Source organism: Columba livia, chromosome 12 (genome assembly GCF_036013475.1).
Source record: "Columba livia isolate bColLiv1 breed racing homer chromosome 12, bColLiv1.pat.W.v2, whole genome shotgun sequence".
NCBI lineage: Eukaryota > Metazoa > Chordata > Aves > Columbiformes > Columbidae > Columba > Columba livia.
The window spans coordinates 10,500,106-10,620,686 of record NC_088613.1 but is presented as its reverse complement, the minus strand read 5'-3'; the positions used below and the strand labels follow the sequence as shown (position 1 = coordinate 10,620,686).

General features: G+C 41.6%; 3 protein-coding genes across 10 annotated transcripts; 2 read left to right on the top strand and 1 right to left on the bottom strand.

The window, feature by feature from the left end:
- Positions 1-6,767: 6,767 nt before the first annotated feature.
- MTM1 (myotubularin 1) lies at positions 6,768-47,226 on the top strand. 4 transcript variants are annotated; one of them, XM_005512241.3, is made up of 16 exons: positions 6,768-6,909; positions 8,924-9,077; positions 18,921-18,992; positions 19,957-20,029; positions 21,705-21,799; positions 22,776-22,886; positions 23,796-23,897; positions 30,336-30,419; positions 31,666-31,815; positions 33,556-33,744; positions 37,912-38,097; positions 39,128-39,334; positions 40,093-40,185; positions 41,004-41,117; positions 41,472-41,648; positions 44,074-47,226. In XM_005512241.3, the coding sequence occupies exons 3-16, from the start codon at positions 18,930-18,932 to the stop codon at positions 44,236-44,238; spliced, it is 1,809 nt and encodes a 602-aa protein (XP_005512298.1). In that variant the 5' UTR covers positions 6,768-6,909; positions 8,924-9,077; positions 18,921-18,929; the 3' UTR covers positions 44,239-47,226. The 4 variants fall into 4 exon arrangements, with proteins under 4 accessions (XP_005512298.1, XP_005512297.1, XP_064933916.1 ...); XM_005512240.3 differs by having other exon boundaries at positions 44,071-47,226; XM_065077844.1 differs by having other exon boundaries at positions 21,685-21,799.
- Positions 47,227-47,406: 180 nt separating this feature from the next.
- On the top strand, positions 47,407-83,816 carry MTMR1 (myotubularin related protein 1). 5 transcript variants are annotated; one of them, XM_065077839.1, is made up of 17 exons: positions 47,407-47,649; positions 50,419-50,524; positions 53,031-53,054; positions 54,968-55,018; positions 56,394-56,469; positions 57,337-57,431; positions 57,652-57,759; positions 58,154-58,255; positions 58,965-59,048; positions 59,656-59,805; positions 60,546-60,734; positions 61,191-61,376; positions 64,334-64,540; positions 65,340-65,432; positions 70,250-70,363; positions 71,530-71,706; positions 82,550-83,816. In XM_065077839.1, the coding sequence occupies exons 1-17, from the start codon at positions 47,522-47,524 to the stop codon at positions 82,712-82,714; spliced, it is 2,055 nt and encodes a 684-aa protein (XP_064933911.1). In that variant the 5' UTR covers positions 47,407-47,521; the 3' UTR covers positions 82,715-83,816. The 5 variants fall into 5 exon arrangements, with proteins under 5 accessions (XP_064933911.1, XP_064933910.1, XP_064933912.1 ...); XM_065077838.1 differs by having other exon boundaries at positions 54,965-55,018; XM_065077840.1 differs by lacking the exon at positions 53,031-53,054.
- A 3,731-nt stretch (positions 83,817-87,547) lies between these two features.
- CD99L2 (CD99 molecule like 2) lies at positions 87,548-120,177 on the bottom strand. Its single transcript, XM_065077845.1, has 11 exons — positions 119,844-120,177; positions 103,257-103,325; positions 101,258-101,296; positions 99,720-99,815; positions 98,789-98,869; positions 97,745-97,837; positions 95,646-95,711; positions 94,570-94,605; positions 94,361-94,480; positions 91,754-91,819; positions 87,548-91,313 (listed from the first exon to the last, which is right to left on the bottom strand). The coding sequence occupies exons 1-11, from the start codon at positions 119,899-119,901 to the stop codon at positions 91,249-91,251; spliced, it is 789 nt and encodes a 262-aa protein (XP_064933917.1). The 5' UTR covers positions 119,902-120,177; the 3' UTR covers positions 87,548-91,248.
- Between the last annotated feature and the right edge of the window lie 404 nt (positions 120,178-120,581).

Genomic DNA, 120,581 nt, shown 5'->3' with positions numbered 1-120,581 from the left:
GTGAAGATTACTGTAAGTACTCTGATCTTCTGAACCCTGAACGGAGGTCGCTGTTGTATAATAAATTGCATTAAAATATAAATGAAAAGAAATCATGTACAATTTTTCCAGCAAGAATTATTCACAAGAAGCTTCATGGAAGAAATTACTACATTAGCTCCAATAAAAGCCATTATTTCTTTCAGGTGGCTGCTTGAAGCTTTGCTAATTATCTGAAGAAACCTGTATCAGCATCTGATATGATATTCAGGGCTTCCAAGGACCTCACTTGTCTCAGTGATTTTGCAGAGCTGATAGGGGTTTTATTTCACTCATTAGATCAACTGAAGAAATTCTGCTTCATAATGAAATTATTTTCTCCTAGTCACCAGAGTGCAAAGATGAGCCAGGCTAGTTAATCCACAGCAGCATGGCTCTTTCAGTTGCACAGGAACGGTCCTGGGTCCCCCTGGAGTTAAGAGAAAAACCTTCACTGGCTGCTGCAGCAAAGACTCCTGCTAACACCATGAATGCCAGTTGTTTTTAACCGCTTAAACCAATAAATGGCTATTTTCTGAACAGTGTTAAAGAAAACTGCATCTGAAACCAAATTTTTCTTCTCCCCACCATAACATATTTAGGCAAATTGTCTACAGTGGTATGTTTTCTTTTTTATTATAAAGAATAACAAGATTAGATCCATTTTCCTGACAAAAAATAGTCAGGGGAAATTTGAATTAAACCAAAATCAATAAAGTATGAGCTTTGCCGAACCCAAAAGAAACCATATTCTTAACTTGTCTAGCTATGCACTGGCAGCCTCTGCTGACACAGGCTTGAATCCAACCTGAACTACATCACCAGCACCTGGGAATTCAGAGTTTCTTCTGAATTAATGGATCAGTTGGGCTTTAGAGAGAAAATTCAGAAAAGCTCTGGTGGATAGCAGTGCCTAGAACAGTTTGTCAACTCCCTGGTTTCCTATCCTGTGTAAGTAGTCACTTCTGTTGACAATATGACACCAAATAGTATCACGGAAATCAAGCAAAAATTTGTTTGTAAAGAGGAAAGGGCTTTCCCAGCGCTGATCTTGCTGCAGGTTTTCTGGCTGGTTCTGGGACCTCGGGATTCTTCAGTGTTCAGCAGCCGCAGTCTGCTGCCTGGAGCCTGTCTGAATTTTAAAACTACCTCCTCTTTGTCGGGGGATGACAGCTGAGAGGGGCTGTGCTGTTTGCTGTGCTTTCAAAACACACAAATATTCCACTGTGAGTAGTAAATGCTGGTGAAAATGTTTCCCTTCCTGCCCCATCAGCTGCCCTGACTCTTGCACTGTAAAACAAAGAGTATTTCTGAATAGGGCATGTGTTAAATCTGTTCTGTCAGCCCATCTCTGTTGCACTTATTGGCATGATTAAAATAACTCCTGCATGCTGAATTTTAAGTGATTCAGACACTACTGTAGTTTAAGTTGTACATGTGTGGACCTTGACAAAAGGAGGAGGGTGTTGGGGGGTCCATCTCATACAGGTTTTTTTATGTGGATAAAACTGTTTGATGCCAACATGCTACGCTTTTACGATTTTAACTTTAACCACTTCCCTGCCACTGAGGTAGCCTCAGCTGCCCTGTGACACTAGTGTTCTTTCAGGATTTGAATGAAAGTTGAGCCCTTCAGAGAACTTCAGAGCACAGAGCAAAAGCAAAACACTTAACAGGTATTTGTTTTTAAGGTCCTTCTATTTTACGAGCTGTATTTACACATTTAACAAGTAACTTTCTATTGCAATTTACATGTAAGTGTACTAGAAACTTATTCCTTGGTGTGCTATTTAAGAGGATTTTCTTCTATTTCTCTTAATATTGTTCTGATGGTACTAAAATTTATTCCACTAACAGTTCTGGTAATTCAGTGGATATTACCAGCTTCCATTTGTTTGGTTCTTTTCATTCAAATTAACTCCAGTTCTATTGAAACCTTTTCCATACTATGCAAATTAGGTACAATACATGTGAGAATGAGTCTGCCTTCCAGTGAAATGCAGCTATTTCTCAAATAAAACACGCCAACTTCTTCTAATATTTGCATGGAGAATATAATGGAATTTTTTCCTACCTAACTATAGAATCAGCAAGTACCTGATATTAATTTTCTCTGTCTTTTAAGACAAAAAATCAGCATCTAATAGGAGGCGTCTGTCTAGTACTCATAGCAGATGCATGTGTATATATATATACACACATATATATACATATATATGTATATGTATGTTTCATTTGCCATGTACCAGGTTTTGGTGACAGCAGTACTGTGCATGCAAAACCTAGGTATTTGAAAGGTAGCATCTGCCTGATTTCACAATAACAAGTATGTACATTCAGTCAGTGTTTCTGAAAATTGTTCCCAAAATACAGTTGCTATTTCCAGCCCTTGGGAGCCGCAGGATCCAAAAATACAACAAGCCTCTTGTATAACTCACCTTATTGCTATTGCGAGTCAAGCAGCAAGGGGCACATTCTTTTTTAGGGTGCTCTAGGTGTTTTATTTGCTAACATGTTACTTGATAAAGAAATGATTAGGCTAATTGAGGGAAAAGCTAGATAGAAATAGGTTAAAGAGGTCTTAAAGTACAGCTTAACGAATTAAATCTGGCAGTCTTTATTTAGCAGAGACAAAAATAAACATCAAGTTAGCAAACAAAGGACAATAACAGGAAACGAAGGGTGTAGTGGCACAGTGCTAGAAAAGCAAAAGAGTCACTGATGGACCATATCTTTTCTAATATCTAACTCATTAAAGTAAAAAAAAAAAAGTCCACAAGCAAAAATACAGACATACCTTTGTATGTATGATACGTTTAACACTACATTGTCTTTTCCATTTTATTTGTCACAACAGCAACTATAACCAAGTGAAAATTGTTGCGCGGTATATGGACATAAATCACCTTTAACTTGACCTATGGCCTTGATTTAAAGATGCAGACTCCCCACCTCCACTTAGTTTTGCCTCCCATACTCTCCAGAATAGTAGGAAAACAAGTTATTATTGTTATCAGGTATGGTTATGTTCCCAAATTGCACTTTGTTGTCTTCAATCTCATAATACTTAGGTTCCCCCTGGCATCTTGGTTCCCCGTGTGTATTTATTATTTGCATTACTGTAGTGCTACAAGACCCCATCATGGATCAGGACCAACATGAAGGATGGTCCTGCCTTGAGGGCTTTACAAAGTATGAAATGAGAGAACTGAGGAATACAGGCAGGAGAGGCAGCCTAAAGAAATGTAATACTGTATTTTAGATATTGCAGGAAAGAAAAGTTTTGAGGAGAGTTTTGAAGAAAAATAATCTATAACTTCTGGACTGTTGATAGTATCCTTGGAAATAAAAGGCAGCCAAAAGCATGCACAAAAGAAACTGTTTAAATGTATTACAAGTGGGCTGAGAAAACTGATGTTGTGAGCTGACTGGAGCTGCAATTAGATCTCAGTGGTGAATGGAAATGGCAAGTGAGGTGGAGACAGGCTATGGAGGCCTTTCAAAGTAAAGACCTATAGGTAAGGATCGACATGATAGAGCAGGCTGAGCCAGCACAGGGATGAAAAAAGAGATATAACATGGTGAAAATGACAGACTAAGAAAAACGGTCTTCGTAGAAGCTTTCTCAATAAATATGAGCAAGACAAGGTTGTATTTTCCAAGGCCAGAGGGAAGGATGTTGCAGTAATTGAGATTTGAGAAGATGGGAGTTTTGGTGATATGGACAGACTTAGATATGGTCTGAACATAAAGGACTAAGGAAAGGTCTGACTCAGAGATGATTACACAGAGGCAGATAACAGTGTAATAGATAAAGTAGAGAGTACTTGTGGGAGAAGAGACGCTATTTTAACTACACTGAGCTTAAAATGACATTAGGGTTGTCAATTAACCAGTTTCTATCCAGATGGTCCAGGGATTGGAAGCTGGAGTGTTTGTGTGCTGTCTGGGCTGATTACGACCCAGGCACCATATGCTGCAATACAAAAGAACAAGGACCAGGCTCAGAAATACTGAGACAGCCTAAACATCCCAGAGCCCCACTCATACATACAACTTTAATAACATATGCTCTTGTAGATCCAAATAGCCACCAGGTGAATCATCGGCCAGGTAAATCAAAGCACGCTTCTTCCACTTCACATCATCTTCAGGCATCTGAGCATGCAGGTGTGGGACTGGCAGGGCAGGAGGATGTAAAGTCCCACTGAACAGTTGAAAGAAGGTAATAGAGACACAAGCCGAGAGCTTAGTTAGGAACGCGTGCCAGTCTGCAGTGAAGGGGCATAGGTGTGAAAAATCTGTGCAGAAATTATTGTTTGAACTCTGGCTGTAGCACACTTGGTCCAAGGATAAAATGTAGAGTGACTAGAGGAGTGACCCTAGGTTAATATCTGCTGGAAGGCGGAAGGCATGTAAGAAGTCCCTCAAAAATGTGCCAGTAGGTGGGTTAGAAATGTAGGAGGAAAAAAAGGGAGAGGACAGAGTCACCAAAGGGTGGAGAGTATTTCATTTGACACATGAGGGTGGAATAGTAGTTGTGATCATTAAAGGTCATATGAGCATATGAGGCTGTTTGAGAATTTGTCTTTTTAAAGAAATGCATAAGCCAGGTTGGAAAAGGTCTAGGACAAAACTGATGGAAAGAAATTTGTGAGAGCATTTTTAGTGATCTGAGGCATGAAGTGTCAGAAATTAGCAACGCAAAAAAAAAATTCTTTCTGGTTTTCATTATGTCAGAGAAAAAGCTTTAAAATGTCATCTGAATCAAACCTTGAATGAATGATCAAATAAGAAGAATCATCTGTGTGTAAACAGACACATATGTGTAGAACAATAAATGTATACCTATAGGTATAAATAGGTATATAAACCAATATATTGATTTATGATTTACAGTTGGATGTACCACACTGAATCAGAAAACCAAGTCTCCAAAATCTCATCAGTGATTTTTCTAGCTAGTTTTTACTGAAAGGATGATGTCAGAAGCAAAGGCATATTGTTCTGGAAGACAACAGACAAGTTTGCCTGCATGAGGGAGGTGACCTAACGTTTTGTCTCCTCTTGCTCACTGCTTGCCTCTGCTGCCTGTTAATGTAAAACACGCAGTTTCATCATGGTTATTGTAGAAAAATATTTTTTACTCCAGAAACAATTTTCCCATCACAAGAGGCACCAGCCCAATTCCCTTGCATCTTTTGGTTTTGATTTTCTAAAGTTTTTGGAATTCTAAGTGTAAATCGTTGATAGTGAAGGAAACACTTAAAAGTAATGAATAACATTAATTTTAAAATTATTATCTTGTGGCCCCTTCTGAAGGTAGATCTTGTCTGGTACAAACGCATGGTCCATCTCAAAGCACCTTTAGCTCAGTCAGCTCTTGAGAGGTTGTAACTATTTGTTCATACACAATGAACAACTGGCAAAATCAAACTGGAGAAAGACTTTTTGAGGAAGATATGGAACAGCAGAGGTGATGGTTGTCGGTCTGATACTCGCAAACTGACAGGTGAAGATATTCCTTCCAAAGGAGATGGTGCCGGCACCGCACCGGTGTGAGGTGGGCACTGCTGGAGCTGAGAGATCTGAGTTAAACAAAATATGAAGTTCCTAATTGCTTGGGATCATGAAAGAGCCCAAGGTTACTTCTATTTTTTATTATTTTCTTTATTGTTTTTTCTTTGATCAGCTCTTCTGTGGCATCCAGTCCTGAGAGCAGGGACAGGCACCACCGGCAGGGAACGAGTCAGGGCTGGCCGCACCACCAGAGAAGCTGTTCACAGTTGTTCCAGAACTCAAAATACATTTTATAGCATCAAAAATGTTTTATAATACACAAATCCCCTTTTCCTGAATGCACACAGAATCAGGCAGCAAAGGGTTTTTTCTGAATCACCACCTTGCCCTCTAGATGTACACAGCTGCTCTTGGTGCGGCAGAAACGGGGCATTTTATAAAGCTGTTGCAGTTGTTGTTATTTTGTTTGGTTTTGTTTGTTGGGTTGTGTGTGTGTGTGTGTTGGTGTTTCTGTTGGTTTTGTTCTGGTTGTTGTTGTTTATTTATTTTTTTAACTTCCATTAATAATCCTCCTGGCATCTGCATCCCCAATTATTTTACTTGTAGTCAGTAAGCACCCGGGAGGTTTGGGCTGCTGGGATATCACAGAATCACAGGATGTCAGGGGTTGGAAGGGACTTGGAAAGCTCATCCAGTGCAATCCCCCCATGGAGCAGGAACACCCAGATGAGGTTACACAGGAAGGTGTCCAGGTGGGTTTTGAAAGTCTCCAGAGAAGGAGACTCCACAACCTCCCTGGGCAGCCTGTTCCAGGCTCTGCCACCCTCACTGAGAAGAAGTTTCTTCTCAAATTTAAGTGGAACGTTTTGTGTTCCAGTTTGAACCCATTACCCCTTGTCCTATCATTGTTTGCCACCGAGAAGAGCCTGGCTCCATCCTCATGGCACTCACCCTTTATATATTTATAAACATTAATGAGGTCACCCCTCAGTCTCCTCTTCTCCAAACTAAAGAGACCCAGCTCCCTCAGCCTTTCGTCATAAGAGAGATGCTCCACTCCCTTAATCATATCTCTAATCATTAATGGCCATTGATTGATCATTGCTGTGCTTTAGAGTGGACGCATGTCCCGTGTTTTCCTCTTCTTCCCCTCCTTTTTCCCGGCTGTTTCATTTAGGAACGCTCGGGCTGCCGAGGGAAGGTGCCGGACTACAGCTCCCGGCGTGCCCCGCGGACTACAGCTCCCGGCGTGCCCCGGGGAGCGCTCCCGCGGGGCGGAGAGGGCGCCGGCGGGTCACGTGATCGGGCGCGGTGGGCCCGCGCGGGGCGGGGAGTGCTCGGCGCCGCATTGGGGCCCGCGGCGGAGTCGCGGTGAGTGTCGGTGGGACCGGGCTGGGCAGTGGGGCTACCCCGGCGGGTTCCACTCCTGTCCCCGCACCTCCGACCTCTCCCCACCCCAGGGATCTTTTCCTCCCGTCCACCCCGCCACGCCGTGCCCAGGCGGGGGCTGCTGCCGGCCCGGGCCTTCCCTCCGGCCCAGCCCCTCAGGGCACGGCCGCTCTCGCGTCCCCCGTCGCTGCCTCTTCGCCTCCCGGGTCGTCCAGCGGTTCTGCTGTGAGGGCCCATCCTGCTGTTGTGGGAGCCCCTTCGCGGAGTCACCCGTGGCTGCCAGCGGCTGCGGGTCTCACTGCCCGAACCGTTTGTTGCCGTTCGGCCCCGGCTTCCCCGGGCTCCGGCCCCGGTGTGCTGGATCAGTCTGGAAGCGGCACGGCTTAGCAAAGACACCTCTGAGCTGTGACTTTTACCTTTCCTGAGAAAATAAATTCTCTCCAGTGATATGAAAATATTCGGAATGCTCTTTATTCGCTTTCAGATTTTTAAGTCCTTTCTGACTGGCTTAAATTTTGTTCTGAAGCATGTGGCTTGTTTCAGTGTTCATGACTGAAAAGCTGAAACCTTCCGTTTCGGAGTAAATGTTTTTAGTTGATTTAGAACAAGAAGTGACTCTTGAAGGTGATAGATTGTTTCTGCTTGCTGGTCTTTGTGCTATGGCAGTCAAAAAGTATAACTGCTACTTCGTGTGAGCCATAGTTTCTTTGTTTTCTGCTATATATGTAATTAAAAGCATAAGAAGGGTGTTAGCTTTTTTGCTTTTCACAGAAAGCACCGTTTTTCTTGGTACTATAGAAAGCATCATAGGCAAATTCAGTTTTAAAACTGTGAAGGTACAGGTGTTTTGCAGTTGGCCTGTAGATTGACTTGTCATGGTAGGTACTAGCCAAAACTATATACGTTTGAAAAGTGTCCTGGCTCTAGTGCATAATACCTGTTTTGGTGCAGTATTGTGCTCATTGCACCCTAGTAGTCATATATTTGTTTACCATTAACCAGATGTGGAGGGCAGGTATCGCATGGTAAAGAGTTAGCACTGTGTGAAACCAGAACCTCTTTCCTGTTATAGTTTCTTTTTTAATGTTAATTTGTAGTTTGAGTGGTTAAAAAAGTTAGGCTGTACAGTTATTAACAAAGCTGGTAAGTGGAATGAACCTTAACACACAGAACTTTGGGGGCTGTATGTAGCTTCATTTGTGGCAAATGTGACAGGAGATGCAATATAGAGGAGTTTTCAATAAAATGCAGAATTTCCCCTTTTTGCACTGTTTATTCTTCTATGCTTGGTCAGAAGGAAACTTCCAAATGAAGCAGTTGCCAAACAGATGAGCATGTAGCATCGCTGAGCTTGAACAAACTCTAATGTGTTCATGATTTGTAGAGTCACAGCATTAACTAACAACAGTTAATTTAGAATGCAGGACTAATTTCATCAGAAGTAGCTGTAAATCTTTAATATTGTGTGTGTTCTTTTAAAGGAGACAACATACTAATTTTTCTAAGAACTTGAATTGGCTTAAAATAAGTTTTGCTTCATGGTCTATTCCTTCTGACTTTGCCAAGTTACGTAGCAGCTTTCATATGAAAGTCATTCCTAAATTTATGTGGGAAAAGAAACTAATTGCAGTATTTTTTGGGAAGGGATGAGAGAGGAAGTGCTTAACTTGTGCAGAAAGATGCTCAAGTGGGGACCATAAGCATGGTTAAAAGTCTGTGTAAGGTCATTAGAAACATTTCAAAACTGTATCTTAAAGTTTTAGAAGAGAAAGTTCTTCTTAGTTCCAACTACTTGGTGCCGAACCTTCTGACACAAGATAAAACATTAAAAGAACTAGTACTCTTTGTTTCCTTCCTCTAGAATGTTTTAGTAGCAACTATTCTTTGGTTTTACTTCCTTTCTGAAGTTGTTTTTTTTTTTTTTTTTTTAAGTAATGTCAATGGAAATGTTCTGGCAGTGCTAACAATGTCTTCCTACCTGTTCCATTCTTGTCAGGAGCCAGCTACAGCACAAAAGTAAAATCTTGTTTGAACGTTGAAGGAATGAACACAGTTGTCCTCTCATCTTGCACTGAAGTGGGTATCCCTATATTTTCTACAACTGAAATGACTTATTAAACCTGGAGGCTTCTAAGCAAGAGAACACAAAAGTAAGTGTTTTCAAATAGACTGGGTTACGCTTTGGTGTAAGGTGGGGTGTGTGTTTTTCAACAAAAATCCAAGTAGTTGGTGTACAACCTCTTTACTGGGTTGTTGCATATATTGAGTGAAAAGGCTGTGTGCCAGAGATTCTGTATGGTGTGACTGGACCCGTTAATGCATAACATACATAGGCAGATGTGGAATGCAGAAGTAACTTTCTGTGCCCAGCAAAGTACTTTCTGTTAATTGAAGCAGAGCACACCCAAAATTATGATGCTGCCTCGTGACTGACTTAGGCAGGATAGTCCCGATCTCCCTGTTCTTACAGATTGAAACAAAGAATGATTTGTGAATGACTTTTTCATAGTCCCTAGTCTACTTCTTTTTAAACAGAGACGAACTCAGAATGGTACTTTCTCCATGGTATTATGTGTATTCAAGGAAGCACCCACGTAGTGGAAGAAGGAACTAAACACAGCAGATGAAAGAGGATGAGTCTGATGCATCAGTTGTATGTGTTCTCAAAGGGAGGTTGGAGGAAAGCCTGAGTAGAGGATGTTATTTTAACTGTTACACTGTCTTTTTTTTTTTTTTTTAAATATATGGTATATCATTATATAACAGATGGAATTTCCATTTCTCTTGTGGAATCATCAGTTAAATCTTTAGCAATAGAACTGCAGTGGCCTAAGGGGATATCTTTCAAGAAGAATGAACAGAGAGCAACTAAAGGCTTTCTTAATAGAAAAGTCTGAAGCTGTGTTTGCTATCCCATAGGCTTTCCTGTCAACCGCATCAGCTTTTGACAATGTGGGAGGTATACATTCCCTGCAGGGGATGCAGAGTAGAGAAAATAGACTGGGTGGGTTTAGAAAGCCACAGATCAGCCTTCAGGCATAGGTTTCCTACAGATGTAATGCTGACTCTAAAGGTAATGTGACAAATGGTTCCTAAAAAAACCCACTCACTTCTGTCATACCACCTAATCTGGCTAAATTTATCAACTATTTGCTGTACAGGGCTACATGCATAGAGGGAAATCTAGTACTTTCTTTGATGCACTTGCATGACTGAACTTGCACTTTGGAACTCAGTTACCAGAGCAAATATTAAGAAAAAGTCAGGAAAAAATAAAACATCACAAGAGAAAGATATTATGCACAGAATAAACACAAGGAGAGACAAAAAGTGAATACAAGTAGACAGAAATAATTATCAGCATAAGCTACAAGGAACAGACCTCTGACAATTGCTAGAAAACAGGCCTTAGCAAATAATGGCTTTTGTTAACGCTGAAGTAGGTGCTACTTTTCCTTGTTACTGTGACGTAAAGCACAAGAAATGTCTAACTAACAGATCAGAGTTCATCAGCAGATAAGTTTCTTAATAGGACATGTACCATCACAGACGCTGTATAATCTCTTTTTGTGAGAGAGCTTGCAATTCTCTTACAAGAAAGCTTGGCAGGATAAAAGCTAGGGATATCACCCTAAGCTACATTTTCAATGTAATTTCAGAGGAGAAAGCAATTGGGTTGATAATTAGAAAAAGCAGTGTTACAAACTTTAGGTCTTGTTGGAAGTTGTGATTTACTTTGAAAATAGGATGGGAGTCAAATTCTATGAGAAGACAGTAAAAAAAAAAAAAATTAAACCACCTTCAAGCGGAGACAGGAGAAATATCAATCAAGTCAGAACTGAAGTTTTTTTACTCCCTCTAGCTATTATTTATCCAATACATGGCTTCCATGCAAAGCTACAAGATTTTTTGTTTTTTTAATAAAAATATACACAGAAGCACATAGCATCTGATGGCACTGAGAAGATATTTGCCAAACTTTCTGCCAGGCTGTTGCTACTTCTTACCATTTGTAGGACTTAAGTGTCAGGATATTATTTTTTGTTAGTGTAAAGTCTTCCTTCAGATATCTTCAAAACTACCTGGTATAGGGAACCTATGAAATAGGAGTGGGCAGGCAACTGGTGCACTTCTAATTTGTTTGCTGAATTAGCAGTCACTTCACTGTTGTGAACTTTTGTTCATTTGCACTTGTTCATATTGAGTCCTTTGGGGACAGTGACTTGCTCTTCCAAATACAGGGCACATCAGGGAATAAGAGAATATTTTTTCTGGAAAAGGAAGCATTTCTAATTCTTCACAATTGAATTCAGCAGTTTGTGTTGAGTTGTACAGGCTGCTATTCACAGTCTAGCAGAGAATTTGCAACATGAGGGATTCTAGAGTGCAATTTTCTTAAAGACAGGGAGCCTAGGCGAGAATTGATGTTTATCTAACAGGTGGCTCCAGATTGCAAATTTTTTTCTAAATAATATATTTTTTTGTAGGATACAGAACTTTTTATAATGCATTACTGAGGAATTTGATTGATTTAGAAACTACAGTGCAGAAGGGCAAGTCCTAGTATGCATTCTGCATGCACAGTGTCCCATTGAGGCTTGCACTGCTGGCATGCTTTTAGCGTTCCCTTTATAGCTCGAATTGAGAAGGCTTTCAAAGAGACTTGAAAGCTCATATGATTTCCCTGGAAAATGTAGGTTTAGTAAGTACATGCGAATGGGGAATATAATTTAGACATTAAAGGAGAAGACCCACTAGTGGCATTATCCAGTCTCAGACCAGTAGAATCATGAGGATCCACTTGAGGAAACGTAAGGGCTGCAGGCTCCATTACGAAGAGGTTATACTTGGAAGGATTTTACACCCTGTGACTGTGATGGTAGAGAAGAAATAGGAGATTCCATGATCTAGCAGTCCATGTTGACTCCAAAGATCCACTCTGGAATAAGTACAGGTAGAAGCTTATGACTTGATACACAAAGGTGGTTTGTTGGTGTTCATCATAGTTATGATTTGCCTTTGAACGCTTGTGGTAAGAAATCATAAATGCTCTCTTAAGTGGTTTAGCTGGGCCTCTTCCAGTTTAAATGATACTTAAATCTCACAGGTAGGTCAGTTTTCCTTTCTTTCTGTTTGCCATCAGCTGCATAACAAGGGACATGTAATTTCTACTGGCCACAAGTAAATACATGTGACTGTGATGTCTGAGTTGGCATTGCACTAGCTGTGTTTTTGATGTCAGTACTGTATGACTCTTAAATGTTAAAATCTGGTTTTTAGTTAAGTAGTCTAAATATATCAGGTCAGCGAGCATGGGCAACATGATTAAAAAACAAACAACAAACCCTGCATTGGTATCTTTCACTGTTGCACAAAGTTTTTATGAGTTTTTAAAATTTCCTTTGGAAATAAATATATGCAAGTACTTCGATGGTCTGGATTTTCTCTGTGGTTTGTTTTTTTTTTAACTTTCTGTTGGAAACTGGAATGTTCTGCCTTATTCTACTTATTTTTTGCAGCTTTGTTAAAATTCGTAGAGTTCTGCTACCTCATTTTTGTTTCCATTATTAAGTATAGTTCCTTTGTGATAAAATATAACTGACTAAATGAACGAAAGAGATGAATTATTTCTATCTTGATTGGTTGGTTGTGGCACTTTGGCCTCACCATGTTTCTTTGTGGTTGATTGGTGCTATTTGGTTAGGGACAGCTGGTGACTGGAAAACTACCTTCATTGCTGTAGCTCTTTCTCGGGACTTGTTTTGGATCTCTGTATATGTTTTATTAACGTTAATGAGATGAATGACTACTCTTGACTTCATTAGATTAAATCCTCATTTACTAGTGTTAAAGATGCTGATGGTTATTTTGGTGACTCTGTGATAACTTAGGTGCTGGTGTTGGCTTGACTGCTGTTTTTCAGATTTTTTCCTAAGGATTTATGTTCCTTTCCTCTTAATACTTAGAATGAAATATTTTCTTTCTTCTCCCTTCCTGGTTGTTGTAGCTTAATTTTTTAACTGTCATAGTGAGAAATTCCCATAGTTCTGCTCTATTCTGTATGTTATTTCTGAAAACCCGTATATTATGTGTTTTCTGTGCAGTCGTGCTGCTGACAGCTGTGGTTTTGTTTTTAGGACTTTGTATTTTATGCTTTTAATTTTATTATGGAAAACAGAAGGCAGTGTATTCATACTGGCTCTGTAGGTATTTACTATACCAAATAAAACTCTAACCTTGTAACCTTGTAATTATAAATCTGCTTTTTCATTTTTTGCGTCTTCTGTGTAAATGAGGATGCAAGTAGTTTTTTCTGTATGCCTGCAGTAACTCACATTTACCTCTCAAACACAATGAAAAATTGTTTACTAACATAATGCTATTTTTCTCCTCTTTGAAATAATTCCTTATGTGGTATCAGGTCTAACTATGAAAATAACTTCATTTTTATCTAGACTGGCAGATGCCTTGTAGATTTAAATGACTTACCCAATGCCCTGACTGCTTTCAAGTGTCATATAATTGTCCGATTGTAACTGTAACTCTTCTTAGAAGTGCTCTATTTGTTTTCTGTATTACTATGACAGCAAATGAAGTGACTTAGTAAGTTTTGTAACAATATTTTTAGGAGAGGCCTTGGAGATGCACAGAGTTCTTCATTCTTGTACAAATCATTATCTGGAGCAGGACTATGAGAACTTTGGCGTTACCCTGTGCCATGGTTATTGATGTGTGACAAAAATCAGAATGCTGCTAGAAAATGTTCAGTTGAACTTGTAGTTGCTCATTTTTACTGTATGGATAAATCTGATTCCGGTAAAAGCAAATAATTCTCATGCTTAACCAGTTGCCCTGGTATTTTATGTATGTACACACATGCAGACCCCCAGAACTGTTTCAGCTGTAATAATATGTGTCACTAATGTCTTTTCATCATGTTTGCCTCTTACTCAGTATATTCTGCAAATGTCTTCTGTGTATGGTAATTTAGCAGTTTAATTTGTTCGATCTTTCCAGATTAACATATTGAACACTAGAGACTATACATAGTTAAAAACTTAATTTTATATTATGTTGTTGTCAAAATTGTTCTTGCTCCAAATGATTGATATAGGGATGAATTTGAAAGTGGTGTGTGTTTGTTTGTTTGTTCTCCAAAAGTTTTAATCCAGTGACAGAGGGTCAAAAATATTTAAAATCTGTAAAGAGGTGATCACAACTTACTTGATGCAGTCGACTTGATCTCAGGTGTTTGTGGTAGTAATCCTCTGGCATATGCAGATTACCTTGTGTTTTGGCACAAACTAGTGTAAAGATTTTAGCTTGATACAAGCATGACTCAGTTACGCACTAGTTACAAATTATTTGATGTGATTCTGGTATGAAGATGAAGCCCTAAAAGGACCAGCGAAATGTTGAATGAGCTTTAACTTGTTCTTGGATCATAAAAGATGAAAATTAGATTCACCAGGCAGTTGTCAATCTAAACGTGGCTTACGAGTCTTGGTGGCCTTTCCAAGCTGCACTGCATGCAGACTCTAGCCTGTTGGGCAGCGAAGAACCTTGAGGAAAGAGTAACTGGTCATTTCCGGTTTCTTAATCTTCAAAAGCTTATTTACATGTTTTAAAGTTTATTTACACTTTCTGTGTGGGTATATGCTTGTGTTTGTCAAGGTGTATTCATAAAAAGCAGATAGAATGCTTGAATTGACTTCTAAACCATGGCTTTCTGTGCCTACCCTTTCAAATGTTTTTGTGCCTCCATTGCCATGAATCCTAGGAAGCACAAGTATAAATATAATCTTCAATGAAAATACAGATCCCAAGTAGTTTAATTGTTATTGCAAGATCTTTGGAGCCTACGTTTCTTGGTAGTGTTACTATATTAAGTTCTGGTAACTTTAACAAAGCTTTGTTTATTAGTTCAAGTTAAATCCAGTAAAATTGCTTTGTCTTCTTCCTATTCTGGATTCGGGGAAGAATGTTCAACTGTTTATAACTGCAGAATATCATAAACAAAGTTGTCTGATTTGTTTTAAATTTGCAGAGTAACTGTACTTTTATTCAGCTGCTGACAAGGGTGAGGTTTGTATGGTTTTCAATTTTTGTACGAGTCTAGAAGTATATTTGTGATACTGGGGAATAAATTGTGTGTGCAGTGGAAAATTACTTGCAAGGTTTTTTTCCCTGTGTGGAAGGACTACTGCTGCTCCATGATAATGAGAAAGTTGTTGCTATTTTAAGACTATGATGAAGTATGTTTTTGAATTGTTCATGGCAATATTATTTTGGGAGGCTGCCAGAAGCTGCTTCTACAATTTGACAGAAAAAGAAATAATTTTATAAAATTAGAAATTTCATGTTCATTTAAAATGTTTTTAAAAACTTGTTTGCTCTTTTGATGTAGAGGAATCCACTTCTTTAAGGGTGTGTCTGTGTTTGGTGGGTACTTTTAAATGAGAACTTAATCTCGTCTGCTGCCTGAAATCACAGATGCATAGAGTAAATCGGGTTGGAAGGGACTTCAGGAGGTCTCTAATTCAACCCCTTGCTCAAAGCAGGTTCAGACCCAGTTGCTCAAAGCTTTATTTACTTGGCTCTTAAAAACCTCTGAGATGGAGACTGCAACCTCGCTGGGCCATGTTTTCACTGCCTGAGCGCCCTTACGGTGCAGGAGGAGTCAGGTATTGGGTTTTTTTCCTTAAATCTTGATGGAATCAAGTTTGTTTCAGTTTCTGTTGCATCTTGTCCTCTCACCACTTTGAGGACCCTGGTTTCAGTAACCACCTCGAAGGTGCTGGTGGCCCCACTGAAGCTGTATCTTCTCCAGGCTGAACGATTCGAGCTCCTTCAGCCTCTTGTTACAGGGCAGGTGCTCCAGGTGCTGGTCCTCTGGTGTGACTCTCTGCTGAACTCACAGCAGTTTATCAATGCCTGCCTTGTACTGACGTTCAAAAGTGGAAGCTGTTCTGAATGCTGTCTAATGGGTGTTCTATGATGTGAAGTTTATTTACCTGACTGTAGCTTACCTACAGATATCAGGGAAAGGGGGGGGTGGTTATAAATGTGCTTATTAATATTTGCGTGTTTAAAGTATGATTGGATTTCAAAGCAAAGTTTAGATAGCATTAAAAGAATTCTTCCACTTATATACTGATGAAATAAATTGCACTCATTTTAGTTAAAATGTTTCATGGATTTAAAAAAATCTGATGGATAACACCTTACCTTCCATACATATTTATTCAACTTAATTATCTCTGAATAAGAATAATATGCACCATTAATGTGCTGGAAATAAAACAGAGTAGTTGGTTGTAATTCTATAATGAAATATTCTATAGAAATAAAATCAGTGAGTGAGCTGATTCTCGCTGTAAAATATGTTTAAAGAAATCAGTCTCATGGAGAGTTGGGGAAATTTTACACAAAGTAAACTTACATCCACAGAAACACGTACGCACAGACATCTCCTTTGGCTGGAGTGCCCTGCTGGGGTGGCAGCATGGAGGGGAGGTTTATAATAACTGACCTTATGTGGTACTGTAGTTCAGCCAAAACTTAGCAAATGTGCAGTAAGGATGGAAAGAATACAGAAAGCAGAGGAGGAAATGGAAGGCTTTAAAAACCCTTCATACTGCTGCTTGTGTGAGCAGCAGAAGGATGTTTGCTACAGTTGGACGTGGCACCGACAGGCGTGAGGAACTTCTGAAGTAGCTTTCGCTCTGCTGGGCGTAGGCAGTGGGAGCAATGACCGGATAAGCGCCTGGGACCCTGTGCAGGCTCTGCTGGCTTCTGCTGACGCTTGTCCTGGGGCTGGTGGTGGAGTAGCTGTGGTTGCAAGATCCACGGCTGGCTTGGGTGTGCCTGTACCTGCTGCAGGCAAAAGTTCCACTTTGCAGTGCAGAACCATTCAGGGTTGCCACATCTTTTACGAGTCGCTTGTCTGGGGCTTGTTTATGCTCACTTGTCTCTCTCATGATTGGTGCAGCCTTAATGTAAATTTATGTGAGCTCTAGTTGAAACCACTTTCTATGCTGGCGTAGGAAAACTGGGGCTGCTGTGCCTTTGTCTCTTTGTTTCACATGGTATTTCTCACTTAAAATACGAACAAAAGTCATTTCATATGGAAAACATTTTAAAACAAGCTTCTGAGTCAGTATACCGTTTACCTTTATAAATATCCGGCTATTAGAAAAATTAAGCTTCTGTAAATTAAAGGAAGACATCTGAACAAATATTAGATGTTCACAAGTTAACATAGCAATATAGAAAAATTTAAATCTACCTGAAGTTTTATAGTACATAAGACATTACAAGGAAGGAGAAACTGAAAATATCTTAATCTTCTACATTTTATAGACAAATATGAGTCTCCAGTGTTGCAACAGGTTTTTTTGCGGAGGACAGTTTGAAAGAACAGTGATTTAGCGTTGATTGCTAATAGCTTTTCAATTAAATTGTTGAAGTTGCACTAAAATTAGTTCAGGACCCCTCTGTTTCAGTGTTTGGAGAAAGCTGAGACTGCTGGAGACCGAGAAAGGAAGGGATACCTCCCTGGGACAGGGTCACACAGCCATTCAGAGGCATTTCTCTTCATTTTTCAACTGAATGTGGGTTCCTATTTATATATATATATATATATATTTATATATATATATATATATTTTTTTTTATTATTATTTTTTTTTTTTCCCCTGGAAGGGTGTGATTCTTATACTGATAAACTGTATCACTGAATATTACGATTTTAAACAGTGTCAGGTTTCCTGTGTTTTCTTTATGAGATACAGAAGACCTGGGCACTGTGAGGCAGTAACAAACCTGTACAACTGAAGGCCGTGGTTTTCCACCTTCTTCCTGTACAGACAAAGTCCTGTATTGTTATAGTAACTTCAGAGCTTTTTGGATCTCGCAGTTTATTCTGTCGCTGTCACGTGTGAGGTGTCACTTTGAGTCCACTGTCACGCAGGGGCCGAGTTCTCAAGGTGCGGAGATCTGTGCAGGCATTTTCAGTGTTGAAAAGGGAAAGTGCATATGTAAGGCTACAATGTTTCATTTATGGGATAGAAACAACCACTGTGTGGTCTGTAATCACTTCCCCCTGCCCCAAACAAACAAACAAAACCTCTCCAAGGCTGCAGTAGGATGTCAAAGCAGCTTGATGAGGGGCGGGTGAGTAGGGAAAGGGAAGTAGAATTTGGTACAAAGTTACTGTTTGGAGTAACTTCAAGTGTGAGCGTTTTCCCAGTGTTTGTTCTGGAGATCTCTTGTGTGATGTCAGGAAATACTAAGAAGGTGAATCGTGTATCATGTGATTCTGTCTTCAATCAATACCATTTAAAAGCAAATACAACCATTTTCCTTTAAACATGTCAAGGCTATTGAGACCAGAAGGCTGGACACTCCCCCTTCTGGTGTGCTGACTGAAGTTTCATTTTAAGAAATGGGGGGTTGTTTTTAAATGCAGAAGTACTGTGGAACTCCTGCTTTTTCCTTCTCTCCTTTTTAAATTTTATTTAAACTTCTTGAAACACTGGAGTGTATTGACATGCTTGTGATTTCAAGAGCCTGCAATCATTTTATAGTTTGTTCCTGTTTTCCTAAATGAAGTCTTAATGCAAATGTTCCAAGTAGGTTGCGTGTCATAGTATGTGTATCCTGTCACTTAAAACAAGCGCTCTAATGTCTGTTTGCTGAACTAATAATAGTATTCAAACAACTGGATTCCAAAACGCAGCTTGAGTCAGAGTATTCCTTATAATAAGAACCAGTCCCAGAGGTAGTAATGAATTTCTTGGTTGATTTGGATGCTTTTAAATAATACCTTCAATTACAAGGCATTATGTAATTTTTAAAATTAATGGTACCTTGCAAGACATTCTTGGAGGGTCTTGGTGTCTATCTGTGGACCTCCAAAGTCTAAATCTCTCCCGTAAATAGGATGTAGTCCAGGAGGAAGTGTAAGTCTCCAATTTGTGCTTTCTCATCAGATACCCGGTATGGCTTCATCATCAGCACCTAAATATAATTCCAACTACTTGGACAGTTCCCCAGGTAAAAGGGTGAGTGTAACTTTTTTCACGTTTTTTACATCAGAGGTCCCAGAGATCATTATCTTCCATATTTGGGTAGAAAAAGGAGTATTTTAATAATTTTTTTCTTGCATGTATCTACTGAGTTCATTTCAATATCTTTCAGAGTGAACAGGTGAAATATTTTCTGTACCACAAGTTATAAGAGCCTCATTAAAATAAATTCTAATACACTTATTCTTGTCCTTGCTTTCTACTTCAAAATAATCTGTGGCATTCTTGAAAATTTTCGGCCTTTTAATGCTGCAGAAAGATTCTGTGCTGTGGTTGATAAGTTATACCTACTTACGTGTGGTTTGCCCAGTTTTAAAATGTTCGTGTGTTGTGGGCAATGCATTAAAGCTATCTAAAAAGCTCTGCTTTTTTGATGCTGTGTGCCTGAGGAAAATGTAACCTGTGTGCAAGAAAAGAGAAACTGAGGTTTTATTCAGTGTTTTAAACATTCCTTCAAAACCAGTGATTATTTTCTATTAATCATTCTTAAAAACTACTGAAAGTGGGAAAATCACAAATTAGTATATTATGTGTAATAGTTGTGAGCACATTGTTTAAGTGATTTCATCTGATTTGTTCTCCCAAGCCCAGTGTAGCTGGAAAATGAAATGCACAAATTTTTCAGAGACCTTACAGTATAGAAATTTATTTCCAGTTTAATGTAAATATAGTTAACTGTTTTTTTTAGAAGGAGAAAGACTTAAACATACTTATGTTTCAAGTCTGTTCAACCTTTAAATGTTTAAGAGTTGGAGTTTAGGATAGGGGACTGTGCTCCTGGTTGGGTTCAGTCTGACAGTTTCTACTGGGGAAAAACCTGTTCTTCTTTCCCATGAAGTAATTACCTTTAAGATTTTAGTTTGTTTTTTTTTTTTTTAATCTGGAACTTGAAGTAATTGTAAATAAAATGTGATGTGCTGTTGTACTTATCTTTCTTTAGACTCTAAAAGATGGAACTAACTGGGAACAAAATGAAGAAATACCTCGTCTGCCAGGAGAAACTAGAGTTACAGGTATGGAGCTGTATAGCTGCCTACTGTAGTGTATGTTTAGGAATCTGGCATATACATGTATCTTGCTGGATTGTTTCACAATTTGGACTGGGGGCAGGGTAGGTCATGCTAAAATGTCAATTTTTTATGTAATGGTGATAGGGACTTTTTATCACTTATCACTAATAACTTTTTAAGTCTTCAAAATCTTGGTTTCCACACATGGTAGATCCTCCGATACAAAGAATTGCAAGTGAAGATGTGTCATAATTGTATTTACTGACTAAGTAGCATGGAATGGCATTGGAATGGCCTGCCCAGGGAGGTGGTGGACTCGCCGTCCCTGGAGGTTTTTAAGCTGAGATTGGACATGGCACTTAGTGCCATGATCTAGTAAATGGACTAGAGTTGGACCAAGGGTTGGACTCGATGATCTCTGAGGTCTTTTCCAACCCAGTCGATTCTGTGATTCTATGTGTCTAGTGACCAGAGCCCCTCCAAGCTTTCTAAAGCCAAGGGAATTCTACATGTAATCTACTCGGTATTGATACCTTGTGCAGTAGTGTGGAACCTTAGCCCCAACCATGACTACCCTAAGTACAGTCTTACGCTTCCTTGACACAACATGGCATGCACCTGGCTACTATGCACTTGTTAGCCTTTACATACAGGAATGCTGTAGTATAAGGAAGACAAATGTGTTGTGTACAGTGCTTTCTTACTTGATGGAAGATCTTTCCACTCATGGAAGTTTGTGTTGAGGTATCAGAATGAACTTCATTTGTGAAGCTTCTCCTGCCCCTCTGCCTGAGGGTGCGTTAGGTGGGTTTGTTTTGAGGTTGGCTGAGGCGAAACCAAAATGGTGATTCAGAGGAAGCACACATGTTTTTAATGAGGAAAGTTGTGGGGAAGGCATGATGGGGAGGGTGTGGGACTGAGATGAATGTTTGATATGATTGTTATGAAAATTGCCTGTGCTTTGGGGCAGCAGGCTGGAAGGCAGGTGCTTGTCGTGGAAGGCAGATAAATAGAATGACAGAAAGAAATGAGTGGAAAGAGAGAAACAGGTGGTTTATAGTGCCTCACTTAAGTCTTCAATGGCATTGCTTCAGTTAAACCTCTCTCTTTTGATTAGTGCGTGTTAGTACTACTTTTGCAACTGTCCTTGCTGAAACAGTGCTGATGGGCCTGCTGTATTTGATTGCCTCAAATTGAAATGCAATGTTTGTCTTTGGGATGGTGAGTTCCCTGAACACTTTACAACTTGAACTATGTACTTCAGTGCAGTATTGGTTGCAGAGCACCAAAAGATGTAATGGTATCAACAGAAGAATGTATTTGTTCTGGGACAGTGAATAGACTGATTCAGTAAGCACAGAGAGGACTTAAATCTACTCGCTGTTATATGTCCTGCCCTTTTCCACATAGTGCCAAGAAAGAGAAGAACACAAATTGCTTAGGAAGGCTACTGAAATCTGCTGATTTAAGTTGAGCAAGTTTAATATGTGAAACTTTCACGTTTTCTTAACAGTTCAAGTGGACAAAATTCAAATGTATTACTTTTTAAATTAATTCATCTCTTAAGCTGGCTCTTATGAGTGCAGCTCTCTTTATTTTACTGCTACTTAACTGATGCTGTCCTTAGCTCTGATTTTTTTCTTTTTGCAATCTTTAAGAAATGCTGCATTTCTTACAGACAAGGATGTTATTTATATGTGTCCATTTAATGGCCCTGTTAAAGGAAGAGTGTACATCACAAACTACAGGCTGTACCTAAGAAGTGTGGAAAATGTGAGTAATATGCCACAATTACTTCCGTGGGATGAGTTGGCTTTAAACCCCTTTTCCTTCACCCCCGCGGTCTTTGATTTATTTTGTGGATAGTTCATTTGTTTTAGTTTTGGCACATGTACACTCATGGAATTGCATGGGAGGCTTTTTACTTTAAATGATCTGTAATATTTGCAAGAGCCATATCTTAATTGTGTAATGACTAAATAGTAATTGCCTTTGTGCTATGAGAAATCTGTATAAAAATGTAAGTTCTTTAAGTTAAAAGTCTTGTAGAAGTGTGATTTTTGTCAGTTAAATGTACAGTTTAATTACACTGATCTGATGCTTTTATCTTATGTCTCTTGAAATTTTTTTGATAGTTGCTCTCTTTACACTTACTCTGTGATACATCAAGGGCAGCAGCTAATGATGTGCAATTGTTCTTAAGATCAGTAAAGCAAGATTTTTGTTTGCCCTTGCTGTTGGAAAATAAAAATACTTAGATCACTAGAATTTCACATGGGTGGGGAGATTAGTAGTATGGTTGATAAACAGCAATATGAAATGTGCCTGTTATCTGTTTTATAATTATTTTTTAAATAAGATTTTAGGACTGCTGAACTGAGGTTTTTCTGGTTGCAACTAACTCTACTAGTAATCTCTTTTTCATTTTATTCTGCTTTATTCTTCATGTCACTAAAGCAGTCTTAGCAAGCAGAGACAATCAGAAGTGTGTAGCTGAAGGTGTTGTCACCTTTTTTCCCTGCATACTGTATTAGGCATGAGGTATTTTTGTTGCATGTTAAATTGGATGTTGTTTAAGGCTGTAGAGACTTCATAATGTGTTGGGAGGGGAGATTCAATCAAACTCAGAAACACACTTTAGCTTCCTGTATGTATTTCATGTCTGCTGTATAATCTAGAATGCATAAGAACATTTTGCTTGAGTCTTCTTTTTGGATCAATCCTTTTCTTACTGAAACTTTCCTTGCAGGATCCAGTTGTGATATTGAATGTTCCATTGGGTGTAATTTCAAGGATTGAAAAAATGGGAGGAGCTTCAAGCAGAGGAGAGAACTCTTATGGATTAGATATAACCTGTAAAGTAAGACTTTCCAGTAATTCAATAGGAAATGAAATCTAGAGGTTCCTTTTTTCAGTGTTTACCTATTTATAGGAATGAAAAAGCATGTGTTCCTCAGAGAGGCATTTAAAAAGAGGTTTTCGGAACTTGACAAGGAAGCACTTTTTGTATAAAGGGCTATTTATCTGTCCTCTCTGTGAGGAGAAGGATTGGTCTTCCTTTCTGAATCACTAATTGGCAGGAGGTCTTGCCCAGTAGTCCTGTTTTAGGGCATTATTCCTGCTTTGCTTCATTATATCATTCGTTCTAAAAGTAATCTATTTAGGATTATAAACTCTTTGTAGAACACCTCAAACGGGGTTTCATAAGCTGTAGAGGCAGTGAAAAGCTTATGCAACAGCTATCCCCGTTTCCTTAGTCTCTCAAAAAAATTATGTTGCCATGAAAAAAATATGGTCATAGGTGGAGTTCCCAGTGGATAATTCAGGATCCTTTATTTGACTCATTAATGAAGTATTCTTAGTAGTTAATGCACAGTTTGCTTATTGTTGAGGTTGGTGAGAGCTGGGGACAATGTAGTCTAGACAGATGACTGGCAAATTTTCATTTTGAAAACATAGATTAACTCCCTTCCTGCAAAGATTCAATAGTAGCCCATGAGACTTTTTAGTGAATCAGATGCAGTCATTTTTGATGGCTTAATGCCAAAGCAGTGTTCGTGCCACACAGAATGTGAAACTGCTTTAGTTGTAGAATTCTTATTCTCTGTTCTATTTTATGGGATAAAAAATAAAACTGAACATTCAGAACGGTTTGAGGTATGTTGCAAGCATATTCTAAATCATGTTTAGTGGATAATATAGCATTTGTACATCAGATAAAAGTATCTTACAACTTTGGTTCTCTTAAAAGATAATGCTTTTGTTTTAGGATATGAGAAATTTACGGTTTGCATTAAAACAAGAAGGGCACAGTAGAAGAGATATATTTGAAGTCCTCACGAAATATGCTTTTCCCCAGTCACATAACTTGGTAAGTTACACAATTTATACTATTGAGTCATCTTAGTGCAGAATTCTTGCCTATTAGCTTCAACTGTTGGACCTACTAATGGACTTCCACGGCTTTTTGAAAAGAATAACCACAGAATCTGGTGTCAGCATTAACTAAAGAGAATTAATGTTTTTATTTTGTGCTTTTTCAACACCTATATCTACGTATCTGTAAAATTGTGAAAGCTATATGCTGTACTCAGGTAAACTACTGAGCACCTCTGATCCATACAGATTTCATTGTTTAGAGACTGCAAGTTATCTTCCCTAATTAGGAAGTACAGCAGTATGTTCCTTACTTGATTTCTTGAAAATGTTAAACTATTGGGCAGTCTCCAAGGCAATGATAATATGAATCACCAAGAGTTTTACTTTGGGAAAAGAAGACAACACTTGTTTTATTGATGAAACTGATAAAAAATATAACATCTAGTACAGTAATTAATTTACACACATTTATTTCAAGTTAAAAAAAAACATCGTATGGAAGGAGTTGAGTGACAATGATGTTAACTAACATTATCTTCTGTTTCTTTGCCAAAATCTGTGTACTGTGATCATTTTGACATATCTTCAGTAAGTGCTTTATTTTGTCTTTTGTAAAATTCAATTTATGTTTTGGCAGGGTGTTTTCATTTAGACTAATTGTATCACAAGTTGCTGGAGGGTTCTGCTGTGAATTTTTAAGAACTTTATTCAGCCAATTGTTGAGTATAAGAGGCTGCAGCAAGAATCTTATTTCCTTCTCTGATATGCGTCAATCAATGGGCTACACTCTGTAAACACTGAATTCTTTAAAACTTTTTTGCAGAAATTTTGCATTTTGTATGCAAACAGTGGTGGAATGAAAGCATAAGAATAGCTTAGAATATTTTGTGGTGTTGATGAATAGGTCTTAAGAAATGAAACTGAGATTTCTACATTTGGGTGAGTGTGAGGAGTTTTACAAAGAAAACTTGTAGAAGAAAATGTATCTCTAACTCTACTGCTGGCATTTTATGCACCTTATGATAGAGAATGATTGAAAGCATAACAGTAAATATGGGCTTCAGGTGGGATTTTGAAAGGATGGTGGAAAAGAGAGAAAAAACTCTATATAGAAATATTGAATTATAAAGAACTTTAGGTCAAAAGGGTCTTCTGGATATCATCTGGTCCAGGCTTCTGTTGCAAATTGGCCTTTAGGTTATCCAGGGCATGGTCAAGCCTAGTTTTGAATATTTCCTGCAAGGTAGATTCTGTTGTGTCTCTGGACAATCTCCTCCAGTATTTAATCATCTTCATGATGATTTTTTTTTTTCCCTTACATTGAGGACCTGTGTAGATTTGCATGTAGTGAATGTTGACAAATTAAGCTGTAACTGACTTAGGAGAGTCCCTTGTGAGATTTTTGTTTGTTTGTTTGTTTTTGTGGTGTCCAATCCTACTACAGGGCTTGGAATGACACGGTGATGGGATGTGGACTTGTGTTACATTTTGCCATCCAAAAAGACCTGGTGTTCCTGTCTAGTGATGGCAGTGAGTGATATGTGGAGTCATGCACTTCCTGCTCTGTTTGTTGTTGAACCCAGTAAAGCTCATCATTACATGACCTGACCTATTTTGAATGTAACTTGCCAGTAAAAGTTACACTTAATACCAAAAGGCTCGGCCAAGGCAGAGATAATTTTGCCTTTAGATTCAGTAAAGCACAAAACTTGGCAAGATAGTGACAATATGGATAATGGGCATCCTTTCTGTCTCTTAGCTGTGTCTGGTGCAGAGTGTAACCATTAGACATTGTGGTTACTTTTGAGTGAAATGTAGTGAGCTTGTTATATCAGGAAGTTACACCTGTCCTTATTTTCTCATGCCACAATGTGGATGAGCCCTTAACTTTAAAATGACCTCAGCAAGCGTGTGGTATTTTTGGTGTGCTTTCACCGTATTTCAGCGAGCAGTTTAAATGGATCCTGCCAAAGGTGGGTGTTTCTGCCTGGTTCTTCATTCCTGCCTTGGTTTTCCCTGCATGAGTTTGAGGCTGATGATGAACCAGATAGGGAACTGAAAGGGACTTTAGCTAAGCACGGAGGAAAACCAAAAGCTTTACCCTGACTCATTTCCTCAGTCTTGTTAGCCCAGTGTGAGGATGGACTTGGGGTGTCTATGGGCAGATGTGCATGAGGAGGAATGATGGGACTGCTGCTTTCCGTGGCTGGTTTAGAACAAGGTTTCACTGTCTGAATACCACAGTGTGCCCAGGCTGTGCGCGCCTGCCTGCTGCTTGGAACACACGCTAATGCTCTGGTCATGCAGCCAGCGCGATCAGGGAGATCTTTCATAACTAATGTGCTGTGGCTTCACGTGACAACTGAGCGAAGATGTCAGCCCTCTGCTACTCAAATGCTGAATGCTTGCTTTTCTCTGGTCTCTTCCTCTCTGCCTTCCAGCTATGTGGCTGATTATTCCTCTTATTCCAAACATACAGTGATATAATCACCACGTAAGACAAAGTACCTCACTTATCTAGCACAAAATATTCTGTTTTCTGAGTTAGTCTTGTGGCACTTCTAACAGTTTGAGAAGACCTGGTTTGAAATCAGTGTGCACCAGAACTAGTGAAAGAGAGGGCATGTGAGTGAAACAGCGAGCACGCAGGAGATAAAAGGGAGCGATATCCTATTTTTAGCAGTGTTAGACTGGTAATTTTGCTCAGACCACCTTGTGGAACTGCATCCCTGATCTTCAGCTGGTTCAGCAGCGCTGATGCTTGTGCAGCTCTGCAGTGGAAAGAAGGCTTCCTCAGGACAATAAAGGTCTAAACTTCTACTGTCCTGATTTTTATCTGTGTTTTTATATTTCATGTCAGATTTTTATCTGTAGTGGAACCATGTCCTTAGAGCTGATCCTAAACAAGAACTTTTAGAGATGCCATGTTGCCATTTCCTTCACACTATACCGTTCTTGGACGCTGCTTCACTTTCTGCTCTTATCTTGAAACTACACATCATTTCACATCATTTTAATAAGATTATTTGCCCATGTAATACCTGCATGATACACATTTATTTCTAACCATGATAGCTCTGTTGGAACGCCAGTTTTGATGAGAGGCACTGGTGGTCATACTGTCTGACTTTGATCTCTTCCACTCCTGATGTAGCTGCTTATTCTGGTGGGAATTTAAAATACGAGACTCGGATTATGCTATTGTATCTACAAAGATTATTTTAGATGGCAGTGAGGTCTGGTGTAGGTGCTGGTCTCATGGCACACTTGATTTCGCAAAAATATCTTGACTTGAGGCATTTTTATTGAATGACTTAACATCAGTCTCAGTGCAATAATGGCATAAGGTTACCATATTTGCAACTTATCAGAAGTAAATTGTGTTAATACTACAATGACTGATATTAGGTTTTAGATGAATGGGTAAGACATAACTGGCTCTGTAGTAATGGCATATTAAAGGCGAGGATAATGACATCTTTATTTTTGAACACACTGAGAAACTGCCAGTCTTTTCGCTGCGTAAAAGCTTAGTGATTTACGATGTATGAAAAGCATAAACCAGGAAGTTAGAAATAGAGAAACAACTGCCTTTCTTTGCATATGTTTAACACTTTCTTGTTTTAGTTTTGCTGCTTTCTTCTTTTGTAATGCATGAAGATTGGCTGAATACTTAGTGATTAGTATACATGTTATATACTTGTGTACAAGTAGAACATGTACTCTTGTACTGTGATTCCATAAATAGAGTAAATATATAACTGTTTGTAAACAGACTGCTTGCCAAACGGTATTGTCAGATTGCAGCTGCTCTCTCCTCTGTCTTGCAGAACTACATTGTGTTGTGAGCAACCAGTGTATCACCTTTTTGTGAGCAAAATGGTAATGATAAATTGAATGTTGAAGGCAAGCACTTAATCTGTAGGAGGACTGAAAAAGAGACTCTGTGTGTTGAAATTGTCGGTTAGCACCTGCAAGGAAGTAAACAGAATTCAGCTGGGTTATTTAGGATGAAAGTGGAAATATGTGGGTCCTTAGAGCAGATGTGAAACTTGCCTAAATTATAACAAACCCTTCTGGAGTCTACATACATATTTATTGCATTGATTTGTTCACTGTAATAGGGTTTGTCAGTTAGGAGCATCAGAACAATCCAAGTTCCAGTTTGACAAAAAATATTATTTAATAGAAATTACTTCACATTGCTCATTATCACATCTTATTTCTAATAAACAAAAGTAATGTACGAATGTGTGCTAAATATGGCTTGTACTGACACAAGCAAGAAAATACAATTGTATCCAAACATATCTCTTATGTTTGCTTAGGTATGTGATTCTTAGTATTAATATGGTTCTAAAAGGGAGTTGCTTGTTACACTGAAGTTAAACTGTAGTTTGAAATTAAAAAGAGCTGTATGAAATGAGTTTAAATGGATGCAGAGTGTTTTAAATGCACATTCTTCTACTCTGACTCTTCTGTTGTGTTATGCTTGAAATTGTGGGGGGAAACAAATTTTACTTTCATCTGAGCTGCTTAAGTGGAGGTGAATGTACAAAAATCTTAAATTGAGAAATTACTTTAAACTGTATATTGTTGAATGGAACTGTGCTACAATTGTTGGAGTGGCAAAGGAAGCATTTTTACTCTTTGAAACTGCTGTATATATTGCTTTGTATATTTTGTTGTGAGAGATGGGCCTAAGGTATGGTGGGGGTATTGCTGTATTTCAGACTCTAGCACTTAACCCGGGCTAAAGTTCAGGCCACCTTCACAAAATAGTTCAGGACTTGGTATTTCTGATCTCAAGTGAAAGGCCTTTGAGGGTGATGGGGAGGGGGATTCAGATCTTTAATCTCTTTTGTACAATGAGCAAGACTTTCAGTGGTAACCAGATTAGCTGCACAGTCTGTACACAATGTCCTCATAAAAGTGTGTGTATATAAACTTTTGTTATAATTTACTCAACTTTGCAGAAGGAAAATAGTTTTTAGTACTTACTTTAAAACACTGATTTAATTTTAAATTTCAGTTTCTAAAATTAGTGGGATAAAGTAGCTTGTGGAAGCAGTAACGTCCTTTTAAAATACTTGTTGATTTGAAATACGTGAGGAAAAAACTCCTCCTTTTGGAGGGTTTCAGTTTTGTGTTTTGATTAGAGGTGTTTGCTGTTTAAACCATTGTAACATTAGGCTCAACAGAATTGCCTTGAGTGGTTCGGATCTGCCCTCCTAAGGTCTCGAGCAGCCTCCACATCACACCACCTCTGTACACGTAACCACGGTACCTTAGAACCACTTCTGTTTTTTTTCTTGGTTGCGAGGTTTTCTGCATTTCTGCTTAGTTCAGGTCTACACCTGTGAAAATGATGTAGATTTGGGTTGTTCAGTTTAGCATTCAAGCTCTTCTTTGAATAGCTGTGAGACTTTCAGCTTTGTTACAAGTGAGCGACGATGGGCTCTGGAATGCTTTCTGCTCTGGCCACTGCTCTTGCTCAGCTCACTTGGGACGACACATTCTCCTGCCTTTATTTTTTAAACAATTTAATTTCATGCTCTAGTTGGCATCTGAAGAATTTATAAGCCACCAAAATAAATTTTCTCAATGAAGGAGATCCTTAAAATAAACTTTACTTTTGCTTTCATCCTAAACTGTAAAAACAAACCAAGGAAAAAAGGATTCAGTTAGGTAATACAGCCCTCTTGGAGTTGGTTGAAAGGAGATGGGAAAACAAGCTAAAAGGTACGAGGAAGTTGTCAGGATCCTGGGTGCGGATGTTGTATTAATCTGTCTTGAGAGTGAGCAACAAAGCAAGAGAAAAGTAGATAGTGTAACTGACTAACATTTTGTTTCATTTTCAGTGGTAACTTTTTAATTTTGATGGAGTTGTACAGTAAACTGGGTTTCTGTTAGTAAGGATCAGTCGAGGAGGGGTTGCAGAAAGAAGGCTGCTTCCTAATGGCAATTAATAGCAATTAAAATCTTTCCACACTTTCAATTTTTAGCATGTAATATTTTATGTAGTAATCACCTATGAAAGACATTTTGCTATGAAGACAGTAGTTTATTTGGTGAGGATGTGAAATATGGGAAATAAACTGATATAAACTATTTTAAAACATTTCAATCTCCTGACAGTTTAAAAAAAAAAAAAAATCCAACAGTTTAAGCTTTGTAATTTTTATTATTTTGGCACTTTTTAAACTATTTTCACGTTTTCATTATTTCATTAGCAGGTCTGTATTGTTTGATACTTCTTGCTATTTGCTTTGCAGTCTTGTAAAAATGAAGTTTAAATGGAAAGAATGGGCTGGCATGGAAAAGTCAGTCCTATTTTGTGGTGGGCATTAGAGTGTAACTGGTGATGAGCCCTCATACTTACCACTTTCAGTCAGAGTTCAGTATAATAAGCTGCTTTTACATCCTACAGCTTTTTTTTGCGTTTGCAAATGAAGAAAAGTTTTCTGAAAATGGATGGATGGTGTACAATCCCATGTCGGAATACAGGAGACAAGTGAGTTATTGAAGTTACGGTTGCCTGGTGCTTTCATATCTGACAACTTACACGGAAGAACTATTGTTTGTGCATTTCTCTTACCAGCTCTTTTGTGGAGGGAGCTGAGAATGGGAGAAGATGCAAACAGAACTTGGGAAAAAAAGTACAGAAAAAATCCACTGGAATCTTAAAAAAAACAAATTAGAATGCCACAGGAAGGTAGACTTTGCTCTTTGAAGGAAGTTATTGATGCCTCTCACAATGTGCGGCTCTTAAGTGAGCAAGGGGTGGGGACAGCGTGCCAAATAGGTAACTACAGCACCCTAAATATAGATTTGATTTAGTCTGCTTTTTCCTGAAGTGAAGGGGAAAACAAAACAAAACACTCTAGAAACAATGCTGCTTTGTAGAAGATACTTATATGTCTGTCAATATTCTGCCTTGTTCTTAAGTGATTTTGGAAGAATGTCGATGAAAGAGGATGTTATATTTAATTTTAAAATGTGTTTTAGACAATTAATTTTTGCTTTAAATATGACTTTTTTTTTAAAAAAAAAGAAAAGGCAAACAATAGGGACTTCCTCGGATTTTATTTTTCCCCTCTGTGGTTTTTTGGTTAAAGGTTTAGAGGCCTAAGACCCAAAAAAGGCGAAATAGAAACACCTACACAAACCTTGCTGTGCATGTGCAGAGGGCTTATCAGTCTTTCTTAGTTTCCTGCTGCTATTTATGAAATGCCTTACTAAGCAGACGACAACTAAAAGCTGTTGTTTCTCAATAAGAAAGCTACTTTGAATCTTATTTTTAACCTGAAGGTAGTACTGGCTACAGAGAAGAAAGGTTGGGATGAGCTTCCCCTCTCACCCCCCATCTTCTCAGCACGATAGTCTCTTTTCAGCAGGCAAAATGGAAAGGCAGAGCTTTGAGGGAGGAGAGAAGGCAATTTTCTTTCCTCAATCCCACAGTTAAAGCAATGCATATACTACTTTCAATCATTCCTTTGAAACTCATTGTAAAAATAGAATTGTGTGTGTAAGAATATATGAGATAGCTATGCACTTGTTTGAGGCTGCGAATACATCAGCAACGAGCTGTTTTATATGGCCTTGCAATCTTTTTTTCTTCTATTGTTTTGAAACAGTACTGTAGTTAGATTAAATTGGTAGGTTGTTGCCACCATGTGGCCATAATATCATGTAAAATTCAATAGCAGAATTATTTGTACAGCCGAAAACAGATTGAAAAAATTTGTGTTACATTTTAGGGACTGCCTAATGAACGGTGGCGAGTAACTTTTATTAATGAACATTATGGACTGTGTGACACATATCCATCGCTCTTAGTAGTGCCGTATAATGCAACAGACGATGATCTCAAGAAAGTTGCTGCCTTTAGGTCCCGAAATAGAATCCCGGTGAGTATTATGCGATGAAAGTTACCATATTGTGTAGCTAGTTTTAAGTATGCATACAAACAACTTTTTGCTGAACACAGAGGCTGCTTTTTCTGGAAATGGTTATAGCAAAACAGTTTTGATTGGCTGGGGGCTATTGCTGCTTGGAACTAGTGTCTTGGCCAAGCCACGTTTCCGTTTCCCCCCCACAACCATCACCCGTTCCAACTTTGTTGGTTTTAACTTGACTTTTCTGGTAACAACTGCCAGCATTGCAGATTCCCTTTTCTTAACGATGTATGAGCCTTAGCCTGCCATCTGTACTAGTTTGACTATTGTTGGATGCACATAAAAAGTGATCACAACTGTTATCCTCCTGTATGCAAACTGCATGGCATTTAAGCATAGTTCCAATGGTCAGTCCTAAAATAAGACCTTATGCATAATCTCTGTAATGAATACTTGGGGTTTTTAGTCCTTTCATTTGGACTGAAGCATTTAAGATAAATCACTTTGACTTTGGGGTATATTTCTGTAACTAAAATTCTTTGAGGTAAGAGAATTGTTACGTATCAGCTCTTTACAGCACTATAGAAAATATTAATTTATATCACAATACAATCTGTTTTAACTAATATTTCGATTTGGCAAACTTGGAAGATGTGCTAGATTCTCAGCCAGTATCAGAAAGCTGCCTTGAATCTCAGTTAATTTCAAACAGATGTGAAAATCAATATGATAAATATTTATTAGATAAAGTTTTTACTGACAGGCTAGGCCTATAATTATAGATGTAGTCTATATACACACATGTATATGTATAATATGTAATGTGTATGATATATATGTTAAATATATCATGTGCATATAAATCTTATAACCCAGCAGTATCTTCTCTGTCATATCAAAATTCATGGCAGGGCTTTTGTATGCCTGTGCAGTCATTTCCTTGTTAATAGTAATTTTGTTCTTGTCAGGAAATAACTAATCATACTTACCCCCACACACACTGACAGGTCTTGTTTCTAGATGCACAACTAAGGGTTGTGTTTCAGGAGTGAATACTTCCTGAGGATTATTTTTTTAAACTTTGGTGTTGTTTTGCTCTGTAACCCACAACTTTCAGACTGGGTGAGAATACTGTTTCTTAATATTCTTCAATGATGAAGGTGGAGTTTTTGCCTCCTTCTCGGGATGCTTATCTTTAATCTCTTGCACTGCACTCTGTTCCCTGGGCAGCTCTGTATCTCTTGTTTGTGACAAGTCCCCTCTGGCTCAGAAGAGGAACAAAGGCAGTGTGCACTCTGCTCCAGTGCCGCTTCTTTGTAAAGAGGGCTGAGGAACAAAATGTACTTTAAAGAGAATGGGAAGCATTCAGGGTACTGCAGAACGGTACAATTTCCCTTCCTTATCCGAAAAAAGGAAAAAGTTGTTCTTGTAGAATTGGAGCATCTTAGTCACTGTTTCTACAATGAATTCATTCTTCTGAATTGTTTCTTAGTTTCAGCAGGAATTGCAATGTTTGTGTCCAGTTTGCTTTTCAGAATTATTTGTGCAACCTAAGACTTGTAGGAAGATACTAAAATATATTGTATTATATAGGTAAGTATAATTTCAGTGAGAGTTAAGTATGTAAGATAATTAACTCTTTTTAAAGATTATTACTACTAAATTTTATGAGACTAAAGTGGAAGCAGTTGAGATGTAAGTTACGATTTTTAATAATGTGTTTCTTCTAATGTGTTTTTGACATGTGACTAGGTTCTGTCATGGATTCATCCAGAGACTCAAGCTGTTATTATGCGCTGCAGTCAACCCCTTGTTGGAATGAGTGGCAAGCGGAATAAAGATGATGAAAGATATCTTGATATCATCAGGGAGGCTAACGGGCAAATCTCAAAACTGACCATCTATGATGCTAGGCCCAATGTCAACGCAGTCGCAAACAAGGTAAACAGATGCTTAATAGTCTTATTTATGAAGGGAGAATGGGAGGAGACTTAGTTTGAATTTTTCTGTGAGCAGGTTTTTGAGAACAGCAGTAATATCAATGTAGATAAATTTACAAAAACAAATACTGAGTCTTAAGGCCATGAAGGCACTTGAGTGCCTAAAGTAGGTCATAAGCAGGGTTTTAGGACCATATGTGGATTTCCAGATGTGTTCTACCCTGTCTGTTATCAGTCAAGCACAAATTTAGAGTGGGACTGAAATCAGATATGACTACACTCTCCACTGGGAGGTAGATGTGGGCTGAGCTGTGGAGCATGTCCTCTGTTAGAATGATGTGCCACTTCTGTGCAAGCTACAGCTCTGCTTTGTATCCTCTGGGAAAATTCTGTCCTGGAAAGGCTGTGTGCATAAAGCCAAGTCCACTGATAGGCATTCTTTGTTTTTTCCTAACCATTATGTGAACCACTTCAGACCTATCCAGGCATCCAGCAAATAAAGAGAAAGTGATTAATAAGTTAATTCGGGGGGTTGCACTCTGAAGAGCAGTATGGGTATGATCTTGGACACCTAGATATCTGTTCTTCCCTAGGTGCCTGTAGGTGGTAAGTGCAGTAACTGAGGTAGTGTTTCCATCTGACAAACTGGCCATTTCCTTGCTAATCTGCAATTAAAGCCTAAATGGGATCAGATCATAGAACAGTCCATGTTGAAAGGGATCTCAAAAGATCATCTGGTCCAACCTTCCAAGAAGAAAAGGGGTCCCTGTGCCTTGATTTCCCCTCTGCCACCCCCTCAACTCTGGTAACAATCAGATTTTTCAGGTGTGCTTGGATAGTGCCAGTCCCAGTGTGTCACTGTGGTACGTGGCACTGAGCATGGCAGATGTGGGTGTGCTCCATGTTTGTATGAAAACCCTGGTTAAGGAGAAGCAGTGAAGGACACAAGTTTAATGCTTTCTTCAAACTAGTATGTACCAACCTGAGTCTCTCAGTGTCTGGAATAGCCCCTTGGCCTCTGAACTTAAAGCGCAGATGAAGTGAACGTACTCTTCAGTACTTACATTCTCAGCAAAGAGCATGAGACAGGAGCTCAAGAGCATTTTAGATCTTAATGAAACGATGAGTGTGCTTATCTTGCAGAGAAGGAATTCTAGCTTCTGAATAGTGTTTTGGCACAAAAATGAACACTAATTTACTGGAATGAGTCCTCTTCAATGTTTGTGCTGAAAGGAATACAAAATGATAAAACTTGTTTGTCTCTAGGAGGTTTATGTGTAACAACTGTTAAGTTGTTTCAGAGTTTGAGAGGGACAATAATGTTAGTGTTTTGCTCTGTGCAATTTAAATGCACACATCTGTACCTTTACAGCCTTCTTCTCTCTAATAGAGAGTATTTATTAAGCGAGAAATGAGGCTTTTTAAAAAATTATTTTGTATAGCACACATTCTTTCAGAGACACTATCCTAGGGGCTATTTGGCTAGGTTTTAATCTGATGGTTTGTATTTTGAGGGTCTGTCTCAATTGCTTGCATTTTATTCTATAAATTGCATTATCTTTTGAACACTGAATTTTTACGGGTAAACAAAACATGTAATCCTTCTGTTTGCTTTGTGGAAGGAATGTCAATTCATACATTAACTTAAATTTTCCCCCAGTTTTTGGACAAACTCAATCCTTTAGCCCATTTGTTTCAAAGATGTATTATGGCCAAACTTTATACACACATCATTCTTACTGAAGTATGAAACACAGTTTTCAGCTTTTTAAAATGGTTGAGAGAGGTTCTCCTCTCGCTCTACTCCGCCCTGGTGAGACCGCATCTGGAATATTGTGTCCAGTTCTGGCCCTCTCAGTTCCAGAAGGACAGGGAACTGCTGGAGAGGGTCCAGCGCAGAGCCATGAAGATGATGGAGTGGAGTGTCTCCCTTATGAGGAAAGGCTGAGGGAGCTGGGGCTCTTTAGCTTGGAGGAGACTGAGGGGTGACCTCATTAATGTTTATAAATATATAAAGGGCGAGTGTCACAAGGATGGAGCCAGGCTCTTCTCGGTGACAAACAATTAGAAGACAAGGGGCAGTTGGTACAAACTGGAACACAAGAGGTTCCACTTAAATATGAGAAAAAAGTTCTTCCCAGTGAGGGTGACAGAGCCTGGAACAGGCTGCCCAGGGGGGTTGTGGAGTCTCCTTCCTGTGTAACCTCATCTGGGCGTTCCTGTTCCAGCAGGGGGATTGGACTGGATGATCTTTTGAGGTCCCTTCCAATCGCCAACATCCTGTGATTCTGTGATTTCACACGTGTTTTAATTAACACCTGCTATGCCTGAATATGAAATACTCAATCACAGCAGTAAAAGCAGTAAGGTGCATTTCTGGGTCTGAGGAACAGTGATGTACAGAGTGCAGGCCAGTGTTGATCAGCACTGAAAAAAACTTTCTTGAACAACTTGTTAAGATTAGTATAAGCAAAATCTCGGGCTACACTATTTGTGCATTCCTGTGTTGTTTGTACGTAGGTCAAGACCACAGTCAGTAGGAGTTGCAGCAGCCTGATACTAAAATTACAATCATTTCTCACCAAGACTTCATAACACTCAAAGGAAAGAAAAAAACACAGTTGTTATTTCTTTCAGTTTCAGAGCTTGGCAGCTCTAAGAATACCCTCACATCCGAGGAAGGAGACAGAGCATAGAATAGGGAAGCTGTGCTGCTGTACAGACATGTAGGTGGTACTAGTGGGGAAAGGCTGTCCTGTACTTCAAGTTGGAGTCTGAAATGTAGGTGGTGGCTGTAATGGCCTATGGAGGCATCCCTTCCAACTTGGGACATTCTATGGTTTATTTATCGCAATTCATGGCGTGGCATGTTTTTGCTGTCTGCAGGAAATGCTGTGATTTTGCAGCTGTCTTTGGGAAACCTCATCAGTGGTACTGTGTCCTAAAATATGTGTGGTTTTTCTGCTTCCTTTTGTGACCAGGCACATCCTCTGCTGTGGTGGGGATTAAATGTTTTGAGAGAGCAGCAGTAGCATAGACTTTCTACTTATGTGGCTCTGTAATTTCTTAATGATCTAAATACGTTTAGCCTTCAGCAATAAAATTTAGTGTTAGAAAAGTCACTTTAAAGTAACTTCTCTAATGTTATCGCTAGTTTACTACTTGAGACAGAATCTTAGATTCTTGAACTTAATTCTTAAACGAAACATAGCTAGTTCTTAATCGTACTCTTACATTTAATTTTACTTGGCCAAACATTTTGTAATTTTTATCTACTTCAATAGGAGTTCAATTTTAGTAGTAAAAAAACAGGCAATTTAAACACAGGCCTTTTTTTTTTTTTTTTAGTAGCCAGTTTGCACTGCTAAACCTGAGATTTGCTCTCTTTGGAATCAGTGGTATAAAGAAACAGGCAAACCCTTTTGACTGAATTTCTTTCTAATCTGTACCGAAATGATGAGATGACCAATTTTATTCCCTGGAAGCAGTGATCTAGTGTGTTATGAGTAATTATTCTTACATACTTTGAATTTAACCTTACTAATTTGTCTGGGAAGTAAGTTGATTTCTTTCGTATTCAAAATCATGAGTTTGTTTAATTCTTGGTGGGAAGACTGAACATAAATGGAGAAAAAATATTGACATTGTAATGTCAGTTGGTCAAGGAAAAGCTGTTTCACCATGAATTTCAAAAGTAATGAGAAAGGTACACGTCTTTTTAGTCTCAAAGCAGTCTGAGTCCTGACTGGCGTGGTGCTGTCCCTTACCTGGCTAGTTCAATCCTATTTGAAGGTCTCCAGGCCCAACAGTACAAACAACCTTTTAGTGTTCATCTAAAATGAGTAATTTTCCCTTTTAGGGTTGCTCCCTTGAAGCTTTGAAAGGAGCTAGGCTAGCTGGAGCAACTTGAATGTCTTTCTGGCCACGAGCTACCTACTTAACACACTTTGTCCTTTTGGACAAAGGAAAGCCCCCGAGTATTCCCCTCCAGCATTTGCCCCTCCAAAGCCTGTATCTGAGACTGATGTTCGAAACAAGCATCTGAAATTATACATTGCCCAGCTACAAAATAAAGTATAAATTAAATTCAGTCCCTCCTTGCTCTGCTGAAAAGGTACTGCAACAATGTGTATATGACTAAAGTTAATTTTAGATCTCTTGTTTGTAGGCAACAGGGGGAGGATATGAAAGTGAAGATGCGTATCCCAATGCAGAACTTTTCTTCTTGGACATCCATAATATTCATGTCATGCGGGAATCTTTGAAGAAGTTGAAGGACATAGTTTATCCTAATGTAGAAGAATCACACTGGTTGTCAAGTCTGGAATCAACCCATTGGTTAGAACATATAAAGGTAACCTTTTGCTCTTTGAAAAAACCATTTGTCCAAATCTGTTGTATCAGATTTGCTTTCTTTGGTAGACTTTGAGATAGTCCTGATAGGGAACACATGGAACTACCTGGACTACAAAACCACCATCATTGAGTGTTGGTTTTCTGCCAGCTAGACTTAGTCTGTTATGAGATACCATTATTAAGCAACAGTAAGTGAAATTCAGCATTTATTGTCCGCCTAGATTCAAAAGTCAGTCTTTAATAGAGGAATGTGTTGTTAGTCTGATTTTCTTTACACGTGTGAGAACTGGTTTATTTTGGTTCCTAGCAATACAGAACTACAGATAACTGTCCTTGTGAAGGATTGGTAATAACTTATCAGTATGTATGTGACTGTATTGTAAATGATGGTTTTGTAAATTTTATTTGTAAATTTTGTAATTTTCATCTTGCAGCACAAATAAAACATTTAAAATAGAAATTCACTAGTGTTCTTACTAGTTGACCTTTGAACCTTTTGCCTCAAGTACAGCTGTGCAAAAGTATTTAGAGTATTATATAATGAGATTCTGCTTAATAAATTTTCATTTGAAGTTAATATTTGCAAAATAAGCATATTAGAATGATACAAGTTCCTTTTTTCAACAACTGAGATATTTCAGCAGTTTAGTTCAAAGAAAGGAGCCAAATGAAATACAGAATTTTTAGAGAGTATATCCTGTGGTAAATCCTCTCTTTCTTTAAAAAAGAAGCTTACATTCTTCGATTTATCCAGGTTACTGTTCTCTACCCCATTTTTTAAGAATTTGCTGGGAGATGAATTAGATCTTACTAAGGGATTAGGGAACCAATCTGTTTCTCTATTTTTATACAAGAAATTTACTTGATCTCCTAGAAAATACTTTTCCGATTAACCACACCGTGCTTTTCAGGTCTTTTAGTAGGAACAGTGTCAATTCAGATACTGTGTAGATACAAGGAAGTCAATTTCTTTTTGTTAGAATGATAAGACTAATCTCCTGTGTTTGGTGTCTGTTCCTCTTTGCTAGCTTGTCTTGACCGGAGCTATTCAGGTGGCAGACAAGGTGTCCTCAGGAAGGAGCTCGGTGGTGGTTCACTGCAGCGACGGCTGGGACCGCACGGCGCAGCTGACGTCGCTGGCCATGCTGATGCTCGACAGCTACTACAGAACCGTTGAAGGCTTTGAAGTTCTGGTGCAAAAAGAATGGATAAGCTTTGGCCACAAATTTGCATCGGTAAGAATTAGAAGATAATCACAAGGACCGTGCAGGCTTAACATTCTAAAAAGCTTCCAGGGTTTGAGGATTATTTTGGAATTCTGATTTTTAAACATTTCCAGGTAAATCTGACTAGAGCTTTTGTTTTCAGACCTGTTTGGTCAATATGTGTTTTGTTGTTCTTTCTCTGAGAACCCATTTTGTCCTTTATACCCTTTTAAAAACACATAGTTACTAAGGTTACTGTTGTTATTGAGCAAAGAAAGTGAGAAGGCAGAAAAATTATGTCTTCCCAAACTTTTCAGAAGAAGACCAAGTAAGACTGGGACATGAGGCTCCTCCTCCAGTCTCTCTTTGGAATATTTTGGATGTCATGAGAGGCAGATGAATGAGTCCAGCCAATGTCTTTTAAGTGGCTTCCCACATGTTCTAAACTTGTCATGACATCTCTCAAGAGGCTGTCACTGGTAATGCTGGCTCTAGTTCTGTTCAGTTGTCTTTTGGGTGCTTAGAAGATGAGATAGAAATTGTCTATCACAAGTCCTTAATATGCTGCTGTGTATAATGCAAAGTCAAGGGTGTTTGTGTTAGGAAAGTTTTCAGAGTCTTAGTGCAACATCTCTTAAATTTGACAGCTAATCACTAATTTTTAAATCATAAGGACAGGTTGCGCTATTACAGAAGCATTAGTATTCTAGTGCAAAATAAGAAACAATGTCTATTGGCCATAAAAGAGACAGTTTTGGTTAACAGGAGGCTGTATTGCTTCATTTCAGAGAATAGGCCATGGTGATAAAAATCATGCTGATGCAGACAGATCGCCCATCTTTCTACAGTTTATTGACTGTGTGTGGCAGATGTCTAAACAGGTATGATATATCATTCTTCTGAAGCTAATGTTGTAAAGTGATTCTGAATTTAAAAAACTAGATTTAAAAAAGAAAAAGTCTTTGAGGAGGACAGCTTCCACTTCTGCTCTGACACTGTATTTATTTAAACCATACCATCTATCTGCCCTGTTTCTGACAGTGCTGCACAAGCTGGAGTTATGTTGTTTGATGTGATGTTGGCTGAGCATGCAGGGCAAGTGTGTCTCGGGTATGAGCTTCTCAGAAACAGAGTGAGAGAGGTGACCCAGCAGAATGCATTTGCACAATTGCATCCATCTTAATAGGGTCATTTCACCATTTCTGTGAAGCTGTCCCGTGATTTTTGTCAAAGCCTGAAAAAAAAGGAAGCTTGGGAACTGTTGAGTGCTGTGATTTAAATGCTGTATTTTCAATAAGTATGAAACAAAGCAGCAAACTTAGCGTGTTTAGGGCCAAGGATTAGGGGCTAAACCCTTATTTTTCTGTGTGGTGCTGCACTATAAAAAGTACATGACGGATACTTAATTCTGTCTTGCTAGCAAAAATGTAACTGTAACCATTCTGTATCTTATTCTTGTCTTTATAAACTAAAGGCAGTTAGAATAGTTTGAGAAGAGTTCAGTGACTAGTTTGAGAAAGCTGAGCACGTCATCATCTGAACACTTACTCTGCTGTAAAGTATATGAAAGTATTAGCTTAAAAATAATTTGTAGGTGTATTCAGGCTTCTAAATGCTGCCTTTAGACTCTTAACCAGGGTATGTTCGTCCCTCCCTGCTTTTATGATGTAAAGAACAAATTTGTCTTTTCTGTTGTTAGTTTCCTACGGCCTTTGAATTCAATGAACAGTTCTTGATTACAATCCTGGATCACTTGTACAGCTGCCGGTTTGGTACATTCTTGTACAACAGTGAGTTTCTTAGAGAAAAAGAGGTTAGTCAAATCACTGTTGGGTTGATTGTATTGCTGTCTTGACTACAGATGATTACAGGAAGTTATGGTTGTATTGTATTTGTTTATATTCCTTGTATGACAGTGGTTTTGAACTGACTTTATTCTCATTATAAAATAGTTGTATAGTGAATTCCTTGGGTTTTGTAGCTTAAAGACTATGCAGTCATTAAAATACTTGTCAAGCACTGGTTTTAGAATATTACTAATGCATTAACTTATTATGCTTCCAAGAAAATCAGAAGTATATTGCTAGTAGAATGCAACCTTAGCTTCTCTGATGGATTTCCTGATTTTGTGCAAATATTTACTGTTCTTATTTCAATTTCATTTTAGAAAGTGACTGAGAAAACATTGTCTTTGTGGTCTTTGATAAACAGTGAAAAGTCTAAATACACCAATCCTTTTTATACTAAAGAGCTAAATCGAGCACTCTATCCAGTAGCCAGCATGCGCCATTTAGAGCTCTGGGTCAATTACTACATCAGGTGGAACCCAAGAATTCGGCAACAAGTAAGTAAATTCTCTATACTGTACAAAATGCTTTTAGACTTCAGAAATAGGATTTTGTGTCGTAACTGACTTGTAGAATAGTACCTGTAATCTCTTCAGGTTTTTAATATGATATTTGTGAAGATGGAAAAAAAAAGGTAAAAAGGAAAATTTTGGTTTCTTTTTTTTTTTCGTTCTCTTTTTTTTTTTTGTCTCATCTCTTCTCAGCACTCTGAGCTTATTTCCCTGCTTAGCATCAAGTCATCCTCAAGCTCTTTCTAGCCTCTCTTCTTGTATACAGCGTGGGGGAAGCATTTTTTAAGGGGCCTTGATGCTACTAAAGGGTGCATGACAATGCTTAGAAACAGGGCTTAGTGATCCCCGAAGAGTTAAGACATTAGCATCACAAATACCCTTAGTTGCATTTGCTCAGTCTTTCTCCTTTTTCTTAGAGAGTGTATTAAGTCTTTTACAAATTAAAATGACCTATTTGGTCTTTTCTCTTTCAAAACTGCTCTCTGTATTGATGGTTTATGGTAAGAATTTTTTTAATATAACTTTGATGACCCAACGTTGTTTACACTGTGTGACCACTGGATGAAAGCTGTGATTGAAAATTATACATGGGGATCAGATTGAAAACCCAGGAAAGCTTTTATCAAATTACACATAGTTTAGTTCTGTGCTTTTAATGTTTAATATATGGAACCTCAGTGCTTCTTACAATCTTGCTAGAAATCTCAGCAATGTGGCATGTAAAGATAGTGTGCAGAGACTTATTTGTCCTTCTTACCAAGCCGTGGAGTTTTGAATAGAGAAAGGCAGAGGTGCCATTTCTTTGACAGAAGCAGTTTTCACAATCCAGCCCCTGGAATGAATTGGGCATCTTCAAGCAATGCGCTTCCTTTTCCACAGCTGATCTCCTGTATCATTTACAATACCATAGAGGCTGAAACCAGACAATTTGCTATATTTTCTTACAAGTATGTTGCCAGTTTTTACTTGACGTTCTAGTTTGAGTTTTTGTTGCTTGCTGTGAAAGATTATGGCATTTTGCAAAAGGTGAATCCAAAGATTTATTTTAGAAAGCATTACAGGGCATGCAAATTAGCTGTAAATCTACTTAAAATGCACTTTGCCATTATTCAGGAAAGGTTTTTGGTAGGAGTTCTTATTAGAAATACAAACCGATGTGATAATCTTCTATGCTGCTGCTACTGGTCCCTCATTTTCACCATTTTTCTATTTAAAAAAAGCAACTTTTTTTTTTTTTTTGCTACGCATGAAATTAAGCTTCATCTTGACTTTAGCAGCTGAACAGCGGACATACGTATGGCCCGAACCAGTTTTTTGATGACCTTTCTGAGTGCCATTACTCAGAAGCATGTTCCACATCAGACTTCAGTCTAGTGAAGAGTCTGGCCTGTCACTAGCAACATCATTAACCCTACACTTAGTAACTACATCTTAGTAACCCTACATCTTAGTAACTACACTCAGTCATTGATCAAACTTCCACAGCTGCTTCAACATTCATAACCGTCCTCATCTGGGGTGTGTAGTGGGTGGTGCACGTAAGAGTGCTGGTTCAGCTGGTTTTAAATGCCTCACCAGTTGATATTTGTTCCTGAAACTGTGCTAGTAGCTTTTAATTACAGGCAGTTAACTGTGAAGCAGCAGCAACTTTTTGACAGGTATATACAGCTGAAGGGAACTTTAGGTTCTGTATCTGCATTGGATACTTGTAATACTCTTTTTCTGTTTGTTTTATTACTCTATCTGAAAAAGGAAGCTAAGCTTAAAATGGAAGCAGTTAAGATGTTCTTTCTGTGAAAAGCCAGGGCAGTTGATTTTAAACGCATTCAAGTTTACTTACAGAATTTGCTAGTAACATTTTGCATTTATTTCACTTGTTTATTTACACAGAATTACAAATTTACTATTAAAAACTGAAGTAAATTTAATCACTAAGGGAAGTTATTTAATCTGAAGGGAAGGCATGTGTTTCATCTTAATCTGAATGGTGTGGCTAGAATAGTCAGCCTGGCTATACACTGTTTTTAGGGAAGATGAGACATCTGACCTCTGAAGTCTAAAACCTTTTAATAAATCAGTAAGATAAAAGCTTCGGACAAAGTATTCACACCTATATTCCACACAATATTAGACAATAAGAAAATAAATTCCTTATGCTTCAGGGAGTGCTGGCTGATTTTATTGAGGTAAGAAGAACTGTTTTGTATGAAGATTTTCCTTGGATGAGAACAAGTGGAGGGCAGAAGGCTCTTGCATTATGGAAGTAAATATTTCTGTGTAGCTACAACTTGTTACGTATGTTGGAAACTACAAATACTGAGTAATGCCAGGAAAACACAAATATAGCAGCCTAACTGTGTAAAGTAGTTGGACTGACGTGATAAGACTAATATAGATCTCTTTCTAGCAGCCAAATCCGGTGGAGCAGCGTTACATGGAGCTCCTTGCACTACGTGATGATTACATGAGGAGACTTGAAGAGCTACAGATCACAAATAATTCTAAGATATCAAATTCATCAGCCTCATCAGCATCTCCCTCACAAATGATGTCCCACGTACAAACACATTTTTGAAGAAAATGTTGGCTTCATTCTATGCTGTGACAGCAAGCGGTGCTTAACATAGATCTATAGCATAAAGACAAATATTTTAATGCCTTACATTAGACTGTCCTAACACAAATTATTTTAGGTTTTCTTCATCTGAGGAGGACTTCAAAAGAAGCAAAACCAACTCTTCAATTACGTGCCTTTCAGAACCTGTGGACTGGGAACATTATTAGTCAACTTCTAGTTATGGAGGGCTCTAAGAGGTATTTTGCAAAGTGTGGTACAATTGAAATGAAATTGATTTATTGTTTTCATAGGAATGCTTTAATTTATTACATTCTAGGACATGTTCCTGTAAGCAAATTCATGCTCAGTCTTACATGTCTTGAATAAACACATGAATGGCAACGGGAATATTCACGTTGTGTAAAATCAGGTATGTGTGTATTCCTGCTAGGAATATATTTATGGGAGTTCATGAGATAAAAATAAATTCTATTGTAAGATTTCAGAGAGAAGTGGTGAAATTTTCTGGTTACATAAGAATTACAAATTTTACTTTTTTGAAATACAAATATGGAAGGGATTTCACAAATATGTTTCTAATTAAAAATTCAAATTGCTCAGTAGGTATCAAAAGAAAAGATTTTTTTTTTTGTAAATGGATTTTTTTTAAACAAATGAGAATTGTACTGGATTCTGAGAAGTCCTGTTTTGACTAACTGTCTAGCACTAAAGTATATGACAAATTATCGCTGTTGGCAGTATTGGTTCTTTGGATTAATACAGAATAAAATGGTTCTAAAGAAGATTTATATAATTAAAACCAAACTCTCAGAGACATTGCTTAAATATCCAGCAGTAGCCATAGTATTAAAGCTTGTGTTTGTCTTCTAAAAGTTAATGTGCCTATTTAAAGGAGCTTTTATACCAAAGTAGGCCAAAATTTTCAGTTACGAATACTATTGAAAACTTGTACATTTATAGCTTACTGTTTAATTTAACTTTTGTTCAACAAATTTATTGTAAGTATTTAAGGGACTTCAGTATACAAGATTTGCATATAGTGTGTGCACTTGGAGTGAACCGTACAATGAATTCTAGTTTCAAGCCTTCATTTCAGAGGCTTCTTGTAAACCTTCAATTTGATCCTTTCAGGTGTTTTTTAAATAGTTGCAAGCACTTCTTAGGACAGCACAAACCTTGCTACTTGCTATTTAATTAAAATTTTGCATTTTCTCAGAAGTTCAATGATATTTGGGCAATCCAGGAGATACTGCAATTCAGAATCCGTAGAGGGCTGTAATATTATTTTAAAGGAGATGTTTTCATGCTTAAGGCTTCTGTCATTGTAAATTATTGTACATGTGATGAGTTTTGAGCTGCAAGATATAATAGGATTATATATAAATTAAGTTTTGTGTACGTATATATAATATAGTTTATTAGAAATTCTGCAAGTTTATAAAGTGTAAATATTTTGCATATGAAAACTAAATTTAAAGCTATAGTTCCATAAAGTCAAATTTTAGAGGACATATTTTGAGAACAGTATTTTTTTTGAAGGAATAAAAGTGTACCGCCTCTTGATTTAATTCAGTATATACACTGAATTGCACTATTTTTTCCAGGGAAGCTCAGAGCCTATGGTATATATGTTCTAAATACACATGATTTTTATTACTTATTTTTGTCCTCTAAATTTCATTTTCCCGTCAATGTTGTTCAGTGTATGTTTCCAAAATAACAACATTGTCCCAAAATCTTGACTTGCTAAGGTAAATAAGATGCATTACATCAGATAAATGAAGAAGGATACTTGATTCTCATTATATACTTTATTTTTTGACAGCTATGCACACTCTGGTTTATTTGCCTTCTACTTACTTGTGGTTTATTAAAAAAGCTATTTTTATTAGAGTATTTAAAGTTTCTGTATTTGAGTTGAACATGTTGGTGACATCTCTGAGCAGTGTAGAGAAGTTCAGAAATTGTAGTAGTTTTTTTACTGTGTAAACACTACGTGGTAACCTATTGCATTTGGGAAAGTGTAATAGAATGAGAAGGACCTTTTTGCACTTCATTACATATATACCATTCTTCGTATTACTGGTTCAGTCGGATTTCAGTCTTTGAAGCTCTCTAACGTAGCTCTGTGTGGGCTTGGATTTTTTTTCAAGTTAACAGATAAGATACTTGTTTTAATTCTGTTTTTACATGGCAATATTAGGCAAACGTAGAGCTGTTCTTAATCCAGTGATTTCTGGAAAATACCACTTTAAAACTGTTGTGCGGGTAAGCATACAAACTGATCAATGTTAACAAAACGTTTCTCCTTTCGCCTTCACTGTGGTGATGCCTCCTGTGCTCTGGGCAGGTGCAGCAGCTGCCCTGGTCACCATGGTCTGTGACCTCTTGTACCTGTCACGGCCAAGATCCAGCCTGGGGAAGCTTTTGAGGTGGCGGAGTCCCAGGTGCCGAGTGCCTTTTTCGGGAGGGGTGGAACAGCAGGGCTGGGATCTGAACACCAACAGCTCTAAGCACCCCATCTCCCATTCAAAATATCCACCATTTACGCTATTGTGGTTTTTTCCTTTCTGTATTCTTTCTTCCACGGACCCCAGAAGATAACCTAGTTTTTGTGCTGGGCTTCAGTTACTTATTTAGAAAGTTTATTTCTTGAATGCCTTATCCACCCCAGCATCACTCTTATGGGTATACCTTAGAGCCGATGTGTGTTCTACCTCCTTTTGACGTGTTCTTAAACTCTGCCTTGAGTTCAGTTTTTTGTCTCGCAGTGAGCATTCAGTGTCATGCTTGAGAGAGCAGCTTTTTGTAGCTGACCAGCGCTCTCGGGTTAGCACAGCTTCGGCCCCGCTCCTTGGGTAACGCAGAATGGAGCAGGGCGTCATTTGCCAAGCGACTTTGGGGCGGGGGAGGGAGAGCTTAACATCCGTCTGCCGTGTATTTATGTGAAGGGGGAAAATAATAAATAAATATGTCGGTTTTAAACTCTGTGCCTCTGGCAGCCGTTTTCGCGGCCGGTCGGTCTCTCCAGTAGCGGGGCTGCCCAGGGCCGGGGGTGCGGGGGTGTCTGAGGCCCCGCGGCCGCTGTCCCCTCAGCGCGGGGCGGTGGCGGCCGGGCCTTCCCCCGCCGCGCGGGGCCGCTGCCCGCCCTCCCAGCGGCGCGGAGGCCTGTGGGTAAGCCCCGCCGCCAGGTGACAGCTCTCGGCCGTTGCCGGGGCCCGGGCCCGGCCGGGGAGACGCCGCGGAGGGGCGGGAGTCCGCCATCCCGGCGGCCGGAAACATGGAGCGGGCGGCGGCGGCCGGCCCGGCGGTGGAGGGCGGCGGCGTGGGCCGGCGAGCCGTGCGGGCGGGGGGCGCCGCGGCGGTGGGGGCAGGGTCGCGGCAGGCCAGCACCGAGACGCTGGACAGGTGAGCGGAGCCCGCGGCGGGAGATGGGGCCGCGCTTCCCGCGCTCGGGGCGGGCGCCGCGGCCTGCGCTGCCCGCGGGGCCGGGAGGCGGCGGCGGGCGACCCGCGGAGCGCGGAACCCGGCCTGGGGCGGCCTCCCCGCCCGGTGCCCCGAAACCGGCTGGGGAACGGAAGCGGTGCGGCCGGCGGGAGGCGCGGAGCCCGGCCAGCCCCGGGGACTGCGAGCCGGGCTCTGCTTTTGTGTCACCGCGGAGATTGTCCCCGGCCGGGGAACTGCCCGTTGTCAAAGTTTCCTGCCCGCGGTTGTGTGCTTCTCGTCATTCACGTCACCCTCTGTGCGCAAGCTGAGGCTGCCGGCAGGATTTTGGCCGGGTTTTTCTTTGCGTGGGAGGCAGTCCATAGTTTCTGATCTTTGCAAACTCCGCTGAGGCCGTTCTCAGATCTTAAATCTTTATTCCCTATTTATTTTTTTCATGCAAGTGCGTGTTTCATCCTCAGAGGTGTCACAGTCCCCAAGCAGTGCAGTGTCCCCCCGGTGTCAGTTCGTCTCCAGGTGTGTGCGGTGCCTTCCTGTCTGGTGGCAGGTGCTGGGCTGGCCGCAGGTTAGCGGGCGTCACCGGGGGTGTCACCGCGGTGTCACCGGGGCCAGGTGTCACCACACCGAGTTCAGCAGGTGCTGGCAGAGCGATTCCTTCCTTTACAAGTTTCCAGCTGCAGGCAGCCTTCAGGGTTGGTTTTGAAAAGCCTTAAACAATGAATACGAACTAACTTAAATCTCACCCAGGTGAAAACAAACAAACAAACAAACAAAACCCCAACACCTTAAAAAAGACTTTTTAAAGATCAGTGCCAGGTTCCCATCCCCGTGTTCTCTTTTCTGTTAGGAGAAACGTGGAGTTTTGCACCATTCTAGCGCAAGTGGAAATCAAATGCCCCCCTGCTGTCACCGAAACTTACATCTTAGTGCACTTTCTTATCTTAGTTTTCATCTCTCTTTACCTGGTCTTGTTCTACTCTGGAGGACTTATATTGTCTGTTTGTCAGTTATAACGTCTGTTGTACCAGGCTACGCTAATGTGCGTGGCCTCAGATGAGACTGAATGAAAAGGCGTGTACTGGGATGTGTCCCGCTTGGCTGGTGGTGATAAGTCACATCGACATGATCAGTGTCCTGTGGTCCGCTGATACAACCTGAGACACTGCCTGCAGGAGGTGGACCTGTTTTCACATGCGTTTTCCTGCTGCTCTTAACTTTGTTGATGTGATTCCCGGTGAAGATAAACCATAGAAAAATAAATCATTTTCTTAATTAACAAGTAAATGCTTATTCTGAAAAAAAACAAAACAAAACAAAACAAAACAAAAAGAACAGAAAACCAAAAACATAGGCAAAGGGATGCACTAGAAATTAAGAGATGTGAGAGAAGGAGAAATATACGAGATCAGAAGGGCATTACTGTGGGGTTTAGCTCATGCGCTCCTTTGCACAACTTACGTGACAAGTTTGAGTGAATCTGGACTCAACGTCTGCACTAACCTGAGGGTTATCCTCATTATTTAAGCAGAAATATAACAGATGTGCTTTAGTTGCAAACCAACGTTTTGCTATGTAGTGCTGTGTAGAATTTTGAAGGTGGGGAGAAAGCTACTAAAATTTATTGGAGAAGTTCTGAAAGAGCTTTCATTTCAGGTGTGAAGTTGTTGCATGCAGCTTCACCTTATATCTACTTATCCTAGCAGTCTTAATGTAAGAAAAGACCTCTAGTTAAGTAGCAATTGGTCATCTTATGCCGTTATCCCACCCTCTTAATGTCCAGTTGTGGTGCACTGGTTGGTACAAGGTATGCGTATGCAGTTAGTCACTTCGGTGTCACGGAATACACACAGAATCTAAAGCTAGTTTATGAATGAATATTAAAAAATGAATTAACATTTTCTTTCTGTGTTTGGCTTCTGAATAAGCATTGAATCTGTAGAACAGCCCAACTAAATTGTTTGAAGAAATGGCATTTATCTAAGACATCAGCTGAGGCGCCCAGGGAACAGTTCCCTCTGGCATTCCCTGTTTTTCCTCAGATTCTGGTGTGTTTTGAGGCACCTCAAAGCCGGTCATTGCTTCTCACTCCCAATACTGTGTTATTTGTGAGCAGCACTAGTTCAGGTGAAAACGCATCATCTGGGATTTAGTGCGGTTCTGCTGTTCAGATGCTTGTTTTTAGGGTTCCTATGAACACCTTACCCTGCAGAATTCCTAGCTGTGGCATGGGAAGGACCATCCTGAAGATAACTCAGAGATTATTTTATGAATAGGAAAAAAAAATCAGCTAAGTTACCGTTTAGAAAACATGTACTTTCTACATTTAATATCAATATAAAATACAATACTAGTGTAGTTTAAATTTAAATACTAGCATAGAGTAATTTAATTTTGAGGATTTACTGAATAATCAGGAAATAATAATAAGGAAAGTGTAAGGAGTTTTCTGTTACTTGACCAAACTCATTCCATGGCTGCTTTCAGGAAAAAAAGGGCCCTAGGGCCCTAACTGGCTTTTAACCTACTGATAGCTCTACATCTCTGATAAGATCTAGTAAAATTATTTTCCCTAATTTGATCAATGAAATAGTTGTCTTCTGCCCACAAAGCAAGCTGATTTTCATGTTACTGATCGTTTATGGTCTTGTTTTCTGGATGTGCTCAGTTGCTCTGCTGTTCTCAATGTACATTGTGAATCACTGCTAAATAATTTGAAATGTTCTGGTTTTGTAGCCCGACTGGATCCCACGTGGAATGGTGTAAACAGCTGATAGCTGCAACCATTTCTAGTCAGATTTCAGGGTCTGTCCCATCAGAAGGTGTGTCCAGAGACTACAGGGTAAGTGCCTTGAAAAATGCATTGATTTGTTTAAGATGATAAAAGAGTGAATGATCAGGGAAGTCCTTGCTACCTTGATTAGCAGGGGGTAAGTACTTAAGTGATAGCTGAATGTTTCAGAACTGGAAATATCTCATCATGCGTAGGAGTCTTTTGAATCTGCTTTGTGTTTTCCTCTGTGTTTGGAATAGTGACATTGAAGTCTAGTGAATGAAATTTGAGAGGTGAAAGAAAAATGAAAAGTCAATGTTTTGAATAAAATGCCAGAAGTGAGTTGTCTTTTCTTTATATTACCACATTAAAAAAAATTGTAAAGCAGATTAATAGTTACATGTTGGAATTTTTTCTAGTGTGTGTCATTCAGAGTACAAAAATTGAGCTCCCCAGATTTCACAGAAAATAGATGTGTATGTCTTTGTTGCCATGCAAAGAACATAAATGACTGTCATTTTTCATGGGGTTTCACCAGAGATAGAGAATTTGATATAAAACAATCACCTTTTTCATTCCCTCTCAGCAACATTTTTGTTACTAAAGTAGTGATTGCACATTGGTTTACCTAGTGGGTTCCAATATGCTTTTATACCCCTATTCTTTCATGCTTATTTGCCGTTTCCTATATGCAGCCAGCCAATGAACTATCAAGAGTGGAGCAGGTTCCTTCCCTTACAAACTGACTAAAGTCCCCTGGGTTTCAAGTCCCTTTAAGGAACACGGGCAGCTGCTCTCTAGATCTGTTTTTCTTCCTAGATTTGAAACAGTTTAATGGTCTTCATGCAAAATGACTACATGAAATTTTGTCTTTTTTTGGTTCTAACTAGATTTTAGATTATTTTCTAATATGCTCTGTGATTAAAAAGAAACAGCATATTTTAGACTTTGTGACAGCAGATCAGGTTCAGCCCAGGTCTGAAGATGAATCCACAGAATGTTTTTGACCGTACTCTGCTTAAAAATTCACCTCACGGAGTTCCCGAGTTCCACACTATTGGCACAGGCAGCAGCTTATACTCATAAAAAAGTGTTGCTCTTCCACACTATGGCAGGAGAATTGCAAATGCTTACTGCAGGTCAAGGCTAACATCTTTGATAAAACATTGTGGGAAGCCTTGCATTACAGCTGTCCATGTTCTATTTGCCCTGTAGATCAAGGACTTAATTTTAGTGAAATCCAAGCTTGTAAGCTTGGTGTTCAGTTTATCTCTGAGGTAGAATGCATTCCTCTGGAATAAAGAACACTTTTTAATTCTAAATAACCTCCTTCTCTATACCGAACTTATCTTGGGTATTATTTAACAGAAATAAGTCTTTTAAGGCCCATTTAAAATTCTACATCATTCTCTGTTTCTTAAAAATGAAAGGAAAACAAATAAATATGCCTGGCAGAATTTAGAATTTTGTGTATAAATTCTTTTTGGCACCAGTGCATTTCTGTGTTTTGAAAACCCATGTTTGTGTATAACATAATGGAAGTTTTTATTCTAGAATATCCTTAGTCACGTTCAGGACCACTGAGAGGCTGCGTTTATTCATTACTACTATGGAATTCACATATAAAAAGATAATGCCCATTTATAAGTCAGTTTTCCTTTGAGACATCTCTCTTCTGATGCATGCTGATCAGTTTTCTGGGCCTTCATTACCTTTGGTTACCTTGAATTGCTGCAATTAGAGACTGTCTTACAACAACTCAGAAAGTTCAGGTAGGGCCAGTGGTTTGTGTTTGCTTCTGGAACTGGTCAGGCAGCTCTGTTGCTTTCTGCTGCATTTACCAGGAACTCTCTGGGTTTTAATTTCTCTCATGCTTTTTTTTTTTTTGTTTTTATGTTTCAATCAATATGTTTGCAAAAACAGGTGAATATATACATTCCTGTATCTAATGGTGTTACTCATGTTACTTGGTGTAATTTACCAGAACGTAATTTAGTTGAGGGTGGAACCAAAGGGAAGCAAAGGAGCTGCAGATGAATGGTGGAGCACTGAGCAAGCTCCCGCTCGCTAAACCCGACAGCGACGTGATCTCACTCTGAACTCAGCTGTGTCTTTGACATACTCTCTGCCTCCTGAAAATTTCTTAGATTATATTAGCCGAATACAGACACCTTCAGAAATGAGTTGTTTTTCCATTGGAATCTAAAAAGATATGGTGGTTATGCTGTTATTGCAGGCTTGTTGTCTTCCACCTAGAAGGATTACCAGGCTCTTTCTTCTCTTTTCACAATAGCACATTGTAACTGGATAAAAGGGTGATTAGGAATGAATGTTTCAAAAGACCTTGGCATTTGTCACATCACTAAAATGAAGTGGCAAGATTGTTTTTAGACCAAAACAACTCTGCAAATGATTGCTACTAGATCTGCATAGTTTTGTTCTTTCACAATCTGGCTATAATTAAAATGTTTGGAAGTCGAGTTCTTCTGAAAAATCTGATGACGTAAGATATAATATCTTTAACAAATCAAATCTGTGTGTTTTGTTGGATAACATTTTATATTTTAACTAACAGGTGTACAGGAGGCCTGTTATACGGGTAAGATTACCTTTGGCTAGCAGTCCAACGGCCTCCTACCTGTTTGTCTTTTGTGCTGTGTGAGATCTCGGTGTGTCAAGTGTTCTTTTTTACTTCATTAATGGTTTTTATGAACCAGTCAGACCATTTTGCTATGCAGTGCAACAGCTTCTTTGCCATAGAAATGCTTTATATATGTTCCAATGTTTTCGTGAGCAATAAAAGTCAACGTGTAAGAGAGCAGTATTTTAAAATTATGTTACAAATGTGCAATACTAACTTCAGTTTTATTGCATTAATTTTGACAAAATGTATGCTTGCAACTGAGGCTTACATGCTTTGGACTACAGAGTACTGTATTAGCAGCTCTAACGTGTTATCTATGCTAAAGAATATTCGTGGTAAAAGCATCACGTCTTTGTCTATCCTGTTTAAATATGATAGCAATTCATGCTTGCCTTTGTACATTTTACATTAATTGTTGCCACCCTGTCGTAGGATTGAAAGTTAGGTTTGAAGTTGAACACTAATGCAATGACCTGCATCTTTTTAATAATAATTTTGAGACTACGTCTTACCCGTTGTTCATTGGAGATATAAAAAGAGCATGCCTTGTTTTCTTGTCCCTCTCTCGTAGTAACATTTATGGAGTGAGAAATGATCTGGATAGTGTTGTGACATTGTTCGTGAAATGTGCCCAACAGTTTTATTCGAACAAAGACCTCTTGTTCAGTCTCAAACCAAGAGATGAAGCCTGAATGATTTCTTTTTCTCATCCGTTGTTTACATTTGAAAATGATGTGTTTAATCCAATCATACAAATTCACAAGTTGATTTTTTTTTTAATAGAAATAATAGTTCCGGGTTGAGTAATGAAAATGGATTGGTTTTGTTCAGTTATTCGTTGTTCCTTGTGAAGGCTTTGATCTTTCAATGATCTGCTGTGCTTGTCTCCTCAGTTTTTCTTTTTTGAGGGTTCTGTAGAAACACTGTACAAAGAAAAATTGACTTTAGCAAACATTTGTAAATTTGGATTGAAGCTGATTTAATAGTCTATCAAGTGAGGTCTTTGCATGTGAACTGGGAATAATAGACTGTCATGAGCACAACTTTGCTCCAGTTGATAAAGAAAGAAGGCAGAAGCACAATTTTGTCTGAAAGTATTAAAACAATTACTTCATATGACCCCATGACATTTGTCCTTCTTTCTAAAGCATGCAGGGACCTTATGTTTATTAAAGAGATTTAATTAATATTCAGGAGTCACTGCCAATAGGATGCAAAAATAAATTAACATGAGAATGTGAATTATTTGCATGTTTTGCTATTAGGAGTAATTTTAGGTTCTGTAAAGTTACTGACTAGATTCCCAGCAACAACACAGAAGTTGCTGGAAAAATACATGAAACAAAAAAGCTGGAAAGTTAAATTAAAAACATGTTTACACAGTAAAGCATTTTTAAAATTGTCTAGATACTTCTATTTGATGTTGACCTCTTTTTTTCCTTGAAAGATTGCATGAATTTCCCCCTAATGCTACCATTGCAAGCTGTACTCAATTTCTTCTCTTGATAAGCATGTGGCATACTTTTAATTCATTTTCTTCACTATAAGGTTGTTTGTCTTAAAAAGACAGTGCATACTTTTATGTTCTTATCTACCAGCACTGACTCTCTTATGAAGAAGGGAGTAAATTTTTCATTTTGTGTTGTGCCAAATAACATTAAAATGATAGTGCTAATAGCTTGGATTCCCTTTTGTGAAAGTAGTTTGTGCCAGGAGTGGGAGATTTTGACTAGCTAAACTGGAGTTAAAGTATATGCTGTCTTTTTAAAGAAAGAAAGAAACAAAAAAGATTCTGTCCTTTCACCTGTTGTCTGCATGTTTTTTCCTGTTACTTCTCTCTTGCCCCACTGCTGCCTCATGCAAAGCAGGAGATTCAGGATGGACACAATGGCTTTCATTCTGAAGCAGAACCTGATCAGGTGGCAAGTTTTACTCATCTTTCATTCATTAACTGTGTAGCAAGGTACTATATATTAGTACTTGTACAGTACATAGAAATCTTATATTTCTCGTGTAAGAGAATCCATAGAAAGAATTTAGTGTGTTAACTGGTTATTTTCTAGGTAGGTTTTTTGTGTAGTGTAATGTAGTCTAAAATGTAATACTGCAGGTAAGCCCCTATGTGACAGAGCACATCCGTGCTTTGGAAGTAGTGGCTAATTCTCTACACATCATCTTCTTTTCTGATTGGGTGCTAAATATAAAGTTCTGTTAGTTTCCAAGAAAATCTAAAGCCAGAGATCAATTTAAATATCTTCAGGAATTATTGATTAGTGAGGGCAGACAGATCCTACAAATTATCTGTGTTTGGATCAGAGCTGTAATACAAGGGAAGAGTTATTTCTTTACTGCAACATAGCTCATTATATTTATTCTCACTTCAGGATGTAAAGAGTTGAAACCTTAATGTCTCATCACGTTGACCCGAGAGAGGTCACTTTCTCATGTGGTCCTCTGTAAAAGTACCTCAAACACTTCTATTCTTAACTAAAATCCTAAGTACATTTTCAATCTTAGCTGCCAACAAAGGACCCAAAGGATTGATCTTGTATCATTCAGGAATGAAGCCATTTGCCTAAGTGAAAATGTATGGAACTTGTCCTTATTTTAAAACTGCTAATTGTTCTTCTGTATTTCATTATTACTTCATTCTTAATCTGACCTTCTGGATCCAAAATTCTTATAATGGACCTCTTCCATAACCTGTGGCACTCAATACGGTATTGATTGAAATAGAATATTGTGGAGTGTTTCTGACTTCTTGCTATCAAATATACAAAGTTAAAATGTTAAATAAATAAAGCTTCTGCCATATAATTCTCTCAGATGAACTGAGAGTACTCCAATATTAAATAAACAACTTTAAGAGTATAAACAAATCATATGAGCTTTAAAATGTTCTCAAGTCGACAAAATACCCCAAATAATACCTGCACTTAGCAAAAGGCTAACAAATTATTAATCACAAATTTGGGCTGATATTGTTCATGTTTTTGTATGCTATCTGTAGCTAGCATGTGAAACTAATTGTTGCATAAATGCTTTATTACTAATACGTTACTAACTTTTATGTCTGTGTAATATTTACAATACCGATTTTGGAGGGGGGGTGTTGTGTTTGGTTTGTTGTTTGTTTTTTTTTAACTATGGTACCGTTTAATACAGTTGTGACTTGTAAAAAAGATGCACTTCTTGCGTTCCAGTAATCTGATAGTAAAAGCACTTTGCATCAAAATGTATCGATGTAGTACAGATGGGAAGTGAAATTTACTCATGGTTTTGGATTTCTGCCAGGCACTGCGGGATGGAAACAAACTAGCACAGATGGAAGAAGCTCCACTTTTTCCCGGAGAATCAATCAAAGTTATTGGTAAGCCTACTATTGAGTACTGCAGTGAATACTGTTAAATCACTAGTTTATTTATTTAAAAACAGAATATTCTTTCCTTTAGAATTTTCTTATTTTAGTTTAATGCCACTTTAGATTAGTCAGTTTGATGTGAATTTCTTTTCTTTGTGTTTTAAATCCAAATGTAGGAAGGAGAAATCAGTTCCAGAGGATGACTTGCTCCATATAGATAAATCATTATTTTTCAGGAGTTAGTTTGTTCCGTGTAGGTGTATGGGTTGTATTTTTGCTTGGGGATGCCAAGGATTATGTCTCAGATTCAAAAGCTTCAAAATTGTGATAGTAAAGAAGATGACATGGACAACTTGGTTTCCAGTTCTTAATGGGAGTTATTTCTCTTTGGCCTGTGAGGGCAAGCTGTGCATTCACAGTACAGTGCTTGGCTAGAAAAGAGTATAGACTCTTTCAAACAAAAGTGGAAATGAAGATACGGGCATTTCCTTAGAGGTCAGTTGCGCGCACATCAGTGATTGCCTGTTTGGGTGCAGTCTGGGGTGAGGTGGGTGCTCTGCATCCTGGGGCAGGGAGCGGAGCCCCTGCAGCTGCAAACAGCCCCGGGTGCTCCTGCAGCCCCTGAGCTGCCCCCAGCCCCGCTTGCTCCATAGTTGCTGAGCAGCAGCAGGACTGGGGAATTCAATTGTTTTCATTGTTGAGATACAGATGGCTCTTTCAGTCCTGGCAGTATTAGAAAAGCAGGCTTTCCTGTAGAGGTTTAGCGTCAAAATCTTACAGAACTGCAACAATATTGCTGTTTTTAAATAGAAATAGATTTTTATGGAACAAATGTCTGTAATAGTAAAACAAAGCTTTAATTGGTTTGTTTTCCAGCTAAAGATGTTATGTATATCTGTCCATTTATGGGAGCAGTCAGTGGTACACTAACAGTGACGGACTTCAGAATGTATATCAAAAGTGTTGAAAGGGTAAGACTTCACTATCTATCTGCATATTGTTTCAGGTAGGAATTTACTGAAGTAGATTTTGGAAAGTGACAAATTTGGTGTAAGTGAAGCGTGATGTTCCATAGCGGTCCGTTAAACAGGAATTATATAATAGTTGACTCTAATGAAACATACATGAATAATTTTAGTTTGTATTCCTCTTAATGTAACAAAATTCATTTGTTTCATACACAAATTTCAGGATCCACCTTTTGTTGTTGATGTTCCCCTTGGAGTCATAAGTAGAGTTGAAAAAATTGGAGTACAGAGCCATGGAGAGAACTCATGTGGCATAGAAATAGTTTGCAAGGTATGGTGTGATAGATATTTATTCATATTATTTTAATTTCATTTTTTCTGTAAGAGGAATCAGCATGCACGTGTGCTGTTTTTCTGTCTGCTCAGTTCCCTGTATTTGAACCCAGCTTCATTTAGATAATGTATTTCAATTCCTCTTATGATACTTGCAGTCTCAAGCACTTCTGCCTTTTGTCCCAACAGTTACTTCAAAGGACTATTTTTATGATATCTACAGCTCAAATGACGATCCTAGTCATGCGATACGAACACTTACAGAACTTTGTTCTAATGTGGGTTAGATATGTGACTTAGTGCTACAAATATGCCTTCCATCAAATTTCTTACAACTGTTTGTTTTGTTTTAATTCATCATAAAGTGAAATAATGTAACTTATTTTTGACAGGATATGAGAAATTTGCGGCTGGCCTATAAACAGGAAGAGCAGAACAGACTGGAAATTTTTGAAAACCTGGTAACACGTGCATTTCCTGTGTCTAATGGGCTGGTAAGTCTTAAGATGTAGAGGAGGCTGTCACTGGCTCTTTTCTTTTTGGAAAGTGTAGGTGGGGAAGTACAAGGGCTGTATAACAAACATTGAAATGTTGATTCTTAAAATCTGTTCCAGAACGGGCAAGCTACTCTGACCCAGTTTCCTTTTTGCATTAATTCATAAAACATTATACTCTGTCCTGCTATCACTGAAGTTAGTTTGTACATAACCCTTGAGATCTAGATTTGCCTAATGTTGCTGATTAAAAATACATATGTATTGACTCTTATTTTCTGCAGTAGATAATTCAGTCTAGAAGTTCTGCCCTAAACAAGAAATAGGCGCAATTAGTCTTAGTATTAGTTAGCTGCAGAATGCTACTTAATTTGCTTCTGTGGGTAAGTAATTGGTTGGGAAGTAGGAGACCAATTTTCTCATCCTGGCTTTGCCACCGGTGTGTTGTATGATCACAGACACGTAACTTCTACTCTCTCTGTTTCCTATCTTGATTTTGTCAATTATATAGCATGTACTTGGAGGAGGAAACTGTCTTTTGTTTTCTCTGTAGCACAGTGTTGTCCAGGTTTGACTGAAGCTTTCATGTCTGCTGTTAAAGAGTTTTAAAAGTGTTACATTTAAAATATTATAAAGTTTACTGTTCTGGAAATTATCGTGCATACAGCCCATCAGACAGTAATTTATGCTTTTGCTGTGTTTTCTTTAGCCGCTTTTTGCATTCAGCTATAAAGAAAAGTTTGCTGTTAATGGCTGGAAAGTGTATGATCCTATTGCAGAATATAAGAGGCAGGTAAGTTATATAAGTGCTTTGGGTATTACGTTTTTCTCCATCTCCCCCAGAGCCATTTAAACAAGAAAAAAATATTCAAGAAAACCCCAAATTTTCAGCTCAGGCTACATACAGAGTCTATCTAGATCGCATGTTTAGGTAATAAAATGCAAGTGTCCTGACTTTGAGAGTCAAGTTGGTCTGTCTTAAGATGCATTCTTAAATCCACATTTTCCAAGTGCTGTTTCTAGAAAATGTAGGCTTTATAAAAATTTGATTTTGAATAAGCAATATTAAACAGAAAAGTCAATGTTGTTTGTCATGGTAATCCTACAGTTTCCTAGTTGCAAAAGTATTTTTATTTCACTATACGATGACTTTTTATCTGAGTGAGCAGTCTCTTTGAATGGTTATCCTGCATATCAGTTTTAAAAATAATAAATAGGAAAGACTTTCAGTGTTTTGTTTTATGACTTAATATGAAGACCTAAAGTTTATAGCATATTTAAAAGAAAAATGTAGACATGTTTTTTTTAGAGTAGGTAGCATGTAAAATTTTTCATTGCCCCAAACTGAGATGTATAAAGGTCTAACCTGAAAAATACAAACTTGTTTTGCTTTCATACAGGGCTTGCCCAATGAGAGTTGGAAAATATCCAAAATTAACAGCTCTTATGAGCTTTGTGATACATATCCTGCTGTTCTTGTTGTGCCAACCAGCGTAAAGGATGATGACCTCTCAAAAGTGGCAGCTTTTAGAGCAAAAGGCAGAGTTCCAGTAAGTGAAACTTCTACAAGTAGATATAAGTGCTCTACAAATTTGTAGCGTATAAGAAATTATCAGAGTTCTTTTAGGCTTTGTTTTTTTTTAAATAGCAGTGGGCTGGCTTCCTGCCTAAAAGTGGGGAGCAAAGAAAGAAGAATTAGGCTTGATGGGTTTAGAGCTGAAGAGAGTAGCTCAAATGTGATTATTGTGCCAGTCATAATTTTTGTTTAGAGTTAACACTTCTAGGCCACAGTAATATCTGATGCTAATTCACATATGTGTTCTGATTTGGTGTGGGATGTGTTACAGCCAGTGGTGGGGTTTTTCTGAGAACAGACGAATTTTGCAGGTAGCATAAGAACCCCTTTAAATATGTTAAAAGGTGACAATTTTCATGCTATAGATCTGCTTAGCAAGGTAGTGTGCAGGTCCATAGACTTCCATGTGGAAGCAGCTTTTCTTCCTCTATTGTTCTTTTTTTCCCCCCCTAATTAGTAAGATGGAGTAGCAGGCTTAGTTTTTATTAGCAATAAAATCTAAGATGTTTAGAATCACTTTGGATTTCAAGCTCATATTTGGGATGAGCAGTACTAGTGTGCTGTCAATATCAGTTTGCATCAGTTTGTCCTTAAATTTACGTTTCTGATTCACTGGGAAATTATGCCATGTAGTCAGTGTGACTGTCTAATTTCACTCTGGTCTGCTGCTTCTATATTAGTATAGCAAACTAAAATGATTTTATTTTATTCCAGGTCTTATCCTGGATTCATCCCGAGAGCCAAGCAACAATAACTCGATGCAGTCAGCCATCAGTAGGCCCAAATGATAAACGTTGCAAAGAAGATGAAAAATATTTGCAGACAATTATGGATGCCAATGCTCAGTCACATAAACTTATCATCTTTGATGCCAGACAGAATAGTGTTGCAGATACAAACAAGGTAGGTTGGTATCATAACCAGCATTAGCAGTGCTATCTTTATTAGAAGGCTGAAAATTGAGTAAGAGATGAGGATGAGGAGAACTTGGTGTTGAAAAGTGATTAAAAAGGCTCTCGAAAAAGGACACAGGAAGGAAGGTAAGTTGCTTGTAGCATTCTGGAAAGCCCAGCAGGAGTTGAAGGCAGCATGAAGACACAGCTGAGAAATGATGCAATAAAGCTGACAGAAGACCAAAGGTTTCAGTAGTAAAAAGAGGAAGGTGTATGGGTATATTATCAAGTGTAGCCTAAAATAAATACCCTAGTGCTTCTTAGGAAAACAAAAGCCAAAATACGTTGTTATGAGTATTAAAATAATCCTTTATCTCAGAAAATCCTGAAATGTGACTCTCTCAACCTTATACTGAAGTCCTGTACATGTTCTTTGCTTTATCTGTTTTTACTTTTTGAATGACAGGCAAAAGGCGGAGGATATGAAAGTGAAAGTGCCTACCCAAATGCGGAGCTGGTCTTTCTGGAAATTCATAATATACATGTAATGAGAGAATCCCTGCGTAAACTTAAAGAAATAGTTTATCCTACTATTGATGAGACTCGGTGGTTATCAAATGTGGACTCCACACATTGGCTGGAATATATAAGGGTAAAATACTTTTGATGTGAAATATCATTTTTTTTTTTAAACCATGTTTTTAACTTGCATTTCTGAAAATATTACTAAATAATGTCTAGATTCAAGCGTGTTGCTTTGATCAGGATAATTATGTAAAAAAGCTTTATTTTTAATGGTCACTTAGAACATAGCATTTTAAACATTCCGTAATAACTTTGTATTTCCAGTTTTATGTATGGTAGGTAATGAGTTAATTCCTAATAGCACAGTATCATATTTAGTGTTGGATAATGTTTTATTTTATTGAGAGGGAATATTTGTGAGCAGTCCAGGGTTATCCTTGCTTTTTGGAAGAATGCCCTGGGAACTTCAGATAATATTTGAACAACTGCCAAAAGGACTTGACTGTGAATTCTGCAGTCTTTCTCATCCTTCCCTCCTTCAATGCAATGTTAGTGTCCATGTGTTGTCAGGCACCTACATTTTCATGGGTTGTTTATAGTCAGTGCTCTACTGGGTTATAATCTGCTCTATTATTTAACATAACATTAAAATAAATCACTACCATTCTCAGTTTTACAGTCTGTTTCACTAACCTCTGAAAGGCTTTTAGAATAGATTATTTCATTACCACATTCATTCCCCTGTTTATGATGAATATGAATGGAGTGGAATTTGTGTTATTAGCAACTGGCTCAAATGTCACTCATGCAAAACGTATTTGGGACTGTTCATTAGTTTTACTCTTCTATTAACTGGTGCTTGCTAACTGCTGCAGGAGAACCAGTAGAGGGAGCAAATACTTAAGAATTAAACAAATTTAATGATCTTTTGGGAACAGTTTAATTTTCACGTTCTCTTGAAGTTGTACTATTTCAAACAGCTTTGAGAATTGAGTATGTGGAAACCTTCTCTTATCACCTTTCTAAGGCTCAGGTGGTGGCAGGAATGGACCTCAATACCACTGCTGCTCAGATGACAATAGCATAACAATTTGAAATTTCACTTAAATTATTTTAAAGAGTTGACACGTGTAACATTCTTCATGAATCTGTCCCATAAGTGATGCTTCACGTTATGGTGTTGATGGCACAAACTGCAGTCTGATTTCTTAGCATCTCCTTGTGCATTTATCCAAGAATTGCTTGCCTTCCTGTTTGATTTGACTTGTAACAGCAATCAAGAAATCCACAGCTTTACTCTAACATATCTTCTGTTTTCTGGGCTCAGACCAGTGTGTCTGTGTCCCAGTTTAATGCGATGTGTTACTGGAAGTTCACCTTCCTAGTGCTGGGCACCCACAGCACTTTGAATCTGGTCCAGGAGTGTCTGGGGAGGCACCAGTAGCATCTGTGTGTTTGTGTAGAGACAGTAGTAATGCAGGAGTAGAGTCATTTAGTGTTTTTTGCACATGCAGGATGTTTCCTTATGCCCTCCAGGGTACTTTCTGTCTTGTGCTATTAATTTTAAACCATTCTCGTTTTCTAAACCAATCCAAAGCCAGCTATTCATTAGGAGCCTTAACTGAAGTATTGTGGTGGTTGCTAAGTTTTGAAACATCTATAAAGAATAATAATAGTTTGTGGAGGAAACTGTTTTCTAAAGGATTTTGTCCAAAGTAGAGTAAAATGCTTCACCTACTCCACAGATATTTACTGAATTAATAGTAACTCTGGTTTCTGTTTCCCATTCTCTGCTTATTGCCTGTATCTCTTATATCCTTTTATTTTTGTCTGTTATCTTTCAGAGACATCTGTGTTCTCTTAAGGACAAGTTAGAGCAAACTATGGCATACCTGTATGTTATATAGATTAGTTTTCTGCCTTTATTGAAGACCAAACTTTTAATATTTGCACTTTTTTAGTACAGTAGAGCTTTGTAACTGAACTAATTGACAATTAATTAGTTCAGACCATCAGCTCTGTTCTCCCATAGATGCATTTGTGTGGTTTCCTGACATTTCCATCCTGGCATCCTTCAGTTTTACCATAAAAGATATGATCAGTGAAAGATAATAAATGAAAATTGTCTCTAAAGCATGGTTCTTGAAATGGCTTTGAAGACTGATCTTGTGAACAGCTTCTGCAGGGGATGCTGTCTTTCCTGCTTCCCAGAAGACGTTTTTACATGCCTGGGAAGGGAAAAACGCAAGTATTTTGCAAGATTCCACTTTCTGATGTTGGAATGCAGAATAGGAATTTCTCTGTTGTCCTGTTCTAGTGGTTGGCTTTTTTCACATATTTTTCAGTGTCATGATAGGTCATGTTACAGAGACAAATCTTCACAGGAGACAGATTATTCAAGATTTTAGGAAACTGCAGAGCAGCAGAAGAGAACAAGAGAGGGTATTTTTGTGAGGGAGAATAACAAATTCACACAGGTGATCTGAGCCCTGTGCCATCTCCATCCTTGGCTCTCCAGCGCGCTTCTGAATCCACACTGCTCATGGCTTCGATACAATGTGGACTTCATGCACCAACAGCTCAGCACAGGCTCTCAGCGAGGCAGCGCTGGGTTTATTTGGATTGTATTTTTATTCAGATTAGCTGGATAGTTTGTCCCTTTCTTTAAACTTAGTAGTTGAGAACTGAAAGCTGGGGAAGAAAGAGTGATTGATTACTGTGAAAATGAACTTTAAAAACATCGAACTTTCAGTTTTTTTAATAGGTTAATGTGTCTTTTCATAATGATACAGAATTTCAGATTAAATTTAGGGAAGGATTCCCAGGTTCTTTGGCTACGTGCTACGAATAAAGGAGAGCTGGTAAGAATTCCCTGCTGAACAACAGACTGCACACAGTTTTTGTACCCCTAGGAGTATGCATACCACTATCTGGAGAGCTCCGATTTAAAACAATGTTGTCCAGATGATTATGTAATTAATCTTAAATTTTTAAGTATATTAACCTTAGGAGTATAAAAATTATAACTTTTTTATAGTGTTTTGGTTACTATTTAATATGCGTGTTTATTTTTGTTTATTAAAGATGCTTCTTGCTGGAGCAGTAAGAATTGCGGATAAAATTGAATCTGGTAAAACATCTGTAGTGGTACATTGCAGTGATGGCTGGGATCGAACTGCACAGCTTACCGCGCTGGCTATGCTTATGCTGGACAGCTATTACAGAACTATCAAGGGCTTTGAAATTCTTATAGAAAAAGAATGGATAAGTTTTGGACACCGATTTGCAATGGTAAGCTGAAAGATTTAATGTGCAGTTTGTCACCTGCAGGGCTTTTCTTTTATCACTGTACTCTGCTGCATTTTAGTTATCATCTCTGGTGTCCTTCTAATGGTGTGAGTGTGTCAGAGAATTGTGACCTGTTCGTTTTTAACAGGAAATCTGTATGTGAGGTATAATATAATGTAAATAAGAATTAAGTGGCTTCAACATAATAGTTTAAAAAAACACGTTTTTTTTATGAGTAAGAGAGCTTTTAACACATTGCTTCATCTTTAGCAATCTTATGAATGGAGAAACAAGGAAAACAAAGTGTCTAGAAGGTAACATTGCTGGAGCCATTACTCCAGTTTAAGGATGAAGTCTTTATTTAACACATGGGCTAGTGGGGAATTAGGACATAAATTATTATGACATTTTGTGGGCTCTGACTCTAAGATGGTTTAGGAGAAATCACATGTAGTTATGGCAGGTGGATATGGAATAAATGTTGTTTCAGTACAGTCTTAGTAAATACCTGACAGTTTGACCTGTTGGTATAATAGAAATAAGTGGCTGTGCAGTGAAAGATGGGGAAACAACTGGCACAGCTTTGACCAAGTGTCTTTCCAGCTCTACTCAGTAGCAAAGGCATGTCCATAAGTGAATATTGGGATGCATTTTAGTAGCTGAAAAATACAGGTTAGCGTTATGGAAGATTTGCTTGTCTTGTTCACCATTGGAACATATTTAAGAGTTACTCAGCTTTGAAGTGTTGTGATGGTACTGCAAATATGATAGACTGAAACGCAAAACTTGTTTTGACTTTCAGCGAGTAGGACATGGAGATGATGATCATGCTGATGCAGACAGATCTCCCATCTTCCTTCAGTTCATCGACTGTGTTTGGCAAATGACAAAGCAGGTAAAATGCTTAAGAATGTATTTCTATGAGGTCTCAGTCTTTACCTTGGAAATGTAATTCATGTAGGAGAACACATTCCTTTGCAGAGCAGCAGCCTGTTTTCCTGAAGCTGGTTGTGCTATGGCTGCACTGTGCGAACATAGGGAGGCTTTTTGCTCCTAGTAAGGTACAAAGAGCTACAGTGGAAGTATTGACTTGAACCCAAAATACCAGGAGTCCTTTTTGTTTAAAATAGGCTTTAAAAGGATCCTCTGATTATGTAAATGAGGATTATTGATGAGATAAATGATATATATTGCATATGCACTGGTGGAGTAAATGTTCGTATGGATATATATTGTCCTTAAGAAACAGCAAAAATCCAGGCTGATTTTTTAATGGAGGGGAGGAGACAGTTCTTCTATATATGTTTTGAATGTGAAATGTAAGATAATGTTGGCATCACTATGCATACGGGACAGCACTTCTAACATACAAGCCTATTCTCAGAGAAGTTTTCTTACTTCCAACACTGTTTTTACCTCAGGATCAGGAGATCTTTGAAACCAGTGATATTTAAGATATCAAAATATCAAAGTTCTCATTTTTTTTTCAGAGTATGTGAAATTATAGAACAGCTTTAGCCTTCATTTTGCTTATTTGTACCTCCATGAGCATCAATTTTTCTGAGCTTTTATATTGCTGTTCTTTAATGGGGTTACTGAAGTAGGTTGTTCACATGAAGGCTTTATTTTCAAGTAAATTAGAAGTGCTTGACTCCTTTTTTTCTTTTTCTTTTTTTTCTTCTTGAAGCCTAACAGAGATCTGGGCTTTTATGGTGAAATCTATTATACTGAATGAAGTCTACATAGTATCTGATCTGTTTTGAAGAGAGGAGAGTAACTGTCTGGTTCCATATGAAGTTAGCATTTCCAGATCTCTTACCTTAGTCTTCTTGGTCTGAACATGGTTCTTAAAAACTCGCATAATAGTTTCCAAAACTTGTAATACTTGTCCAGAGTCCCTTGAAGACTTTCTGTGTATCTGTATTTCAGCATTAATGTGCTGTTTAGTATGGCTGGAGAAAATAAATGAAACCTTTTGCCCCTCTCTCAGAGGACATCTAATGACAATAGCAAAGAGAAGCAGTTCTGAACACCTGGTAGGAACAAAAGTCCTCTGGGGAGATCCTTAGTTGAGAGCAGCTTCTTCTATTTTTGTGATCTGTCTTGCTGCCTCCTATTTCTTGCTATAAACAGTTTAGTTCCGTCTAGTTCAAAAAATAAAAGGGGATTTGGGGCAAGGAGGAGTCTGTGAAACATTTTGCCAGTGCCACACGTATTCAAAATCTGGACCAGAAACTGTTCTGAAATTCAGGAACAGCAGCAGCATTGAAAAATCATTAATGTTACAGCAGGGCAAAAAATTGAAAACATTCTTGGAGAGTTTTTGCCCACTTATTTTTATTTTTCTGTCAACTTCAACACCTAGAGAATAGATGTTAAGATTGTGATAACCTTGACAGGGGCCTATGAAAACCAGGATTCTACTTTATCCTTGTGTACATCACTTGCTCATAAAACATTGCTAGTTTCATGCTTTAGAATCTATGGTAAACATATGTGAAATGTTCCGAAGCTCGAATAAATGGTAATGACTGTGGGAGGGTGTAAGGGCTTGGGCTTGGACGTGGGCTCAAAGCAAGGAAATTTTCTCTTCCAGGCTTTGAGAACTGCATTCTTAAAACAGGTGACTTAATACAGTGAGAGAATCTCTAATTTCCCACTAAGAAGCAAATTTCCAGATACCTTCAGACAATGAAACCTAATCCTTAACAGCCTCATATTTTCCCTTGTGTTTTATGGTCTTCACGACACACAAATACAGTAATAGAGAACTTGAGAGGAGAACATTCATATCAGATTTTAATAAAAAACATATGGTGAAGTGTTTTCTCTGCTCTGTTAGTAAATTCTGATGATTTTGAATAGCAGATGTCAAATTGGAAAGGCCACATGTCATCTGATTAGGTACTGATGCCCTCTTAAAAATGAAACAAAACTAAAATTAGCAAGTAGCATTGCAGCTGAAGTAGTAGTTCTCCCTTTCATGCATGGTGCCCACATAGGACGAAGGTATGTTTAAAATTGGTAGAAAGTTGCACCCCTTTTGTTACCAGATATCATCCTTTGCCAGAGGTGCATTCCTCACTAGATGCAGTAGTATACTCTGTTATGATATCCAGTGTTCAGTTAACCCAAATCAATCCATTCCACAATCATAAGAACTATTCCGCAAAGCTGATTAAAAAGCAGGTTTATTTTCTGTGTCATCTATCATCAGACTTTTGCACAAGATAATTCTTCTTTTTAAACAGCTCCTTTACAAAAACCCCCAACAACTCCAGCAGCATCAAGTGGGAGATTTTAATGACCCATGTGTTCTCTCACAATTAGTGGATTTGACAAGAAGTAAATTTTCATTTGGGGAATTTTTCCACCTGAATCTTCAAACAGACGCTAATGGGCTTGGAACTACAGATGAAAGCATTTTTAGGTCAGTGATTTTTCAGCAGTGGTAATAGAAGCTTTACAGTCTTGATATATCAGCTCCAACAGTTCAACTCTTGTATCCAAAGACAGAGTTTCAATAAAATGCTATCACTTATTAATAAATTAGTTGGAGTGCAACCACTGATGTATGGAATTTTGAATATGCTTCACTGGATTGGAATAGCAGCCATGTCGGCATCCATCTGATTACTGTGGGCCCGTCACAACACAGAACCCAAATGTGACAAGGCTCATTAAGTGCTTTCAGTTAGAGAGAGTCCCTTTAGGAGAGGCTTTGTCTTCAAAGTTATTTTGAAATATCATTTTGATCCTTTGCAAATTATTTGTGCTCTCTCTATCTGATTGCTGCTTTGGGCTGGACGCAGGAGACTGAGGTCTGAGAGCTACTGAATTTTCTCCTGACTCGGTTCGACGCACCTGCTTATCAAGTTCTGTTCATCCCTTTACAAAATCATAGCTGTGTTTTTAACATCATCGTATTGTAATTGAGTTTTGGCTTGATTTCCTTGAGAGAGAAAGTGCTGTAAGTGATAACTTTTGAACATGACTGAAAAAGATAATTTGATAATTCCTGTATGTTTTATGAAAACAAATGGGTAGGTGATTGAAAACAAACCAGTGATTTGAGAGGGAAGCACCAGTGCATAATCTGTAGCAGAGTCACACGCATTTTGTGAGCCATGATATTGATAACTTCTCTTCTCAAAATTTTCAGTTGATATTTGGTATATCTTAGCTTGAGAAGTCTTGGAAAGAGAATGTTTTTGCAATGTTTGACTTAAATCTGTCTTCTTTTAAAAGAACATTGCTTAAAACATAGATCTTTCTGCATTTAATACAAGCACACCTATTGTGTATTATTCATCTCTTTATATTCAACATGAATAAACATTTGCCCTTCATAAATCACAGATGACACTGAAGAGGAGTTTCTGGATCAGCTGGTTCAGCCGCAGTCCCAGTTGCTGCGTTCTTCCTCCTAGCTATGCTTGTCGTGTCTTTTTTTCATTTGAAGTAGCTCTCGAGTCACTCATGCCAAGGTGTTCGGTATTCTTCAGTGGCACATGACAGAAACCAGTCTACTACTTTCTTCAGATCTGGAATATTGACTAGAGATTGCTCCATATAGCAGGAAATTCTTACGAACCTGTAACTTTGCATTTTAGACTTCAGTAAAGATTTACTCCTTTAGTGGGAATGGACAAAAATTGTTTCATTTGTCCTGAAAATTAGTCTCTTATTCTCTTTAACGGGAATGAGATAAATGCTACTTCTTAAGTTTTCCTTTAGTCTTCTAATTTGTTTTTTCTTCTAAATGTTTTTAATTCCATATCTGTGTTTGAGACCCTTGTCATACTGAACGCAAAGTTATTTTGACACATCAAGCAGTTGCCATATGCAGTTCTATCATAAAATTTGATTGAAGAAAGACCTTTTCCATCTGAAGAGGTAGCAACCCACGCAGTTTGCATTCATTTCTTCTTTCATGATTTTTAGAGCACTACCGATTAAGACAGATCTTAAAGATTTTGAGTATTTGCAAATTTCTAACCCTGTTTCCTAGAATGTAGCAAGTAACTTCTGCTTACAAACAAAATACCTGGTGGTGCTCAGTGGAATAACAGGTCTTTCATTTCAGATGTACAGGATTTATTTTCCAATATAAAAGAAGAGGGATTAAAGGCTTATTGTACAAAGCTGATGGTAAATTAAAGGGGTGAAACGGACTAAAGTAACTTACTTGGTTAGAAAGTAAAAGAAACATTTTAAATATAAGTTAAGCACATTGTACATGCAGTAGTCTTTATTATCCAATTCATTAAGTGTTAGAGTAGGAAAGAGAACTCTTCAATGTCATCATCATATATTTTTTCCCCAAAATTATTTATTGTCCTGTAACGAGAGATGAAGCATATGTTGAGGACAGTTTGAGGTGGGTTATAATAGAATGCTTTTAGAGCCCCTTAAAATGAATTGCTTTGTGTCACCAGTTTCACATTAGCTAATGTTTCTACCTTTGTATTCTAGTATACTTGCATCAAGAATGTAAGGTTTGTCTCTGATGAGTATTTATAAAGAAGTAAGCAGGTGAAATTTATTATTGCAATGGGAGGTACTGAAATTGGGAATTTTCCTGAAAATGATCACTAAATAAGAAAAAAAAACATATCTGAATATTTTGATTATTTCTTATGTTTGAGTTTCTTCCTTTCTATACTGCTTAAGAAAAAAGTTTATAGTAATTTTACCAATTTTTTATTTCAGTTTCCTGCAGCCTTTGAATTCAATGAGTTATTTTTGATCACCATTCTGGATCATCTTTACAGTTGTCTCTTTGGGACATTCTTATGCAACTGTGAAAAAGAGAGGTTAAAAGAGGTAAATAGCGTAATACACTATGGTATTGTATATGTTCAGGGGGTTGAGGGTACTGGAAAGTCCTCTTTCAAACATTTGTAGCCAGCATATACAATTTTAAATAACCATTATCAAATTATAATAGCATTTCTTGTGCTGTTCACTTAACAGCATAATCAGATGGAACTTATGGTTGAAAAGTACAGAAATGTAAATATCTAAATAAATGAAGTTAGGACTCAATGAAATACTTCGAGTTTGGAAAGAAAATTTAAGAAATTGTTTGTTAATATTCCAAGTACACTGTTGCTTACTTTTGGCTTTGTTGTTTTTAATACTTGTAAGTAAGTAACAATTCTTTGCCATATTTAGCTTTGCTTTTTTTTTGTTTGTCTCTACCGCTTCTGTAAGGAAAAAGTTGCGTATAAATACCACAAGATGGAGCTGAATAACATGTTCTCAACAAATGCAGGGTTCCCAGACAGCTTTCTTTCATTAATGAATAGTCAGATGCAATTCTCAATAAAGAAATGCAATTTAAGACACAGTGATAGTAGAAACACATGCTTTACAACACTGAAAGAGTGTAAAATTGCAAGGTGAATCTGATGTAAATTCAGATTTCCAGTCTTCGATCTAACCATGATTATGCTGATTACATTTAGAATAATACAACTTCCAGAAGTGCAAATAAAGATAAAATAGGCATTTTAAAACATAATACCAATTGATAGGAGCAAATAGTGTGAGTGGGAGAATTGAATAATTATTTTTCACAGGTGTTGTTTTGGATCTTCCAAACTGTATATCTCTTCACTGTTTTTTTTGGCAAAGCTAATTTACTTTTATTTTTGTAGTTGGTCGGCATGTAACCATATATTTAAGTAGCTTTAACCATTGCTGTAAGTTACAAGCCGTAGAGCTTTCTTTCGCTCAACTAGACCTTAGTGTCTTTGCAAGCAGCATGCCCGAATCTCCTTTCTCAGCTAACCTCAGACCAGAAAAAGTGTTCCAAAGTTTTGCTGAAGTTTTAAGAGTGTTTAGTGCTCAGCTACTGGAAGTGTTCTTGAAGTGCTTGCAGTTTTCTAGTAGATAAGATAAATGTGACAGGTAAAATTACTGATATGTCATATTTTAAGGTTTTGCGGTCCACATAATTTATTACTGTTTTTTTTTTCTCCAATCAGGAGGTAAGCACAAAGACTGTATCGCTGTGGTCCTACATAAACAGCCAGTTAGATGAGTTCACAAATCCTTTCTACGTAAACTATGAAAACCATGTCCTGTATCCTGTTGCCAGTCTGAACCATTTGGAACTATGGGTGAACTACTATGTTCGGTGGAACCCAAGGATGCGGCCTCAGGTATGAGCTTTCATGTGGTTTTTATATTTTAGAGAAGAGCACAGAGATTTAAAAAAAAAATAATAGTTTTCATAGTGTTGAATGCAGCATTTAATTTCAAAAGTGCTCATCTCTTGCACATATTTCAGCTGATAGGAAAAAGGTGATTTTCTCAAAGAAGATGCGGGATGTGTAAACTTGGTAAATGAAGTTTTCATTAAAGTCACCGGTAGAAAAGGGAGTTACAGTATCACTTTACTGGCTTAGAAAGTAACAGATTAGCAGTCTTTGTTGTCAGAAGATTACTTTTATAACACTTTGTAACACTTTTAAATACTTTTATTGTCTTCACCTTCTTGTAGACTTAGTGTACCTTTGTTTTTAATAGTGTTTTACCTTTTACCAGCAGTGATAGAAAATATGGCAGCAGTTCCTGAAAGAATCTCGGACCAAATATTGACTCATTTTGTAGGGTCTCTAAACTCATCACACACATGCTTGTTTTCAATTGACCTTTACGGTTTCAAGCTGGCTTGCTAAACGTTGAACACTCCCTATATACATGCTCGTTGATTCATCCAGTTTTTGTTCTTATAAGTAATGTCTGCTATTCAGAAAAATCTGAATTTCTTCATACAGATACTCTACATGCTCTCATGCTTAGAGTTCTGAAGAAGGAATATTCGGTTTGTGTCACAACTAATATATCTGAGGCTGCTATGCCATCTCTATTGAGGTAACATTCCAAGGTACCCCCAAGCATATGATGATAAATTACCTGTATTAAGTGACTGCTCAAAAGCTGCTTTCATCTTCTAGCAGTTAGAATGAGATGTGAGTGTCAAATTTATTAGACATCCACAAGTCAGAGGCGGTTGTCAAAGGTGGTGTTCTAAGGTGGGTTTCAAGGACAGTGCACTGGTAGAAGTCCAGGCATATGAGAAATACTTTTTAAGGTCCTGGAAAAGTCTGGATTGCTTTCGTGCTCACTGAGATGTTTCATCTGAGCTGCCTTGTTTCCTTTGCTGCTTGTATTTTTAGTTGGTATAGTCCTATGACTGTTAGGTACCTGTTGGGTGTTAGCATGTGTTTGGAAAGAAAGTGTATTTTAATCTTTATGGTTTTGAAGTAAAATTGTCAACTGCTTTTTAGCAAAATATCATCTTTCCCTTATGCTATTTGCTGAAAAATGTTTGTGTGGTTTACGCATATTTTAGGATAATCAACCCACAGCAATGTCAGTTTATTACTTGTATTTAATTGAGATCTGTAGGCCCTGAAAGCGAGCAGGCTTGCTAAAAACACCTCCCAGTCCAAAAGAAGTGAGGGTGGGGAAGAGGTGACATAATGAGAAAGTATCAGAACTGTCACGTATTCAGTGGCAGGCTCTGCTCGCTGCCTCTCTGGTGGGGAGCGCTCTGGCACGGCTGAATCACTGATCTTCACTGGTCTTTGAGAACAGACCCCTCAAATCAGCAGGCTGAGGGAACAAAATTTGATGATCCTGGTAAACGCTTTAACTTTACTACCACCTTCTTTTCTTGAAGAACTAATACAACTGTATTGACTTTTTAGATCTACCACATTAGCTTTGTCTTGTGAAGATTCATCACGCCTTTTCTCTTGTGTCTGGCCTGCATTTATGTGATATTTGTGACAAATATTCAGAAATTTGCTGCAGAAATTACAGTTATTTCTTGCAGGATTGTGTTTTCCAATCTAATTATGAAAGCACAAACTCATGCAAACAAGTAAATAACAGTCTTTGTAATCACAATATACAGTTTGCTTTCTTCTGTATTTGCATTGTCTAGTTTCACACCCTGTTAGCTGATTGAGTAGCGTTCAGAGCCTTTCAGGAACAGCAAAAAGACAATCACTATTGCAACACCCAACAGGTCTTCACTTGTCTTCAGTGAAAAATTTCTTAAAAAACCAGTCGATTTATTAAAAGGACAGATATCTCAGCCTGCTGAGAAAAGGTGGTTTTGTTGAATAAATTTTAATGTGGTTCTTTTGTTTTTCAACTAGAAGAAGAGAAAGTTAAATATTTAATGTTAATGAAGAGCTCTCGGATGAACAGCAATTCAAGGCAACTTCATGTTCTCTTTTATCAGCTGCAAAAACTTCTTTAGGAAATGACAAAATGTTTATTGTTTTCTCGGAGCTCACCATAAAGCAGAAATGACCAATTATATGAGTTCAAGGGAAGATAAAGAATAGTCCTTTAATATAATCAGAACGGATGTTTGATACCCATTATCAACCATCTTTATGTTACAGGAGAGGAAACTGACAAGAGCAAAAGGGCAGTTTTTGGACTGAGGCAATATTTTATGTTTTCTAATTTCAGCTTTATTAATCAGTGAGGCCTGAACTTTTAAATGGACTGAGAGAAGTTAATCATTGCACTTCATTGACTGGAAATTAACATACATTTCCTTTCATTTTTTTAAATTTGAAAATTACAGAATGCTAACTGGAGATAAGTGTTTATTTTTGCTTTGTTGTGCTCTGTCTTCAAATATCTGTCTCTCATCAGAACTCGTAACAATACAGTAAGGTCTGATCATATTCGTCATTGCACTAGGACATAGAGTTCAGAGTTATTACGTTCTGTAAAAAAAAGACTGCTTATAATGATATATCTTCAGTTCTATCTAAGTTTTGTGGAAGGCTGAATTGGTGGTTTCTATGGTGTTCATTTGCATCAAGAGCCTTGTCTTAGAATTACAGCTGTATTGCAATAGGTGCTGTGCAATTAGGTGACACACAGTCTCCTTCCACAGGGTTCAAAGCTTAAGTGTCTGAGAAGTCAATAACATGGCAAATTCAGGGTTAAATGTGGGTGTTTCTTGTAGATTCCCTCTTTGCTAAACTGTGCTTCAACAAGGTCATTCGAATTCTTAAGTAAAATAAAATGTTCCTTGGTTTCAGTTTGGAGGTGTTACATCATTATTGACTTCTTGTCCCAAGAAAATTAGATAGATTTTAGTCCTGTCTTATTTGAGTTCATTGACTGAGAAGAGGTGTCAGGAAAAGGAATTGCCTTGTGGATCAGATAGCTGAGTGTTGCCCTAGCTGAGGAGATTTCAGCCCTGCACTTACCGCAGAGTTTCTTGTGAGACAAAGCAAGTTTCTTACAGTACCTGATAGTTTCTCTCTATCTGGGTGACAAAGTCAAGATTTCCAGAGTCTGATTTACTGCAGGTAACTTACATCCGCAGATAAAACTCTCAGCATTCAATTGATAAGGAATAAAATGCAGACTAACTGCTTATCCTGTATGCTGAAAATGTCTGTAGTTATTTAAGGGGAACAAAAAAGATTGGTATCCTGTAATAAGCACGGCATCAGAACACGCACAGAAACTGAGAAACTATTACTGTACAAATATTCTTCATTTGGCGGAGTTTCTAACTTATTTTGAAGAGCAAGCATGCAAAGCATTGCTCTATCAAATGTCTAAATCTAAATGGGCTGTAGGCTTTAACAAGCAGCGGCATCATCTCTAGCATGTACAGTTTCCTGAGTCTGGAAATCTATGCAGTTGTTCGCAAAAACCTCTGTTCCAGTTCCCACATGATAGGATTCATAATTTCTGTTTGCTAGTCATTGCTTTTCACGAAGGCTCGGCGGTTTCGCCTGGTTTCCCAGTGTGGAAGTATTGATTATTATTGAAAACAGCTGTTTTCATCCTTTGAGATTGCCTTTTTCTATGAGTATACTGTTAACTAGGTTTCAAAAGCAAGTCTGTCAGGGTTCCAGCTCTTCATAAAGAGGAACAAAAAGCTGAAGTGAAAGATATTGTTGTCTTTCCAGTGCACAGAGTAGGTTTTTGAAAAAGTGACAAGACAAGCAATGAATTTAAAATAACCATTTTCCTCTGCCTCCTTTCTTCCCTGTTGCTAAAATAAAACAGATAAAGTATACTCACTGGGCAAGACAAAATGCATTCACTGTTGAACAATTTTCATGTGAATGACTGTCCTTGAGCTAGTACAGTAATACACAGTAGATATCCATCCAATTAAGACTTGGCCGTACTGTAAGTGAGTAGCTATTATCATTTCTTTTGCACCTATCCTTGTGTTGACAAATTTTGCTATCCAAAAGCACTCCAGAATCCTGAAGGATTACTTAGGAATGCAAACCTGAAAGTGAATGCTGAAAGTGAACTGCAGTGATTCTGTGAAGAGGAAGGTTTGAATTTCTTAGGAAATGAAGCTGTCTTATGTCTAGATTTTTTAATGTGTTGTAGTATGTATATTGTATAGCATAATCATCATTTCTGTGTGGGTATAACTAAAAAAAAAACAACCAGCTTTATCTTTCCTTAAGTCCTCATCCAGCAGGAATAGTTGATTATAGCTCTGAAGTGGTGTGTTCTGAGAGTTACAGTACAGCACGTTCTGTTTTCAATATACACACGGATCACTCCGTTTAAAAAATGGTTTCATATCAGTGGTATTTGAAGCAATAAAGATTGTTTATTTAGCAGTGGTTTAAGTACTTTTCAGCTCATTACAGGCAATAGGTACCTTATCTTTAAAGTGTAGGAAAAGTATCTGCTTTTGAATGAAACAGGCAGCAAAGGTGGCTAACTGGGAAAATAAAGCCCCAGGCATTTTAACCGATTAATTTGCAGGAACCTACAATTGTTCTGTCTGAGTGAAGGACACTACTTGGCTCATGCAATTCCGCAGCGTTTTGCTGTTTGTTATTTGGGGGGGTTGGGTGGTGGTGGTGTGTGTTTCAAATACTGCAAGTATTAGTAGCCGTGGGATAATGATATCAGATTTTTGAGAGGAAAGAGGCTGCTCATACCAGAGAGAAGAAACTTTCTGGAGAGACAGGGAATATTATGGATAATGAAGGCAAGTGAAAAGAAGCAAGTAGCAGGGAAGAAGTGCAAGAGCAGAAAGATATAGAAGGTGAATAGACTGGGGAGATGGTTCAGATCTTAAGTTTAATCATGGGTTGATGCAGAAAAGCTGGACTGGAAACATAGAAGTATGTTGAGATGGGCAAAAATGCGAATTGTTGAAAGGCTAGAAAAACCGGAGAACTTCAATAAATGAAATCTGCCTGATTAGTTGATTTAAAAAAATAAATATTTACCAAAAAAATAGTCCCTAACCATGACTCAATCAGAGAGGAGTAATGGAACAAAAATAGGGATTTGAATGGGAAAGGACTACAAAACTTGGTGAGAGCTTAAAACCAAACAAAAAGGTGCTAAGGAAGTGGCTGGGAAAAGTTGGTTATGGAGGGGAGAAGGGAACAACATGCAGTCTCAGTCATATTGTTCTTAGTTTCTGAGTCAATATTACAGTAGCAATTAAAAGGAAACCAGCAAAAACCACTAAAAAATCTTCTTGAGGTGTTGCAGGTAAATTCTTCTCCAGCTTTTACAGCGTCAGGTTTTTGGTTAATGCCTGGGGGGAAGGTCAGACTTCCCAAGGGTCCACTGCTTGGTGCTGCTGGCAAACTCCTTACTCTTGTGCCTGCTTGGGTTGTATCGCTGGCTGTATAGATGTAAGTGCCGGTTTTGTTTTGGATTGATCAACATCTAATCTGGTTTTAGTAAATTTTATGTGATTAGATAAATCTAATCTTATGTCTTATAAATAGTCATATGACATAATTTTTTAATGAGGTTGGCCCACCAAAATCTGTTAAAATGTTGCATATTCGCCTTCATGTTTCTAGTTTATTTTTTACTGGAGTATTTTTTTAAATAACAGAAATTAAATTTATTGGTTTTCAGCACATTGAGGTAGTAGTTTGAATACCGTGTGTAAAACATCCTGAGGACCTGCTGAGCAATGGCCCAGCCAGTTTTCCAGCGGACTCCTCTCGCGCTGCAGAAGTGGGTCCTTGATTTCCCTTGGAGTAGGGGCAGAAATGCTGGGACCTGGCTGCAGGGGCTGCCTGTTGCTTAGCAGCATCGCTGCGGCAACGCGCGGGGAAGCTGGTGTTACAAAGGGAAGGATGCACACTCTTCTGAAAATCTATATCGATACACTGGAGCACAGCAGCAAAAAATAACTTGAGTGCGACGGGGTGGTGGGTCCAGAGTTGTCTTTTGAGCTTCCACTCTTAATTTAAGAGGCAGGATGAGAGCGTAGGAAACAGTACATCTGCTGTCAGACTCCCAATAAATTCATCTCAGTCAAATCAATTATATGATTTCTGAAGAAGACTGTAATAACAGCTTGCCAAGGAGATACTACTTGTGCTCTGCAAGTATACACTTCTAGGGTTAAAGTGGTAACAAGATCTTTTAATAAACAACCATCTCCAAACTTCTTGTTCCTTACAGAATCTGTCACTCTTCAACTTCCTTTTATTCTAAACAGTGGCAAAGCAAAAGAGAACCTCGTTCACAGCAAGCCATTACAGGTGTCATTGTGAAGGTTGTTGGACTTATTCCTTGCTGAAAGGAGCTTTATTTGAGAGAGGAATCGCATGCTGGAATATAATGGTGTGCAGTGACAAAAACGGAGATCGTTGTCTGTAAGAATTTGCACGGGATGGTATGAGAAAACACTGGCAGCAACAAGTCTTTAGGAAACATGGAAATGAAATAAGCTTATTTTTCTTTCATTCTTTTCAAGGCTTTGAACATGCTTCATCCTCTTCTCCTCCTTCCAAGATAGTAGGAAGCCGCATAATTCCAGTTCTATTTGGTTGTCTAAACAGTTTCATTTAAAGAAAAATACATGTGACTTGAGATTGAGGCTTAGTTTTTGGCATTTTCTCTCTTTTTCCCCCTAGCACCATTGTCTCTCTTTTCATTTTTTTCACATTTATATTTGCTACTTTTCTCAAAAAGGGGAAGTTATATTAGAAGAATTTAAGACACCAGGGGAAAAGCAGCTCTTAATGGCATGCTGCTTTTCAGATGTTTGTATAAGAACTTTAATACTTTTTATATATTTCAGCTGCCTATACTGCCCTTTTCTTAACACATGAGTATATAATTCTAACATAGACCTTTGTCAATAAATGAGTTACTGTCAGCTGCTTGAAAGCACTCAGAAAGTGCGAAAAGATTTCTCCAGACTGAATTTGGCATGTTATTTCAAGAAATTAAAGAACCTATCAGAAGTTTAGTGTGTGAAATCTCATTTTGGACTTCATTGTTTTACATCAATGATGCTGAGTTAGATGGCAAACAACAAGGATCTTTTCCTAGGAAACACTTGACATTAGAAAACCATTCCTGTTAACACTACCATATGAAATAGTGTGATGATGTTTATGCAGAACTGTCTTGCAGTGTTAATATCTAACATGCACTTATTAAGAGATGGCCAACATTTTAAAGATGACCCACGTTTTTTTTCCTTTATAAGACCCTAATCTGCCTTGCCTACAGCTTTACCAGACTCTAATGATCTCTACTGAGTAACCAAGTGTATGTCTGACTGAATTGTTTTTTAAAACTTCATCTGAGAAGGCTCAGTTGCTTATGAGAATATGACTAAGAAAAATGTTTTCCCATATGAAAATATTGGTATTACAGACTTCTTTGTTGGGGGAAGGGTACGTTTTTCTGTAAATATTCCATCTCTAGGGCAAATGTGAGATTTCAGTAAGAGAGATTATGTTTCAGAAATGTGCCTCCTTATATCCTGGAAGAAATGCATCCAATTTTGAAGCCTGAGGCTGGAACAATCTCCGTGAGTTCTCAAGGACTGAGAATAGATGAGAGTGAAAGGACTGAGAGATGGATTTGATACACAGTCTGGGGGAGTTGTGACGAACTGGGAATAGGAACTAAGAGTGAATAATGCTCCAGGAGCTGGAGGTCTTTGCTTTCTGTTCAACCCATGGAATACAATCTGAGAATTAGGCTGGAGGGGGCCTGGCTGGAGATAAAGAATTGCCCCATGTGTGGGGGAGCAGGTTTCTGCTCTGGAGAAATGAAGTTTCTCCTCCCTTTACCACAAGATTCCTCTGTTGTAAGGGGGATAACTGGAGCACAGTTGTCACCATGTGCATGCTCCGTATTTACTGGGAGTCCTGCTTGATACCCACAAGGCCAAATTGCAGAATTCTGAACTTATCTGTTAAACCAATCCAAGGTATGCAAAATGAGGAGGTGCTTGCTTCAGATCCTTGTCTGTAAAAGTGGAGTGTTAGTGCTCCCATACCTCATTAGGGTGCTGCAGAAATAAATCTGTTTCTTGACATGAGATGAAAGTACAGAAAAGGAAACTTAAGCATTTTAAGTACAGAAGAATGAATAAAGGATGGGGTCAGACACTGCAAAGAAAAATAAATGTTGAATAACTGCTCACTAATTGAGTAGCATCAAACTGTGTGCTGAATAAATGGTTAATACAAGGGGGAAGCTAGTATTTTTTATTTAGCCAACTATTTTATACAGATGTACAAGAAGGCCAAATTAAGTTTGGAGATGCAATCTTCATTCTGACACCTCTTTTGGGGGCGTAATTTTGCAACCTTAATGTTGTAGAGTTTTTTGTGTGACTTCACTGTAGACAGACTTTTAAAATGTCATTATTGTTGTTTAGCTAATTTATTTAAAGATAGTCCTGTTCTTTGAGATGGATGCGTGGGGAGAACAGCACTTTGTGTCAAAGTTTGAGCACGTGTTGAATTGTGTTCTGGGGGAATGCTGAGGAAGGCTCGAGCTGTGCAGCCACACTTCTCCTCCTTGAAGCACTTTACACACAAGCCAAGTTCTGCAGTGGCTGTTGTGTAGTGGATCCTGAAAGGATTTATAGTGCTTTCCCCAAAAGCCAGTTGTATGGAATTGCCTTTTAGGAGTGTTTGAGCACCGTGCAGTGGAACACATTGGCTAATGCCCATGTGAAAGGTGTCTAAGAGAAATTGGCCTGTTAAGCTGAACCATGATGAAGCTGTGCAGAAATCAGGTGTAAAAATCTCCCATGACCCAGGGCTTGCGTGACTAATGGTACCAATGGTAAATCGCTCTATTACAGACCTAAGTGTTGTAGGAAAATGTCTTCATAGAGGAGAAATCTGAAGTGGGAGTGTATGAGGAAGGAATCTTTTACTTGAGGAAAGGAAAGAAAAAGGTGGAAAGGGGGCACTAATTGAAATGTGAATTTTCTGTAGTGTGTATTACAGGATCTTGGACAAAATTCATCACCAGCCTCATTTTTGCCATGGTTTTAGGTGTATACATTTTCTCTAGACCACCTCAGAAAAATGCGATTTGTTTTCTGGAGGGTGTGCTTTGTGTTTGATTAGTGCAGGAGGCTGCTGTCTGTAGGCTTGTAGCCTCATGTGCTAAAGAATTTGTATTGTGGATGTATGAGAAAATTGCGGGAAGAGAAGGAATTAATTGCATAGCAAAGGCAGGACTCTGGGTTTATTGGGAGCCTGGTGGTGGGCAGCAATTGTTCTGCTGAAGACTCAAAAAGTTATGCTTTTAAAATTGCTGTAGATAGCATGCTGGATGAATTGATGACTCCCAGGGTACTGGGAGCAGCACTTTGTGAATACACTGAAGCTTCTGTTCATGGGCTAAGCCACAAACAAGAAAAAAGTATATGGCCAAAAAGATGTTGACCTAAACCAGACTGATGCTATTTTATTAAGTTAGAAGTCAAGTTAGAAATGAAATGGTATTTTCCTGTTTCAGAAACATGAGTGTTAGATTTTGAAAATGTCAAAATCAAATGCATGGATTTTTGATGATTTTTTTTTAAAGCCTGAATTCACAAAACTCTGAATTGTGACTGAGTTATGTGTTGATGGCAAGAAGATAAACCCTTTCCGGTTTTTGATACATTTTTCACATAGCACCCTGTGAGAACGTCATGCTCAGGTGTGCGTCCTCGCCTTGTAATCACTTCTAAGCAGTAGGACGCAATGGTGAGTGAATGCAGTTCCCCATAGCCTGGCATTCTGGAATCTTAGGGTATAAATTACTTGCAGCATCCAGCAATCCAGAAGTTTCCCATCGCTGCATTTCCCCATGATTGTTTTGCCAGCCCAGTTAAATTATTTTCCTATCTTGCTCTGTGCAAAAGCTGTAAACAATTAGAGTTTATACAGGACAAAATAAATTAAAAGCAATTTATGGTCCAACTTTTTTGGCCTTTCTGTGGCACTTGGAAGAGGGGGGATTCTCTTTGTGCTTGTCTGAGATAACAGATCCGGCTGCAAAACTCAGTATGGCTTGTGTCTTCCTTTGGCCATGACATAGCTGAGTGTTCCAGATGAGTGTGAAAAATGCGGAGACATCTGATGCGGAGAGGTGCATCTCTAATGCTTTTCGGGCACTGTCAGGTGCAGAGTCAGAAACCTGATCCACTTCTACAAAAGGTTTATCAGAGTGTGGCTCTGGGAGGTCCATTACAAGCACAGTTCACTTGGCTGCTGCACTTTTCTCCCTGACAAGCTGGAAGGGGTCAGACTCTTGGAAAGATGCCTGGTTAGAAGAGTAACAAGATGCTCTGTATGGAGCCAGCTTTGTGAACTCTGCTCTCTTTACAAAATCAGTTCTGTCCCAGCAGGCAGGGGAAAGTTCCTGGGAAAGGCATTTTAAGTTCAACTGAAAGTGGTATTGAAAAGGTATACAGCTATATTTATTGGAATATGTTTGGCATCCCATCAAGACTATTTGCTGATAGTCTTTTCAATAGATTTCCTGCCAACTGTGGTGTCAGAAAGGGACAGTTTGCTGAAATGTTTCATTTCAAATTACTAAAAAAACCACTTTCCCTAAATATTGATGTACTGAAATTCATAGATGCTGGATTCATTGTGTTACTGAAGGAAACAGTGGAAGCATTGCTTGAGAAGAGATAATAACTCAGCATGAGAGTCAAAGTAAGCCTTTTCTTTCTTCACCTGGCAGGTTCCAATCCATCAAAATCTGAAAGAGCTGCTCGCCATCCGGACAGAGCTTCAGAAGAAGGTTGAAGATTTGCAGCGGGAAGCTGCTACACGATCCATTTCTTCCTCCTCCGATAGAGGTTCATCCCCTTCCCATTCAGCCACACCGGTGCACACCTCTGTGTGATGTGTAACAAAAGCCATGTGAAAATACATGTGTCAGGTAATACAGAGAGGAGGGTGAAATGCTTTTCCCGGCACAAAGGATTCTGAGTGACTTGTAATTGCTATGATCTACATGCCTTACTCTGTGTCTGATATTATCATGATAAGGCCAAAAAGAGCTTCAATAGATGTGATGTATTTTCTTGTTGGCAGTTCCCACATGTGTTTTGACATCTCTAGCTAAATCACCAATTGTGAAATTAAACTTTGTTTTGAGCAACTAACAATTTAACCATCCTAAAAAGGAATCCATCTGCCAAGCAGACAGAAAAATGCCTCTCATGCTGCCTAGGGTACCATGCCTGGTTGAGAAAATCAGTCTAAATGCCACATGATGCTTATACAGAACACAGAATGTTTTTCTGAATGGGAGCTCCTTATTTCACTCAGTTTTGGTTTTTTTTTGGCTAGAGCAATTTATTTTTTTAGGTGATTAATGCACTTGGAAATAGATTTTAAAATAAATGTTTCCCAGTGTAGTCAGTTTTACATGTTGACTAAATATGCCATTAAAAGTGGATGGAGTTAAGCTGGATTTATCAAGTATACAACACTGACTTGTATGATGTAATATATTTGGTAAAGCATGTATTTTAGGTTTTTTAATGCCTTTTGTACAAGTTGAAATAAAGTCTTTTGACTGTTTAGCTTATTGTTCACTTTCAGCCTCCTGAGCGAGGGGTAAACTTACTCATGTCAAAGTCTTGTACAAAGTAAAAGTTTGTTTTCTAGCAAATGGTAATATTTGGGTTTGGAATGCCACCCAGCTGTGTAAATTGTATAGTCTGTATAGCTCCACATTTTGTTAAGCGCGTTTTGTTTTAAAGTGTACACACAAAATGCAAAGCTGTGTCCATTTATATACATGTGTATGTGATGGTAAACATACGCATACTCCTGTGGTTTTAAGTGGTAAGTTCAGAAAATGGATCCTGCCTGTCCAAACGCTTTGAAGACCTTAACTCGTAATGACTTTGTTTGACAAAGTTTTTGAATAATATGATCTTAATTGGTTTTCTTGAAATAAAGCCTCTTGGTTTTTTGTTTTTCTTTTTTTTTTTAAATTGCTGCTAGCAGTTTTTTTCTGTAAAGTGAATAATTTAATGGTGTTTTCATATAAAATATATATTCCCAACTGTCTTTCATCTCCCCCCCCCAAAATATTCATATCCGAGAGATTTACTTACTGTAACATCCAACCTTTAAAAAAAATCATTCGATGGCCTTCTTAGAAGTCCCAGAAATGGTGCATGCTGACGGTTTTCCATGGATTGTTTTCCTTGCTGTGTTTCATGAGAATCTGGTTCTTCTCCTTAGGACACTTAAATCCTGCAGCTCTGCTTTTTGACTTGTGCTTGTATTGCTCCACGTTCTGCTGGTGGGAATTAAACCCTGTGCTTAAGAGCCAATTGATTCTATACACTGATTGTGGTTTTTACTGTCTGTGCTGGTTTGACAGAAAATGAGTTAATTTTCTTCGTGCAGTTAGAAACCTTTCTTTTTCATAGCTAGCACGGTCATTATTAGGACTTAGTTTGAGAACAAGAAGATAACACACTAGCACAGCGCTATTGTTTTTAATTGCTGTGATCTGGGAGCCAAGGACATTCTGAATGCTCGCCCACAGGTGTGAGGCATCAAGGAAGGGGGCACGGATGGGGCAGAGCTTGACTGACATCCAGACTGATCAATAGGAGTATTCCAGCCGTTAGCATCATGCTCCAGATTTAAGAGTGGGGCCTTCCAGTTGGCTCTTCTGCTTCTTCTCCTCTTGCTTGCTCTGGGCGCAGCCGGGCGAGTTTCAGTCGGAACATTTAGCCCGGCTTTTTGCCATTTCGCAGAGGCCTCTGGGCTTTTCTGCCTTTTTCCTCCTTTCTCTCTCTGGGACCGGCTTTAGGATCAGGTTTGGCTTTGCTGGGACTAGCTGCTCAGTTGTGGACAGAGCTCATGAGGAATTGCCTTGAGTATCTTTTATTTCTATTATATATATATATATATATATATATATATTTACTACTAGTGTATTAGTGTTTTTTTTTATTAAACTGTCCTCATCTCAATCCAAGTTTCTCCCTTCCCTTTTGATTCTCTCCCCTATTGGGGGGGTGAGGGTGGGGGTAAGCGAGTGGCTATCGTGGTTGTATTGCCAGCTTGGGTTAAACCACGACACTGTCTGTGAGCATTCATTTATTACTGTGCATTTGTTCTTAATATGTGATGGCACTTTCCTGTTTCTCTGCACTGATAGATGTAGCGTATAGTTAATGAGTCGGGTGAGCTGATGTGCCGTACCCAGGCTCACACGTTCACTGTGCAGCGCAGGGTATCTCAGCATGTCCTTTTTATTACAGTGAATGCTTTTGATAATAGATACTCACCTACAAGCACAAAGTTGAGGGAGGCTTGCAATGTTGCATCTCTTAATCAACCTTAGGCTTTTTATAAAAAGGCAAAAGATGTTTTGCTGTGAAAATGGTTCTGCTGAACAGTATGCCAGCAGGGAATTTTACATTGACAAAATATGTTGAGCTGCTAGTGAGTTAAATTCTTCCATACTCTAGATTTCCTTGACATTTTAACTGTATATTAAACACATTATCTCTAAAACGCAGTGCTGAAGAAAATCTTTTGAAGTTTTCTTCTATTGCTGCTAATAATCACAGCACTTTCTCTGTAATTATTGTAAAAGCGATGACTGGATTAGCTTGGGCATTCTGAGATTTTTAAAGTTTGGATGGATTCCTAAAGCTGGAATCTAAGAATTCAGTTTTGTATAGAAGAACACCAGTTATTTCAATAGACCGGCTGGTTATCCACAAGTTTCACTATGGCTTAGTGAGTCTTTGCTGATCTGAAGGGAGAGCCCTGGGGAAGGGTCCTGCTGTGGTGTTTGTGGGCACAGTGGATGTTTCCGTATGTACAGAGCATGGAAATTTTCAAAGACATTAGATAGCTCATATATGCCAGTTACAAGCATAGTTTTATATTGAAGAGGTGACTGTCTTTGTGCTATATCTGACTCTTTCTATTTTTAATAAGGCAGTACTGAACTGGTTGAGGAAAGAGCAGAACCCTGTTCCCTGTCTGATGCACCTTGAACAGAACTATTAACTTCTGATTCAAAAGCTGGACCTTTTTTTTGCTTTTGTTTTTGGTTTTGACTCTGGTGAGTATAAAGAGAATGTGCAAAGGCAGCGAGCAGTTAAGTTTGACCTGTAGGATTTTCTTGTCGTCCTAGAATGGGCTAAAGCTTTGCTAACCAACTGAAACATTATTTGATTGTAAAGTAAGTTAAAATGAACCATCAGCATCAGACACTTGGCCATTTTAGTCCTGTTTCAGAGCTGAAATCCACTTTTTAATCCCTTGTAGATAAAAGTAATCTTTTTGTCGTTCCACTAAAATGGAAGGCAGTTTTTAAAGCTGGTAAACACTCCTATCTGCTTGGTTTTGTTCCCTGCGTAGGCAGCTTCCCTCTCAAGGAGTTAAAGCTTTAAACAAGAAGTGTTTATTTTTTTCTCTTATTTTCTGAGAAAAGCTGTATTAAGTCATGTGTGTTATGTTTTATGGCTGGGTCTCTAAAAGCTGGAAATATGGGATCAACGACTCCCATTCATTGAGCCCCACAGTAAAGGACAAAGTAAAACTGGGCAATTTAGAGCATTCCCCATGTGAAGCATTTATGTTAAAAAGGAAAAACTAGTGTCCATTTGCTGAGAGATCACATCTGCTGAACTAACTGGTTACTGGAGATCTTTTTACTGTCAGATCTCGTGCACTTGGGAAGAGAGCGCTCTATAACAAGTATGAGTTAGAACTAGCTAGTCTGAAATATAAACCAGCTTTTTTTTGACTGTGACACTAAGCACTGCATCGTTATACAAAAGTCAAAAGCTTAGCTCGCACTGCATGGGAAATTCATGTACTGGACATGAAATTAAAACAAAACAAACCTGCAAGAAACCCAGGGCAGCAAAAAGGACCAAAATCCAGCTGTGCTGAGTGCAGGACACAGGGCACTGCCAAGAGTTTGGCTGCTGGGGAACCAGGAGAGCATCTGCATGTGTGTGTGCACGTACTGCATTATTATCATTACATGAAAGTCTGAATAATTAGATTTGTTTTCTCACAAAGTCCAACTTCTTTTTGGTTTTGTGGGGTTTTTTTTGTTTTCTTGTTCATTTGGTTGGGTTTGTTGTGGGTTTGTTGTTCTGTGGTGGTGTTTGGTTTTAGTTTGGTTTGGTTTTGGCTTTTTGTTTTTCAAGTGAAGTCCTTAGTGTAGTTATGGAGGAGGTTACATACAAAGCTGGTGAGGGTCCTGGAGCACAAGTCTGATGAGCTGCTGAGGGAGCTGGGGCTGTTCAGCCTGGAGAAAAGGAGCTGAGGGGAGACCTTGTCACTCTTTACAACTGCCTGACAGGAGGTTGTAGCATGGCGGGGGTTGGCCTCTTCTCCCAAGTAGCAAGTGATGGGACACGAGGGAACGTCCTCAAGTTGCACCAGGGGAGGTTCAGATTGGATATTAGGAAAAAATTCTTCATGGAAAGGGTTGTCAGGCATTGGAACGGGCTGTCCAGGGCAGCGGTGGAGTCACCATCCCTGGAGGGGTTTAAAAGACACGGAGGTGAGGTTCTTAGAGACATGGGTCAGTGGTGGACTTGGCAGTGCTGGGATAATAGTTGGACTTGATGATCTTGAAGGTCTTTTCCAAACTAAATGATTCTTTAATTCTATGATTTGCAGTTTACTTCCAACAAGAAAAAAAAAACAAACAAAAAGCCCCACAAAAATCAAATCTGTTTCTTACTAGTTAATTTGTTTTATTTGCTGTTTTCCAATGGTAGTCAAATTCTGGTTTTTAGCCCCATGATCCTTACATGCACATTAGCAAAATGAATATTATATTTCCATAGCATAACATTCAACCTTTATTTGGTAGAGCTTGCTTCTGCATCAGCAAACAATATGCCTTGCTTTTAAGTAAGGACTTCACCCAAAACAAAGGATTCTCTAATTTCACAATACTGTTTTTCCTGAACTTCCTTTATTTCTGATCCTCCTTTGTTGCAGAAGCAAATTTTTAAAGCCTTAGCCTGTCAAGTCATCTTATTTTTTCAGAATTTGAAATGGTATTATAGACTAATTCCATTTTATCACAACAAATGAGTAGTTAGGCATGACAATATAGCACTTGTAAGGGTTCCTCAGTGGGGTTGCATGAAAATGACTGAATTATAGTGCCAAAATATCTGAAATTCATGTCAGAGTATTCTCAGCTGAGAATCTAAAACAAACTACTGCAGTATTGCCAAAGGAAAATGCAAGTAATTAATAGAATAAACAACAGGAAAAGAGCTAGTTAAATCCTTTCAGTTCTCTGTCTTCTCTGTAACTGAGAAGTCTTTTCTGAATCATTTTATTAAAAATAGCTTTAGTTAAGCTGAAGAAGGGAGGTGTGATAAGAAAAAGGGCTCATAGCACAGGTAGTACATAAACCCTCAGGGCAGCTGTATATATAGGTTTTGGACTCATGTTTTATGGCCTTTTTTATAAAGGATGAGAAAGTTCATACCGTGTATGCAGAACCTAAGTACAGGATCTTTAAAAATTCCATAGCCAGATTTAAAGACAATAGATACTAATCAAGTAATAGATACTAGTTAGAGAGATCAGTGCTGGGTCAGTTATTTCAGAACCTGGATCATTACTAAGAAAAGACACAGGAATCCTCTCAGTTGCTGTAACACCTACAATATAGATGATGTATAAACTTCCTGTTTCTCAGAGACTGGTCTGACAGCTCAGATGAGGAGACAGACTGCAATAAAAAAAGCAATTCGAGCCCATATAGACATTTAGCACATTGAGACTTTGACTTTTGTCCATTTTTGAAGAGAAGACCAAGTTTAATTTCTTTACTGCAGTATTTGTCGGTGTTTTCCTATTTGAAATCCTAGAGAAAAAATATCTTGAATTCTGTTACTGTAAAAGTTTGAAAAAGTGCTCCTTTCACTGTGCATTTATGGTTTTCCACATACCTGGAGATCACACTAAGGTATTAAGTACTCACCAAAATCATAGGAAAGGCCTTGGGGAAGCTTTGAGTTCTAAAAGCTGGGTGGTTTTTTTTTCTGTGAAACAGCTTTTTTTGTTTTTTGTTTTCTTTCCCAAACTGCAGTATTTGTGATTTAAGACACATATTTCTCCTGTGTTCTAGTGTAAGGGTTTCCCAACGGAGGGGCAGGTGCTACATTCTCTAAGCAATGCTGGACACTCCATTGCACTGTCCATGAGACAAACGGGGGGGCAGGTAAGAGAAATGCGATAGAAACGATGATCTCCAGCTCCAGAAAACATGGTCCTTGGCAACACAACTGGAACTACCATCGGGTGGACTAACCCAGGAAAACGGCTCCTCGTGTTCATCGATGCCATGTTGTGACACCTCCTTCACAGTAAGTTTCTGAAAACATTTTTCATGCTACAGCTTTCAAATGTGTTTGGCTAGGCAAGAAAAACAGGCGACGGTGTTTGGGAACGGAGATACACAAGCTCGGCCGCGTGGCTTCGTTGGCACCTGAGCTGCTGCACGTGATGATTGGAATCCTGCAGACCACGTTTCCTCCATCAAAAGCAAACGCAGACTGTATCCCATCTCTTATTTCTTCTGCTTCCCGTCTCCGAGCAGCTAATAATTAAATATTTTGTTTTCTAATCAAAACACATTCATAAAACAAAGTTCATAGCAGTACTGTTGTAGCCTAAGCGTTCTGAATACACGTGAGGCACCATACATCCCTAGAACTCATCTCCTTCATAAAACTGTAGCTGTAGTGCTAGTGTAAAGCTTTAAAAACACAAGTGTCAAAAAGAGCATAAAGAATTGTGCAGCTATTGCAAAATAGTTAACCATGTTACTAGGCAATTTCCTTTCAAACGGAGCTGTTAGGCAGCAATGCTCCCAGGCTGCTTCACCTCCTGGCAAGGCTGTGGAAGTCCTGTCTACCTGAAAGCTGTGAATTTGGTACATCAAACTGAAAGGCTTTTTTCTTTTTTTTAATATACTTTCACAAAATATGAGATTCGCAAAACAGTACAAAATGCACACACTTCAGGTTTATATATAAATAGTGAGTACCTCTTACGCCATGTAAAGTGAATTTTCTTTCACTTGAGAGCGCCCTCTTTAAGCCCTCGTTGATTAGGACAAATGTAATGGAAAGTGGCAGTGTCCACATTTTAGCAGTGACAAGAAAAGGATTGGGGAGGGATAAAGAATATGAACACGAATTCTTGCACGATAGCGAAGGTCAGGTCTTGATATTGGTACCAGGGCGTTGAACAGGGCTGTGTGAACACCATGTGCTGCTGAGCCTGATGCTTCCCAGAAAGCTGCAGGAACCCCCATGGGACAGTGCTGGAGGACCCGTTCTCTCAGGAGATTCTGCCTTCTTTGAGGGTTAGTTGGTGACACAAAAGACGAAGCTTTAGATCCTTTTTCTGCCTCAGGTGCCACGGAGTGCTCTCAATAGTTGCATTCATGATAAAAGGAGAAGGTGCAGGGACTGCACCTTGCTAAGCTTGACTTCTCTTGTGGTAGAGAGTGTTACAGGTATTAATGGATACATACTTGATTTTCTTTCTGGTTAAATCTGTAATTTGTTCTAGTGTGAATGAGACCTGACCCTGTCCTTGAAAGCATCCAAACATACAGTTTTCTTTTCAGTGACAATGTAGATATCTCATGTCACACGGACAGACTGTATCACTTTGGCAGCTTCAGCTCCGTTCTTGTGTCTAGCATAGCCAAGCATCCAAATGGTATTTGCTAAAAGTAAACACTGCACACACTGCTGTGACCTGTATTTATCACTTGGCATGAAAATCACATCTTTTTATGCGGTTAGAAGCCCAGCGCTGTGTGGTAGTGAAGGATCCTCAACTCCTGGCTTCGGAGCAGGGAGTCGCCTGCGTCAGCCCTGGGACCAACACACAGGCACTTCAGTTTTGGGTGTAGCTACACTAAGGCCCACAATCTACCCTCAGGAAATGTGCAGTTTTCATCACCGCCATTGGACGTGACATTCCCATAGCTGATGGCAGAAGTTGGCTGGAGGTGCTTTACAAAGGGCTGTGACCGGTTTGCTTTGGATCGCTATTTACAGGCACTTTGCTGTCCTCATACCTGTCAGCTCTGCTGCTCCTTTGAAAAGATCTCATCCCTTAATTGAAAACTGACCATTAGTGACGCACCTGCTGTTGGTTTGCATACAACTGGACATCAAACCTACAATATTACTTAAATGTAAACATACACCTCTTTACATAAAATAAACACATACCACCACTCTAACCCTAAAGCCTAGAGCATTAAGAAGCCAGTCCAATCCTAAGTATACGTTAAATAGCTTTGGAGTAAAATTAAACAAAAAGCTAAATTACAAGCATGTAAGATCTTCGTTTGCTGCTGATTCTTTTCTAGCCCCAGGTCATGATTTACATCTTTGCACTGTCTTGTTTTGGTGGTTCTGCTGACTGTGTTTCCAGTACTGAATATTTAACTAGGGAGAAAGAAAAACAAACCACATTAGTACAACAGCATACAATGGAACCAGAGTACAAGCAATGGGTACCCGGCACTGGTTGGTTGTATGTGACATTGGAAGAGCATTTGCAGCAGCCCTGGTTATCTGCCACTGAAAGAAGGATCACGCTTTTCTTGTATAAGACTCTTGATGGCTGAAAACATGAAAGCTAAATACTAACTGTGGGCATTTGAAGCATGAGCTCCTTGGACCCTTACCATGGCTTTCTTTTTTGTGCAATAAAGGGGGAAAAACACTGTGGTGGGTGTTTCACAAAAAGCTGCAGCATCACCTAAGTGGTGTCTTCATAAAAGAGGCACAGAAACTCAGTACAGCTCGAGAGACTTAAGAATGTCCCTCAGTAAAGCTGCTTTTGTGGCCAGACACAGGCAGGGTAAGGAAAGCAAGGTTCTCACCTTGGGGTTCCTCGCTTACGACAGCTTCCATGTTTTCTCCTTTCACATATTCTGCGTTAAGTCCCTCTGAGAAGCAACGATAAAGACAGTGAGACGGGAGAGTAGAAAGTAAAATTTGCTTTGATGCCTTAAAAACTCTGGAAATGGGCCTATCTGCTGTAAAAGCTAAGACGCCTTTTTTGCAACCCCCTCTGCATTAACAGCAGTATAGAAACATCAGTAAACCATAAACAGTGCTGAGAAAGCATCGCTGGATTTTAAAGTGACTGCAGAGGCTTGCCTAGAGGGCACAGCTCCTAGCAGCAGCCCTTTCTTCTGAGTCTCTTGCTTCATCTTTATCAGGCGAGGCAGCCGGGCTCATTACTGTGCTCAGGCGCTCAGCTAGAAGTGCAGGGAGTAGGTACATCTTTGGGACGGGACTGCTGTGCAGTGGGGGTGCGCCTCAGCGTGGATAGAGGGTTTTGTTCTCATTAAATCTAAGTTATGCAGAGCTGCAAGGAGCAGTTTAGAGCATGGCCATGGTGATGAAGCAGGATCCCAGTGGGGCGTCAAATCGCGAATAAGTCACTTATTTAAATGCAAAGAGGTTTCCAATGTTTGCGACAAGTGCAGCCCAGGCTGAGGGGCAAGGCTGGGCACTGCCAGGCAGGCGGGTGGCTGCACGGTGACAGCAGGAGTCACTGCAAGGGGAACGGGCTGGCACCGCTAGCCCTGGCCCAGCTCAGAGCTAAGAGTGTCTGGGGTGCGCCATGTACCTCAGCCGTCCCCTACAGCTCCTCTAAAGAACCTCTGTGGAGAGAGGCAGTAGGAGTGCTGTCCTGTTGCATCCCAACAGGGAGGGAGCAGGGAAGGGGAGGGGGCCGTACTGCTTTGCAAAGGAAGGCTGAGGTAATCCACTCTGCAGCCACACAACACACATTTCTTAGACATCTGAACTTGTTTACACATCTAAACGCAGTGAGAAGTGTGGCAGGGACTTCTCTATGCCTCACCACCAGGCTTTGATGGGTCTACTTTGTACCTCACAGGGAAGCAGGCAGGGAACGGTGCCATGGCCGAGGCCAAAGCAGCACAACCGGAGCCCTCATGCAGCAATGGGGCAGCTGCTGCCCCCAGGGTGTGGGAGCGAAACAAAAGTTTATGCAACTGGCTAAAAACACTCCATAACCCCCAGGCCAGCACAGACACTGCAGGCTCAGCGCAGGCTCAGGGCTGAGGGACCCGAGAGGCTGAGCAGCAGCCGAGGACAGGGCTAGTGAGTGGGAGACGCAGTGTAAGAAGAGAAGTGGGCTAAAGATGTACATGCGCTTTAGTGGAACCAACACATGCTCGTCAGAAGAGACTCAAAAATGAGCACTGGATCTGCAGCCTCACCACAGAAGGATGGCTGGGCAAGGAAAAAAGCTGAGCCTGTTCCTCCGTACTTGGAGCAAGTGGTCATCACACACCACCACTGCCTCCCCTAGGACATGTGTTTTGCTGGGATAACACCAAATGCAATTTATGTTTTTCAATAAAAAGCCACTTTTGCAGTGGCTGACGGCTCTTAGATTTCTGTCATGCATTGCAATGCATCTAAGGCCTGACATTAGCCCAGCATGCCATGTCTGATGGCTTAAATTAATCCTCCTTTATAATTAACTTTAATTTCCTGCAGCCTTTCTGAGGCTTTGTGTGTCTCAGCTTCCCCCTCATCAAAGCCTTTACTCTTTTTTTTTAATTATTTATTCTTGCCAAAATATCATTTAAGTGGGGGGAATATACAAGGGTGTTTCATTCCATCACATTCATTTGACTTTTCCTGCTGATCTAATTTACCAAGATGCTCCTGCTTGTTTCAAGCAGAACTGGGAAAATAGCATGATTCCAGCAGAAATTTCCAGCCCTGAACACCCTTCCCCCAGAGCAAAGGAGACTCGCAGGAGATTTCATTTGATTAATTTGGAAAGAGCTTTTTCCAGCTGTTTGCAACCACCCCAAAATGGGTTGGAGGAGCCCACCATGGCCAGTCCAGTGCCATGCGGTGAGATTGTTGGGATACCTCCTGCAACACTTACACCAAGCAAATTTATGGGGCAGCTCATGCAAAAGGCACTTTTTAGGAATAGGAAACTCTGCTGCTTAATTTGCACTGAATTGCAGTGATTGCTGCACACCTGCAGAAGGGTGGGCTGGGCTGTACCCCTCATGGCTGCCAGAGCTGCAGACACTGGCTGTGCTTCCTTCGCTGCTGCCTGGTGAGTTTTTGCCTCTTGCTGAGAATTTAGGGGTTTGGTTTTGTTTGTTTGGTTTGGGGTGGGATGTGTTTTTACATATTTACCCTGTTTGGTGTTGGTTTGGTCTTTGGCTGCGATGGTCGGTGGGTGCGTGTTGGGGGCTGTGCGCAGCCCTGGGGGTGGCAGCAGGTCCTGGGGCTGTCGCTGCTGAGGGTTCCTGCCTGTGCAATGTCTGACAGGGCAGAGGGGCTCAGTGGCCCATGGCTGGGGCGGCTCTGCCAGGTCTGAGTCACTGGATGCCTGACACCCCTTCTTGTCTCCAGGCTGGAAAATGGCAGCAGGGTTCAGGGGACAAATAGGTGGGTGCTTGCGGGGAGGGGGGAACACTTACGCTGGATGCTGAAGCAGAACTTCTTCTGCTGGTAGGAGATGTAGCTGGTGACCGCCCCGATGAGCGCCATGGCCAGGCCGCTGGCAATGCCAGCAATTGTCCCCGTCTCTGCCACTCCGCCTGTGGGGTGCAGACAGTGGGTGCTGTGCAGGGGGGGCACCTGCCCCACCCATCCCACCCTATCCCACCGCTGCCCCGGCAGTACCTACCTCCACCATAGTCGTTGTTGCTGCTGCCCCCAGAACCTGCAAGAGATACCAGCCTGCCAGTGGCTCCTCTGCTCCCCCCGTGCCGGGCAGGGGAGGGGTGGCAGGGCAGCCCCGGGGTGTATGTCCCTTTGGGGTGCTGTGTCCCTGCTCCCCACACCTCTGCCTGGCTGTCAGGGTGGTTCCTCGTTGCTTCTTGGAACAGTCTGAAGCTGCTCCGCTGTCCCACCATGTGTGCTCAGGGGGAGCCTCTGCAGGGGACACCTCTGCCTGCAGACAGCAAACCTCATCCCCACCTTGCACCGCTCCCGGTGTAAAGAGCGGGTAAATGAAATGTTGTTGGATAGTCAGACGGCACGCTTGTGCCATCACAGGGAGGTGACTGGTTAAGCTCCATAATGTCAGGGAATCTTCACTTGGCTTGAAGTCTATTTTAAAATCGCTTTCCCTGGAGAAACTGGGCTGTGAGGAGAAGCCGCTTCTGCTGGAAGCTGCAGTCCTTACCGAGCCACTTACATGCTGAATTTATGGAAGCAGGTCAGCATTGTATTAATGCCTCTGATGTGGTTTGTCCTTGGCACAGAGATTCATTAAATGTTGATTGGCCTTGTGGCGTTCATCTCTTGCTTGGCTGCTTTTAATATTTAATGCTGTGGATCCTTGTGAATGTGAAGGCTTATCAGATTGTTGCTGATTTTCCTCCTTGTTTCAACCATCAATGGTTGTGTGGCAGAAAGCAAATGAAGGCTTATGCCCCCTCACGGCACCGGGGGGGTGCATCTCCTTTTGAGATGGATGGGGAGATGTGGGTCCCATCAGCCCTGGTGGCAGCTGGAGCTGCAGAGCCTCCAGGAGATCAAAAATAAGCAACTCCAACCACTGGCACAAGGTATGACCATGGAGGCCAAAAACTGTGTTCCCCTGGCCCCACGGCTGAGACCCCTTTTCCCCACATGAGCACCTCTCGAGAAGACAAGCGCTGTTCTGCACAGGGTGGTTTGTAGACTTTGGCTGGTATGGTGATTATTGCCCGAGATGGAACTGCTAAAGCAAACTAATGCACGTAGGTCACCGCTTACCTTTCTTCTTGTCTGGGCTGTAGCCACCGCCGTCCACAATGCCGGCCAGGTCGTCATCTGAAAATGCTTTAAAAATAACAAGAACAGAATGTGGTTGGCACCCAGAGGCAGGTGTGGTCACAATGGGAAAGGCCACTGGCTTCACGTGTGCTCAGTGACAATGGGGGGACTTGCTCTCTCAATCTGCATATAACCAAAGTCACCCAGAAAAGCACGGAAGCCGCCTTCCCAGGAGGGCAAACGCAGCCAGAGCTGCCTAGAAAACAACACAACGGGAAGGAAAAATAGTGCGTACCTTGCTTGGAATAAGAGGGATCCCAAAAACTGAGCGTGTTTGGATGGGCAGGGCTTGGAAATGGGACTTTTAGGGGATCCTGGGCAGGGGTCACCTATGAGCATCACGCACCCAGGATGGGACCAGCCTCCTGCAAACTCCCGCTCCTGGGGAAATTCTTCTCAGCCGGGCAGATGGAGGCTGCTCTATTTGAGTATCTTCTATTCTGAAGAGCTGTGTGGGGCTTTCTGTGCAGCAGGGCCTAGAGCAGGGGTCTGCACACCCATTTAAACCAGCGGCTCCCAATCAGCTGGCTACTCAGTCCCCAGTGAGAACAGGCAGCAGTTAATAAGCAGTTCTGCTTCTCTCCCAGTTACCAGATATTAACAAAATGTTTAACTACAACTTATTTTAAGCTCATAGAAGAGGTAATAATTGACTTTAAGTCTAGCCTGAAAGAAATACCCCTGAATCAAAGTTTAAATATTTTTTTTTAACTGAAATTACTGATACATTTACGAGTTCATGAAATGTTCTGGGGGCTCAGCCTCAGCTGGTGGAGCAGGAGAGAGGAAGAAGCGCCAGCCTGGCCCAGGTCCTGCGGGCGGGTAGAGGACTCTCCTTCCCAGAGGAACTGAGCACCAGCACATCCTGGTACAGGCGAAAAAGTTCTCTCACAGTTGTAGTGGGAACATTTAATTCATGCAGGACAAGAGCAGAGAAACACAGTCTGGGAACCAGCAGCTGAATGAGTGGAGCTGTTGAACCCCTCGGTTCTGGTCCCAGAGGGAGCCTGGGTGTGCAGCAAGGAGTGTGATGAGAGGAGACCAAACACTGAGCCAAGCCAGTGAAAGGCTCCTTCTCTGATGCTGCACCGTGGGAAGGGTTACCTTTGCCTTAATAGCCCGGAAGAGACTGCCTTATGCACTAGATTACCACAAAAAACAGATTTATGGGCTTAGTAATGAGTGTAAAAAAGGAAAAAACAACAAAAAACTACTATGCCAGAACCTGGAGAGGTCCCAGGCAATCCAGGATGCAGCATTGCAGGGGAATGCATGTGCTGGTTTGTGACCAGTGCCACGTTCCAGTGGCTCAACACCTCAACCTTTCCTGCAGGAGTCTGAAACCTGAACAAGCCCACAATATCAAAGTGCAGACAAGTCACCTAGTTAATACAATCTAATAAAATATCTGACTATTCATTACATGTGTGAGCAGGGTATATGGCCATCTCGACATCAATAAACTAGCTGTGCAAAGTCTGTTTTCTAGCTCAAGTGCTCAAGGGAACAATCCTTGTAGACAAATGATTCATTCACCAGAGTATTTTAGAGATGGAAAAAAAAATCTCCCAGCCCATAGCGTATGTTATGCCAGGACTTAAGCCTGCCCTAAATTTATGTCTTGGCAATGACTGCGAACCCCAACAGCACATGCCCTCGGTTAAATAGCTGTCAGGTACAGGGACGAGGGGGAGCTTAAAACAATCACCGCAGTTTAACGGGTCAGAAGAGACCCTGGGAAAGCAACCCGCAGGCAGGCAGCGTGTCGTCAGGCAAAGCCCCTCTCTACCAAGGACCTTCCCTCCCCTCGGTGCCTGAGGAAGGGGCTGCGCTGCCTGCGCGGGCAGGGCAGGGGTGCTGGCTGCAGGCAGGGGCTGTGGGCAAGGGAGCGCCTCTGCTTCTCCTCGCCCCATCGCCCACCAGGAATGGCGTCTGGCACTGAGAGCCTGTTCCCAGGAGGGGATGGGGGACAGCGAGGATCTGCCGCAGGTCCCAAGGGACAGTGTGGCAAGCGGGATGGAGAGGGGAGGTTGACGTACCTTCACCTGGCCTTATGTCTGGTCTCCCACCATCTTTCCTATCGTTCTTATCATCAAAGGCATCAGCCAAGTCCAAATCCCCAGGATACTTCGCTGTAAAACAACATGGGGGGTTAGCAGTGCTGGCCACAGGCTGGGGATCTCAATTAACTAAGGAAATGCTTAGCTTCACCAGGGAAAAGTGCCAGCGAAAGAGATGAAGCCTCTGTCGCAAGTATCTCCTGGTTTCGCTATACGGCATCATGGCAGATCTTTCAAATCCATCCCATTCTGTGCCCCTGTGCTGCTGTGGGGAGAAATGCCGTGTTCCTCTGCGGAACAGCCTCATGCTGTGGCTCGAGTGCTGGGCAATCAGACAAATCAAGTCAGGTAGAAAAGGTCAGAGCCAAACAGGCGCTCCCAAAGGCCCAGCCAGCAGAGGGGACAGAGGCGGCTGTGCCGCATTGCCGTGCTGGCTGAAGTGGCCAGCATTTTGATCACTTGCTGATATTTTCTTCCATGAACCCCCCGTTGGTACCCTGAGCAGCCTGGCTCTGGCAGAGTAGCTATTGCCTTTGCCAAAGGAGGCTAAAACCATGGCACGGAGCCAACCTGAGCTCCTCAGCCCTCCCGCCAGCTTGCACCCTAGTTTATTATGATATAAAATTGTTTGTTTTGTTTCATATTTTTTTTTTTTTAAGTGTCAGAGTGCCTTTCGCCAAAACTGCTGGAGCAGGGAGCAAAGTGGCTGGCTGACAGGGTGCCCTGAGCCTGTGGGACAGCGTGCCGGTGAACCCTGGCACAGCTGGGCTGTGTGCTGTGCTGGGGAGGACAGCAAGCCCACAGCCTGAAAACAGGCAGAGGAATGCAAAACAGTCCAGGAGCCACCAAGATCCCCAGGGGTCTTTTTTTATTTTCCCCCAGTGTCACATGTGAACAAACAAACTAGAAACTGGAAGTACCGGGCGAGGGGCAGTGCCACCGTCACTGCGCATCCCGAAGCATTTGGCTGCGCTGGCAGCAGAGCCAGGACAAAGCCGGGGGGGCTGGGGAGCTCATGCTCACCTGGGTTAGGCTTGCGGGGGGCCCTCGTAGTTTTTGGCTGCTTGGTTGTGGTGGTGTGGAGGACATCCCAAAAGCTGTTGTCTGAAGGGAGGGGAAAAAAATGAGACCAACATGACGTTACCCTCTGAAACACGCATTTGGACAAGCACGGAGAGGGGATCCCCTCCCCACAGGGAGACTGAGGCTGCACTGGGGTGGTTCAGTACTCTGGTCCCTCCACAGCTTTGGCTGCTCCTGACACCAGGGGCACTCCCTGCCCCTCGGTGCCCTGGGGATGCTCAAGCCCTTGGTGTAGGTGGCGGGCATCTTTGCAGGGATCCCCTGCACCATGGCATGTGTCCATGGAGCTCTAATTTGAGAAGGGGACAAGCAGGGCTGCCAGGAACATGCACCCACACATGCTGCCGGCAGGGCGCACGCCACACTCATGAGAGCTCTGCCACCGTGAGCACGGTCCCATGTCATTCCCGTGATCTACCCACAGCACAAAGGAGCAGGACCAGGTGCCACTGAAAAGGTACTTCAGAACGTGCCACTTCATTGATGAAATCTCCCACCTAACAACAGCTAACGGCTCTGTCCAGGCTAAAAATTTTTACAAATGCTGCTTGGTGAAGCCCCCCAACATGGCTCAGGCAGGGGTGTGTGGGCAGTGAGGGAGGGAGGATGGCGAAATGCTGGTGCCCATCCTCAGCGAGAGCCTGGAGATCGGCTCTGCTGGCTCCGACAACAGTGGAGCCGGAGGAGGTAGTCACCTTTTAAAGTCACCTGTTGGTGAGCACCAAAACATGCCACAGCTCATTTGTCTGCACCCAGTTCCAGCCTCCTGGCTGCCAGGATGGCTCCCTGTTACTTTGGGGAGTGTTTTCCCCAAAGCCCCAAAGGCGAGCACACTCACACCCCCCCCCGGGCGCAGGGAGCTCTGCAGTACCTGGCTTTCCCGGTCTGGGGAAGGGCTTTGGAGTGGGCTTGGCTGGTTTGGTGGTGGTCTCCAGAGGGGGGTCAAAGTAATCAGCCAGATCAAAGCCTGTTGCAGGAGAGAAAGGACCATTAAAATCCTCATTGTTTGGTGGGGATGGTGTGAGGCTTTGGGCACACATCACCTGTGGGTGCTGTACTAGTTACGTTGAACCATTGTTGGGGGTCAATGGCACCCGTGTTGGCGCCGAGCTGAAAAGGGCATCCAGCTGCTCCACTGCTCAATCACAACTGTATTGCAGAGCCTTCAGATCACCCCGGCCATCATTTAACCCTCCCCGTCCGAGCTGTGGCTGCCACCCACTCCTAGCCCGAGCGACCCCAAAACAATGTGTTTTGTGGGGGAGACCTGTCGCTGTCCTGTGGCACCTCCCAACAGATGGTGCAGACGAGAAGGTGCTGTGGGGACTGAGCTGGTGGTTGGGACCCATCTGCTCCCTGCACGGCTCCCTGTGAGTGACCCTGGGCTGAGCAGACGGGGCCAGGACACAGGAACCCACTGCAGGAGACCCTGGGAGAAATAACACATCCAAAAAGCACTCCGCAGGGAAGAAAAAACTCGCCAAGACAAAGCCTCAGGCTCGGCATGTGTCCATTTCCCGGGGAAAATTTATTGGATTGAACGGGCTCTCGTTCGGGCTGTGATCCAAATGCTGAAGCCCTGCACGTGCTTCAGACACTTGGCTTTTCTTGTCTCTAGCAAAGACCACAGCGGCCAAGGAGCTGGACAGTCAGATTTGCTCAAATTTGTGCCAAGATCTTTATGCAAGGGCAAGCAGGTTCACTTCCAAGCACTCCCCTGCTGCAGTTTATTTTAGGCTCCACTCGCAGGGTTGAGCAACCCTCGGCTCTTGTGACCATGCTATATTTAAGCAGGTATGTTTGGCCAGAACTGAGCCAGAGGAGCTGCTGGCAAGGAAACCTGGGTGAATTTAAGGGAGCTTCCTCAGCTGGGGCAGATGCTGTGGAGCCAGCCAGCACATCTGACAGGCACAAGCAGTTGGAGAGGTGTTTTCACCTGGATGGGGAAACATCACCAGGCTGGACTTTTCCATGGGGGCTGGGCATATCTTGGAGTAAAAGAAGGAAGGAAAATGTCCTCTGGGCTCCCTCCTGGAAGAACAGCTAGCATGTGCCGTGCAGGCAGAAAAAAAAAGCCCTTGTATGCCTGAGCAGTGATTTGTGTCTTTTCTGTTGGGATACTACAAAAACTGTGTGAAATTCAGCCTTGGCTATAAATGCTCCAATGCCACTTGTCTTCAGCAAGGACAGAAATATCAATATTGCATTTACTTTGGCCATACGGGAGGAGCGCACATATGCACACCAGCACCAGCTTTCCCACGGGCAAGTGAAGGTGTCCCAAAGCGTCTGCTAAGGCTGCAGCACCCACCAGCACAGGCACAGCCCACAGCAGGGTTCGCACGGTTTAAACACCCATGGGAAGCAAACCCCATGCTGTACTTAAAAGACACAGGCACAAGGTCTCACCTGTCCCATCTGCTGGCTTTCTGGGTCCTTTGGGAGTAGCTGTGACAAAACAGGGAGGAAAATGTTAGTTGTGGGCATCACTGAAAATGTCTCACTTGTGTTTTGAGAATAAATGGCAAAGATTTCACCATGAGCATTATAGCTGACCATCGCTGGTCTGTGTTTGTCAACTTGGAGCCCAGAGCCACGAAACCCCCGTGCACACAGCATGTGGCCCCAGGAGAGGAGCTGCCCGTGCAGGAGGGTGAGCGGCTGCAGCCCCACGCAGCATCGGGCAGGATCTGGCCCCGCACAGGCAGCGTCCCACCGGGCAGAAAGCTGAGTGCTGTAAAAAACTGCTCTGAATTCAGACTCCCAGGGACAGCAGCAAACAGAGCAAGGACAGATGCTGTACAGAACAGCATGGAAAACAACAGTAAGCTGCCAATATTTTGTTGTTCCCTGCCCGGTTGGCTAGTTAAACAACAGATAATTTCCAGGGCTGCCTTATATATGGGAGGTTTCCCATCAGATGGAGGAATTTTGGTGACACCTCAGTGCTCAGATTCCAGCTCCCCCAGCTGCTCCTGGGCTAAAACAAGCTCCAGTGAGCCTTCAGGGGGATTGAGTTGGTTTGTGTTTTGTTTTGTTTTCCCTTGTAAACCACAATTAATAGTGGCTAGCATTGCCGCATATATGAATAAATTATGAGCAAGAGTTGTAGCTGCTCTGTTCCCATTAATTTCCATTTGCGCCTCTGAATACCGGAGTACTTCTGCTGGGCTCTATTTCCAGTGTGTCGCTACGGTTTGATGTGACCCGACGTCAGACCCTTCGTTTGCTTTTATTCCGGGACTGATGTGATGAAGTCCAAGGCAGGATGCAGCAGCCGGGGGAGGCTGAGGGACAGCGCTGTCACCTCCCCCTGCTCTCACAGCTGGGACTCCAGCCTGGGGAAACACTGCTTTCCCTCTGCAGGAGGTGGCTGTTCAGCATTTCTAACCAGGTGTCTCCACATACCATATTAAAGGGCTTGCAAAATCCTAGATGAGATCACTCAGGCGTGTGACCAAGCCTGATATCCCATGGTCTATCCTATCCCCCTCCTGCTGAACCCGGCGTGCTGCAGGAGAGATACATGGAGTAGAGTCCGGATGCTCCGTGCAAACTCTAACGTAACACAGCACAAGTATCTGTGTGTTGTTAAGACTATAAAGTGAGAGGTTTTGAAACTTTTTTTAGCTTTCATTTAAACAGTTGTGGGTGTATTTTGTATGATTACAGGGGCCAGCATGACTCGCAGAGTGCCCCCTGCTACCGCCCAGCCAGGCACTGGGTCTGGGGATGGTCACCATGACCCACACGAGGAGGGATGGGCAGCAAGGGGTCCTGGGCGCTGGGGTTTGCAGCTCCACCACAGCACCTCTGTAGCTGGGCAGTGACAGGGAGAGGCAATGTGTCCAGGGGCAAGACCTGGCTTGGGTTCAGCCCTCAGTGCTGGGAACAGGCGTGCGATGTGCCCCTGGGAGGGAGATGAGCCTCCTCCCACCAGCTGCTGTGCTGGCGGTCGGGTTATCTCTTTTGGGTGTAAAATGAGAGCTGTGCTGCCCTGCCTGGCCAGGCTCAGCAGGTTGCCTTCCCCGGGTGGAGAGGGAGAGTGATTAATGCATCATCCTCCAAGCAAACAGGGGCATGTTTGATAGCAGGTGTTACTATGACAGGCAAGGATGCCAAAAAGACATGGTCAGTGCTGCTGCTACATCAAAGCACTGGTGTGCCTCCGAGGTTTGGTCACAGAAATCAAAAAGCGAAGGGCACAAGGTCAGCAACCAGCTTCTCCAGGACTATCCCCAGTCCCACCGGCTGGCAAGCCCAGGCACTGCATCTCCCCAGGCACACAATGAGGTGCACCGCATCCTCTACCACCCTCCCACCAGCATCAGATCACAAAAGAACAAATCACATCCACTAAAATCTATTTGTTTTCTCCTCTTTAAAAGAATGAATAAACATGACTTACGTCGCTTGGTGGTGAGGTCATCATACAGGGCATCTTCTAGTTTGAAGTCATCTGTGTCATCCCCATGACCTGGAGACAAAGAATCAGCACTGGTTGTACTCATTCTGCACAAAGTCAACCGCCTTTAACTACAGCACAGCTAGACTTGTTCGCTCAAATTGCTTTAGTTTTTAGAGGGCTTTCCGCTTTTTTCTGAACCTGACCTACCGTCAGTGATGAGGAAGACATCAGCCTTCTCCAAATGCTGTGACTGTTAAATTGCAGAGCAGTCATCTCTGGATTTTCCATTTGTCTGCCCTAATGGATGCAGTATAAAAACACATGCTATGCTTAAATTTGTCAAGGAAAGCCTACCAATTCATCTCTCAAGCTGCCAATCATCTGTGGCTGTGCTCATGATTATATGTTTGCTAAACACCATGAAAACATTGGGACAGCACAGACAAATCCAGTGAAAAACAAAAAAGCCCTGTGCACCTTTTCCTTGCAAGTGCCTTCCAACATCAAAGGGTTTGTATGAAAATGCTGCTGCTGGCTGCCAAGCAGAGTTTAGCATTTCAGAGACCGCCTGCATCGTTCTGCCTTGATAATGCAAACCAGGACCAAACCCCCATCCCAGGGATACACCTGACAGGCACAGGAAGATTTTTTGTTAGAGATGCCTCACCACAACTCCAGTCACTTTATAATATCCCAAGGATAACTTGGTGCTACACCATGTTCTCCTGTGATAGGGCCAGTTAATCCTTCCTTTCTCCATCTTTTTTTTGCATGGCGTTAATTACTGTTGACTTACCCTAGTTCTGAATGTGTTTGTCTTGATAAATTCACGCTTTTACATCTCAGAGCATGCTGAGTAATTAATATCCTTTGGGTTTGCTAAGTACTGCAGCACTGCAAGAGAACATTAAAATGGCTTTCCTCTTATTCCGACTGCTAAATGGATTTAGCTATTGCCACCTGAGCTCCAGCATGCTTCATGAATAAATTTAAAGCTTTACTGACAAGGGCAATAACAGGAAGGCACCAGTCCATCAGAAAGCAGGTATCAGCATTTCACTGAAAAACTTCTACCAAGAGTGGTCACTAAGTACTGCAACACCTCCAGCTCCGGTTTCACTTACTCACACATCACATCTCGTTTCATTTGCTGTCTATTTAAACGTACACTCAGCAAACTCGAGGGTGATTTAAATGCGGGGTCTGTGGCTGGAAAGTTGCTATGGGCTTCTCTCTCCTGGCAAAGCACTCAGTGTTAAACTGCTGCTTGGGGGGTGTGTAAGTAATAGATGTCCCAGCCCAGGGCTGCGTTTCTGATCGAGATGAAGGATGCCAATGCTTCCCATGTGAGCCCAGACAAACAGCCGGCCACAGGCGATGTCCTGTTGCAGGTGGAGCCCAGTTCCCATGCTTGCACAGGGTGTTGCTGAACCACCAGCACATCCCTGCTGAGATCCCACAAGCTCGTTAGTGCAGTGGCTGAACATCCCAAGCTTGCAACTCTGGTAATTTTATGCAGGTTCCCTTTCCCAGCATGGCTTTTTCCCCAGCCTTTACTGAGTTTTCAGGAATCTCGGAGGCTCTGTCATTCTTGTCTTTCTATTTTAAACACTGTTTAAAAAAAGGTGGAAAGGGGAGACCACAGCATGTCTCTGGCGGGATGAGAATCACTACAAACCTGTCTGGGGGAAACGCACTGTTGCTGTGTCTCATTTTGGTTCCCCCTGCCTCCGCAGCAGGCAGGGCGAGCTGGCAGCGGGGGTGTGGTGGTGGCATCAAGACTGGCATTGGTATGCCAGAAGCCATCCCCTCTCTACCCCCGCTCCCCCTGCTCTCTTTGATTAAATACATGTTAAGGGTGTTGATTTGCTGCATGCCAGCCCCGCTGACAGCGCATCCTCCCTGTGCTCTGCCTTTGACGTAGGTGCCCAAATCCCAAGTCAATGGGAGCGGGTGGCCCCGGGGGTGTGTGCAGCTCACTATGCCTCTGCTGAACAGCTGTGGGGGTCAGGGGGCTGCATGGAGACATCCCCCTCAGTAAGGCCACGGGTCCTGCAGGCATTGTGAGTGCCTCAAAAAATGGGCTCCCCCCTGCCTGGCTTTGGGGGGCTCACTGGACTCGCCGGCTGAGCAGCCCTTATACTTCCTCGGGTTTGGTGACGGGTCCCCTCAGCATCTCTCCCTGCAGGACAGGAGGAGAGTGCTGCTTCCAAAATCAGCCTCCCCAGAGCCAGCTGGCACACCAATGGGTCTCGAGGCATGAAAGGTGCTCAGAGTGCCCCATCCTTGCAGGGCTGATGTAAACCAGCAGCCGCTAATATGTCCTGGGCTGCTGCTGTGTCCCAGAGATCCCCCCGCTGGGGAGAGCCACCCATGGGGCTCGGGTAAAGGTTAGGAAAGTGTCGACACACTGTAATCACCCGGTTAAACCTTCCCCAGGAGCTGTGGCACTTGGCACAGCCCATTTCCCAGGGCTTTCCCACCACTGCCCACTGCAAACCGAGATCCTTTTCCAGGGCAATTTAAACCTAGGAATCCCCTGGCATTGGCAAGGATTAATAATAGATTGCCAGTTAATCGAAGCTGACAACATCTTTATTTCATGCAAAGGGTGTTATAGAGACGTATTATACCTTTTATGGATCAATGACCAAGCACTCCCGTCCAAGGCACGCAAACTTGCCTGCTTGCTCTGGCAGACAAGAGCTGAACGCTTCCTTCCGCATTCTTTTTTTCAGTTCCTAAGTGGTAACAAGCCAGATGCTTAAAACCCAACCAGCACTTGGTACGCATGTTTACCTTGCAAACACAGCTTTTTGGGAGGCAGCGCTGCTGCTCCCTACACTGTCTCACGCAAATCCCTTTGCCTCTGAGGCCCTGGTCCCACTCTGCAATTGCTGAAGGAGTGGGCTCCCGAGCTTCCAAAACCCATCCTCTGATGGGATTCCAAGCACAGCACACAATATTTTTATATTAAGGGTTTATACTCTCCGGGAGAAGCAGAGGCACATGTCTATGTACTACAGCTCACAAGCATCCCGCTGTGCGTTGCAGAGGTGTGTGTCTGTGATGCATGCTTAGCGGTCGAGGTCCTGCAAACCCCGACATTTCAGCTCCCCCATAGGATGTACCTGCGCTGCCAGCAGCCTGGTATGGGACTATAAAACTACTGATACGCGAAATCATCCTCCACTGATTGCTCGGTGTCAGGGAGCAGTACAGGATCTTCGCTGGCGTTGATGACTATTTTGTTGGGTTTTTTTCTCTACTGTTGCACTGGGTCCTTGGCAGGATTCTTGTCTCTGGCTGCTGGGAGCAAAGGCACATCCCCAAGGACAGCTGGGACGAGAGGGGAGCCCTGCACACTGCTGGCTGGGGAGCAGTCGTACCAGCGCTGGAGCATCCGTGGGGCTGCAGGTCTATGGTGAGGGGGAAAATAGGCAAACAAAGCGTGTTTTCCATATTTTTCTTCAATACAGCAATAAAAAGAAACCAAGCTGGGACACTGCATGGTACCCAACATGAATCCCCCAATGCCAGAGCATGGAGATGGAGGGAACCCAAGGCTGCAGCTGTGCTGGGTGGAGGCTGTAAAACAGAGGTGTGAGCTATGGCCAAGCTGGCACCGCAGGCTCCCTCGCTTCACACCGAGTCCCCCTGCTTTGCTGTGGGTATTTTTAATCAGAGCTAGCTGCTCTTTGAAGGTAGAACGGTTTTGTGCCTTAATGTATTCTTTCCTCATTATTTTCTGTAGTAGGCAGCTCAAACACACAATTGTACTCGTCAGCTTTTTAGTTTTTACAATTATATATATATTCTAATTAAGCCCCACTGTTTGACAAAGCTTGAATTACAGTATCATAATTCACACCCAGTATATTGCAAGGCCGTCTGCAGCACTCGGAACGAGGTGTATTCCATTTTTAGTGCCAGCCCACGGATCTCTTTGTGCAATATATATGTGTTTAGCTTCCCTGGGAATTGAGAGCTCACGACAGTACGAGATTGACAGCCTGGGAGATTACGGGAGAATGCAAAGCAGGTACAAGGGCAGTGGAAAGTAATTCCAACTGCCTGACTTTAATGCATCCACCTTAGGAGTGACACAGCAGGCTGCGAGTGGGAGAGCGGGGGGAAAGCACGTGCTGAGGTAACCGAAAGCACCAGGGTCTCCCCAGTGACCAACCTCATCCTTTTGGCTCTGAGTTACGGTGTTGGCACAGGCAGGCGGTTCCCTGTGCAGGGCACCCACGGCCATGCTGGCACCTCTGGGCAGGGCGCTGGGGATGGAGGGTTTTCAGGTGCAGTGTCACACTGCCCACGCTGGGCTGCATCCTCGCAGTGGTGTTTCCCATTGTGTCAGGAGACATACAGCCTCAAAGGTCTGCGGGGAGCAAACAGCCACTCCTCTGTGGGCACAGGGCTGGTATGCAGCAGCCGGGGTGCCACCAGCGGTCCCCAGGGACCTCCCCTGGAGCAGGGAATGGCACATCAATACCAGTTGGAACAATGACCCTGGTAAGCACAGACCAGAGCTTCAGACTTGCTGATGCTCTCTACCACCACTGACTGAGCGTCAGCCCCAGCCGCTTGCCAAACACGTGGTAAAGTTACTTTTAAGTGCCAAGTCGCTTGCAAATCTTGAGTTCTTGCTGACTGCTAAGACCAAGGTGCAGTCCTGTGTGCCCAGGGAGAGCAGAGCTCTTTGGAGCTGGGGCATTGCAGATGTTCTCTGGGAGCAGCTCTGGCGGGCCAGGCGGGTAAGGACAGTCTGGAGCAGCCGGACTTCTCTCCAGAGACGTGCCCAGGCTGTCTCCTGAACACAGACCGCCTCCTGAAGTCAGCTCTGCTTTGAAAGGCAGACTCTGAACTTCCTCGGGGCCGTCCCTGCACGAACACGCCGGGGCGAGGGCAGGCAGGATGGCAGCAGGTTGGTGGCTGGCGCGGGGGCACATGGCCCTGGTCTGGGCACCGGCACTGAGAGCGGTGGGACACAGCCCCCACCTGGGGTGGCCCCTGCGCCTCGCAGGGGATGAGGCAACGCTGCTGTCCTCATTCTACATCCCCAACGAAACATTTTGATTTCCAGAAGTACTAATCAAAATCACTCTTGATTATGGCAAAAACAACCTCTGTGGATTTTTTTTTTCTTATGCAATTAACAAGGGTATATGGTAATTCCAAGCAATCTTGCTCTTGAGATTAAAGGCAAGCCTGCCAGGAAGCACAAGAATAAAGCTTTAAGATGAGAATTTGCATAATGAAGACTTTCTCTTCTGTGGAGGGACTAATGGTGGGTATGTATGAAACTTATTAACAGAAATGCCTAAAAGCCGGGCACACCAGCACGGACAGGAGCAGTGCTGTCTGCATCTCTGGGCAATGCACCACGCTTGGGTTTTTAATCCACAAGAAAATTCTGCATTTTAAGCCACAGGAAAATCCTGTGTTTCTGTGCACTGTGGCAGCTGGATGAGAAGTAGATGTCTGTTGCAATTTGATTGCAAGGATTACTAGGAATAATTTAAATTATTCGGTGGCAGCATCTGATACGCTCAGCACCCAGTGAAAGTGATGGAGGTAGCAAGGAAAACGTGACCAGCAAAACCGGCCTGGGTCTGGTGGGCTCCAGACTCCTTCTTGGCAGACACCCATTAGCACCATGATCTGCGATCAGGCCAGAAAGGCCACTGTCTTGATGAGCAGGAGAAGGCAAGTCCTTGCTGGAAGCTGCCCCCCCGAGGTGCTGAACGCTGGAGGGATGCTGGTATCCATCCACCCTGCATCACACCATGGGCTGCCCTAAGGTCCCAACACATCTTCTCCCCACCTCAGGTGGAAGACAGTCCTCCAGGTTGCTCCCAAAGCACTCGAAGAAGCAGTGCTGTCCCGCACACCCTGCAGTGTCCCACGTCCCCAGGGAGCAGCTGGTGGCTCAGCCTCTGCCACCACGCTGGGAGCCACTGGCAGGTTTGCAGAGACCAGGCACAAAACACAGCCAGGAGGAGTTTCTCATCCACTGCCATCTCGTGCAGCCTTTCTCATTCCTCCACAGCAAGATTTAAAACCCCAGAGGAAACATGTTTGTTTCCTCTTTGCCAACAGCCACACGTGGTAACTGGCCCAGGAAATACTGGGAGCACCTGCATGGAGCCTGCAAGGAAACCTTGACAGCTAAGGGGTGAGGACCAGGGCTGGCCTCTTCCTCCTGAGTTTTCTCAGGTGAGAAGAGCCCCTGCTCCAGACCTGTCTGCAGGAGGATGAGCTTTGCCACCAGGCTGCTCTTCACCCAGCATTGCCTTTCTTGGAGCGATGGCAGCTCCAGCCACCAGACCCACCAGCTTCTACCAACAAACCCACCAGTCTCCATGACCACCAGCCAGCTCCCGAAGGGGCACAAAACACCCCTAAATCCAGAGGTGTTTCTTCATGCTAAATTCTCATCCCAACTTTCTCCTTCTTCACAACATTTCTCTTTCACCTGCTTTGATTCTCACTGACTCAAACCAGTGGGGGATACCGTATTTCCATGTTTTATTAAAAAAAATGAGATGAGATATTAATGGAGTGGCTCTGTCCTAGCCAGTTGATTTTTCTTTCCAAACCAGCACAAGGTTGCCAGCTTGAAGACGTAGGAGCATGGCAAAGGGGTCTTTCTCCACACACTTGGGGACTGAGACGGGAAGGAGCAAATTTGCTGTTGTAGGAAAACACAGGGGTTTTGCATGTTTCACTTCTCTGCCAGTGTCAGTACATCGCCATGTTAAAGCTGCAAGCTGGAGGGGGCTGCAAGCACCAGCTGGCTCAGCTAGAGATGTCCTAATCCTGGGGTGACGCACAGAGCACCCCTGGGCAGCCACACAACATCTGTTTTGGGGGGGTGCCAGCCCAGGACTGCAAGTGTGCAAGGCTGGGGAGGGGGAAGCGAGTGGCCCACGTCACATGTCACGTTGCATCAGACGCTGCCATGCGATGTGACAGAAGTCAGTGTCACAGCAGTGAGGCCATGGAGGAGCCCCAGTGCCCGGGAGACCATCCTGTCCCCGCAGGGTGGCAGGGTGGCGGCTGCAGCTCCAGTGCTTGCGGCACCGCCAAGGGTCCCTGTGTATCTTTCATCCTGTGTTCCCACCCCAGCCTGTGGGCACAACCCCAAGGAGGAGGGTGACTGCACAGCTCCACGAACTACACCATCCTCAGCAGCAGCCTCGGTGCAGGGACCGCCAAGGGCTTGATCTGCTGAATGAAAGTGTCTGGTCCCAGGGAGGCTGCAAAGCCTCAGGCTGGGCTGGAGCCCTCCAGGAGACCAGAAGCTCCCCAACCCACTTGTGTGCCCCAGGCTCCCCAAAAGCACTGGTCAGAGCAGTACCTCCCACCACAGACAGATGAACACCTCCAGGTGCCAGCAGCAACAGCTCAGAGTGAAAAGCAAAGACCCATCAAGGGCAGTGCTACTGGAGCTAGAAAAGGCTTCATATCAATTTTTTCCACAGGATGCATTAGACTAGCAGCCATTCCTGGGGTCTGCCCTATCTCTGGCTCCAAAGCATCATCCTCTCCCTGACCCCATGAGAAACAAACATTTCACCACGTCTTCTTCCACCCCAGCATGGTCAGAAAGCAGGTAGCCTTGTTCTGCCATCACAAGATGCCAATCAAAATGGTTTTCTTCAGTATCAGCACTCAAAGCTTTCAAGGTTTCCAAGGCTCTCTGATGCCTCTGTGCATGGAGTGGGTGACATTTTCTAAGCTACTTTTAATAAGACAATTGTTCTTTGAAGTTTGTGTCAAAGAGGTCTCTGCTGCAGCATTGCCAAAACCTGCTTTCAATTAGTCCCAGATCAATTGCATCGGGAACAAAAGGCTGGAAGGTTTTGAGCACAAGTATTTAAGGTTCCTCCCCTTTTGGGGTGTGCCTGAGATCAGCTGTACTGGTGATGAGGATACTAGCCTGTCTCAGCCCTCCTGGGTGCTCTGCTGCTGAGCCTACGAGGAAAATCTCTGACTCTCTCTCTCTCTGTGACTTTGGAAAAATGCTCCAGGTAACCCTCAGTAATTTGAAGGTGCATCTGATGGGAAAAAGAGCTCTTTCTTCCTTTCACTCCTTTGTTGTTTGTTTTTATATATATATATTTTTTTTTTTTTTTTTAAAAAAAAGGAAGAACTATTTATTATACCTAAAGGGGGAAAGGATGTGGATGGCATCATTTTTTTTATTTCCAGACCCCAACCACTTTGCAAGTGGCAGAGGGGAAATTAGCACTGACCCCACTTCACAGATTAAGGAATGGTTAAAGGCGACTTTCTCAAGTCACAGAAGAACCAATAATGTCATCCAGGACTCGGATTTGTCACCCGCCAGCATGCAGGGGTCTGCTGGAGAACTGGCTTACTGGTGCTGCAGCAAGGGAAGGGGAGCCAGGAGGTGCTGTGACCCTGTTGCTGAGCAGGAACTGGGCTGCTTTCCTGCAGCAGAGGGCAGGCAGCCACAGCCCCGTGCGGCGATGCCGGCAGCCAGCCTTGCCAGGGAAAGGCAGGATCCCAGCTGGAACCAGTTTGGGGGCAGCCTCGGCACCGCCTGTGTCCAGCTGTGCTGCCCCTGCCCTTTGCTCAGCATCAGCAGGCGCAGGGTGGGAAACACGGGCTCCAACTCAATTGCTTCGTGACCCCTAGTGAAGGTAAAAAAACACAGCAAGTTCCTTTTCCTCCTACAGCTGTGGGTGCAGGACTGAAAACTAGGGTGCTTTCATGTTTTCCTGCATGCAGTCTGCCCAGAAACATTACAAGGCACATTCAAAATAGCCACTTGATTTCTGCTTCTGCATTAAGTAAAGACTATGAATTTGCCCAGGGCCAAAGACACCTGTTTATCAACAAGATAACAAATTGTGGCATGAAAGCATTTTGTTCATAAGCCAGTGTGAAACAACGGATAATAAAACCAGTGATGCAGAAGCCAACAGAAAACTGAAGCGGGAGATTAAATGCTTATAACCTGATTCCCGATGGAGAGAGATTGCTCTCATCAGATATAGATCAAGAGAAGATGCTGTAGTTAAAAGTAGGTAAATAGGGAATTACAAGGTAAAAATGCTGGTTCATCACTTGGGATGCGCTGCTCCTGTTGTACTGTGCTACTTAAAATCAGAAGCACAGCAGCACTGGAAATGAAGACTTGGGTGATGCTGACAGATGGAGCGAGGCCCTGGGAGCCCTCTCCTCTGGCTGAAGGCATTTGTCTGTCCCTGTCACCACAGCCTGCAATGCAGGGCCACTGCTGCGGCACAGCCCCTGCAGCTGCCTGCTTGCCTTTCCACAGCACCTCACCCTGCAAATACTGGCTATTTGGATCAGGGTGGGGAGTTGTTTAGGATCCAGCCCCTCCTGCTCGCTGTCTGCACCCTCCTCACATCGGCTGCACTGGGATGCACAGGGCTCACCCAGCTTTGGGTGAGGTGGCTCTGCTGTTCCCTGGAGCATCGCAGACCCAGGACTGCTACGTCCCCCTGTGGGAAGGGGCTTCCAGCATGGAGAACAACAGGGAGGCGGGGGCTGCATTTTGGGCAGATGGTGCAAGAACTAGCGGTGATCGTTAACCACTGATCATGGCCAGCCTGGTGGCCACACCACCACCACTCTAGGCTTGCCCATGGCAAAGGAAGCTGTGCCACATCCTTTGGCTTTTGTACCGGCTCATTTTCAATAAGGTGGGTTTGGCTCCTTGCTTTGACAGAGGAGTTTGGAGAAGCCCCCTGGGAAGCAGAGTTTGGGGTGTGCATCCCCCCTGCTGCTGCCTGTGCCCAGCACAGCCTCACCCACCTCCCCTGTTATGTGGGTGGGAAAGGTCTACTGAAATACTTCTGCCAGGGGGAAAAGTGTTTCTGTTAAGACAATGACAATTTATCAGAACAAATTCTGAAAGTTCTTGTTATAGAAAATAACTTTATTTAAAAAAATAATTTATTTGCTGTAATTTAAAATGTCATTTTTAAGTCATGAAAGACAGCTGCTAAATCCTGAGATAAAAACTTCTTCTAGGTGGTGGTGCACAGCTACCTGGTTTTGCCTCCCATCACTAGGGCAACAGGTGCCTTAAAACCGGAGCACCGTTTGCTATTGATGTGGCATGAAATAATTTAAACACAAAAATAGGAGCATGCTAAGCTCAGAGAGAAATCCACGAACAGGTCTCTCGTGCTCTCTGACCCTACTTGGGGAAGAAACAGCATCAACGTTTACAAAACCAACAGTTTGTAAACTGTCACTTTAATTCAAGTGTTATGGCTCTGAGATTTTTCTCTCCAAAAGTACTTAAATCATTCACTCAGTTAAGACCATTGTTACAAAAAAAAACGGGATATGCCTTTTTTCTTTTCAAACATATGCTTTAACCCCACTTTAAAATGCTCTATTTTCTGTATGAGGCCAAAGACACATATTGGGATCAGTGTCCACTTTTAAAAACACATGCGAGCTCAAAGCTTAGTGCTGTTGTATGGATTTTTGGAAATAACGAATTCTGGCTTCCTGGCAAATAATTACAAACTGCATGGCACCCGCTCAGTGTCTCTTGACAGTGCGTGAGACAGTCTGTCACCAGCAGCAGTAGCTGATGCCCAGTGAGTGGGGCCAGGCTGAACACCCGCACCTGGGTTAGAAACCAGCCTGGTTCAGGGTCAGTAAAGCCAGGCTTTGTCTGGGGAAGAAGTGGATGCTCAGGGCTGGCTGTACGTGTCACCTTGGACAGTTTGGCTTTGTGGGGCTGCAACCACTTCAGCCCAGAGTTGTGATGACCTCAGGTTGTATGGGGATTTCTCTGGTCAAAAGAATTTCCAGGGTGGGAAAATGTGCTGGGCAAGGGGAAGGTTTTGCTAATTCTTGGTCTTTCTACCTCTTCATGGCACAAGACTGTAAGTATATTTGGACTTTGTAGTGGAAATTATACAAGTCTCTGAGAAGAATGCTTTGTACCAGAGGGCAGGATGGGACCTGGGGAGGTTTTGGCTCAAAATGACACAGATGCAGCCTAGAATTAGCTTTGCTCAGATTGTGTTGTCTGGGAAGATGACTCAAGTCTCGCAATAGCAAGGTCACCCAAATGGAGGTGGCTGGTCATCACAGAGATGTGTTCCACCAAGCTGCTTGTATCATCCTGTGTCAGTCATATAGAGTTCTGATAGAGAGATAGACAATTTTCCCTAAGCTCCTACTCCAAAAGCAGGTTTGTTAGCAGACAACGCTTTATCGTCATAGATCAATGTGCTGTTTGAAATCTTATCTTGTATCTAAGGTCCCTTCTGCAGCACAAGCACCTCTTTTGTCACCCCCAGCTGTGGCTGGAACCCTCTTCTGCTTGTTTAGCTCTTGCATCCCAGAGCACACAATGCAGTTACCCTGAAACACCCAAGCAGGAGCTTGTCTTTGTGAAGCGGGATTTCAATACAATTCTTCCAACTTTGACAAGTTCTTCCTATCCAGATTTCTTTGTGCATGGTCAAAGAGAGTGTTTCAAAGGGCAAGGCAAATGCTGAGCAATTCTCTCTTCCCAGATCCTTGTTCACTGGAGACAGTCCCTTGCCAGCCCCTCACCTGCAGAGCCCTCCAACAGCCCAACAAAGCTGTTTGCAGCATCCCTCCTCCCTGTATGAGCTGCTACCACCAAATTCTTGCCAATGCCTCTGGTTTTTGCTTTCTTTGGCTCTTCTACACATACATGCCCTGCCAGCACTGAATCCCTACAGCAGAGCTGGCCCGCTCCTTCCTTGAAGACGCTGCTCATGCGGCTTGGAATCTTGGGGAAGAGGAGCTTGCACTCAGCATCAGCTTTCTGCCTGTGCCCCGGCACTCCCGCTGCAGTAGTCTTCTGTGCTTTTCCAGACAGTGTTGGAAAGCAATGAAAAAGGATTTTGGAGTGACTACAAGACAGTTCTGTAAATACGTATTAGCATTAACTTTATCCACGTCGCACAAGTGGGGTGAGCTTTCAGAAGACCAAAACCAAACCTGACCCTGTGCTGTTCAACTGAAATCCCTGCAAGTGTACAGAAAGCATTTGCCTCTCCCTTTGCAGTAGCTAGCAGGATTATATTTGGGCTCTGTTTTCTTCTCAAAAGCACTGTTCACTCGGCAGATATGTTCTTGTGTTCACATCTCAAATCACAGCCAGTGACTCCAGCATCTGGATCCCCAACTTTGAAGTTTCCTTTTCTAAAAGTCCTTTCATGTTCTGTGTTTTGATATGCCACATTCATCTTCTCCCATTTTCCTCTATTCAAGTTCTTCCACCAGTTGTGAATTATATCAGTCAATCAGATTACAAAAGAATTATCGCAAAGGTTTTCTCTTAGCCATCAGAGCTATGTAGTTTATTAAACATATGTTTTGTTATTAGAGTGGTTTCAGAAGCACTGTCTAATAAAACCCCAGGTTTTCCTTTAGTTAATTGTCAAGTCAATGCCTTAGACCTCCAGGAAATATTTTTCCAAGGAGAAACAAATTTGGTTTTAAACTGAGCAGTCCTAAATGTTTATTCTAGTCAACACTGGAGATCAATAGACTCTTCTGTTTTATGTGCTTTAAGGGCTGAAATGGTTGCAACAGTTGTAAGGAAAAAATTACATTTTTGTAGAGGGCAAAAAAACCCAGAGTTAAGCAGCCATTTCCAAGCAGAGATATTTCTAGGCTGGTAGAAGAAGTAGTTCCGAAATACAAACAGAAGCATGGGACTTAATTTTTTACAAAGCTCTGTACATAAATATATGGGCATGGCACATTTAACTAATGTATATTGGTTCCAAGATCAGAGATAAGTTGTAAGAAAACCGATTTATCTTCTCCCACTTTGTCATAAAGACACTATCAAAGTAAAAATTATTCTTTAAACGTATTACTTTGACTCACTGCTGATACCTAGTAATTGTAAATTTGACAACATAACTATGTATTATAACTAAAATTTTTAGTGCAGGTAAATGCTTTACTCAATGCTGCCATCTCCTTCACTTCCAACAGCAATCCCAAACCAAGGCTTTAGCTTCTACTCCAAGTAATTCCTCCCTGCAACTCTCCCAGCACAGCCATGATGAGCAACCCTGGCAAGTGATGGGCGAAGAGCTGGCGGGTGACCTGGTGCCAGCACTGCCTCTTGTGCCAGCTGTGTCCACCACTGCCTGCTGCACAACAGAGCCTGGGCACCTGGAAGAACATCTGGAAAAGAGCTGGCTTCTTTCTGCTTTCTTTGCGCTCTCCATTGGGCACCACTGTGCAGTGACTGTGCAGAGGAGCTGCCTGCAGTGACTGCAGCCATCTGTGCTACAGTTACAAATAGCTAATTATACTGTCTAATATTACTTTCACATATAACTAATTATTGTAATTGCTGGTAGGATATTGTAGTCACACTTGAGAGAAAAGGTGATCTGTGAGACGCTGCCTATTAAGACAAAGAATGACAACATGAAGTGTCACCTGTCACTGCTGATACTGCAACTCTGGAGGACATGCCCAAATATTCTCATTGCCGGTTTGTAATCAAGCTTTTCTCACAGAACATAAAGCATAAAATCTGGATATGCCTCTTCTGCCTTGCCTGTAGAAGGTAACCTTGTGCTCCCTGCAAGAACACTGACCTCATATGTCAAATTTTCCATCTTTCCAGGAAAACACACCAGTGCCTTTCTGTCTGGCTTACCACAGGAGTGAAGACAGGAGAGAGGAAAAAAGTAGGAAGGTCCTTGTTTGACTGTTTTGCTTCTCATTTTGCACAAACAGGGGGCTAACCACGGATGACTCAAACTTAACTACTTTCTGGGAAAGCCACAGACCTACTCACTTAAAACATCATGCAACGCACTAGCATAGGGAATGCTTGACTCTGGCTGCAGCGAAAAGGCTCTGCAGGGCATGTGGTTTCCTCCACCACCTCAAAATCCCATAATGCTTCTGCCCCCCACTGCACTGGGGGAATACGTAAGAGTTTGGTGGCACTAGAACACATCTGAGTGCCTTGTGGGCAGTTCCAGCATCGCACCCGCAGCCAGACTGGAGCACAGCAGCTCGGATGGATGCAGCACGGCTGTGGCCGATAGCACACCGGGTGCTGAAGCCCAGTCATGTATGAAGGGAAATGCACTGGAATTTGACCAAAGAGAAACGCAAACCCTACCACATTTTTTCAATTAAAAAGCAGTTTTGTTCCCAATTTACTGGGCAGCCACAGCCGAGCTGCACGTTATTCTTCTGTCAATGGTGGATCTGGACCTCAGCTGCAGAAATCAGGCTATGTACCAACTTTGTCTAATTTGTCATCTTTGGTTCCTGGTAATTCGTAAACCTCCAAGCTTGCAAGAGACTGAGCTGCCTGCAATACACCATTGGCAGTGCTGGAAAGACTGTTTCAGGACAAGAAGCCAAAAAAAAAAAAGCTGGCGAATAGAGGCAATGAAGAAATCTGATTTCTGTTGCTGCTGGGCAGGAAGCCCTGCCTCAGAAAGCCACCTCCTCACCAACACCTGCTGTTTTCCTGTGGGCACGGGATGATGGGGGGAGGCTACCCTGGTACCTGGGGTGCCAGTTTGGTGCTCAGGTGGGGAATGGCTTTCCAAGCCTCTGTCAGGGCACTGCAAAGCTGCTCCAAAAGGTCTGGGAGAGAGACAGAGGGAGGAGCAGGAACCCACCCGTGGGTCAGGAGATCCACCACCGAAATACCAAAACACTGGAGGATGAACCTGAGGCCATGCAGAAAGGCTGAAGCTGCACACCAGGTAGCTTGCCTCTATGCATCCAGTATCAGCAGGGCTCTGAGCACAACAGGCTGCAAGTGCAGAGCCTGCTTACCTTTACATAGTTATTTCCATGGAGAGACAATTTAAAGCAGCTCAGGCAGAGCTGAACTTAATGTTGTTCAATTACCTGTGAAGCCTTGCACTGGTGGGAATGATTTATGAATGTTTCAGTGAAATTCATTTTGATACAAACACAGCCAGGGATATTTAAGAGCTGGACCCTGCAGCCCAGCACTCCAAAATGAACCAGAACAGCATTCTTCTCTGCCCACGTTGTGAACAACACAGAATGCAAATAGCTTTACTGCTGACTAAACTGATTTTTTTTAAAATTTCAATCTAAAATCAGGACTTTATGCACAGCCTCTTAGCTCAGCCTGTCAAGCTGATATCTACCAATTAGAAATGTAGACGCTAAACATAAGCAAGTCTGTACCATGCTGTCAGTCCTCCAGGTGCACAAGCAGGCAAGTACCTAGTGCGAACTGAGAGTAATTCCAGGCTGACTCATAGTAAATCTAATCCTATCCAACAGAAAACGCTCAAGGCCCAGTTCACTCTTCATTTTGATGCAAATATCCTCTAACCAATCTGTGTTTGACAAGTGCCTCAGAGCTAACAGCAGATTTTTTTAGAAAAACTTTCCCAAGGCCTTTTACATATTCCTGTCTATTTCTCCTATACAACCTTTAAGAGGACTTTTTTTTTCCTATTCAAACAAACAAACAGCTTTTAAAGAGTATCTTTTTTAAAAGGAAACAAAGAGTTGTGGTAAACTTTGCATTGATTTTAAATCCTGCCCACCCTGCCCCCAAAAAGCATGGGTTTTTTGTTTGTTTGTTTGTTCCCTGTCTTCATAGTTCCTGTCCAACTGGGACCGATTTCTCGGTTAATCTATTCTGGTCTGCAGAAATAGTACTGGGACTGAAAAAGAGTGAGAATACAACCAGCAGCCTGAGAAATATGGGACACACAGAGAATCATTTAATCCAACAGCTCAGTAAACAGAGAGAAAACCAAACTCCTTTCGTGACAGCTCTGTTTTGGATTATTCGAGACACAGGCTGCTACAGAGCTTTATCCCTGCAGCACTGCACTATTTTCTATAAACACCGTTGTGACACTTTCTCACAAAGAGACATACGCTGCATTCTGAGACGCTTTAATCACCGGTATTGTCAACTAATGACAGGTTAGAGCCATCATCTCCGTCAGATACCTGTGCAGAAGCATCCCCAGCCGCCGGGCGGGGGGAGAAGGGAGAGGCGCTACCGGGGGATGGCAAGAGCCCAGGTGTGGGGGCCTGGGGGGAAGAGGGGGTGACTCGGGAGCGGCTTGGGCCGGGCCGGGCCCTGGTGCACAGGCTGGCGTCCCGCCACCCGCTGCAGTGTCGGGGTGCTCTGCGCAGGGTGGGGCCCCGGGAGGTACAGGCCCCCCCAAGGGCGATCCCCCGGGCGGTGCATCCTCCTGGGGGCCCCTACTAGGGATCCTCGTCGGGTGTTTATCACCCCAGCCCCGTGAGCCCCCCGGGGGACAGGCCGCATGCTACCGGGGGATGCATCCAACCTGGGGAGCCCGCACAGCGACAGGGGGCCCCACAACCTCTGCGGGATTTCCCTTCGGGGATGCATCCTGCGGGGTGACCCCGGGAGGACGGAGTGGGGGTTGCGCCGTGCCTGGGCCGGGCCGGCGCCGCGATCATGCGCAAAACGCTCCGCGCGCCCCCCCCGCCCCGCCGCGCCCCGCGGGACCCCCCGGGGCCGCCCCCTCCCGCTGCCCCGCGGTGCCGGTGGCCGGGCCCCCCTACCTGCGCCCAGCAGCGCGGCCAAGGCGAGGAGCAGCCCCAGGAGGCGCCGGCCGGCCATGTCGCGGCGGGGCTGCGCGTCTGTCGCGGGCACGGCCGCCTCCCTCCGGCGGGGCGGGGCGGGCGCACGGCACCGCCTCCCGCCCCCGCCCGGCTGCGCTTTCGCCCGGCCCCGGCAGGGTGGGGGCGCGCCCGGCAAGCGGCGGAGCTCCGGAGACGTCCGCGTCCAGAGAGAGCTGCGGCCCCCGGGGGGTTGCTGAGCTCTGCTACCGGAGGCTGCCGCGCTTGGCGCCTCCGTGCCCTGCCCGTCTCTTGCCGTCGCGGCATCCTCCTGCAGGGCGTGTGGTCCGGCTGCCGCTGGGCTCAGTCTTGTACTTACTCGCTGAAGCGGGGAGAATCCGCGCTCCAAATGGCGATGAGGCGATGCGCAGGAATTCTGTGCGGGGCTTTGGGTTGCTGCTGCCTGGATGGAATGCGCTGTAGCGGTGGTCGAAGTGAGGAAGGCCCGGTGGGCAGAACCCTCGGGAACTGTTGGAGCTGTGCGTGCCGGTGGGCAGGATCCCCGGAAACTGTTGGAGCTGTGCGTGTCGGTGGGCAGGACCCCCGGGAACTGTGGGAGCCGTGTGTGTCGGACTCCGGGGGTTGTTGGAACCGCGTGTGCCGGCGGGGAGGCAGCAGTGGTGCCGAGATGGGGCGCTGGTGCCCGGCGTGGGTGCTCTGTCCCCCTCCCGCGATAGGGCT

What these genes read in the sequence shown, in the direction of transcription:
- MTM1 (XM_005512240.3), top strand. Translation starts at nt 18,930, where the DNA reads ATGGCTTCATCATCAGCACCTAAATATAATTCCAACTACTTGGACAGT. An exon ending in TCAACGCAGTCGCAAACAAG is followed by an intron (nt 33,745 to 37,911) that starts GTAAACAGATGC and finishes TCTTGTTTGTAG; the next exon opens with GCAACAGGGGGAGGATATGA. An exon ending in TTGGCCACAAATTTGCATCG is followed by an intron (nt 39,335 to 40,092) that starts GTAAGAATTAGA and finishes GCTTCATTTCAG; the next exon opens with AGAATAGGCCATGGTGATAA.
- MTMR1 (XM_065077838.1), top strand. Translation starts at nt 47,522, where the DNA reads ATGGAGCGGGCGGCGGCGGCCGGCCCGGCGGTGGAGGGCGGCGGCGTG. An exon ending in CTGAAGCAGAACCTGATCAG is followed by an intron (nt 55,019 to 56,393) that starts GTGGCAAGTTTT and finishes GATTTCTGCCAG; the next exon opens with GCACTGCGGGATGGAAACAA. An exon ending in GAGCAAAAGGCAGAGTTCCA is followed by an intron (nt 59,806 to 60,545) that starts GTAAGTGAAACT and finishes ATTTTATTCCAG; the next exon opens with GTCTTATCCTGGATTCATCC.
- CD99L2 (XM_065077845.1), bottom strand. Translation starts at nt 119,901, where the DNA reads ATGGCCGGCCGGCGCCTCCTGGGGCTGCTCCTCGCCTTGGCCGCGCTG. An exon ending in AAAGCCAGCAGATGGGACAG is followed by an intron (nt 99,816 to 101,257) that starts GTGAGACCTTGT and finishes CTCCTGCAACAG; the next exon opens with GCTTTGATCTGGCTGATTAC. An exon ending in CGTAAGCGAGGAACCCCAAG is followed by an intron (nt 91,314 to 91,753) that starts GTGAGAACCTTG and finishes CTTTCTCCCTAG; the next exon opens with TTAAATATTCAGTACTGGAA.